The sequence below is a fragment of the Grampus griseus genome (assembly GCF_964374135.1).
Source record: "Grampus griseus genome assembly, chromosome: 15".
NCBI classification, from domain to species: domain Eukaryota; kingdom Metazoa; phylum Chordata; class Mammalia; order Artiodactyla; family Delphinidae; genus Grampus; species Grampus griseus.
The window spans coordinates 74,835,540-74,957,435 of record NC_139009.1 but is presented as its reverse complement, the minus strand read 5'-3'; the positions used below and the strand labels follow the sequence as shown (position 1 = coordinate 74,957,435).

The window sequence follows — 121,896 nt, the reverse complement described above, 5'->3', positions numbered from 1 at the left end:
GATGAGTTCTATTGTTACCTTCACTTCTCTTGGACGTTCTCAGTTTTCAAGAGTAAAGTCTTGCTGAGCTCTGTAAACTTGGGTTTGATCTCCAGTGTTCCTTCTAAAATCTTCTATAAAGTCCACAGCTATGCAGGTCGGCTAGACAACTTTTTTTTTTAAATAAATTTATTTTACTTATTGATTTTTGGCTGCGTTGGGTCTTTGTTGCTGCGTGCGGGCTTTCTCTAGTTGCAGTGAGCGGGGGCTACTCTTCCTTGTGGTGCACGGGCTTCTCATTGCGGTGTCTTCTTGTTGTGGAACATGGGCTCTAGGCGCGTGGGCTTCAGTAGTTGTGGCTTGCGGGGCTCAGTACTTGTGGCACACGGGCCGAGTTGCTCCGAAGCATGTAGGATCTTCCTGGACCAGGGCTGGAACCCATGTCCCCTGTATTGGCAGGCGGATTCTTAACCACTGTGCCACCAGGGAAGTCCAAGGACAATATCTTGATGTTGAAGGTGATCATATGGGTGATGGTTACTTTGTCCAGGAAAGGCCCTAGACAACATTCTTTTACAGGTTAGGCTCCTTCCTGGGCCAGGCTGGAGCCTCCTTCACCCCCACTTTGTGTACCTTACATTTGCTCGCTCCATGTCCTAGCACACCGCCTTAATCAACCGAATAAAGTATGCCCATTTCTCGGGTAAACTGCCACTCTACCACTGAGATCTAATCTAAGTGATTCTGTAAACCTTGCCCTGCCCATCCACACTCCTGGTGACTGCCATCTTACAGCACGTCCTTTTACCAGCAGTAAAATACTTTACATCGCCATCAGGTACACTTACACGTGTTTATCAATATGCATGTGTCTGTGGTGCTGTAAGAATGTCACACAACTTGAACGTATGCAATGTACTTAATTTTCTAATCCATTTCATTAAAATATTCTAGTCATCTTCTGCAAAAACTGATTTCAAACCCTGCAGTTTGAAGGATGTAAGACAATCCATTTTATTAAGAGTACTCAAATGTTCTATTGAACCCAAACCAAAATTGATAGGTTATTAACTTTGGCATAGAAAAACAGAACACCTTATACTATTAGAGGGTAAAGAGAGAATGGAGACCAATCCTACAGGCCTGCCTTAATTTTTTTCTGAAAAGCTGGAAGCAGTTGTTTTGCCCACAGTAGGAATCTGGAATGTCTGTAGCACAGAGTTAAGACCACATGGCCACAACATCACCCACTTGGAAAGTCCACTACAAATTCACGTGCCATCAACGCCATAGCTGCAAAGCACGATGCTGAGGACTGTTCTCTGGCAGGATTCCCCGGCAATGTCAGTGTTCTCCATCTGTAAGGATTGCACTGAATGCATACTCGGCCCAGAAGAATCAGCCATTTCCAGGTGCTGATGAACCAGAGGGAAAGGGAGGGGCCAAGTTTACAGAAGCTTCCAGGCAGCCAAGTTCTCTTTGCAGGTTTTAAGGCAAGATCACAGGCTAATCTGCCCTACCTATCCCTTTTGCTCATTTGCTATGTCAAGGGGCTACTGGGGCGATGCACATGAATACTTAAGTAGCTAGTTGCTGTCATTTCCCCTGCCCTCTGTCTCTCACTTAGATGTCTTAAATTCTGGTGATCTAGGAGAAAACATGAGTCAATACTTAGGTTTCTGAGGATGTATGACTGACTGGGTCCTGGCCAGAGGATAGCCAAATGGAGATGGGGACAGGCACATGTTACAGACACATGTACAACACAGTAGCCCATAAATGGCAACCCCGGCAGGGTAAGGATGAAGTTGCTCATCCGAGAACTCCTGGGATGCCTGGGTAGATCTGGCGATCAGATTATGAGCTAAGCAGCCTGCGCTAGAAGCCCTTGTGAAGCTCCTGCAAGCCTCACAAGCTCCTGTTTGCTTCCCAGACCACTTGCCAGTCATGAGAGAGGCTGGAGTAGAGGTTCTCGACCTACTCGATTACCAGCAATACACAATTATGTCAAGAAGACACTTCAATCCTCTTGTCATCACATACATTTAGGCCACTTTAAGTACAGCACAACTGAAGGTGCCAGCACTCACACAGAGAGAAAGGGGGAGATGAAACTCTCGTGCAAGCCCCAAGCCTAGTGGGAGGCTGTGGGCTATTCTATAAAAGTAATGGAAATGCATACATACGTACCTCAGTTACAGTATTTATTTCCAGTCTGCATCTTCCCAGCTGTGCAGCCTAAACTCCTGATGTTGTTTAATCAGTTCTAAGATTAATAATTTCCCACATATAAATATCCCTGAATTTGGCTACTACTGACCCAGTATCAACTGTGATGTAATTGTACAAAAACTTCCTTTAGACGCTTTCTGAGTCGGAGGAAGTGTCAGGTCATAGCATCAGCCAACAAAGGCTACAGTCCCCAATGGAGGGGACTGGGGGAGGGGCAAACCACACCGACATCAGCTGACAGACACTGCAGTTGTGCGGAGCTTAACATCACAACGTGTGTCCAAAGAAATGAAAACGGCAGTGCCCCTTCTGTTCACGTGGGAACCCTGGCATGGATGGTTTAGTTCAGGAATTAAACGTAAACAAGTGAGCGTTGTTATCAAGATTCACCAAATCTGTATTCTCTTGTTTTCTTCACATTACAATTAAATACTAACATCTCAGTTCTCAAGTGTAATCACAACAGCCACGCTAGGCCACAGTAGCTCCTGATTCGACCACTTTTATTTGCCTTCGCCGACGTCATTGTCACTGTCACTGCTGCTGTCACTGTCGCTGTCACTGGTCAATGCAGTTAGATCTCCCAGGGCTTCCCTGTAAGAAAAATAAATGGGAGGGTTACACTGCAACTCAGGCTTGGGGCTGGGGGACTCTGCAGCTGCACTAAAGCAACAAAGGGAAAGGTTCCAACCAGCAAATAAACCTATAGGCCTCCCTGACTTTTATGACAAACGAAAAATATCGTTAAATCCTGACTTTCTGCAAGGAAAGGAAGTTCAGGGGGTAGAAAGCTACAAACATCTGAATGGGCAGACAGACAAATGGTCTGCTCCATTTTCATAACTTTCCTTGATGGTGATGATACAGGACGCACTTACTTCTGCTGCTGGCTGAGGGTGAAGTCAGCCCTTAGTCTCTGGGTGAGGCTCTCACAAATAGGTAAGCTGAAGGCACCTGCCAGCTTCACTATCTCAATGGCCTGGGCAGGGCTGCCGGATGCTTTTGCACTGTCCATAAACTCATTCAGCAGCTCATTCCTGTGAAAGGCAAAAATGTCAACATTCCCCAACTAAACCCCTCAAAGATTCACATACAAAACCTAGTACCTTACAAAGATCAGTCGTAAAATCCTCAACAGTAGCTTTGCAGACAGTTACATGGAGTCTGACTTTAAAGGGCCAAATAAACAATGAACACTGGTTCATTATGCCTTCACTGAGGATCCAGCCAATGTATCCCCAGCGTGCTGTGATCACTGAGCACAGATTGAAAAAAACAGCGCTTGCCTCAGGGTGCCTTAGATGGTAGGAGTGACCGATCACCTACCTGCCTAACAGAAAAGTGCCCAATTGCCATGGCTGAGGTATGTGAGGAAATTCCAACCCCCTTCCCCCAATAAGAGTTAAACGCATGTGGCTAATCCAGGATGTCCCCAGGCAGCCCTGTTAACTTGAACTTACCCAGGGATCTTATTATGTTTCCTGAAAAGCCCCAGCATTTTCCTGTTCAAGATGAGATAGGAAAAAGATTATGAATACTAATAGAACAGAAGGCAACCGAATGACCATAGCTTTTCTCCTGGACTCAGAGACCAAGTGTCCTTCCTGACAAGCAGAGGGGAAGCTCCTGGAGACACGTCTGTGAGCTCCACCAGCTCCCAGCCCTATCTTCCCATCAGAATCACCCCAGGTGCCTCAGCCCCCTCTTCCCAAATTTCATATATGCACATAGCATTACAAATTTCAAAGGCAAATCTGCTTTGTTGCCAGCATTGAGAATTGCTGAGGCATATCCTCCAGAGGATCACTTCTGTCCCCCCAGGGAGGGAATGTATGATATCATGTGGGCAGTGGGAAGAGAGGGACGCAAATACAATTTGATCTCTTTCCTCTTACAATCCAGTGTGAGCTCAGTGTGTCCTAAAACGACGTTATGAAGAGCAGGCTCAGATTAAGGCATCAGTCTCATGTAAGTGCTTGCCGTCATCCTGCCACACGCAGGACAAAGGACAAACACATACACTCAGCTCCCATGATCAGCTGAGGTCCGTACCCCTGCGCCAATCATCACAGCCTGATTCATAACAAGCGTGTGTCAACCTGCCCTAGTCGACAAGTCCAAGCATCAAATGTTTGTCAGCAGCTGTGTAGCCGGCTGTGTGATTTGCCACCAGTTATGATCAGAGGAGGCAGCAAAACCTTTAGCAGCCTTTCGTGGAGAGAGCAAACATCCACACCGTGGACTGACCATCATGTTCAAATTAAGGTCCTCTCTAGTGAACAGCCAGGCACAACAAGCCCTGTCACTGGCTCTTAACACCAACACACGGTTATATCCAAAACAATACACATCGGAACCGCCCCTAGCAAGGACTCTCACTGACTTCTCCACTTTTGGAAAAACGACTATGCATAACGTCTCTATTCACAGTTAAACACCAGAAATTAGTATGTGAGTGAAGTGCTGATGAACACACAGAACTAGAATACAGTGGCACCAACCAAAGACAGGTTCTAGTCAAGGCCAGGTTTAGTAAACTGGTAAAATGCCAGGTTCCGGAAGTCCCAGTACACAGCCCGCATTTTAGGCTGGGGGGTGGGGGGGGCGGAGAAGCACCCATGAGATGAATAAACCAAATGACCAAAACATTTTCAAAATTAAGATTCTCTAATCACTTTGTTCTACTCAAGTGAACGGAGAAGTGACTCGCCCACAAATACAGAAAACAAAAACGGAAAGAGAATGAGCCCACTGAACCACACCTTCTCTTAAACTCATCATGTATACTGGTTCCTCTTCCCCAAGTTTGCTTTTTTAGTTGGTATTTGGAAATTCCTATAGAAAACACAGTACGTAGAAAACTCGTTTGTCTCCTGATAAACTACACAGTGTGCAGCCAAATTAGAGAAACTCTAATGACCGGGTAAACGTTCTCTGAGATCCAAGTACAGGTGCTTCCAGTGACATGTGTGGCATGTACTGTACTCACCAGGCTTCCTGGGTTCTCCCAGCCCTTAAGAAGAGGACGGCTATGTGGTTCAGAGAGCTGGCCAGCCAACTGGGAGCCATCTGTCTGGCATCCTGGCTTTCATAAGTCGATTTGATATCTGCAGCACAGTCAGCAAACGCCACCTGCAGCTGAGACGCTCTGAGAGTCAGCGGAAATGCCCAACTGGTTTTATGAGAATTTAAGTTCGGGAGACTCCATAGGACCATTAAAATTTGTAAGCAATGCATTTTACCGTTGGAACACATCACATGTACAGCACACAGTAATACAGTATTTAAGAAAAAAAAAAAAAGCAAAGCACTCTGCCCTGGGGTAATAATGGGATCAGCCACATATTTCAAATCCAACTACGGGTTTTCTTTTTAGAGAGAAATTTACAAGAAGGCAAGCTGCTATTAACTGTCAGGATCGAGAGGATCCATTTTCATGCTGCTTGCTTTGGACTAGAGGAATAAGAGTGACTTTAGATGGCAGAATTCTCCACAATGATAGGTAAAACCATGGAAATGACCCTCACCGGCTCTCAGTATTAGAGGATACACTGGTTAGTATACACCTAATAACGACAGCAAAACCTGAGTGTCAACACAAGCCTACCTCTGGTGGGTGCCGATCCCTTGCCATAAGCATCAGAATCTCTTCTTTTAGGTCACGGCGAAAAGTATGACCATATTCTTTACTATCTAGAAACAAAAAAGAACAGAGTGAGAAGTCACTGGCATGTAAAACCAAGACTCTTTGGCTGACCTTTGTCCACTGTCAGCAGTCACCCATATTTGGTTGGAGGGGTGAACATACATTGCTGACATGTATTCCAGGATTCCAGAAAACTAGCAGGATGATTCATGGTAGGAAAGGACAAATGAGCAGTGAAAGCCAGCACCAGTAACGTGCTCCCAGGCAAGTGTTAGCACGGCACGTGCACCACACTCCAGCAGCCACCAGCTCCACGCGGTTCTACAGCACGTGGGAATCGTCAGTAGTCCTCGTACACTATCATTAGAGCAGCCTTGTAAGGTAGGAGGGCGGGGCTATAGTCTCTGTCTCAAGGCAACCTGAGGCAGACGGAAACTGAGTTTATGATCAGTCACCTAGTGGATGACATACAGCATCTTCTGCAGCCAATTTACACACAACCACACACACAAACCCACAGTCATGGCTGTTTCTTAGAAACCTGAGTATCACTGACTGTTAACTTTTTTTTTTTAATTTATTTATTTAACTTATTTTAAAATTTTTGGCTGCGTTGGGTCTTCGTTGCTGCACGCGGGCTTTCTCTAGCTGCGGCGAGCGGGGTCTACTCTTCCTTGCGGTGCGTGGGCTTCTCATTGCGGTGGCTTCTCTTGTCGCGGAGCATGGGCTCTAGGTGCTCAGGTGTCAGCAGCTGTGGCACGCAGGCTCTAGAGCGCAGGCTCAACAGTTGTGGCGCACAGGCTTACTTGCTCTGCGACATATGAGCTCTTCCCGGACCAGGGATTGAACCCATGTCCCCTGCACTGGCAGGCGGATTCTTAACCACTGCGCCACCAGAGAAGCCCCTGGTTAGCTACTGAAGCACAGTGATGCAACATGGTATAGAGGAACGAACGGTACAGGCTTCGGGGGTTGATATTTTGGGTGTCCCAGGTAATTAACACTGATGTCACACAACTGCACAAAACCCAGCCTTTTCTTGTCACAAAGGAACCAATTTAGGTCTTTTCCACTACACTGTCACTCACGCAATCCAATATGTAACATGAGCAAATGACCCTAAAGTAGACCTCAACTACTGCATTCAATTTAGTCAAAAATGGAAGTTTTGGGGACTTCCCTGGTGGCACAGTGGTTAAGAATCCGCCTGCCAACATAGGCGACACGGGTTTGAGCCCTGGTCCGGGAAGATCCCACATGCCGTGGAGCAACTAAGCCCGTGCGCCACAGCTACTGAGCCTGCGCTCTAGAGCCCGTGAACCACAACTACTGAGCCTGCGCTCTAGAGCCTGTGAGCCACAACTACTGAGCCCACGTACCACAACTACTGAAGCCCGCATGCCTAGAGCCCATGCTCCGCAACAAGAGAAGCCACTGCAATGAGAAGACCGCACACCGCAACGAAGAGCAGCCCCCTCTCGCTGCAACTAGAGAAAGCCCGCGCACAGCAAGGAAGACCCAAACAAAGCCAAAACATAAATAAAGAGTAGTAATAAATTAAAAAAAAAAAAAAAAAAAAGGAAGTTTTCTTCCCTAACAGTGTTAACATGCTTGTTAATCAAAACATAAGACAAAATGAGATGGGTCGGGACACATAAGCTGAAACTGACCTTTCCAGATCTGAGGAATCAATTCTAGCCGATTGGCCACATCTAATGCTTGGAGAAGATCTATCAGTGTTTGGGAATGTGGAAAGAATACCTGATTCAGAAAAATACAAATACATTTTTTAAGTGTTACTCAGCAAAGACAACCACAAACATCTACAATGATAAATGGTAAGTAATGAATCATCTTACTGAAGGTATCAGGTCCTTATACCACTTCAAGGTGACATCAATTTGTTCCATTAGACAAAGCAAACCAAAGAACTTGGAACTGTAATGGAGAAAGAAAGCATGTTTAGTTTAAAATCCGTGCTTAATAGGGGAATGACAAAATTACAGCACAGTCATATGATGACGCGTTACACAAAATTTAAAGACAGTAAGTTACACACAATTTCAAGTTACACAGGCCAATGCTGGACCCAGGAGGTGCTGCTAACTGTGCTTTCTGGACTTCCCAGTTAACACCTTCTAATCCTCAACCAGTCACTGATGCCACCTCCTGGTTATACTCTCAGCTCATGGTGAGGAGAGAGCAGATCTCCTATTCATTTTAAAAGCGTTCAACGTAAAGCGAGGATTTGGACCACATAGAAGAGAACCATCACACACCTATAAACAGTCTGCCTCCTTAAGTTCTGGTTTTTCTCTGTTTAAAAGCAAACCCATTTAAGGAGTCTCTTTGGGCTCCAACATGTTCATCTTCAAAAACAAATGAGGCTGCAATGAAATCTTTAGGGACCCACCCTCCTATGAATTCAAAAACATAAAATAGGAGGGTTTACAGGGAAAAGATATATGGATTTAAAGTGTTACAGGGACATCCCTGGCAGTCCAGTGGTTAAGACTCCACGCTTCCACTGCAGGGGTTGCGGGATAGATCCCTGGTCATGGAACTAACATCCTGCACGCTGTGTGGTGAAAAAAACAAACAAAAACAACAACAAAAACCCCCAAAGTGTCACAAATAAAAACAGCTTAAAAGATACACAGCAGACATCTCAGTCTGACAAATCAGTTTTACCACTGCTTGACTCTTCAAGTGTTCAGTTAACTTACACTGTTACGTCAGGGTCAAGCTGCCTAAAATTAGGCCACCAATAGCCTCCCACTGGCAGAACTGACTACTGGTTGCATACAGGTGCTCCGTTAATGCAGAAGGATACATTTCCAATACACTTACTAGTAGAAATAACGCCGATGATCCGGTCCAATGAATTTCCGGTTGTCTCCAGTGTTTAAAAGGTCATGGACCTGGTAAGCAAGTTCTAGATCTCTGAGAGATGAGCACTGAAAATTTACAAGTAGTAAATAAGCATCATTCTGCGATCCTTATCAGCCCAACAGTGGCTCATTACATAAAGAGCTCATTATATAAAGAAGTACAGTTACCTGCGGAAACATCTATGCTGATTTAACATTATTATTGGTTGACAGCAAATGAATTACAAGAAAATGGGGGGGAGGGAGGAATCAAAACAAATCACCAAGTTCTGTGAAATTTAAAACAAAATAACCTTAATCTAGTAATTATACCTATATTTAGTAACTATATGAAAACACCTGGTTGCCATGCACAAGACAGCTGGAGTGCTCACTCCAGCATCACTATACTGGCAAAAAACCCATGAAGTAACTCCAAAACCCACCCACAGGAGAAGTCCTTCCCTCCTGTGAAATAACTGTACTGCTGTCAACAAACAAGATAACATGGAAATGAGTCTGGACGTGCATGTCTGAATAACCAAAGGAGAAAACCTGGAAGGACACTCACTAAAATGTAAAGCAATTGTCCTTAGGGAATAATATATATATAATAATATATATCCTTAGGGGATAATAGGATATGCTAATTCATTCTGAAACTGCTTGAAAATTTTCCTGTGATTAGTATGATAAGATGAAAAACCAAACTTAAAAACCATCAATTTAAAAAGTTACCAATAGGCAAATATGAAATACTCTGAAACCTTACTTTCAAACCTTACTTTCTGAAGAAAGGTATGAAAAAAGAAAATGTATACAATAAACACAGGGCAGGAATGTTGTGACTTTGTAGAGATTTAAGAGGAATAAAAATTAGAACTAAAGACATGAATATAAGTAAGAGTCAGGAAGTGAAAGAATCAGGGAGAATCCCCCCACCTCCCCAACGATGAATTTAGGAGATGGATAAAAGAAAAAAGGAAAACAAAAGTTAAGCAAGAAATTGTACTTACAACCCTCATGGCTGACTGAAAAAACATATCTGAAAATCAAAGTTCACAAGAGCCTTGGTTACTATGGATAAAACGTTTTCAAGTCAGTAACATTAATAAAAATCCTGGCAACAAAACTGGTAACGTGTAAGACAAACCTAACGGCGTAAAAACTCAGGAGGGGAAGCACAGGAAGCATACAGCTTCCAAGAATCACTAAGCTAAATTAAACCCTGTCCTCACAAGGCTCTAATACCCGGCAGTCAGGAAAACAGGGCTCTCTGTCTTATACAAGCAATTTCTGTACATACCGTCATCCGGGTCCTTTGGAGAAAATTTCTTTCCCGTTAATTCATTCATGATGTCATAGATGATGAGGGACGATCCTTTTGAAGGGTTTTCTGCAGAACAAGAAGGCAAGTGGGTTTTCTCATGAGTTCGCTTCCTGTACAACCACCGGGTGTGCAGAACTAGTCCTAAGGCCGCATTTCTCCTTCCTCCACCCAAGGCACGGAGCTGGCTGGGCACATCCCTGCTTGAGCAACGAGCGCACCCTCTGCACGGAGTGCAGCTCTCCCCAAGACCTGGGACAGTTACAGGTGCTCCCAACAAAGACTCCACCCTTCCTTCTTAGGCTCCTCACAAGGTCAACTTGCATTGAAACGGGAGACAGACAGACCCTCACTAAGCCTGCATACTTAGAAAACAAACACGTTTTTGCTAATAAACATTTGCGCTCCTTTTAAATATAACCAGGATGGGAGCCAAGAAAAAGAAAACTGTAGAATTAAAATGCAACTATGACATTTCCAGTTAAACATTTCACATTATTAATCCACATCCCTTCCCCACCTTATCCATATGCAAGTGATAATATACTTTCCGTGACAGCACAGATGTACTTTTGAAGTTCCTCAAGCATGTTTTCATTTGTTAGCAATCCTAATTATTCTGTTAGTTTTATAATAACCTATTTTATATGTATCATTTCTTCATTATTTTAGGCTTTCTCCTTTGGGTAAATTCCTAGAAATTATTATTACAGGCAGCCAATTTATACCCCTCAGACACACCAACATTCCTCCCCCCACAGCCCTGGGTATTACTTAGGAAGCACAAGTACCAATGACTTTAGTTAGCAACGGAACCAAAGTGATATGTGATGTTGAGGAGAAATGGAATAGGCTTTGGGGTCAGAAATAATAGTTTCAGCAAAATGACCCCGAAGTTGAGTAAAATTTTGGAAGACAGAATTACCATGGAAACTGTTCACCTGTCTTCAAGATAAAGTCAGTTAACTGCCCTTACTTCCCGACAGGTGAGAATGTGAATTTTGTAAAACTAGCCCTCCAAAACAGATAATCGAGGTTTTCTGTTGTTTTCACACATAAAGTCTACCACAGGACAGAAGGACTAGAATTGTCATTTCTGAACCCAGAGGTTCTTTCTCAGGTTGGGGCAAATGGATAGGAACCAACAGACTGTGAGTGCCTACTACCTGCCTTCCAAGCACAGGACAGGACACTGTGCATAATTCATTTCATCATTACACCGTGATGGCATCACTCAGGTAAGGTATCCAGTTCCTTCTGACACAGGTGGTAAATGGTAGAGGTGAAATTTCAACTCAGGTGTGCCTTGCTCCAAAGTCCATTCAATAGAGCACAGCTGACCTAAAACTAGGTGACAGACAGAGCCTCAAGGTTCTCCCATGAGGTTTCAAAAGAAAGTTAAGGTTACTGTGGGGCAGCACCGTCCAGCAGCTTCCTGCAAGGATGGGAATGCCCTGCACCTGCATCGCTGAACATGTAGCCAGCAGCTACAAGCGGCTACTGAGCACTAATGCCATGAAGGAATTTTTAATTTTATTTCATTTTAATTCAATAGCCATGTGTGGCTAAGTAGCTACTGTATTGGACAGCACAGCTCTGGAGAGCAAAAGGAACTCCAGACTAGTTTCTCCTGACCAAAACTGTACACCATCCTTTCTTTTGTTTAAAAAAATAATTATTTCTGGCTGCACTGGGTCTTCGTTGCTGCACACAGGCTTTCTCTACTTGCGGCAAGCGGGTGCTACTCTTCGTTGCGGTGCGTGGGCTTCTCATTGCGGTGGCTTTTCTTGTTGCGGAGCATGGGCTCTAGGAGCATGGGTTCAGTAGTTGTAGCTCACGGGCTCTAGAGCGCAGGCTCAGTAGTTGTGGCGCATGGGTCTAGTTGCCCCGTGGCATGTGGGACCTTCCTGGACCAGGGCTTGAACCCGTGTCCCCTGCATTGGCAGGCGGGTTGTTAACCACTGTGCCACCAGGGAAGCCCCACCATCCTTGTTAGTACATTTAATGACCTCCCTCCCCTCCAGCTCAAGTTTTACATCACAAACAAGATGTTACTCTCCTCAAGAATAACGGTTTGCTCAGGCTGTAGACAATGTTATTTTGTGAACTGTCTAGTCTTAATTCATAAGCAGTGAAGTTAGCCTAATTTCTACATAAATTAGTAGCATAATGACATACATACCATGTTGATAAAACAGCTGAATAATATAGTGATACGTTGCAAGCGAGGGTTCTTATATTACCAGGTACATAGAGGAAAAAAATAAAATAAGTCAAACACAGCTATACAAAATACAGCTCACTGAGGCACACTGATCTAAAAACATATTAATGTTGGTATTTAAGTAAAAGATACATTTCTGTTCCTCTGAACAAAGACATTTGCTAGCTCATATGATCAATGTAAATATGGAAAGGTGTCAGAGATTGAATCCCTCTTAGAAAGTCCAGACACCTATTACAGCCAATGCACAATGAGTTTCATTTAAGAAAACTAAAGCATACCAAAGTGAATTGATTCCCAAAACATCCTTCAATAAAGTAATTACTGAAAAATATACAACACACTAGCACACAACTGGGTTCAAATACTTAATTATGCTAGAAAATGTCACGAGTTTAAAACCAGCCAACTGTAGGAGAACAATTCTCCCTAGAATTAAGAAATCCATAAAAAAGTACCTAAAATACTAAAAGAATGTAACTTCCTATAGATGATAAAAGAGTTCCCATCATAATAAATACACGTAATTAAAATGTGCTAGAAAGGAAATTCCCAACATACTATGTAAACAGCAAAAGAGTTTAGTCTCTTTTTTGCTTGTCTGGACCTGAAACCTCTGGTCAGCACTGTCTTCAGTGAGGGACACTAGGACACATCCTCACCAATTCCAATGGCTTTCATTTCCCGTAAGGTCTGTAAGGCTGGCAATTTTCCAATTGCATGAAATCGTCGGAGACATTTCAGAATAGTATTAAAAGTCTGTAGGTTGGGTTTCACGTTCTGTGCAACCATTTGTTTCAACAGGTCCTAGTTGAATCAAAAGCAGGAAGTATTTTTTATGGCTGGTAGGTAATTTATCCAATAAACTAATGTAACATACTAAAAAAGACTTGGGGTCTCTGCCTATGTTTAAAGTAGATTTATAAATACATCCCCAATTTCAGAACTATCTAGTAACTAGCAGGACGAGTAACTCTGCCCCTTAGAGAAGCCCCTCCATCAGTTACCCTGACAGCATGTGATCAAGGTGTCCAACTGTCTTTAGCGGCCCAGTGAGTTTGAGACTGAAGCAAGAGAGCAGACTAGAATGGATTGCGTTTTTTCCTTTTTTACATGCGCAGTATGGTATAACACGGTTTCTATTCCTGTCACTTCAATCCAGTGATTTCAATCTTTTTAAAAAATTAATTTATTTTATTTTTCGCTGTATTGGGTCTTTGTTGCTGCTGTGGGCTTTCTTTAGTTTTGGAAAGCAGGGTCTACTCTTCGTTGCGGTGCACGGGCTTCTCATTGCAGTGGCTTCTCTTGTTGTGGAGCACAGGCTCTAGGCACACAGGCTTCAGTAGTTGTGGCACGTGGACTCAGTAGTTGTGGCTCAAGGGTTCTAGAGCACAGGCTCAGTAGTTGTGGCGCACGGGCTTAGTTGCTCTGCGGCATGTGGGATCTTCCTGGACCAGGGCTCGAACCTGTGTCCCCTGCATTGGCAGGCAGATTCTTAACCATTGTGCCACCAGGGAAGCCCCTCAATTTTTTAAATCTTAGCTAATAAATTTTTGCAATAAATGTGTCTCATTTTAATGAAAAAACCATTATGAGAAATAAGTGAATAGAGCAACCCAGGTCTTCCTGGATTCGAGCTGTATGCTTGGGTCACATGTCAGATACACCTACGTAAACTACAGGGTTGCTGGAAGGGTGTGAACAGGTCACCATGAGCTGAGCGCCCAGCACAGTGACTGCCATGAAGATGCTCAGTGAATGCTGTCTCCAACCCACGTACTCCTAGCAAAGAATATTTTAGGCCTATTAGAAGACAAAGTGAGAGTTCCTCCTTACCAGTATATTATTCCATTTTTCTTCTGATTTCTCATTCGCCATGAATGCTGTTGCTTCTATCAATGAATTGAAGGTGTGCACATCAGCTATAAAAGAAGAAAACTACTTTAACAAAATCTGGGGTTGAAGATTAAAGGCAAAGACACACGCACATGTCTACAAAACTAGAAAACTATTCTTTTCTCTGGCTCTGGACTCCTGCTTCAATCACCAATACCACAGGAAAAGATTAAGAATGAACAAATGACTGAGGTAAAATCCTGAGATTTTATAGATGCCTGAGAGAAGGAAAGAAGAGGAAGGACAGAGGGGAATTCTCCAAACACACTTACCACGAAGTCTGTTGTTTAATAATTCAGTGTACAAGTTTAATGCCTGCGTAGGAGCTCGGTGCTGGAAAAGGGAAAGTATGAAAATTAAGGATCATCAAATTTGTTCATTTAAGAAATATGTGCGTATCGACTGCTCTAGGGTTTGGGAACACAGTAGTAAACAGATATGGTCTCATTCTCAAGAAACGTATCCTCCGTGCAGTGGTTCTCTACTGGGGCAACGCTGCTTCCCAGGAGACACTGAATAATGCTTGGAGACATTTTGGCTGTCACAGCTGGGGCGGGAAGGATGCACCACCGGCATGCAGTGGACAGGAGCGGCTCCTCAACGCCCTTCAAGGCGCTGGACAGCTCCACAAGAGCAGATTATCTGGCCCAACGGTGAACAGTTCTGAGGTTGAGAAGTGCTGATTTAGGGGAAGATAAAGATATATAAAACAGAGTTTCCCTGGTGGCGCAGTGGTTGAGAGTCCACCTGCCGAGGCAGGGGACGCAGGTTCGTGCCCCGGTTCGGGAAGATCCCACATGCCGCGGAGCGGCTGGTCCCGTGAGCCATGGCCGCTGAGCCTGCGCGCCCGGAGCCTGTGCTCCGCAACGGGAGAGGCCGCAACAGTGAGAGGCCCGCATACCGAAAAAAAAAAAAAAAAAAAGATATATAAAACAAACGTTACCTTCACCATTCCTCGGATCATTGTGCAGTAGGAATGTGCATTTTTCTCTGGCATTAGAGCAAAGATTCTCTCAGCATTGTTTTTTGCTCTAGACACAAGAAAGTAAATGTGAACCAGAGGAAACAGGAAAAACCAGTAATAGCCACCAACTTACCATGTTCCAGGCACCGTGCTAAGCATTTTATGTGTATAATTCCAAGTAATTCTTGCCACCCAGAGTGGAAGACATGGTTATCATCATTTTGAAAACAGGAAAAACTGAGGCTCAAAGACCTCAAGTTGTCCAAGGCTTTACAGGCTAAGTGGCAGAACCAGGACTGAAAAGGTGTAATATATACTCAAGGTATTAAACAAAAAGCAAACTGCACAGCAGGGTACATAGTGACGTTTCCCCACCCTCTTTCAATTGGATACAATTCCCCAGAGGCAACCACAGACAAGCGGTGTCTCTAGAATCCTTTGTCCTATTCTAGCCTATCAATGTGCCATGTTATACAAATCATGCTCTACCTTGATTCTCCCTGTTACCAGTATGTCTTGGAAATCAGACAGAACCAGGATTTGGGCCAAAATGGTGCTCCACAGTCAATGCTCTTAACCACTATGAGAAATTATTAATATCTACTGAAAAAAATTAATTTTTGATTCTATTCATTTTATCACTTCAAAAAAGACTTTAGATATTAATGGTAGCTTGCCTTTCTCAGACATCCATATGAAATACCTTTCTTTTATTTAGAGCTTCTACTCAGTTAATTTAATTCTGAAATGTTAAATGATATTCACCTTTTGTTCTGAAGTGAATACTTCTGTTTGCTGGCCACTAGTCTGAACTTAGAACTATGCTCTAGCATGTGTATTCTAACATAATAAAAAACTGTGAATCTTTTAGAATTAGAGGTATATATTGCAGGGTAGGACTACTGATGAAACTACCAAAAGAACCATAACATGAAGGTTGCATGGAGTTAGATGGAAAAAAGAAGTCAGGTGTCAACCTTGTGCTGCTGGCTGGAGGCAAAGATCTAATGAAAAACGGTCCAAAATCATATGAAAACCAACTGAGACATTTATACTGCACAATGAAAACAAACTTCATTTTAGAATATTCCAGGATCGTATCTTCTTCGGGGCTGATGGGGAACATTCCACGCACTGTACGGAGCCATAACACAAAGTTCTAATCATGCTGTAACACACCTCCAAGTAACTCCAAGCTGATGACCAGCCTTCCTCTTAGGTTTCTCGTTACTTCCCTCTGTGGCCTCTTCCTGAAATGAACCATCACCAACAGATATAAAACAAAATATGACAATGGAATGCATTCTCTGAGGAAACTTCAGAAAAGCAAAGGAAATACAGATCCAATAGAAGGCAAAAAGGAAACCCAGTGTTTATTAAGAAATATTAATTTCTAAAGTGTAGAGTATGCTCACTCCTCTCTGCCCACCTACGTATGAATTTTTGAGGCGGCTGGAACCAGGGGTTTTTGCCCCGTCCCTTACACATCATACTATCACTGTAACAACAACAAAGGGGCCTGTCCAAACGTTTCTGGTCAAAGGTTTGCTGCATGTGGCAGGCAAGGTCAAAATATTTTTAAGGAGGGAACCAGGGCAAAACAATTGTTAAAATCCGTCTCCTTCTCCACATTTTTGTCCAGGCTATGTACCATGCCCCACCACACCTCAGAACAAATCTCTTCGACCCTAACACATGGCACAAGAACCTGCCTTACTTTGAGGAGGTATTGCTACCAAAAGAAACTTTAAAAATCACTGCCAAAGCCATTACCAACTCTTCTGCTTGTTCACGTTGTTGAAAATTATAATTAGTTGAGGGCTCTTGGTTACCATAGTAACATAATAAATCCAAGAGACGGTTAGTTGTTTCCAGAGATACGGTGGTTCCTGTGGGTAGTGAGAAAAAAGGGAAAGAAACCTTGAGGCATCCAAGAACTAGAGCCTACTAGATGAAAATTCTTCACTTTTCCATGAGCTGTGGCCTTCCTGGCCACCTATTCAGTCTCAGCCATCACCTTCTTGAGGGATGCGTGTACACTCCACATCAGCTTAAACACGCGGAGCGATGCAGACAGGACACAATCCCTAACAGTGCCGTGTGACAGAAAAGAGAAAACACAAGATCAAGTTTGACCCTGTGCTCATTTATTTTATGGACTCATATCCCCAGAGAAATTATCTCACGGTTCTAACTATCATCTTCAAACTGAACCCTCTGCAAATGACTGCCACGTCGTCCCCCGGGGCCAGTTCCATTTTTACAAATGCAAGCAGAACTATTCCACTTGGACCCAGGCCCTCACTGAAATACCTGCCTAGAAATACTAGCATAAATGCCTAATTATAGTAGCCTTTAAAAAATTATTGCTCAAAACATTATGTTCCCATCTTGACTCTTATGAAGGGGGAGAAAAGGGAACAGGAAGAAGTATGAAACATAATTTAGTGCTTTAAAAGAAAACTAACTGCATTTATCTAAAGAAAATATACTGATAATACAAATGCCCATCAGGAAACTTAAAAGCCCAGAAAAGACAGCATGGCAGAGTGGACGGGACACCGGTGATGGAGTGTAACTTGACTGGCTCTTACCATCTCAAAGCTGTGTAACCCTAAAGATTACCTGTAGTCAGTTTCCTTTATAAAATGGCGAGAAGCACACCAACTCATAAGGTGTATAATTCAATGCCTAGCAAAGCGCATGGCACTTATTAGGGCCTAATAATAAAATTTTGTTTCCTCTCCCAGTATGCTGCCTCATTCCATTACTGTGAATGAGTCGAGTGTTACGGGTTCGACACACTGTCTATAGTAATGCTTACTGAACATCTGCATGTGCCTACACCACACAGCGTGTAAAACAAAGGAAGACAAGTCTTAGCACTAAGATGTTTATCGTGCTCAACCAGCAGGGGGAAAAGCCTCCCTAAATGATGACCTGCATCAGCAATTCATTTATACACCCGAAGCTTTAACAGGCTACACACCAAAATTCTCAAATCAAACACAGCTTTCTGCAAATGTTTCTTGTTGTGTTTAAGGCTGTATTGAGTGACTCAGTCCAGTTTCTATCTCTTGCACGTTTGGCTGATTTTTCTCCTAAATCACTGAACAGCACTCGGGATTCTAAAGATTAATGCTGCTGCCTTCCATGCTACTATAGGTACATTCTCATGACAGCTTACAAGCCCTGGCACCTACATCTACACCCCGGGAGGTTCATCCAGATCAAATTCAGAGCCGCAGGATTTGACAGAAGTGACTTCTTCGAGGCCACAGTGCTAACTGGTGCCAGAACCTATCCAAACCTCTGATCCCGCAGCTTAGCGCTCTTTCCTTTTTAAGTATTTTTTTGCCTGCTTTATGCCTTCCAAACATACTTAAAGAATATAGGAAATGTGAATAGAGTATGTACACACCTGATGTTAAAAACAGAAGCTAAGGAAGAACGGCTGTATAATTTGTCTGCCTCTGATACAGCACAAGAGGACAAGATACTAACAAAGTTGCAACTCTACCCCACCCACGGTTTTAAAATGATGCTCAAGCAGAACAAGAAATATGACTTATTAAACTATAAAGAACACAAACACAGCCACTGAGCAGAGGAAGTAGCACAGCACTTGTAACTTCTACTCGTAACTTATCTGGATCACATACGTAACTGTGGCCCACTGCCAAGCCCATGTTCCCAAGAGGCTGCAAATGAACTTCGTCACCTGCTTGCAAGAGCTGATCGAACATGTCCACAGAAGCTTTGACTTTTCTGAGCTTGATTCGTTCCTGCAGAGCAGCCTCACTTATATCTTCAATCTGAGGTTCAAAGTACTCAGGCATAAAACACTAGGAAAACAAGATGGCTAAAGTTACTGCAAACAAGGCAATGTCAAAGGTAACCGGGTAGGACAAAATTTTGATCACCAACCCACCAAAATAAAACTTCACTGCTCCAATTCATGCTTCATGTACCAGATACTATATTTTTAACAAGAATACCTCTGTAGTGAATATAACTTATTTCAAAAAACCTCTCCAGTCTCCAAAACAAGATTACTTAGCGATCTCCTAGCTTGGGGCGGAGAATTTAAAAGCACCCAAACATAAATATTTAATCCATATCTGAAGAATCTAATTTCCAACCAAACTTCCCAATTTCAAGGTGAACTTATTTTTCCCTTGCTAAAACCATCCTTCCTACTTTCCTCCCAATCTTGGTTAAAAGTGCCACAGGACACCCAGTTTGCAAAGACAGAAACCTTTCATCCTTGATACTTCTTTTACTCTAAACGTTTAGTACTACCAAGGTATGCTGATTTTACCTCACTCACCAATTTACCCAAATATTTATTGAAGGCCTACTACTCGATGCCAGGCACTAAGCTAGACACTGGGGATAAACAGACGGAAGTCATTCTCTACCCTCAAGATGCTCACAATCTAACAGAGAAAGCAAATAAGGAATAATTATGATACAGCGTGAATGATAAATGATGTAAGAGGTCTCAGAGGTATGCGAATGCTGCCCGCCATGGGGGCAGGGGATCCACGGACAGCTTTAAGCAGAAGTGAGCTAAACATAGAAGAGTAACTGTTAAGTCAGAAACTTAACGGGGAAAGGATAGCCAACAAATGATCATTCCACTGCTGCCGCTGTCTTAGTTCAGGATTCTAATATTTTTATGGACACAATCACACTGACTACCTAATTTGTCCCCAAGAGTCGCTGCTTGAGAAGCACAAGAGGGTGTGTCTGAGTGTGTGTGTGTGTGAGTGCTTCGGAAAGTAGGGAGATGTGAGAGGGAGCAGTTTTAGACATAATGAGTCTGAGTTACTATTTCCACTAATAAACTCAGGAGGGCAGAGCCCATGTTTCGCTCACCACTGTATGACACGCTAAGCACAAGGCCTAACACACAGCAGGCCCTGCACACTCCTCATGACTACAGAACAGAGGTAGCTGGAAATGCAATCTGGACTTCAAAGTAGAGATACCTAGGCCAGATATACAAGAATGCCAAATGGAGTATAAGGGTCACTGAAGCAGGAAGATTCTGAACAGAAAAAAGAGAAAGTGCCTGAGCATGGAACCCTAAGAAAAAGACACCAAGGCTTAAGGAGTAGATAGAAAAGCTAATGAGGGAAACGAAAAAGGAACAGTCACAGAGGTAAAGATCTAAGAGTCTGGTGTCACAGAAACCAAATGGGGGAAAAAAATGGAGAGCAAATACATATAGTTTAATAAAGGTTAGTATTGTAAGCAAAGATAACCATAAACATTAAAAGACTTTTCACCCAAATACTGTAGGCATTCAAATAGCTACTTAAATATGAACCATAAAAACTTAGTTTAAGTTACAATTACATAGTATTATCTGAAAAGTCCAATTACCTCTCCTTACCGGTATATGAGGTTCAGCTATGTCTTTCTGAAAATATTTGGGATACGAATTAATAATAAACTTTGCTGCATTCTCCCCGGACTTCTTTGCCAACAAAAATGAATGCTATATAAAGAAAAAGATTTAGATATAAATTGATATAACCTCTAATTTAAACTCAAGAGATCAAAGTCACACCCTCAGCAAAAATTATTCTGCCCCCCTAAAAAAAAAAAGAGAATACAGATACACAGAATCCCAATTAGAAGTTAAACTACATAATTATTACTTATCTACCTCTGCTGAGTGTGACATAATTTCAGGTCACATCTTATATACAGCTTGAGGTATATAAAAGCAAAGTGCTTAAACCGAGTGGATTGCTCTATAGTGGGAAAGAGCCCTAAGTACTAAAAACCCAAACCAAATACCCTCTCCACAGGCAACCTCTAAAACTTTTTAATAAAAGTAGTAAAAGATTCAGAAAATCTACCAATTTATCTATCAGCATCTGTAAACTTTTCAAAAGTTTTTACAACTAAGCCAAGTTATACATGTACTCTTGTACCCAAACCAACAAGATAAAACATAATACTAGAAAAGTTTCATAAAAATACTCACAGATTCCATAGAGGATGTTGGTATGAGATAAGGATCATCTTGAAATGCGTAAGGGGCAGCTGTAGCATCCTGTGGAGAAGACACAGAAGTCTCTTTAACTAGATTTTTATTAAGAGGACCTTGCAGGTTTTGGTGATGACTAAAAACTCTGTAAAGTAAGTTTAAACTATACATGTATCACAGAAGCAGAAATATGTATGTTTGCAGACACTAATACCTACACTGTACCCGTGGCTCTGTAGAGTTGTTTGTGATTATGCACAACTTAAAGCAAACAATGGCTCAAACCCCCATGACTGCTTTTTAATTGAAGGCTGCTATCACCAGGGACAATTGCTGTTTTAAACTGAAGGTCAAGAGCTTCTGAATTAACTAGCCTGGGCACCAGCTTCCTGCACTAAGGTTTCCTGCAAATGGAGGAGAGTAGTTACTGGGCCCTCTCTGGAAGCAGGAACTGCAGCTTCTCCCCCGTCCTGTTGCCCAAGGTTCTATACTTCCAGGTAGAACCCTGAGCAAAATTAACTCTCCGGCACCACTAGAGGCTCACTTAGAACAGCCCTCAAGTTACTTCTTCTGGCCTTCTCCTATCCCTTGCAGCCCCCTTCCCTGGGCCTTCTGGCAACTCTGTTCCACAGGAAAATCTCAACTTGCATCCTGAATCTCTTCTGTCCCCGATGCCTTGTCTTACTGACCTGGATTCTCCAGGGGAAAGCCTCCCTGCGGCTCTCACCGGAAGGACGCTCATACCTAGGGCGCGGAGGCAGTACTCCTTGGGGTCCTCGCTTCCTGATGCCTGATGCTGTATTCCCTTTATACTCATTTGAGCCTCCTTTCATCTGGTTATACCACTCTCTACCAACATGTGGTGGGTATGTAATGGCAACGCCGAGGAAGCAGTTCTAGGGCAGTTGCCCTGGACTATTACTCCCCGATTACCAACTGCTGCTTGGCTCTGTCCTGTCCACCATCCTCATCAAATACCTGTTTGGGGCCCCTAGTTCTGTGACATGCTGGACTTCCCTTACTAGACTTACTCTTCTTATTTGTTTCCTACATTTTCCTCCCTCAATGATTTCCAAGCCCTTCATGGTTTCTGAGAAACAACTTCTCTACTCTGGGCCTGTAGCTCAGATGCCTCACACTAAATTTATCCTCAACTGAACTTCCCTGACAGAGCTCCTTCTCCCTCCTATCTTCTCTGTCTCAGTGAATGGTACCAAGCACTCTGCAAGCCAAGCCAAAGATCCTCTCCTACTACTTCCACTCAACTAACCTGTCACCAGCTGTGGTCAACTCGAGCTCCTTAACATCCCCTACCTACTCCACCGTCCCTTATCCCCACTGCCACTGCCTTAGTTCAGTACCTTCCTTATTCATTCATTCCATATTTACTGAGCACCTCGAATGTGCCAGGCATTATTCTAGCTACCAAGGAGACAATAAAATCTTATCCCCCACAGAGCTCACAATTTAGTAGGGAAAAAAATCTCCAAACAACAAAAATAAATAAAACATATAGTAATTTTAAAGGCAATAACTGCTATGAGAAAGAAAGGAAGGGAGGGAGGGAGGGAGGGAAAACGAACTATCAGAGAAAAGAACCATACATTTATTTATTAATTCTTTTTTTTTTTTTTTTTTGTGGTACGCGGGCCTCTCACTGTTGCGGCCTCTCCCATTGCGGAGCACAGGCTCCGGATGCGCAGGTTCAGCGGCCATGGCTCAAGGGCCCAGCCGCTCCGCGGCATGAACCCGCGTCCCCTGCATCGGCAGGCGGACTCTCAACCACTGCGCCACCAAGGAACCCTAATTCTTTTTTTAAATTAATTAATTTATTTATTTTTGGCTGTGCTGGGTCTTCGTTGCTGCGCACAGGCTTTCTCTAGTTGTGGCGAGCAGGAGTTACTCTTAGTTGTGGTGCACGGGCCTCTCATTGCTGTGGCTTCTCTTGGTGCGGAGCACAGACTCTAGGCGCATGGGCTTCAGTAGTTGTGGCACATGGGCTCAGTAGTTGTGGCTTGCAGGCTCTAGAGCGCAGGCTCAGTAGTTGTGGCACACGGGCTTAGCTGCTCTACGGCATGTGGGATCTTCCCGGACCAGGGCTCGAACCCATGTCCCGTGCATTGTTAGGTGGATTCTTAACCACTGTGCCACCAGAAGTCCCCGAAACATACAATTTTAAATGGTGTGGTTGAGGAAGGCCTCAATGAAAAGGCTTAAAGAGATGAAGGAGGAAATTATGTGGATATCTCAGGGAAAAATACTCCAGGCAGAATAAACAGCAAACATTAAAGCCCTGAGGCAGACCCAGGCCTACTAAGAAACTGAGAATTAGCCAGGAGGCCACGTAGAGCAGAGCCATCAAGGAAGACGGCAGGAGATGTGGCAGCGGGGGTGGCGGATGGACACGCAAGGCCTCAGAGGCCCTCGGATGGGCTTCAGGTTTTATTTGAATTATGACAAATGAGAAGCCATTCTATGATAAATGAGAAGACAAATGAACTCTGAGTAGAAGAGGGATGTGATTCAACACTGTAGCAGGTCACTACGGCTGCTTAATTGAGAACAGTCTGTAGGGGGCAGAGGAGGTGAAGAGGACAGAGACTGTTGTGATTAATCCAAGATGGTAAGAGATGATGGTGGCCTGGATGACCAAGGTGATCACGGTGATGACAAGCGCTCAGGATTTGGATGCTGTGCAGGAAGAAAAGTTACCAGGCTTGAAACTGCTATTCTTAGAAAGGCCTGCTTACAAGGCCTGGTGGGCATCTGGGAACTTGGATTTTGGAGGGTTCCCACCATTCCCAGTACTGATCTAAACTGTACTATGTGGTTTATGCTAAACTCCTGCTTTCCTTCTGGGAGTGTGGAATTCTGGTATGTGCCAGACATAGACTCTGGGCACTGAGTCTCTAAAGAGCTTTCCTGGTAGACTTTCCCACGTGTTGTCAACTCTGCTGGAGGAATTACGTGAGTCCTTTGTGACTGCACTGGGAAAACTCTTGGAAGCTTTCTCCTGGTCTCCTTTGGACTTTACCCCACGTGCCTTCTTCTTTTACTGATTTTGCTTTGTGTCCTTTCATTGTAATAAAACATAGCTGTAGGACCATATGCTGAGTCCTGTGAATCCTCCTAGCAAACCACTGAACCTTGGCGTGGTCTTTGGGACTCCGTACACAAATATTTTGATGGAAGAAACAGGATTTACTGAAGTGCAGCACATGAAAAAGAGGAGCAACTAGAAGCATGGAGCTGCCATTAATGAGATGGCGAAGAATGTGTGAGTTTTAGAGAGAAAGGGGCTGGGCTTTGGACATGTTAAGATCATTATTATACATTTGAGAGAAAAGGTTTCTCGTATCCACATTGCTGTCTTTCCTAAATTTTTTTTTTTCCTTTTTGCGGTACGCGGGCCTCTCACCGCTGTGGCCACTCCTGTTGCAGAGCACAGGCTCTGGACGCGCAGGCTCAGCGGCCACGGCTCACGGGCGCAGCCGCTCCGCGGCATGTGGGATCTTCCCGGACTGGGGCACGAACCTGTGTCCCCTGCATCGGCAGGCGGACTCTTAACCACTGTGCCACCAGGGAATCCCCCTAAAATTTGAATGATTATGTCACACCACTGCTTAAAGTCTTTCAGTGGACTTGAATAAAAATCAGAAGACCCTAGCATAGCATTCATGCTCTTGCCTCACCTCTCATTGCTCTACCCCACAAATTCTTGCTTCCCCCATACAACCTACTCATTCTATGCCTTTGTGCCTCTGCTCCTGGTGCTGCCTCTGCTAGGAATGCTCTTCCCACTATCCTGGCTTCTCATCTCCCAAGCATCGATCCGATACCAGCTCTTCTGAAGTCCTTTCTCAGTCTGGGTTATGCACCCTCTCCTCAGGGCTCCTTCAGCCTCCCTCTCTAGAAACCATGCAAGGACTCTGTCTTAATTCCACAACCAGCACAGCGCCTGGTAAGCACAGTTAAGGGCAGAATGTGTGGTTACTGAATGAATGAATGACTATCCCTTGGATTTTAAGTGCCCAAACAGACAAGTCAGACAACTCCACACATAATTCTGTAACTTCTTTGACCTGAAAGGGCCCTGGGCCATTCTCATTAAAAAACTGAGAACAGTCTCAGAGGCCTATTTCAAGAGTTTACATTTCAGGTGCCTATTTATGGATAAGTGAGCTGGAAATCTCAATGTCTTGCTAGTGTGGAGATGCAGTATTTAAAAACCCGTCCTCAGATACTGCTAGGGTCTATCAGTGCATATTTGGCCTGACAGCCTGTAAGTTTAGCATCTACAATAGAAGAAAAATTCTGGAAATCTGTGATAACGGTCTCAGGGAGGGTCAGAATCCACACAGACATTGCAGCAAAAAGAAAGGACTTAATTACTTTAGACATTTCCCCCACAGCTGAAACTGAAAGTACAGTTTGCAGCTAATGAAAAATACAATCAATCAGAAAGTTCCATTTCTAAGGCATTAACCAGGGTTTCAGTTTATCTATCAAGACTACAGACTCTATTCTTGAACTGTCAAGAGAGCAAATTATTCACAAATAAATCACCAAGATAGCTGGAGCAATAAGGAAATAGCTAGCACTTACCGAGCATGTCCTTTGTGTTAGGCACTGTCCAAAACCCTTTCACGTGTACTAACTTATTTAATTCTCACCCAAACCTCAAGGTTTGGTGCTATAATTAAATCCCCATTTTATAGATAAGGAAACAGAAGCATCAAGAGAAAAGGTCACTTTGTGATAAAGATGAAACAAAACATTTGGCTCCAGGACCCAGATTCTTAATCACTGAATTACTTCCAGCATGGTGGGTACACTGTTCCCAAAGTTGGTCTACAGATCACTTGCATTAGAGTATCACACCCAAACCATTCCCCAGGAACATGCATTTCAACAAGCTCTTCAGGAGGTTAAGTTTAAAAATCACTGGCATAGTATAAAAACACTGAATTTGGAGAAAAAAGACATGGTACTAAGTCAGGGTTTTAATATCCTAAGTAGCCCTGGGCCAATCACTTTAAAAGCTTTAGTTTTCTCATTTGTCACATGAAGGGACTGAACTAGATATTTCTAATAAGAAACTCTCTAGATCTACAACAGTTTAATTGTGAATCATGCAGAGATATGAACATAACAGTTATTATTAGCTGAGTTAGATACAAAAACCTAAAATTCCTACTTACCCTGTGTACCGTGGATGCAAGTGCCTGAAGAACAGCCACTTTATCCCTAAGAATGAGAATCACAAGTTAACCCTCTGAGGGCTTTTCACACTCACAAAGCGAACAAGTGATCCTACTCTCAGAATGGACTGGCCAACAACAAAGTTCAGGTCTCAAGTAAAGCCAGTTCTGATCTCTCAAGATCACTAGAATAATAAGTTAGAAAATGAGAAAACTGTTTAGTTCTCTTGCCCAAAGGTGGTTAGTACACGTTCCATGCTACGCTCTCTGGCCTGGTCCCTATAACCATCACCCAGGGCTAGCAATTTTCACCCTCATCTCATCAAACTCTCTAACCTGAATCTTTCCTCCTCCTACCCAGTTTCCTATGCATTCTTACTGTAGCTTTCTGTAATATTCTTGCCTTTATTATCCAAACTGGTGGCTCTTAATGCAGCTATATATAAGAATAAATCACAAGCCGCACTCTGGACTGTTGAATCAGGACCCCCAGGTTCTATGGAGAACTGTCACATTCATTCTTACTGAATTCCCAGATGATTCGAGTTTGGAACCTCTCAACTATATAACCTTTATAAGAAGTTCAGGCCAGCCACCCACTATGACTATGGGTAGAGACATTCACTAACTACTGAAAAGAGGTTTCACTGGAAAAATTGACAAACAAAATAATTTGGTTTCAAATGTATTTTTACTTGTGTTAGATTTTGTGTTTCATTTCAAAAAGGGAAATAAGAATAAACTTAATAAACCAAATGTATTTTTTAAATAAAGTTTAAACATACACTCATAATTTAAGTCATTTGAAAAAAAAGAAAACACGTAGGAAATTTTATACTATGTCAAGACTAATTCCCTGACATACACAACATCTACTGGATTTTCTAAAATCACACTTACGTAATTTCAGTGAGAGAAAGATATTCTTTCATCTCCCAGTATTCCCTAACTAAATGCTACGTTAGCATATTTAAGTCGTATCAAGTGAGTACATCTTTACAACATATTGAACAAATGTAAGTGAAAAAATTATGAACATTCAGATCACTCACTAAAAATAACCTCAATGAATACATTATACTTAAAAAAAAAAAAACTAGACTATTATATCTGGTGTCATTTTGCGACCCCCTCCTCCTCTACTCTAAGTTTGGTGTTTATAATTCCAGAACTTTAAAGGGTACTTTTACACACATACCACCATAAAACCAAATCGAAAACATATACCGTCATTCTGGATACGTGCTTCCATAAGTTTGACTGTATTATCCATGCTACGATGTGTAAATCTAATTAATTCCTTAAATGTTATATAGTATAATAACTGCTTTTTATTATCCCCTTACATATGGGCATTTGGGCTATTTCAATTTCTTATTATTCCCAAGTTGTAAAGAACACTGTCATCCATGTCTCTCTGGGCGTTATTTGCAGGGGTTCCTCCAGAATGGCTAACCGATAAGGTGTGCACATTTTAGGTCGTGGTTCTGCCCACTTTCCCTTCAAAGTGTTGTTCCACTGACTGCCCAAGCAACAACCATATCTGAGCAACCATTTCTCCACATCCTCTTCTGGCCAATCTGGTAAGTTTTAACATCCATTCCTTTAATGAGCCCAGTTACCTATGCACCGATCATAATTGGGTTCCCTGCCCTCTCTACAGTAACTACACCATCCAGATTAGCATGCTCAGAATACTCTATCCTGTCACATTCCTATATGAAAACTCACAGTGACTCTCTACAATTTGTTAGTCTTCTATGGCATCTGTGATTTGGGAAAGATACCTTAAAAGCATCTTAAGAGCCTTAAAAGATGCTTCATCTCTCAAATAAGGCAACAGGAATTCGTAGTCTTTTATGGCTTCTTCTAGGTCTAAAAGCACAAATTCCTGAGCCTGGAAAGCAGAGGCTATCAGAGAGCCTCTATCAATCGCTTTGTCTGTAAAGGGACAGACAGTAAGTATTTTCGGCTTTATGGGCCGTGAGGACTGTTGCAACTACCCAGCTCTGCCTTTGGAGCATAAAAGTAGGCACAGATAGTAAGTTAACAAATGAGTGAGGCTGTGTTCCAAAAAAAAATTTAACTGACACTGAAATCTGAATTTCACATAATTTTCACATGTCATGAAATAGTCTTCTTCTTTCAACTATAAAAAGTGTAAAAACCATTCTTACCTCATGGGCTGTAAATAAATAGGCCTCAGTTTGCTCTCTACCAACTACCTTATTTCTCCTATTCTAATAGAGCATTTTTCACAGGCCTGCCTGCATGGTCTCCTACTACCACCAGACAGATCATGATCATGTCCCACCCTACCTTACTGTTTCTGTATCTGTGGGGCTTATAGTTTAGGGTTTATAAGAATTACCTGCAGGAATATGTATTTTAAACAAAATTCCCTGGTGATTCTGATGCCAACAAAATCATCTGACCCATTTTAAGGTACAGCTAAACTATGTTTTCAATAAAACTCACCTTGATTACTGCAATACAACCACTCTTCGTTCCATCATATCCTGTGTAGCCCCTAGTCATGTGTAAACAGTTATGTACACATGTAAAGTGGGTATAAGACATAAAGTATAAAATATGCACACAACTCAACTAGACTTTAGTCCACCTGAACATATCCTCAATACACTCCCTCTCTTGTATTCCCTGTGGTACCTTTGTCAGGGATAGAGGCACAATGAGTTGGTAAAGTGCACTGGGCTGGAATGTCATTCAAGAAATGCCTCATTCACGATATGTATATTCCTACTCTTATCTTGGTTCTGATTCTCAGTCCAGGGAAGACAAAAATGACCCTGAATATAACCATATAATAAAATACTACGTAATCATTCAAAATTTAAAACAGAGTATAGAACGGTACATCTAACAAATCAACTCTGCTAAACTAAATGTATACGTACAACTTCAAATGTTACATTCCAGAACTTTAAAATAATAGGTATCACCTATTGAGATCTGATTCTGTGGCAGGAACTGTTCAAATGCTCATTTAATCCTAAGGCAGGTACTGTATTACCCACATTCTACTATGGCACAGACAGATTAGGTAACTTGCCTCTGAGTACAGTGATTGTTGGTAATTTTATTTCCTTTCTGCATGTTCAATTTATCCCACTGAACAATAACCATTAGTTACCTTGCTAATTAATGGCAATAACCATTAATTACTTTAGTAATTTAAGTTTTTTTTAAGTGAGCCTGAATATTCAGGTCATACTCAAAAAACACCTGGCTTTTTGAAGGATCTTTTTTTTTTTTTTTGCTGTACGCGGGCCTCTCACTGTTGTGGCCTCTCCCGTTGCGGAGCACAGGCTCCGGACGCACAGGCTCAGCGGCCGTGGCTCACGGGCCCAGCCGCTCTGCGGCATGTGGGATCTTCCCGGACCGGGGCACGAACCCGTGTCCCCTGCATCGGCAGGTGGACTCTCAACCACTGCGCCACCAGGGAAGCCCTGAAGGATCTTTAAATGCATTCAATAATATCATTACTACACAAACTTTTGTAAGTTTTAGTTCTTATATATTCAACAAATGTTTACTATATAAGGCAATTTGTTCAAGGATCTTTCAAGTGAGTTAAAAAAGCTAAATTTTGCAGTGTGCACCATTTGTTTCATCTTACCTCAGTAAAGACCATAAAAATAATTTTTTTTTTTTTTTGCGGTACGCGGGCCTCTCACCGCCGTGGCCCCTCCCGTTGCGGAGCACAGGCTCCGGACACGCAGGCTCAGCGGCCATGGATCACGGGCCCAGCCGCTCTGCGGCATGTGGGATCCTCCCGGACCGGGGCACGAACCCGTGTCCCCTGCATCAGCAGGCGGACTCTCAACCACTGCGCCACCAGGGAAGCCCCCCATAAAGATAATATTTTTTTTAATCTCCCAATAACGTGAAAACTTCCTTAAAAAAAAAAAAAAATTACTCTAATAATGATGCTCATAATTGACCATCACTACGTAAACACTAACATAAATTTAGTTCAGGTCTTTTAACTCTTAAGTAAATCTCATTCCCCATTCACACACTACTCTCTACCTTCCTCTTCTATGTTCTTTCAGACCCCTAAGCTTTTCTCTCCTCAATGGTTCCCTCCCCAAGAATGCTCTCCCATTGCTATTCCCACCACTAGCTTCTTACCTAACAATATTTTGCTCATAATAAGCACTTAACCACTTGCTGAATGAACACTGATGGAATACTCACCAAGTTTTCTTTTTTGGAATGACCACTTCTTCAGTCCCTTAATGTGAAAAATAAAACAAAGTGAATCAGTTTCCTAATACTACTACTATAAATAAGTATAATGCATTAATATAAAAATTGAGTTACTTCAATATATTTTTATATACCTGTTGCACCAGCTCCTTCAACCTCTGGGACGGCTGCACTTCCAGAATAAAATCTACAAAAAAATAAAAGCCCTAAAGCTAATACACATTAATGAACTTCCCAGCTCACCTCCACTTATGTGAAACTCAGCCAAAATTTTCCAATTATCACGGATCAAACCAACTGGATAATTCATGTCAACGTATGCTGAGAAGACGTGGTCTCAATGGCAAGTTCAAAATGATTACAAAATATGTACCAGATATCGACATCATATTGCCAAAAAAATTTTAAATCAGGCCATCTCATTAAATAAAATCAGGGGAAAAAAGGAAAAATTTAGTAGCACTTGAACATTTGAGCAGCTTCTGAAATATAAGGAACTTTCACCTTTGAGAACCCAAAACACTGAGGCTAAAAGGGATGATGTAATGAGCTCCTGATTTTACATGGATGATGCCCTGATGACAATAAAAGATTATCCCACTTAAAGCAATTTTGACAAATTATGAAACTAAGATCACCACAGCCTTTCATTGCACTTCCTTCAACAATCAGGAATGTACCAAATGTACGTGTCCTAATTTAAACTTGGAACAATTTATATTATTTTTTTAACCCAAAATATAGAATCACTGACCCATGAATGAGTTTTAAAACGTTCTGATCATGCTAAAAAATAGAGTCAATATACCACACAGATAATGTACACTACCTTGTAAGTATTTCCTTCCTAAATAGCATTGGTACCATTCAGAAAATTGTCAAGATGTGATTAAATGAAGAATTACTTCCTCTACTAGTATCTGGTCTCGGGCATCATCTTAAAACAATACCTCTCTGCTACGGATCAACTTCAGAAAGGGATCAATTCTTTCAAATCATGCTGTTTCTCGTGACATGTATGTCACATACACCACTCTTGTCTTGTGAAGACTGAGGGAGAGATGCTGCTGCCAAATCAAAGGAAATGGGTAGAAAAACAACAACACTGGGCACCACCGGGAAAAGGACTGGGATTGAACAGCAGCATTAAGGCTCCTGCACTACCAGGTGGAGCGTCTTCTCTTTTGTGAGGACTGAGGAGGGAAGATGTTACATATAAAATGTATATTGTAAATTACACACCTCACTTATTACTCACAATTTTCTGATGGCTACTACTAGCTCCAGTTTACACATAAGGGAATTTGTCTACTATCACTTCACAAAGGAAATGGCAAACATCGAATCCAAAATTAGGCTATTCCCAAATTTTCACAACAAATTCCCACCTCATACTTCCACAACGCCAGTTTGTACCTAGTGAAAAAAACTACACAAATGACACATGCGCCAAGTTTTAACAATCACAGCAATCCTATCCAGATTGTGTTCAGATCTTTTAGACTTTCTTGTTTTTATAAACACCTGTATAATTTCTTTGGCCAAACATCCCCACAACACCCAGCATACGGTGGAACTCGTAAACTGCCTTTAACTTGGGAAAACCTGATTTTCTCCCCTTTCTCCCGGTGGGTGAAAACGGGTAAGAGCGGATACAATTTTTCTTTCTTTTAAAACTTGGGGAGGCGTTGCCAATACCCACACTTACTAGAATGCAAGATCCACAACAGCAGGATCCTGAATCTTGCCAAGAGTTCTAACCCCGGGGTAGGCGAGCCCCAGCAATAAATATCCCTCTAACCAGCGCGTTCGGAGCCCTTCTTCAAGTACGCGGACTCCGCGTGCCAGCTTCTCGGGGCACGCAGCCGCGAGCGCACGCACGCGCCTTCCACTCCACCGTACCTAGTTCCCCAGCTCTCCGGGGGTAAAGGGGATACATACGGCCCAGGTGATCCTGGGGTCTTTCTCATGGATTCTCCAAGCTTCTCTTACCTGCTACTGGGGGCCCGTCCGCAGAGACCTGCCCGTCGACCCCTCAGCGGTAGGCAAAGCCCGCGGCGGACCCTCAACCAGCGAGCCGAATGTACGGCCGCCATCTTTGGCGTCTTCGCACAGCATACGGGGAAAGCATGCCCTCCACCTAAGGCTGTGGGGGAGGGGGGAGGGGGCGTGGAATAGCTCGGCTATTGGCTGAGACGGAACAAGACGAAAGCAATCATAACATAGGAGGTTACAGTCCCATGGTTTGAAAGATTTTGCTTCGGAAGTTAAAGGCTCAGTACACCTCATTTGCCTCAAAGATATTTCCTAAAATATTATTTTAATGTCTTATATGTATTCGATTATTTTCAAAATAAAAGGGCGAGTGAGAGTCGTGAAATTATTTCCTTCCCCCCCTAGATCGGAAATGTTATCGTCCACGTAAATCTTCCCGCGAGCCTTTCTCGCGCGCGCAAGCGCAGTTTAAATCACATGGTGGCTGCGGGCCGGAGGCAGCGTTGAAAAATATACCCGTGGTGACTGGAATTTCTCTCCGGGTGTCAGAGCTCGGAACTGACCTGGAGGATGTTGGGCTCAAAGAACATGCCCTGGCGGCGGCTGCAGGGCATTTCTTTCGGGATGTATTCGGCCGAAGAGCTCAAGTAAGGAGTTGGTGGGAAGCGTGCAGAGCTTCTTGGGGTCGGGGCCACAAACTACCGTTCCCAGAAGGTCTGGCGCCCAATTTCTCCTCAGAGTCCATGGCTGTCTGGCGCATGGCCTGCTGGGACCCGTAGTTCCGGGAACGTCCCTGGCTAGTGAGCACTGCCTAGAACCCAGTGGGGCTAGGGCAGAGTTTGCCCTTGGGAAGGTGGGGGTACCCAGATTGCGGCGTTATCATCCGCCAGTCTCCTCGTTAATTAGCCTGCGTTTGTGTAGTTACTATAATGTCTCTGACGTGGTTTATTAAGCTCATGGTTAGTCTCCTCTTGTCTATAAAATGATGATCGTTCGAGACTCAATTCATGCGACAACTTCTCCTTGCTAGGACCGCTTATATTCTCTGCCTAATTACTAAATCAAAGCGGCCCTCTTCAGTCCTCATTTTGATCACCGTAGCATTTGACAGTCTTTCTCTTTTCCAGCACCTTATTTATTGTTTTCAGGTTCTTTTATTTCTGTGACAAGTACTACTTCTTTCTTCCCTTTATCAACCCACAAACATTTATCCATCATCCAGTTTTTGTCAGGCACTAAGCTAAGCATTCAGGACACATTGGTGAACAAGGTCCTTGCATTCGTGGTTAATATTCGAATTCGTCTCAGGCTCCTTAGCTGATTCCTCTTTTACTTAAATATTGCTGTTCCTTGAGATTCTATTCTGGTCATACATGCTGCTTTTCTTGTCCTAAATGTCCTCCCTAGACAATTTCACCACTTTCCTGAGTGATACTCTCAAAATTTAAATCTCCAGACCAATTTTCGTTTCCTGATTCTTCAGACTCATTGTTTTCAGCTGCTTTTTGGACATCTCTATTTGAATTTCACACCGAGTTCTTAAACTCCTATACCAAAAACTCAACAACTACTTCCCCTAAAGGGAGAGGGAACTTGCCCCTCCAAAGTGGTGTACCTAGACTAGTGCAAGATGGTCAATATTTTGTGACAGGACAAATATTCTATATCTGTTTCACCTGACATCTCATTTACTTATTGGGCTCTTACTGTGTGTCACTTACATGTCTATTCGTTCTATAATCTCCTTTCAACACTACTGTTACTGTCTTAGATCATACCCTTATCTCTTGTTTGAATTGTCTTTTTCTTCCGCCTCCCCCGCACTTACACCAGTCCAGTGCATGCTCTACATTGCTGTTAAAATTATTCTTCCAAAGTGCAGATGTGATCATGCTACTCTCACCCTTAAAACCCTCCAGAGGCTTTCCATTTCCCAAAGGTAAATGATAGTTTCTTAACTTAGCCTACAAGTTTACCCATGAGCAGGCCAATGCTGATTTTTGCTAAAGCATCATCCCTTCGCCAGCCCTACTAAACCACTTGCACATTCCATAAAGTGCCATGAGGTTTCAACGTCTGGGCCTTACCTCAAGCTATTTCCTCTGCGTGCATTGTCCTCTCTGCCAGAGGGATCTGCTTCTCTGCTCTTGCCCCCAACCCCCAGCAGACACCTGGAGAGCATCTCTCCCCCTCTTAAGGCTCAGCTCAACCTCCCTCATTTTCTGAGGTCTTTCCACACCTAGTACAGCTGTCTATTATGGTGCCTCAGTTCCTTTTTTGTTTATATTTCCGCCTCTCTCCACTAGCCTTGAGCTTCCTCATTCCTTTCTTTTATCCTCAACTCTGGTCGAATGACTGGATGAATAAACTGAGCTACAACGGTATGCTGGCCCAGAAATGTCAATTATACCATCACTAGCCATACATCCTATTTCATCCAAAAGCAAAAGAATTGAATTTTTACAGGTTAATTGTGGAGTTTTTAGACAGGGAAGTGCGTAAGCAAGTTTATACCCATTACTAGCATTGTAGACCTATTTGAGTCTGGGGTTGGCAAATATCAATCATTATGCTGCCTTTTATTGTGTTAAGTTCTAGTAGCTTCCTAGGTCACTTGGAGTAAAAGCCAAGTCCTTAAAATGCCTTGGAAAGGTCATTCTGGCCCTTGCTACTTCTCTGAACTTAGCTCTGTACTCACCCTGGCCTCTTTGCTGTTCCCAGAGCACCATAGTCACACATCCACCTCAGGGCCTTTGCACTCCCTGCTTCTTTCTCCTGTAAAGGTGACCGCATGGCTCACTCCCCCATCTCCTTCAGGCTTTTGTTCAGTATAACCTTCTCAATAGGGGTTCCCCCAGCCACTGGCCCACTCTATTGTCCTTCCCCTTTTCTGCTTTACTTTCTTCATAGAATGTTCTGCCATCCAATAGACTGTGTGCTTATTTATCTTGGCTTTTGTCTGCCTGCCTTCAATAGGATGTAAGGCCCATGAGCACAGGGATTCTGATCTGTTTTTCCAGCATCTAAAGGTGTGTCTGGCACATAATAAGCACTCAGTAGATATTTGTTAAGTGCACTCACGGGTGGATGGGGGAGCTATCTGTTCAGCGCTTGGTACTACCAGTCCTTATGCAACCATTCGTGTTGGTGTCTGCAGTTACAGGAGAGGAAATTCCTGTCCAGCAAATAAAATGACTCTCTAGGAGGCAGCAAAGGTCATCCTCAAACCCAAGTTTGCTAGTCTTAAACTCTTTTCTCTCCAGTGGACTCCTTGCTCTTCCCATTGCATCCCATTCCTGCAATGATCAGAGGAGTTTTCTCCTCCTCCCCAGCTAGAGAGAGGAACTTTGCTCCTTACCACACAGAAAGACTTAGGATGAAGATAAAAAAAAAAAAAAAATACATTCAGTTTTGGATGTGAGCTATTTGTGTTGCCTTGACAAGCACAGGACACAGTTCTTCTGCCAGTTGACACAGGTGTGTGCCGGCCCCACCTGCGTACTCTTTTTCCATCACTGTAGGCTCCAGGCAAGGGAAGTGAAGTACCAACTTACAGAACATGATAGAAAGAGGATCTAGTGGTACAAGTCTTTGCACCCAGACCTAATTAATTGGTGTTTGCCTTATGCAATAAATGTTTTCCTTGTTTTTAATTCCAGTTAAGTTTTTTTTTTTTTTTTTTTTTTTGGCGGTACGCGGGCCTCTCACTGCTGTGGCCTCTCCCGTTGCGGAGCACAGGCTCCGGACGCGCAGGCTCAGCGGCCGTGGCTCACGGGCTGTGGGATCTTCCCGGACCGGGGCACGAACCCGCGTCCCCTGCGTCGGCAGGCGGACTCTCAACCACTGCGCCACCAGGGAAGCCCCCAATTAAGTTTCAGAGCTTAGTGTAAACTGAATGAGAAGGAAGTGTAGAAGAATAGTTATCCAACTTCGAAGGAGAAAGACTTAGCCCAAAGGCAGTGGAAGAAGGCAGCAGTGAGTTTAACCCATTAAAAACTTTTAAATCATGCAAATAATATCATGAAGAAAGTGAAAAGATGAGTCGGAAGAAATATCTGCAAATCATGTATCTGACAAAGGACTTGCATACTGAATATACAAAGCACTCTTACAACTCAATAATAAAACAGCAAACAACCCAATTACAAAACAGGTGAAGGATTTGAATAGACATCTCTCCAAAGAGGATATATAGATGGCCAATAGGTACACAAAGATGTGCTCAACCTCATTAGTTATCAAAACCACAGTGAGATACTATGTCACACCCACTAGGATGGCTAGAGTCAAAAAGTCAGGTCATCAAATGTGTTGGCAAGAATGTGGAGAAGTTAGAGCCTTGGTGTATTGCTGGTGGGACTGTAAAATGGTGCAGCCGCTTTGGAAAACAGTCAGGCAGTTCCTCAGAAAGTTAAACGTAGAGTTACCATATGACTCAGCACTTTCATTCCTAGGTGTATATCCATGAGAAATGAAAAAAATATATTCACACAAAAACTTGTGTACAGGACTTCCCTGGTGGCGCAGTGGTTAAGAATCCGCCTGCCAGCGCAGGGAACACGGGTTCAAGCCCTGGTCTGGGAAGATCCCACACGCCACGGAGCAACTAAGCCCATGTGCCACAACTACTGAGCCTGCGTTCTAGAGCCCGTGCGCCACAACTACTGAGCCTGTGTTCTAGAGCCAGCGTGCCGCAACTGCTGAGCCTACACGCCACATCTACTGAAGCCTGCGTGCCTAGTGCCCGTGCTCTGCAACAAGAGAAGCCACCGCAGTAAGCCCGCACACTGCAGCAAAGAGTAGCCCCTGCTCACCACAACTAGAGGAAACATGCACGCAGAAACGAAGACCCAATGCAGACAAAAATAAAAATTAATTAATTTTTTTAAAAAAAGAAGAGTACCCAGGAAATTTCCAATGCATTTGTAATAAAAAAAAAAAAAAAAACTTGCATGCAAATGTTCCTGTCAGCATTATTTATAGTAGCCAAAGTATAAAACTAACCCAATAAAATATGGTGTATCCATGCAATGGAATATTTTTTGGCTATAAAAAAATGAAATACAGATACAGGCTGCAACATGGATGAACCTTGAAAACATGCGAGGTAAAAGAAGCCTGCTATAAGAGACCACATAGCATATGATTTCATTTATGTGAAATGTCCGGACGGACAAGTCTCTGGAGGCAAAAAGTAGATTAGTCATTGCATAGGACTGTGAGGGAGGTAGAGACGGATGGAGAGCGACTGCTAGGGTTTCCTTTACTGGGGACGAAAATGATATTGTGGTGATGGTTGCACAGCTCTGTGGATATACTAAAAAACACCGAGTGTATACTTCAAATGGACGAATTGTATAGTACGTGAGTTACAGCTCAACAAAGCTGTTCGAAGAATTTGTAAACTTTCACCTGTGAAAAATGACAAAAGACATCACAAGCTAGGAAAGTATTTGCCACCAAAAAAGGTTAATGTCCTCATATGTAAGGAGCTCACGTAGACAATAATAAAAAAAGTTAAGATTTTAACTTAAAAATGAGTTCAATTTTATTTTTTTAATTAAGTAAAGGACCAAAATGGCCTTTAAAACAAAACATAATGAAACGATTAATTAACGTGACGGGGAAGGGGGTGGGTGGGTTGCTGATTCACTTCGCCGTACAGCAGAAAGTAATGCAACATTGTAAAGCAACTGTACTCCAATAAAAAATTTTAGGGCTTCCCTTGTGGCGCAGTGGTTGAGAGTCTGCCTGCCGATGCAGGGGACATGGGTTCATGCCCTGGTCCGGGAAGATCCCACATGCCGCGGAGCGGCTGGGCCCGTGAGCCATGGCCGCTGGGCCTGCACATCCGGAGCCTGTGCTCCGCAGCGGGAGGGGCCACAACAGTAAGAGGCCCGCGTACCACAAAAAGAAAAAAAAAAAATTTAAAAATTAAAAAAAAAGATATATTCTAATTTCTGTTAAAAAAAATTTAACATCACAGTGGGTAGCATTTTTTCACCTTAAATTTGGAAAGTTTTTCAGTGCTAAGACTCAGTGCTGGTTAGGACAAACAGACAATCTATTGTTAGCCCATGTTTTCTGGAATACACTATGGCAGAATATATCAAGAGCTTCAAAACAGTTCACCCTGGGACTTCCCTGGCAGTCCAGTGGTTAGGACTCCAAGCTTCCACTGCAGGGGCCCTGTGTTCAATTCCTGGTTGGGGAACTAAGATCCTGCAAGCCACGCAGGAGGCCAGAAAACAGAACAGTTCGCCCCCTTTGATTCAAGGATTTCCCTTCACCAAGGAACTAATTATATTTTTAGGAAATAGTTAAAAGTTTGAATTATGCTATACAAAAATCTGTATACAGATAGGTGGCATGAGCTTACTTATAGTGGAGTTTGGCTAAATGAATTATATTAATTGACATATAATGAAAGATTTGGTGATTCTTTATTTTTGGCTGTGTTGGGTCTTCGTTGTGGCGCGCAGGCTTCTCATCGCGTTGGCTTCTCTTGCTACGGAGCTCGGGCTGTAGGCACGCGGGCTTCAGTAGTTGTGGCTCACGGGCTCTAGAGTGCAGACGCAGTAGTTGTGGCACATGGGCTTAGTTGCCCCGCGGCATGTGGGATCTTCCCGGACCAGGGCTCGAACCCGTGTCCCCTGCATTAGCAGGTGGATTCTTAACCACTCCTCCACCAGGGAAGTCCCTGGTAGTTCTTAATTACAGAATCTTTCCAAAGAATTTTTAGTGACCTGAAAACACTTAATGCTCAATGAAAATGACAAAGGCAATGCTAGAAATGGCAAATGATCCCAGTTACAGTTTTTAAAAATGTATCCATAGAAAGAAGTCTGTTAGCGGTTTTCTCTACATTGTGAGATTTGGATTTCATTATCTTTATTTTCTAATTTACAAAAAAAAGGAAGTTTAAAAGCAAACTTGGCATGAACGTAATTTGGGTAAAAGTAGTTAGGTGTCCTATGGGAGCCTGCTTTCAACCAAACATAAAATACTGCAATGAAACCTTTAGTAAAGCAGGTTATACTTCTCAAAGGTTTGCAAAGGTTTGTTTAACTTTTCTCAATTCACTATTCCTACATACTGGGATTATTCCCTTTCTTGAACTCTGTGGGTTTGGGGTTAGGTCTGGTCCGTATCTCACCACACCCCCACCATTCTGGGCTTTGTCACCTGAATTAAATCACTAACCACTCTGAGCCTGTTTCCTCTTCTGAAAAACGCATATAGTGATGCCCATCTCAGAGGGTTCAAGTCAGACTAAACGCTGCTTATGACGCGTTTGGCATGTAAGTCGGTACTTCTTTGTATAAAGTCGGCCAGTGTGTTCGGTTAGCGCAAGATTTGCACTAAATCTGGGTTTTGAAGATGTTACCACTCACTGCTCTTCGTTCAGCACATATTCATTGAGCACCTGTTGAGCGCAGGCTCTGGGCTAAGTGCTGAGCTGCAGTGGGGAGCAAGGCAGACACCGAGTCTGCCCCCTGGAGCCGTCTGCACGTCTGAAGACACAGACATTAAACCATCCCTTTGTAAGTGCCGAAGAGGAAATGTCCTAGAAGTTGGGTAACCTTGTCTCACCTGGTCTTTTTTTATCTCCCTAGGAAATTAAGCGTTAAGTCCATTACAAACCCTCGGTACCTAGATAGCCTGGGGAACCCGTCGGTGAATGGCCTGTACGATCTAGCTCTGGGCCCCGCAGACTCCAAAGAGGTGTGCTCCACCTGCGTGCAGGACTTCAGCAACTGCTCCGGGCACCTGGGCCACATCGAGCTCCCGCTCACTGTGTACAACCCTCTCCTCTTCGAGGTACGTTCTGGCCTGGGCCACCCTGGCCGCGTGGGTCTCAGGGTGCGGGTGGGATTTGTGAGTGCCACCCCTCTGCCCGGGGCAGGTGTCTCAGGAGGTCAGCTCCCGACACTTGGAGTGAAAGTGCTCTTTACTTGGCAATTTAAAACCTTGAGGAGCGAAATTCAGTACATTCAGCTTGGCCTCGAGCCCTACCTAAAGGAACTTCAGTTTGATTCCCATTGAGAAGAGCCACAGCTGGATTCTGTTTACACAGGGGGGAAAGTGTTCAGATCCGTCCCTAGACCTTTTGTTCTAAGGGCTTTATGTCTTTCAGAAATGTGGGTGGGGCTTCCCTGGCAATAGAGGACTTTGGAATTCTCCAGGCCTCCCTGAGCCCTTCAGGTGGATTTGTTGGCTCTTGCTTAGTGGCAGGAAGAGCAGAGCTCCAGAAGGCCCAGCACTGAGCTGAGAATGAAGTTACTGTTCAGTCCTACTTTGAACACTTTTGGCTTCTTACATCAGTTAACCCAGCCTCCGGGATTTGTACATGGACATGATTTTTGTCTGTTAATCGTATTAGGGGAAGAGAATTGTCTTAGATAAATACTAAACATTTGAAACATTATTTTAAATGAAACTTTTTTTTTTTTTTTTTTTTTGGTGGTACGCGGGCCTCTCACTGTTGTGGCCTCTCCCGTTGCGGAGCACAGGCTCCGGACGCGCAGACTCAGCGGCCATGGCTCACGGGCCCAGCCGCTCCGCGGCATGTGGGACCTTCCTGGACCGGGGCACGAACCCATGTCCCCTGCATCGGCAGGCGGACTCTCAACCACTGCGCCACCAGGGAAGCCCTAAATGAAACACTTTAATTAAACGTTTTCAATATTTAGGACTTCCCCGGTGGTCCAGTGGGTAAGACTCCACATTCCCAATGCAGGGGGCCCCGGTTTGAACCCTGGTCGAGGAACTAGATCACACATGCTGCAACTAAACATGAAGCAGTGAAGAGCCCACCTGCCACTAAGACCTGGTGTAGCCTAAATAAATAAATATTTTTTAAAAAGTTTTCAGTATTTAAATGAGTACTAAATTTGGTATTTAAATAAAATAAAGGTAGTTCCCAACCTCAGACCCAAAGTAAATCTCTAGTGTTAATGGATTAAAATGAAACCGTAAGAGAACATATAGAGGAATATTTATCGAGTTCTTAAGGTGAAGAAGGACTTGCCAGGTACATAGGGTGAAGTAGAATTCTTAAAGGAGTAAACTGACAACATAGAAACAAAAATCGTAAGTATTTATTACGTTGAAAATCACTTTGACTGCTATGTCACGTTCTAATATCCTGTCTCTCTTATTCCCTCTCTTCAGAAACTCTACCTGCTGCTCCGGGGTTCCTGTTTAAACTGTCACATGCTGACTTGCCCCCGGGCTGTGATTCACCTGCTGCTCTGCCAGCTGAGAGTTCTGGAAGTCGGGGCCCTACAATCAGTGTACGAGCTGGAGAGAATTCAGTACAGGGTAAGTGGGTAGTGGCTGTCGTGGCAATCAGACAAGCCAGAGTGGTGGGTGCAAGAGCTATTTGTGTGTGGCCCCTAAGAATAGTCAGCAGAATGCTTGAGCTTTAAGTCTTATGACTGGGTACAAATAGTTAGGTGTGAAAACATGAAGCCATAAGAATAATTAAAGGACTTCCCTGGTGGCAGAGTGGTTAAGAGTCTGCCTGCCAATGCAGGAGACACGGGTTCGAGCCCTGGTCTGGGAAGATCCCACATGCCGCGGAGCAACTAAGCCCGGGTGCCACAACTACTGCGTCTGCGCTCTAGAGCCCGTGTGCCACCAGTACTGAAGCCCTCATGCCTAGAGCCTCTGCTCTGCAACAAGAGAAGCCACCGCAACGAGAAGCCCACACACCGCAGTGAAGAGTAGCCCCCACTGGCCGCAACTAGAGAAAGCCCACGTGCAGCAGTGAAGACCCAACACAACCATAAATAAATAAATTTTTTAAAGAAGATATTGTCCTAGTCTCCAGGAACTCCCTCTCTTTATCCTCCTTGTGTGCTTATTTTTGGCAGTTTGTCATTGTACTTAGCAAATTCTTTGTAGGAATAATTTGAGGTCTGGGATGTTGGCTGCCTTCCTCCAGAGAGGGTTCTTATTGCTTTTGCCATATGCTTGGTGGCCTGGGACCATCGTTGTCCATGTTCAAGGCTGGACTGCACTGCAGGCTATGGGAAGCCAGGTGGTTCTGTTCCAGGGCTGGTCTAGTTCCCAAGGACATAGCCCTTAGGGTCCCCAGCCTCCTGTGTTTGTGGGGTGCGATATGGCAGGAAGATATCCTGTTAGATTCCTGTCCTTGCACTAACTCTAAGCTTTCATTTCTCTCCGCTTTATCATTTAAGACTTTCAAAATGAAAAGTTCAAAATTTTTGGATTGTAGAATGTTTCCAAGGCCAGGCTAACGTGTTGTGCAGCTCCAGGGAGCATCACAAGTCTGTCAGCATCTTCCCCGGAGGGACACAACTACCCTGAGGGTTGCCCCAGAGCTGTGCAGTGCGGCATCCCCGCCTCAGAGCAGCCCCGGCCCCTCTGCTCTTTGACCTGGATTCCCATTTTCCCTTCAGTTTGGCCTTGGTTATCCCTCACTGTCCTGTCAGTTCTTCGGAGATTTACATTTTTTAAAATATTTTATCCTGTCTTGGTTCTTTTCGGTTTGGTCTGAATAATCTAGCCGACCACTACTGGAAGCAGAATAGTCTAAATTTTTATTTTATTTTTTTAACAGCAGCGTGGCCAAACTTTGGCAAATGCACCACAGCAGCCATGAGGTTTCTTTCTCTCCCCTCAAACGACACTCTCCCGTCCTTGGAGAGGCTGCCCCCTGCTGCTGCTCGTCATACACTTGCTTTACTTTGATCGTACAGTTTTTTTCTTTGTTTTCCAGTTTCTGGAAGAAAATGCTGATCCTACTGCCTTCGAAATTCAGGAAGAGTTAGAACGATATACAACCAAAATCCTACAGAACAACCTCCTGGGAGCCCACGGCGCACGTGTGAGTTATCCTGTCTCTCTGTTTCCGAAACACTCGGTTTTTAGCATAATTATCCCAGTTGCCTCCGCACTGCACTGTCTTTTGCGTATCCTTTAGCATCCCAAAGTTTGAATCCGAGCTCTGCCTCTCGTGAGGCCTCTGACCTTGTAAGTTACATAACCGTCCCTGAGCCACTGGGTCCTCATCTTTGATGCCTGCCTGCAGGAGAAGGTTAGGTGAAATTAGTGGCTTGGGTACAGCATCCAGTGAGGCTTATGCTCTGGCTTACGGTCTCACCTGGAGAATAAGGCCCACGCCCTGTGCTGCTTTCTCCTTCCAACACTGCTAAACGACTGCTGCCTCCCTGTCCCCCCATCACACCTGTGTAAGTGTTAATTTGTTCAGGGAATGAGTTGTCTAGGTAATCAACCTGCAGGGCTCATCTTGAGATCTGATTCACCTCACGCCCAAGTTTCACACCAGAGATTCTGATTTAATTGGTCTAGGGTACGGCCCCAGGGGAGGGTACAAAAGCCCCCCGGGTGGGTCTCATTTGCAGCCAGTTCAGAACCACTAGTGTAGCTTAACTGTGGATGTGCCTTCCCTCGGAACTTTGAGATCCATTCAAGGGAGGCAGCAGCTGCATCCAGAGGGGTTTCTTTTTTTCTTTTTAACATTTATGTATTTATTTGGCTGTTCCGGGTCTTAGTTGAGGCATGCGGGATCATCGTAGTGGCATGTGGGATCTTTAGTTGTGGCATGCAGTATCTTTAGTTGCGGCATGCAGAGTCTTAGTTGTGGCATGCAAACTCTTAGTCGCGGCACGTGGGATCTAGATCCCTGGCCAGGAATCGAACCCAGGCCCCCTGCATTGGGAGCGCGGAACCTTAGCCACTGGACCACCAGGGAAGTCCCCAGAGAGGTTTGTTTTATTTATTTATTTATTTTTAATTTATTTATTTTTTACTTTTGGCTGTGTTGGGTCTTCGTTGCTGCACGTGGGCCCCCTCCAGTTGCGGCGAGTGAGGGCCACTCTTCGTTGCGGTGCGTGGGCTTCTCATTGCGGTGGCTTCTCCTGCTGTGGAGCACGGGCTCCAGGCACGCGGGCTCTAGAGCGCAGGCTCAGCAGTTGTGGCGCACGGGCTTAGTTGCTCTGCAGCATGTGGGATCCTCCCGGACCAGGGCTCAAACCTGTGTCCCCTGCACTGGCAGGCAGATTCCCAACCACTGTGTCACCAGGGAAGTCCAGGTTTGTTTTAAATTAAAGTAGCATTTATTGATCCTTGCTGTATTCCAAGCCCCCCGCCTCCACTGCATTCATGATGTCTTTATCTTAGTAACAGCTTGGTAAGGTGGTTATTATTCTCATTCCCATTTTATGAATGAGGAAACTTAAGGAAAGAAGTCGCTCAGTGATTGGTAGAGTTTGGCTATATTAGGGTTCTGTGGGAAATTTTAAGAAAGGGGTGGCTTCCTCTGGCTTTTCAAAAAAAGGTGAAAACCACAAAATGAATACCTACTGGATTGTCTTCAGAATGGCACTCTGAGTTTCCTTGCTTTTTTTTAATAGGTAAAAAATGTCTGTGAGAGCAGAAGCAAACTTATTGCTTTCTTCTGGAAGGCACATATGACTGCTAAGCGATGTCCCCACTGCAAGTGAGTACCTTCCTCTCTGCTGTTTTTTTAAATTTTATTAAAGTATAATTGATTTACAATGCTGTATAAACTTCTATATAGCAAAGTGATTCAGTTATACATATATATATATATATTCTTTTTCATATTTTTTCCATTTTGGTTTATCACAGGTTATTGAATATAGTTCCCTGTGCTGTTTACCCGTCCTATACATAATAGTTTGCATCTGCTAATCCCAAACTCCCAATCCTTCCTTCCCCCGCCTGCCATTCCCCTTGGCAACCACAAGCCTGTTCTCTATATCTGTGAGTCTGCTTCTGTTTCACAGATACGTTCATTTGTGTCGTATTTTAGATTTCACATTGTTTGGTTTTTTTTCTCTCCTCAAAACTGTCCTCATGTCCAGAACCGGGCGGTCAGTTGTCCGAAAGGAGCACAACAGCAAACTGACAATCACGTATCCGGCCATGGTGCACAGGAAAGCTGACCAGAAGGACACTGAGCCCCCGGGTAAGCAGGCCGGGCCCCAGGAGGCCCTCGGCATGTCTTTCACGTGTGACCATCAGACGTGTCCCGAGCCTTGGGGATCCCTGGTCCTCCGCACCACGTGTTTCTCAGCTGCGCGTTTGTGGTGGGCCAGCAGATGGTAGGTGTCCAGGCCCTAGGGCCAGTGGGCATCCTGGCGAGCTCCCAGCCCCGGCCTCTCGCGCAGAACTGACGGCTGGGCTGCAGGGCGAGGCAGCTCCTCACAGGCTGAATGACGCACCTCTTGCCACAGGTGGTTGGTTTTTTGAAAGATTTTTGAGGAAGAAGTTAAGATATTTACCTGGCAAATATTTCACGCTACTTTGTTGTCAAACAAGTGTGGATTTATTTTGAAGTAAAGTGTAGGTGAATTTTAAAGAAAAGCTGTGAGCAGCCAGAGAATGTTAGCGCCTCCTGCAGGCTGCTTCTGACTGTCCTGTCAGATCCCTGGAGTAGCTCTGCTCTGCCCTTGGGGGTACCTGGGAAGAAACTTGAGAGACTTGGTACTACTGCTTTTTCATTTTTGTAGTTGTAAGTTTGTTTAAAGATGCTTTTTGTGTTTTCTTTTGAAGTGAAGGTTAAATAAGGTGTTCCATTTGAAGTACTGAGACCAGTGCCTGCTACGTCTTACGTGCTCTGTAGATATTGACCGTTTGTTTTTTGTTATACAGTCAATGTGCCAGGGCGGGAAAAGCATCACCTGTGATGGACACCTCACTCTGCTGCTTATTCTGAGGGGCTTAGAGAAGGTCTCTTCTTGGACCTTGGGTTTCCAACTCTATGTAGTGGCAGCGACAGAACTTCTTGCCCAGAGTTGAGGAAATTTCATGTGCGAAAGTCAGTAGCATATTGTTTCTAAACCTTATTCCAGAGTTCAAGAACACAGAGTAGGCAAGGAAGTAAGTTCTCTTCCTGGAGTTGCATGATCTGTCTTTTGCATCGAGGACTGTGGCAAGGCCTGGAGTAAGTAACTGCCTTACCCATTTGGGCCGCTGTAACAAAAGTACCATAAACCAGTGGTGTTTATAAACAACAGACGTATATTTCTCACAGTTCTGGAGGCTGGGAAGTCCAGGGTTGTGGTGCTGGCACATTCGGTGTCTGGTGAGGGCCCACTTCCTCAATGACAGCCAACTACTCCCTGTAACTTCACATGGTGGAGAGAGGCAGGGGAGCTCTGCTGGGGTCTTTTCATAAGGGCACCAGTCCCAGTCACGAGAGTTCCACCTTCATGACCTAATCACCTCCCAAAGGTCCGACCTCCTAACACACCACCATTTGGGGGGTTAGGATTTCAACACATGAAACTTGAGGGAATACAAACATTGAGACCATAGCAATAGCAAATGTGTTTATTATTACTTTTTTTTTTGCGGTACGCGGGCCTCTCACTGTTGTGGCCTCTCCCGTTGCGGAGCACAGGCTCCGGACGCGCAGGCTCAGCGGCCATGGCTCACGGGCCCAGCCGCTCTGCGGCATGTGGGATCTTCCCAGACCGGGGCACGAACCCGTGTCCCTTGCATCAGCAGGCGGACTCTCAACCACTGCGCCACCAGGGAAGCCCTATTATTACTTTTTAAATAAACCTTCTACTTTAGACTAATTTTAGACATATAGAAGGGTTGCAGACATGGTACAGAGAGTTACTGTGTACTCTTTACTCAGTTTGCCCTAACGTAACATCTTAGATGACCATGGTGCATTTGTCAAAACTAAGAAATTAACATTGGTCACTATTAACTGAACTACAGACTTTATCTGAATTTCACCAGTTTATCCAGTAATGCCCTTTTTATGTTCCAGGATCCAATCCAGTGTACCACAATGCATTTAGAAAGCCTGTTCAATGGTTAACCGTAAACCACGAGGGTGGATTTTTCTACACTATATATAGCCCTTAAACTAATTTTTAAGGTTGGAAACTGCTGCTCTAGCCCTTAGGGCACCTTAGAAAATGTTCACAGATTGAGAACAAAGATGGTCAGAAATCTAGAGGATACCTGTTTCTTTGGGGCAAATATCTAAAAGTTAGGTAGCCTTTGTCAAATCCATTCTTTGAAGTAATCTTCACTGCAGCTATGAGAATATGATCGTGCCACCCAAAATTCTGTGCATTAGAAACAAGTCAGCCCTAGTCTTCGATAGTTTTTGGATTGGGTTTTTAGTATTTAGCAGACATTTACCTGTTGGGCGCTCAGCCTCGTGCCCAGGACCCAGCCTCTGGCCGAGTCCAGTGCCAAAGTGGAGACCTGACCTTGTGGCCTGTGCTCTTGGGGGAGGCTGTGGGTGACACAGGTCAGTAACCCCAGGGGGAGGTGATGTGGAGGCAGGTGAGCATTAGGACAGGGGTCTGGCCACGTTCCTGGTATCGAAGGGGGCCAAGCAGCGAGGCCTGTGCCTCAGTGATCTCCACGCACTGGTGATCCCATGAGGGGCGCCATAAGCTTGTGAAATTCACGTTCACTCCAGAGTGTTCCTCAAGCCCCAAGATGATAGCATTTTCAAATGAGAATTCTTAAAGCCGGGTACTCCACCCACTGTGATCTTGTCTTCCCCAAGTTATTTGACTTCCCGACATTTGTTTTTGACATGGCAGCTCTTAGAGCTAAACGAAACACACATTAGGGCCGTTCTGAGGTCCCATCGAGGCAGATTTCATTTTTTGCAGGCTGCAAAAGTGTCCCGTTAGGAAGGGTGCGGTCCGTGTGAGGAGGTGGCATCCCACAGGTCTCTTCTGACTCCAACCCAATGAGGGAACAACGCCAGTCTGCTTTAGTCTGTGACTGAACTGGTGGGGTCACTTCCTGCACTGGCAGCTCTGGGTCAGGAGCTGGAGAGCACTGCCAGATGCAGCTCATCTTCCTCAGCTCATCAAGCCAGTTTAGTAAGAGCGGGGTTCTTTCCAGAAGTGCCCGCAAGGGCTTCCCTGGTGGCGCAGTGGTTGAGAGTCCGCCTACCGATGCGGGGCACACGGGTTCGCGCCCCGGTCCGGGAAGATCCCACATGCTGCGCAAAGGCTGGGCCCGTGAGCCATGGCCGCTGAGCCTGCGCGTCCGGAGCCTGTGCTCCGCCAACGGGAGAGGCCACAACAGTGAGAGGCCCGCGTACAGCAAAAAAATAAAATAAAAAAATAAACATTCATAATCTTAAAAAAAAAAAAAAAAGTGCCTGCAAAATGGTTCTTTAGGTTAATGGGGTCTTTTCTCTCCACTGAACGCACATAGCTTTCTAACTCTGTGGTTTATCCCTGAAGGTCAGAGCCTCTCTTCATTGCATTCCCCACATTTCCTTCAGTTGCATTAATGAGTTGAAATGTTTTGCTTTTATAGGAATCAAAATTTTAGACGTGTAAACTCTTGACCTAGCAATTCCACTTTAATGATTTTATCCTAAGAATTAGGCATGCCCACAGTATTAAGTCGTTTAAAATTGGAAATGACTTCAGTGCCTCTTAATGGAGAGTAATTAAATTATGGTACATCTATTAATTGTTCTCCAAGTTACAGATTTCTCTAAAAACTTTCAGTGACGTGTCTTCTGCAGTTGGTAAAGAAACCAAGTAGAGAATTGGAGGTGGAATGAAGCTGGATTTTACAAACGTGGAAAAAAGCAGGAGAGTAGGGTTTTTTAAATATAGTTTATCTTACGATATTTGGAACATGTGTATTCAAGCCAGTGAAAATTTAGTATCTGCTGGGTCCTAGATACTGTTAGGTGTTAGGAACACAGACAAGTCACAGTTCCTGCCCTGATAAGTACATAAAAAAAGAATACTGAGCAATTAAAAAAAATTTTTTTGGCCACCCTGTGCAGGTTGTGGGATCTTAGTTCCCTGACCAGGGATCGAACCTGGGCCCTCAGCAGTGAGAGTGCGGAGTCCTAACCACTGGACCTCCAGGGAATTCCCAAGCAATATTTAATTTCAGTGAATGTATTCCAAAAGAAGTTAATAGTTTTGAACCTAGACTGTCACATTACTTACTTATCTTTGTTAATCATCTCAGTGCTTGGGGCCACACCTCCTGAATGGCAGCCCCAAGTGTGATTTTTCTGTCTTACTCTGGGTATAGCTGATAAACATTATCCCAGAGTGATCTTGCTTAATCTGAGAGACCAAAATGAAACTACTTCTTACGCACCAGCAAGATATTTGTAAGAAGAAATTGAATATACGTTTACCCATAAAAATATTCATCCTCATTTATCCATAATTCTGCTGTGAAGCTTTCTGGTAAAAGCCACGTGCATAAAGCTATTTATCACAGTGTAACTTATAGTAGTAAAAAGATTGGGATCAACTCAGATATCCAACTATCGCAGTGTGGTTCAGTCACTCGGGAAACATCCTTTCCGAGGGATATCATGCAGCCATTAAAGATGATGGTGATTGGCCTGACTAGTGCCCTGGGCCAGAGCTTCATCTTCATGACAGTTGTGTATTTTGGTCCCCTGACCTGCTCCATGATCACCACAACTCGAAAGTTCTTCACCATTTTGGCCTCTGTTATCCTCTTCGCCAACCCCATCAGCCCCATGCCGTGGGTGGGCACTGTGCTCGTGTTCTTGGGTCTCGGTCTCAATGCCAAGTTTGGGAAAGGAGCCAAGAAGACATCCCAGTAGGAAGAGAGAGACTACCTCCACTCCAAGGATATTTAAGTTATTTTCTGGAACAGTGACATCTCTTGGGAAAATAGACAAAATAGAGACAAAGGACTAGGTTTCAGTCTGGGTTAAAAAAAAAAAAAATGATGGTGAGACTATAGGGCAAAAGCTATAGGGCAACATGCAGAAATGCTCACAAGATGACAGTAAATGAACAAAGTAGTACAAAATAAATCCACACCTGAGATTATAATGATCTAAAACTGTATAAACCAAAGGACCAGAAAAGAATATATAAAAGTGGTAATCGTGTTAACGTGATGAAATCGTGGGTGATTTTTTTTCCCCTTTGGCTCTACTTTTTTAGATTTCATACACTAGTTATATGGTTTTCATTACTTTAGAAATTAGATTAAAGGGGGGAAAATTCAGAGCAGAGAGTATGCTGTCCTAGAGATTGATTTTTGTGGTTAGATTGCAGGCTTGGCAGGGTGGGGAAAAGACTTGATAAATCCCATTAAGGAGGGAGTGCCTGTAATTAACTTACTGTGCTCTGATTCCCCTCTTCGGCTCCAGGAATTGAGGAAGCTCAGATGGGAAAACGAGGATACTTGACACCCACCAGCGCTCAAGAACATCTCACGGCTCTTTGGAATAATGAAGGTGCTGTACCAGCCTAAAGAAATAGCCCTTTGCTTTCCTGGACTCATTTACCCTGCCTTTTTATTTTTATGCTTTCACAATTGTGATTCTTGTGGCTCTCTCCTGAAATCGAACAGTAGATTTGGGGCAGGCTTCAGGGTACATTGTTGTTGATGCCTTATAGTGTGGGGAAGGCATGAACTTGACAGTGACTGTAACTGAGCCTGGTCATTAAATGACAGCTGCAGGTGGGCATCGCCTAATACAGTTTGACATGTGTCTCGAAGGTTCAGTGTGACTCACTTTATTTTAAATGCCCATAAATAAAAGTTGGTTTTTTTTTTTTAAGGTTTCTATGGGAATTCCTTCTGTGAATCAAAAAAATGAACTCTGTTTTTATTAAATTAGGATTCTCATACATTTTAATTCCCTACAAGTAGGAAAGTCTTCCATTAGTCTTTGAATTTATAAGCAAAGCCCACATATCACCCACCCTCTGAGAGTGTGTTCTGTAACACTGAATGTAGCTGCTGTGTAATAACAAGCACTTAAAAATGAAAATCTTGCTAAGGGGATAAGTGATGTCAGAAAAAAGATAGCACTCAAGTTAGTATGAGTGTTGTTGGCCCTGACATGTCCTATTCATTCTCTCTGTAGCTTTTTTTTGGGTTACCAGACACCTGAAACACAGCTTTGATCCATAGACGATCTTGGTAGCATCTACGTGGAGGGTTTTTTATTGTTTCTTTTTGTTGTTATTATTTTTTTAATTGGGGTATAGTTGCTTTACAATGTTGTGTTAGTTTCTGCTGTACAATGAATTGAAACAGCTATATGTGTACATATATCCCCTCCCTCTTGGACCTACCCCCCCATCCCACCCATCTTAAGAAGACTAACTATTTTTTGATTTGATTTTTGTTTGTTTATTTCAAATACATTTTCTTATAAATACCAAAGTAATAAGTCTTGTGTCGTGTGCACGCGTGCGCGTGAGTCTAATGATCCAGGAACGTAACCCGAAGCACGTGAAAGTTTTTGTTTCCCATCCTTGTCCATCGCAGCCCCTGGGCTAAGCACTGTCATCCCTGTAGCACCCGTCTTTAAACCCATCATCTCCCCTGTGTGTAGGCTCACAGCACCCAGAGACTGTTTTTTTGCTCATTAGTTTTTATAAAGACAAGTGTGATCTTACTCTACATATTGTCCTACATTCTGGGATTTTTTTTTTTCCACTCAGTAAAATTTCCGTGGTCATCCTTCCATGCTCTTACATATAGATTTAAATGATCCTTTTGGTTTATTTCAAACACAGGATTCTTTCTGAATTACCTTTTTCTGGGACTGGAAGATGTTGGCGTGGAGTCCGGATTCAATCCCAGTATGTTCTTTCTGGATTTCTTGGTGGTGCCGCCCTCAAGGTAATGCCCTTTCGTTGGCTTTATTTCACCTGACAAAGGCTTCTGGGACAATTGAATAATGACCTCTGGGAGAGGATGATGGAAGGGTCACGGACACTGAGAACTAGCGCATCTGTTCCACTCCCAGGTGGCAGGTGGTAGGAGCATTTTCCTTTCCATTCTTCCTGAGTGCAGGAAGAATGTGGGTTTCTTTCTGAGTGTGGTGGTGAAGTAGGGGTGGGTGAGAGGCTGAGGAACACGCCCTTCATGCTGCGCACCCACCGATGCCATGCGTCCTCCTACAGGTATCGCCCCGTCAGCCGCCTCGGGGACCAGATGTTCACCAACGGCCAGACGGTGAACCTGCAGGCTGTCATGAAGGATGTGGTTCTGATCCGAAAGCTTCTGGCCTTGATGGCCCAAGAACAGGAGCTGCCAAGAGAGGTGGCAGCACCCGCCGCAGATGAGGTCAGGGGAGCTGATGTCGTAGTTCTGACTCCCTACGCTCTGGGTCCTGGGAGATGCCTGTTAGCAGTTCTCTACAGCTGTGTGTGAGCCGTGGGTTTGGGAGGACCAGGCGAGGTCTGGGGGAAAGCATGGGTCTGAGCGTGGCCCCAGCGATCACGCCCGGGGTGACCTTGGTTGAGTTGCTTTAACTTCTTGGTCTTGTCTCCACTATAAAACGCGTGTGGTCTGGGGTGGGATTTTATATGTGGTGTGTTTTGGGCCGCCTGCTCTCCCTGGCAGCTCTAGAAAGACCAGTCTGCTGCCCTCAGCTCTAAGAATGTCCCTCCTGCGTTATGGTACCAGAGCCCATGCCACCCAGCTCCGGTTTTGGCTCAGGAAGGTCTCCAGCACTGGGGTCAGGAAGGCAGTGTTGTCATTTGTAGGAATTTCCCAGAATAGGACTGTCAGATTTGGGGCCTCAGCTTCCTCTCCAGTAAAGGGTGGAGCTGAATTCCTGTTTCAGCAGACATTTCCCGAGCCCCTTCAGTGGGCCAGGTCCTCGGTGGGTATGAAGATGAGTCAGGGGCTTCCCTGGTGGCGCAGTGGTTGAGAGTCCGCCTGCCGATGCAGGGGACATGGGTTCGTGCCCCGGTCCGGGAAGATCCCACATGCCGCGGAGCGGCTGGGCCCGTGAGCCATGGCCGCTGAGCCTGCGCGTCCGGAGCCTGTGCTCCACAACGGGAGAGGCCACAACAGTGAGAGGCCCGCATACCGCAAAAAAAAAAAAAAAAGATGAGTCAGGCGCTCAGGAAGTTTGCTGAGATCACTGACATCCTTCCCATCTCTAAGATGCTCTCTGGATGCAAATGGGAAGGACCCTCTCAGCCTTGAGTAGATAGTCAGGGCTTCCAGGCTCCCTTCCTCTGCTGGGACAGGCCTGTCGCCAGGTGGCGCCACTGTCTGTCCCGGACGCCCATGCTCTGGGTTACTCGGCCCTTCTGCTTGGGGTTTCTTTGGTTTTGCTTAAGTTTTCTGATCTGCTGGGGCAAATGTGCTTTTAAAACTCCTCAGTATTAGAGAAATCTGCCATCTGCAGGTCCTAGTTCAGTTTCAGAGGGAAGGCCTTAGGATGGCCGGCTCCAGTGACCAGGGCTAAGGATTTTGCGTTGACATCCCTTGAAACTAGGGCAGCCTTTTGTCCAAGAGAAAAAGCTAAATCTCTGCAGAAATGAACAGTGTCCTCTGTGATTCCTGAAGTCCCAGTGCCCTCCTGCCATCTGATTAACAGGGTGTGTGGTTTCTTCCCACGCTTGCGCCCAACATCCCATTCCCATGGCAGCCCTCTCACGAATCGTGAATGCCTTGTGTGGGTGGGCTAGCGCCGCTCCAGGCACCGAGAATATACAAGGTGAGACAGGGTCTCACTCATTTCACAAGTAGTCACATGGCCCTGAGTCAGGTGACGTCATAAGAAGTGAGTTAGTCTGACAGGGCCTCTGTCATCACGTAGGTGGCCATCTCTCCCTGTGAGGCTCCTTCTGCCAGAACAGAAAATAGGCCTGTCCTCCCTGTAACTGAGAAGACCCTGCTGTTCCTCAGGATTGAGGACAAGCCCACTTTATCACTAATGGGTTCCAAGACATCCTCATTTACTGGGTCTTCCCCACCCTCCGCTTTCCCTCCTCAGTGCTGGCAGCTTTCTTCTCTCATCTGACCCACCCTGGGACAAAGGACCATGTGTCTCTCTCCTGTGCCGTACCCAGCCCCATGAGACCAGACAGTGTCAGTAGGTGGTGCTCTAGGGCCGTTTACTGCCTTGAGGCCTGTCACCTGGGCGGGTGTGGGAAAAGAGGAAGAGGCAGAGCCAGGGACAGAAATATTGAAAGGATTGGTTAAATATTTCACTGAGGCCTGGAGATCAGCCAGTAACTTGACATAGCCTTTATCTCAGTTGATGGCGCAGGAAATCATAAGGCAAGCACTTTTCCTTTTAAGAAATTACTTCACCTGCATCTTTATGAGTGCTTTGGATTAAGTTTTTCCAAAACCATAAATAAAGCTGAAACTCCATACGAGAATCAGTTATCTCGCAGGATAACAGAGCTACATAAGAAGAGTATTGACATGGGAAGAATTTCTAGCGTTGCCTTAAGAATTAGATACCAAGGGACTTCAGCTGCTGCTAGCAGATACATCCATTACCTTCTTGGCCTGCATACTTTGAGGGAATAAGCTACCATGTTGGAGAAGCCCATGCAGCAAATAATTGAAGGTGGCTTCTGGCCAACAGCCAACTAGAAACTGAGGCCCTTGGTCCAGCAGTCCTCAAGGAACTGAATGCTGCCAACAGCCGTGTCAGCTTAGAAGTGGGTCCTCCCCCAGTTGAACCTTCAGATGAGACCCTAGCCCTGGCTGACTCCTTTATTGTGGCCTGGGGGAGACTCTGAAGCAGAGAACCCAGTTAAACTGTGCCCAGATTTCTGACTCTCAGAAACTGTGAGATAATAATTGTGTGTCAATTTAAAAGGAAAGGCAGGAGACTTCTTAGAAATTTGAGTTCATTTTACTCCCAGAAAGAGACGGGCTGGTAAATAGGTAGTGGGGCTGATGTTTTGTTGATGCATGTGGACAAGAGAGATTTAGGACTACTTTTGCCACTGATCTGTCAAGTTCAAAAGACATAAAGGCAAACTCCAGAGCTCATCATTTGTCAGAGCTCTAGTAAGAAAGAAAAATGGAACCAGGCCTGGCCTTTTTGAGGTTCTTCCGTCACGCCTGTTTTCTTGGTTGTGTCTTGGCCAGGAAAAAGACCCTTCGATCACTATGGACCGGTCCTTTCTGAGTCTACTTCCAGGCCAGTCCCTCACAGACAAACTTTACAACATTTGGATTCGCCTTCAGAGCCACGTCAATATTGTGTTTGATAGTGAGATGGACAAATTAATGATGGAGAAGTACCCTGGCATTAGACAGGTGAGCAGTGAGTTGGATCCCCATTGCTAGCCAAAGGGGTAAATAGTAAACATGTTTGTCTTGAAGGAAGAAAATGATAAACATATTTGATTTTTTTTTTTTTTTAATGCTTTCTGTGGACTTTTTCCCCCATAAAGATCCTGGAGAAGAAGGATGGTTTATTCCGGAAGCACATGATGGGAAAGCGAGTAGACTATGCAGCCCGCTCAGTCATCTGCCCGGACATGTACATCAACACCAATGAAATTGGAATTCCCATGGTATGTGCTGTTAGGTGGCGATGGGAGTGGCGAGGAGGGCTGGGGAGAAGGCACGTGGCCGACTGCAGTGGCTTGGGTGGGGACAGCCTCTGCCTCTTCCCGGACGAGCTGTTCGGAGGGGACCCTGAGGCCATGGGGTAGCGTTGCTCTCAATCCCTGCCTGGTCTCCAGATACCCTCTACCCACCAGGAAGACTCACCTCCCGGGCCACCAGGAAGCAGACGGCAGGGTGCACATCCCTCCCGCCTAGCTTCTTCCTGCCTGTCTTGGCCTAATCTTTAAGCCTTCCTAGTGAGATTGAATACATGACAGAGATGAGGGGGAGGGAAGGGGGGGGTGTCTCCGTCCCGTGTACTTGCCGGCATCAGGAGTCAGGCCGCGAAGGAGCCCCAGAGAGCAGGCATCGCCCATCCTCCCAGATCCGCAGGGGTAGGCGGTTTGCCCCATCCACCCATTAGTGTTTCCTCAAGGAGCCAGCCTCCTTTTCTCATTCCCCACCACGACAAGCTGTGGTGCTCATTAGCAGCGGCCCCTTAATCGACTTCCTCCTTAATGGGCCTTGATGTCAGTAATAGAAGATGGTTTAATTCCCTCCACGGAGAGGCTCACTTCCTTGTGCACGGTCCCCCTGCCGCTCTCCTGGGAGGACTGGTGAGCAGCAGAGAGCAGAGCTCAAGTGTTCCGATGGACTCCCACCTGCTGCCGCCTCCTCCCTCGGGCACACATGGGCTTCCTGGGCAAGGGCTCTTGTGGGAGGGGACAAGAGTCAGAGAACGCCCAGTCCGGTGCCCATGGCCTCCTGGGAACCCAGGGATCTTTGCATCTGGAAGCTGGGTCAGGTGGCAGGGAAAGGCATTGGGAAGTTCCTGAGGCCGAGGCCCTGGAAGGAGACCTGTTCGTTGCTCTCTTTGGACAGAGGGCAGGGGCTGCCCCTTTTGGCTTTGGCCTCATGGTGCCTCCAGGGTCCCCGGCTGTGGGAGGGACCTTTAGTGTTGCTCCTTTTTCCACCTTCAAAGGTCCTCTCTTTCTTGGATCCGGGTTCATTTGGTAATGGAGGGACTCTGAATTTCCCCCTCTGCCTATCTCCAGCCTGCCCCAAGCCTCAGGGCCATGGTGGCCTGGGGTATTACTCGCAGGCTAGCCGCGAGGAGCAGAGTGTGTGAACTGCCTCTTGGTTCCTTGTGGCACGCCCTTCTCATCTAGCGTTGTGGACAGGTGTTAACAGAAGCAGAGGAGGCAAAGTCTGGGAAGTAAGCTAGAGACCCAGCAGGGAACCAGACTTAGCATGTCCCCCGTGAGGCTTACATTACAGCAGTGGAGACGTATCAACAGATACACAAGTATAGATCTTCCTCAACTTATGATGGGGTTATATCCCTGTAAACCCCATCGTAAGTTGAAAATGCCATGGGTCGAAAATGCATTTAACGGACCTAACCTACTGAACAGCATAGCTTAGGTCTAACCTACCTTAAATGTGCTCAGAACACTTACGTTAGCCTACAGTTGGGCAAAATCATCTAATGCAAAGCCTATTTTATAGTGTTCAATAGAGTGTGGAATGTCCCTTGTTAAGTTACTGAATACTGTCCTGAAAGTGAACAGCAGGACGGCTCTGAGTGTGTGGGTCATTCACCCGCGTGATCGCGGGGCTGGCTGCCAGCCGCGGCCTGCTGCCCCGCCCCGCTTCAGGAGAGTGTCATACAACGTGCCAGCAGCCCAGGAAGAGACCTAAGTTCAAAATGGGGACTACAGTTTCTACTGAACGCGTGTTGCTTTTGCACCATCGTAAAGCCCCCAAAATCCTAAGTCGGGCCCAGTCTGTACACGTGCACTCTGTCAGGCAGTGGTCAGTGCATTGGCAGAAGTGGAGTGGGCCACGGGGCGGGGAGGGCCTCTCACACAGAGCCACTCACGTCGAGACCTGGCCAGCATTTAGCACGTTCCTTTACCTGGGACTTCTCAGAGTTGCCCATGTACTTATATGTGCCTTCTGAAGCATCAAAGGCTTTTAATATTCAGTAGCTCAGAACTCGCTTGACCAGGGAATTCATTTTTCTTGGAGTGTGGTGCAGGTCCGGTGTGTCAAATGGAGCACTGAGTTTTCTCATGTATCAGGAGACCAAATCAGTTTCATCTCAGGGCAAGTAAAGAGATTTGAATGGCATGTCTGGGCTCAGGGCATGGGCCACCTTCAATTAGAGATGGCTGCTGGAGGCGTGGGGGAAGTGTTGGCGGGAGAAAATGGTACTTGAGGGTGAGTATCTGCTGTCTCTCTCAAGCTAGCGTTCCATGCTATTTTCTCTCTTTTGGGACTAAATGAGTGTTATTGGCAGACCAGGAAATGGTGAAATTTTTAAATGGGTTAAAAAAAATTCTGTGTAAACTGCAACATTCAGATTACTCTCTTCGAGCAGACTCTGCTAGAAAAGGAGACCCAATCTCTTTCCTTAAGGGAGCGGGTCTGGAAAGATGTGGAAAAGACAGGGAGGATGCTGCTTTACTTGCTGAAGGACGACCTTCTTGGCTCAGAGAGTACCTTTGCATCTTAGGGAAAAAGTAACACAGCCTGTTGAGTTGGATCTGGGGGTCCATGTAACCTTTCTGCCCACCCTGAATTTTCACATCCACTCCTTGTTTCCAGGTGTTTGCCACAAAGCTGACCTACCCTCAGCCAGTCACCCCCTGGAACGTTCAGGAACTGAGGCAGGCGGTCATCAACGGCCCCAGTGTGCACCCAGGAGCCTCCATGGTCATCAACGAGGATGGCAGCCGCACGGCCCTGAGTGCCTCGAACCTAACCCAGCGGGAGGCCGTGGCCAAACAGCTCCTGACGCCAGCCATGGGGGCACCTAAGCCCCAGGGGACAAAAATTGTGAGTAATGGGCAGATTTGGTCAGGGGCTCGGCCACCTGCTGTTGGCTCCCCATGACTGCCGGCTGTCAGCTGTGGCCTCAGTGAGTGCAGATGCAGGAATGCTGTGAGAGCAGTTCCTGCCTCCCCTTCCCTCTCCCCGCCCCCCCCACCCCCAGGGGAAGCTGCCCCCAGACGTGGGTGTTCCCTAGGGCCTGAACACCATGAATAAAACTCCATTTGGCCATCCCATGCATGCAGCGCAATTCTGGGTACATGTCGGGGCTTGAAAAACGCTCTTGAATTATAACGCTGTTGTGATTTGCTGCCCTTGAGCAGGGCTGCTCAAAGGGTGGTCCTCAGAGCAACAGCATCCCTGGGGCTGGTAGGAAATGCACATTCGTTCCTTCCCCTCTCCCTCCCCCCCACCCCTGAATTAGTCTCTCTGGGAATGGAACCTAGGAATCTGTATATTAAGAAGCTCTGCAGAGGGTTCCTCTGCGTGCTAAAGTTTGAGAACTGCCCTAAAGGAAGGGAACATTCTGTGTCTGATAACTGAAAACTGACAGGTTTCTTCTGATACTTCACTTCCGGGGGACTGCTAGTTCTTGCCTGTAGTACTGGGTTAAGGGATCCTGAGGCTTTATCTGGGCTTCACCGGAAAGAGTATATGATGGATTAGCAATGTCTGCTGAGGACAGATGGGTGGGTGACATCACTTGTGTCTGTGTCAAATAATAACCATTCCTGCTGGGAGGGGTATAGCAAATAACGGCTAACCAGGCAACAGTGGCGGAAGTTGCTAGAGTGAAATGGACTGGATTTGGGATTAATTTATGGTGACTGCCCAGAGTCAGGGGATAACTGAGTGTGTCTCCCGCACCCACTTGCACGCTTGTTAGACCTCCTCTTGCCCTCTGACACATCCAGACCCAGTGGCCGACTAGGTCTTCTCTTTAGTGGGTTTGAGCTCTACAGAGGACCACTGGTCCTTGAAGGAACTTTGGTTGGAGGACAGAGGGGGAGAGGAAGCCTCGTCACAGTGACCATTGGTCCCCGCTGCTCTTCACCGCGTCCTGTCCTCTTGCTTCCTCTCCATCTCACCGCTGTCCTGCGGTCAAGCAGGAACAGACCATGCGTTTTCTGGTTTGGTGGCAGGGGGCACATGCAGACGCAAATCTAATCACCTGTTTTGTTTTTTTTCTCGTGCATTAAGTGAGGTTTGTGTTCAGGCTCACGGGACTATTCTGCCATTTTTAAGTGCCTAGTGTTTTGCTAGGAGCTGTGAGAAAGATGCAGGAGAAATCAAGGTGTGTTTTTCGTAATTTATGGTGAAGCAAGGCAAACACTGGTAATCTTCCTACTAACTCAAGTCGAGCATGTGAAACAGTCTCTCAGTAGGACATTTTGAGAAAAAAATTGAGAGAAGAGAGCAGAGTGGGGTCAGGTACTCTGCCAGGCACCGTGGATGAGATCCTGCTGTCTCGGGGTGGACGGCCTGGTAGGGGCACCCCCAGGGAATGAGACCATAAATGTGTCACCGCTACTGAGTGGCGTGGTGGACACAAGGGAACAGCGACGGGGGACGGTGACTTTACCCGCATGAAGCTGGAGAAGCAAAGAGGGCTGTGGGCAGGGTGGGCATGCAGGGCGAGTTTGGAGTCACCAGGGGGCAGTTGAGGGCCAGCCCGGGGGCTGCAGGGGAACCGAGGGTGAAAGCAGGGTGTGTTTCAAGGGGACCTTGAAGTAGGGGGGCTTGGCTGTAGGCTGGGTGTCAAGGCTGTAAAAGAGAGAAGGTGAGAAGGAAGCGTGGTTTCCAGTGTCCTGGAAGGAGGTGTGTCTGGGTCCTTCTGAACTGAGGTCATGGTGGAGAATCTAAGGGCAAGCTAGTCTCCCGTAAAAGGTAGAAATGTGGCACTTAGGTTAGGGGGGCATAGAGTTAAGAAATGAAATCATCAGGAATTCCCTGCCAGTCCAGGGGTTAGGACTCCGAGCTTCTACTGCAGGGGGGGCACGGGTTCCATCCCTAGTCGGGAAACTAAGATGCCGCAAGTCACGTGGTGCAGTCAAAAAAAAAAAAAGAAAGAAAGAAAGAAATGAAATTATCCGAGTTAAACTCTTTGAGCACAAAGTACACCAGAGAGAAAATGCAGTGGGGGCACCTGTGGAAGCAGGAGGCAGGTAGGGGAGGACGCCGAGGGAGAGAGGGCTCGCTCTCGGTATCTGCATCTGTCTCCCACCTGCGCTGGGGGGGTTCTTCCCGGTCAAGACCAGCCCCAGAGTATGTTTGCATCTCCCAGAGGCACTTAGTAGGTGTTTGTGGAGTTAAATATGAAGTTTAAGGAGAGGGAGGAAACGGAAGGAAGATGCAGATTTGTCACATGAAGGTCACGTGTGACCCAGGAGAGCCGTTGGAACAGAGTGTGGGGAGCTGGGCTTCAGGGCCTTTGTGATGAGGCAGCGAAGCAGTAGCTTCATCTATGACTGGAGCAAAAGCAAAAGGATACGGGGGTTTCTGACATTAGTGGGGAGTGAGGATGGGCAGACGCGCAGGGGAGCTTCCTTCCCGTGGCCTTGTTACGTCTGTGGGGCTGGGGGTGGGCTTAGGAGAGGGCAGGTTGGCCTCACTGCACACTCAGGTCAGCTCGTGGGAAGCGACGGAAATGAGTTCTCAGCAGCCGGGAGATTGAGTGAGGTTGGCCCAGTGGCCTGTCCCCCAGCCTAAGTTCACATCCCAAGCACACTGTCCCTGCCTTGTCTCCCAGCCCCACCTCTCGACGTCCCATCGATGTGGGCCTCTTTCTCCCCTTCAGGCCTTGAACTTGCCGTCCCTGCCGGGAATACTCTGTCCTCCCCGACACTCCCCAGCCATGGCCCACTCGTCCTTCTGCAAAGCCTTCGTTCCTCTAGGGCAGGGGTCCACAGCCTTTTTCAACCAAGGGCCAGATAGTAAATATCTTAGGCTTTGCGGGCCACACGGTCTCTGTTGCAGCTGCTCAGCCCCGCCTATGTAGCGTGAAAGCCGCCACGGCAGTACAAAGTCAATGGGGACGGCTGTGTTCCAAAAAACTCTAGTTGCAAAAGCAGGTGGCCTGCAGTTTGCCACTTTTACAACATGAATGGGGTCCCCCCCCACGGTGTGTCCCACCTCACCCCCCCAACCCTCATTGCGTTATGTTGTCACTCCAGGTACCCCCATCTGACTGACCTCGAGTTCCTAAACCCCGTGAGGACAGGGCAGGGTGTTCGGCCCTCCACTGTCCCCAGCACCCAGCATGTAGGAGGCACTTGGGAAACCCCTGTGGACTGGACGTGTCCAGGATGAGATGCAGGAGGCTCTGAGGTGTGAGGGCCACATTTGACCTGAGGATGTGGCCCTGGGGCAAAGACAGGAAGGGAACTTATGAAACAAAAGTGGTGCTTATGTTGGGACCTGGGGTCTAAAGGTGATTATCTTTAGTTTCCAAGAATCTCAATGATGTCACGTGTAAGGTTTATATATGTAGTCGATATGTGTGCATTTACAATTCATTTGTCATTTGTAAAGTAATTTTTTGGTTACTGTGTTCCTGTGGAACACATTAGATCAGGACCTGGGCCAAAGGGCCAGGTGACGTGACTGGGAGGGACAGACCCAGGTCCAGGAAAGGACAAACTGCAGGTTAGATGAGAAGGGGGAGGGGGGAGTGGAAGAAGCCATTTCCCCTGGGAGGGGTAGTCTCTGCCCCTTCTCCTGGGCCTGGTAAATGGAGTAGAAAGTGGGCAGGGCGGCCAAGCCTCATTTCCCGGCCCAGCAGTCAGCCAGGAGCAGCTCTTTGGCTCCGGCTCTGCCCCTGGGAACTCTGACCCGGGCACTGGGGCACACTAATTTTCGCTGCGGTATTTATTTAGAGACAAGAGAAAGGAAGGGCCTCAGGTTTGGGTTGGCGAGGGGAGCACCCTGTGCTCCAGGGCTTCTGTTTGGATTGGCTGGTGCCTGCTGGCCGGGCCTGCGAGCCTTCCCAGCTGTGGGGTTTGCTTACGCTGGAGGATGTCTCGAATTTTCGAGACTCAGATCCGAGGCGAGCCCGGGGTTTGGGACCCAAGCCACAGGTCCCGGCAGTTTCTTCCTTGAGAAGCTAAAGAAATAGACCTTGAAAGTCAGTTCAGGCTCCGTGACGTGCCCTAGGCAGCCACTCCTGGGAATCCTCAGAATCCAGGTCTCCTTGGAAACACGGACATGGGGGTGGGAGGAGGAAGGGTTTGAATTCCTTGGGAGCAGAGAGACTGCCTCCCCGCTAGCTGCTTTTAGGACTGCGTTTTAGAATTTGAGGGGTGTGCTCCCTGCTTCCCTGAGTTGAAGGACACTGTCAGCCCAGCCAAACGGATGCGGGGAGGTGGGTGGGGAGCATCTCTTGTTGACCTCTAGCCTCTTTCTGCAGCCAGCTTTCTGATACAACTTCATAATGTGGACGACATAAGAAGAAACCAGACTTGGAGTAATTTGTATCCCCCCAACCGGTTATCTGCTGGATAATTTAGGGGAGACTTGGGATGGGGGGAGGCCTCACTGAGTCTCCACAGTTCCTCTGGGCTGCTAAGGGCAGCCTGCAGAATGATTGGGGTAGCAGTTGCCTCATGCATTTGTTTTTTTATTTTTATTTTATTATTTAAAAAATTTTTTTGGCCGTGCCGCAAGGCTTGTGGGGTCTTAGTTCCCCGACCAGGGCTTGAACCCAGACCCCCGCAGTGAGAGCATGGAGTCCTAACCACTGGACCGCCAGGGAATTCCAATGCATTTGTTTTTTTTTTTGTTTTTTGGGGGTTTTTTTGCGGTATGCGGGCCTCTCACTGTTGTGGCCTCTCCCGTTGCGGAGCACAGGCTCCGGACGCGCAGGCTCAGCGGCCATGGCTCACGGGCCCAGCTGCTCTGCGGCATGTGGGATCTTCCCAGACCGGGGCACGAACCCATGTCTCCTGCATCGGCAGGCAGACTCTCAGCCACTGTGCCACCAGGGAACCCTGCATTTGTTTTTTAAAGTGGCGTCTCTGTTCATCATTTGGGAAGCCCAGTAATTAATATAGCATAAGATTAAGGGCCTTATACTAAAGTCAGCTTTGTGGGAGGAGGTGTTCTGTCAGGAGGACGTGACCAGTGGCATATTGATATTGGTAAGGAACAAAAAAGCGTGAGCGTTGGTTGTCTTTAAGGAGTAAAGTTACTTGTGGTTTTCATTCCCTTCTTTAAGTTTGTCTGTATTTTCTGTGCTTTCCCCCACAGTAAGCATCACTTGTGCAGTTTTTCTTGCTTTCTTTAGAAATAGTTGAAGATCTTTTAAAGAAATTTCATAGAAGTAGTACACGCTCGTTGTAACATGAACATCACTAAGACATATAAAGGTAAAGGTGATGATCTGTGCCTTACTCTTCCTCCCGTGTGTCCCTGCCTCAAGGAGAGCATAGAAACAGCTCAGTGAGGATCTAAGTGCCCTTTTCCCTCGTGTATATAAGCCCGTAGAGTTGGGTTGGGTTTTATTTATTTATTTTTTGGCCGTGCTGCGTGGCATGTGGGATCTTAGTTCTCTAAGAACCCACGCACCCTGCACCGAAAGCCTGGAGTCTTTTAACCACTGGACCGCCAGGGGAGGCCCCTGGGTTGGGTTTTAAATTGCCTCATCCTATCACCTTAGATGGCACCTGGATTGTTTTTCTTTTACCGGAATACATTATTGCCATCGCTTTAGGACTATTATAGGGTTAAGTCATCCTTTTTCATCATTACATAATATTCCATAGTACATACCATGATTTAACCACCAATGCCCATTCTGTGGGGCAGCCAGGTTTTTCCCAGTTCTTGCCACTGTTAACACTGCTGCATAAACATGCACATTCTTAGAACCTTGCGTTGACAAAAGGAAATAAGTTTTAAAGGTTTTAAAATCTATTGTGAAATTGCTTTCCCAGAAGACCATGCAGTTTAAACTTATTATTAATTTTTAAGTGCAATAAAACATTTGCAGAGAGCATTGAACTGGGAATCAGGAACCCTGTGTTTCAGTCCTGGCTCTGCTGGATGAGGCTGGGCAAGTATTTCTAAAACGTGGAATTCACGTTTCGAATAACGTACTCAGATGTGGCCCTGGCGGGGATTCTAGAGGTCTGTCAGATCCTTCTAGATCTGGCAGACCAGGAGTTTTATGGTTATATGTAGATATGCTGTATTCAGATGTGTCTCTTTCTTTCTTCAGATTAATTCGCAGAGGAATTCAAACTCCGGAAAGGTTATGCATCTCTGAAGAAGACAGAGATTACTGGGCAGGAGCCTGTAGCCTCATTGGCATATGCCTCTGTGCCCAGAGCCAGGACAGGACTCTGCTGGGCTAGCGGCTATTTCTCAGAGTACCAAAGGGGCTTAGTAGCTATTTCTCAAAGATTTCTAGGGTTTCAGTCCAGACTAAAAGTTCTCCTTTTATTTAGTTGAATAAAACCTGAGACAGACAGAAGGCACACTCAGCCCAGGCCAAGGTGAGCCCTTGGAATAGTAGCGATGTTGCTGAAGTCGCTGCCGCTCGCCCTGTTCTCTCCTGTGCCCCCAGGTATGCCGGCACGTGCAGAACGGGGACGTTCTCCTCCTGAACCGACAGCCCACCCTGCACAGGCCCTCCATCCAGGCGCATCGCGCCCGCATCCTGCCCGAGGAGAAAGTCCTGCGGCTCCACTATGCCAACTGCAAGGCCTACAACGCCGACTTTGATGGAGACGAGATGAACGCCCACTTCCCTCAGAGTGAACTGGGCCGGGCCGAGGCCTACGTCCTGGCCTGCACGGATCAGCAGTACCTTGTTCCCAAGGTAGGTCTGACCTTGAGGCGGTTCCATGGTCATCGCCAGCACAACTTGGCAGTCCAGGTCCGGGCCCTTGCCAGCTCCTGGAGTCAGTGGGTGGCTCTAGGGCAGGGGCATGTGGAACAGAAGGTCTTGGCTTCTTCCGGGTGGGGTCTTCAGCTCTCTAGTGGCTAGAGGCAGGGAAAGGGTTCTCTCTTGCTGCCCCTTAAGGTGGCAGGAAAGAAGTTGTAACAGTCACCCCAGAACGCTGAGGTTAGTAGCTGCATAATAGGTCTTGTCTTCCAGTCTGTTTGGATTCGACAACTTATTAGCCTCTGGCAAGCATTAGCATCCCAGCTGTGAGGGTCCCCGAGGTCCACAGATGACTCTGATCCTTTGAGTCTGGACAAGCAGGAGTTTTAAGAGACAACGTAACCCCAAGGGTCTAGATGAAATTCCCCTCCAGCCCCTGAGGAGTCTCCTCTGTGAATCCCTTCCTTTATGAGCCGTTTGCGTCACAGTGTTTCACAATGATACATCGTTCATTTGGGCTGCAGTGTGGAGTAGTAATAATAATAAAGAACTATGGCTACCGTTTGCCAAACACTTTTTCAGTGTCAGACACTACAAAGCACGTTGGAGGCCTCTCCCTTCTTCCTCCCCGCACTCCTTGGGGTAGGTACTACTAACGTCCACATTTACACGTGAAGAAACGGTGTAGGGACTTCCCTGTCGGTCCAGTGGTTAAGACTCCTTGCTTGCATTGCAAGAGGCGCAGCTTGCATCTCTGGTCGGGGAACTAAGATCCCACATGCAGCGCGGTGCAGCAAAAAAAAAAAAAAAAAAAAAAATGGTGTAACTTACCGAAGGGCACAGAGCTGAGGAGGAGGAAGGGCCAGGAACTCCCAGATCCTTGTGGCTTGTTCTTCTTGGCTGTGCGGGCCCTGCTGCCCTTCCACAGAAGAGAGGGAGACCTCTGCACCCAGGAAGCACCAGAGGCTGCTCGGAGATGTCCCTCATCGATTAGTAACCTCTCCTCCTGGGAATTTCTCTTCCCCTGTCAAGTCCCACCTGGGGAATCAGGCAGGTGGCCAGGGTCCGAGCGTCCCAGCCTCGCTGCCTACCAGACACACCACTGTGGCTTCATCCTGGACTCAGTTATTTGAATATAACTTTCTTTCCCTTCTCCACCCACCTTAGCTGGCTGTTGGTGAGTGAAGGGGCTGACAATAGGCAGGAGGGGTTTAGGGGCCCACTCAGGTCCCCCAGAAATTAGAAGAAATAATTTGGTTAATTTTTACTAATAATTTTACTAGCAATTCGTAATGATTTTACTAATAATTAGAAGAAAAAGAAGAAATAATTAGAAGGAAATAATTTGAGTAATTTGAAAATTGGCTTTTTGTCTTTTTATGTAAATCATATCCATGGTAGCTATGACGGTGGTGGCTTTGCCACCGTCTGCTGAGCGCTCCCTGTGCCTCAGGCACTGCTCTGAGCAGTTGGCAAACATTCTCACTTAGTCCTCACGACAGCCTCAGGAGGTGGGTGCAGTTTTCAGATGAGGAAACCCCGGTGAGTGACTTGCCAGCCAGTGACGAAGCTGGGACTTGAACCCAGCACAGTTGGCCCCCCAAGCCTGTGTGCTCAGCCTCGTGTGTGATTAGCCCCGCTGACAGGCGAGGCTGGGCCTGGCTGAGGGCACGTGGCAGTGAGGGGTTCCCAGGACTGAACCGGCTGTCTGGCTCTCTAAAGGGAGTGTCACATTTCACCACAGGGGATGCTACCAGCGAGCAGCAGGTGGTTCATCTTTTTGCCGGCAGAGTGACCTCTGGACTTTAGCCGCATGGGGAGTTGGGGTGCTCCAAAGTTCTCAGGCCAATGAATTTGTAAGTGCTATACTTGATTTTGATTGAATAAGGTAGAATAGGCGACCTCATTGCTTACGGCATGTCCTGCGCAGGGCTGGACTATGTAAAATCCAGATGTGCCTCATCACATGCTCACCTGCCTATGAGTTTTAGGTCAGGAGACAGGGAGAACACAGATCAATAAGCTTACATCAGTAAACGAAATTCTTAAAGAGTAAAAACAAAAAACAACACTTCTAGGGGATGACCTGAGGGTTCACTTTACTTTCAGATAAATTTTTTTTTTTTGGCCATTCTGTGCGGTGTGCTGGGATCTTAGTTCCCCAACCAGGGATTGAACCCGCGTCCTCAGCAGTGAAAATGCAGAGTCCTAACCACCGGACCGCCAGGGAATTCCCTCAGACAATTTCTTTTGTCAGAGGTAAAGAGCTTTTGATTCTTGATAAATTTTGTTTAGTCCTCAGTGTGAATGCCGCGGTGGAATCGTTATTTTTTTGCTAATGGTTATAAAAATGAAACATGTACTTTGTTGGCAAAGTCCTAAAAGGACAAGAGCTGGTTTTCCTAAGCCATTTTTGGGTAATTTTTCTTGGCGTGTCTTTATTTCCCTTTGTTTCTGTTTCCCTTTGTTCATTATTCTGTTTCTTCTCTATTTCTAGGTTCTCTTCCTTGACTAACCATAGTCCCCGATTTAAGTTCATTTTATTGTTGGTTATATGTGTTTAACAGGGTTGGAGGTTGTCTTCTTACTTAAAATAGGAGAGGAATGGAACTTTAGCTGTTTCTGTTCCAGGAAAACAGTTACACTTTTCATTTACATGTTTCTGTGTGGATTCTATTTTTTTCTTCTGTTTGTTGTCTCTATTGAGGGCCAATGCTTCATGGAAGTTTTTTTAACAAGGCTTGAGACATAGTTTCCAGACTTTGACTTAGCTACGAAATTCAAGTCACAGAATACCCTAATTCTCAAAGCATCCTGACCAAAGACATCAATTTTAATGTCATTTTGCTGTGATATTAGGTGGAATAGGATAGCTGACAATTACCTGGGTTTTTGATTCAGAGATGGTCTTTCTGATCCTAAGCAGATTTAGGAAATTCAGAATTATAAGTAGACCCTTAGTAAATTGCTTTAATCAGTATTCCTCCCTAGAATTCATGATTATTGCATTGAAAGCAATTTAGCCATTAAGGTAATTTTTTTAGTCATGGAAAAGTCTGGATGGAGAGAGAAGGCACTGACTAGATCCCATAACTTATAATTATGTTCTTTAAAGGAAAAAAGCAAAAGGGAAAATCTATATCTGCCCCCAAAGACTGTGGGATGAGTCAAATGCCTAATACTGTTTCGGGTTTTTCCTCTAAGCAAAATAAGACCTTGTCTTTGGAACAAGACACAGAGTGTAATTTTTTATTCATGTTCATAACTCAGAGCCTTCGTAAGAAGGGCCGCGTGCCCCGTCTGATCTTGCCTTGCGTCTGCACCACCTATTCAGCTCATCTGTAGTAATTATCTTTGAGTTTACGTAAAGCCCGTTGCCACAGTATTGAGACTGTTTAACAAGCATCCTTTTTAGCCTTTGAACTAGTGCATGTGGTTAAGTTCCTGGCGCTTCTCCACGGCTGCATTTGTGAGTTCCTTAGTTATGAAACATGGACATAATATTGGACAGTATTTAACCAATAAGCAAATGATAACAATCTGTAGATCCAAGGCACAGATATTTCTCACGTTCCCATAAACATTGAAAAGGTTGCAAAAACTGCTTCTTAGAGCATGTCAGTGGGCACAGCTATGTTTACTTTAGTGTGCCTTATGTTGCCATGAATGCACACCTGCAGATAGGGTGCAGGAGGCTGGGGATCAGAAAGGCTGTGGAAAGATGAAGGTACCCACCCAACCGGGGCTTTTATAAAGGCCCTTGTTTTGACATCTGGTAAATAACAGCCTGCCATGAATACGTGCTACAGTATGAAGAGACGCTGACAGCAGGCATTCTTTCCTTCCGCAGTCACACACGTCAAAGCCCTCCACAACCCTCTTGAGGAACCTCTGCCCGAACCCCACCCTCCCTGCGCTGGCCCACTCCAAGTCACTCCTCAGGCCAAGCTGCAATACTGCCCCTCAGAGAGACCATTCCTGACCAGCCTCCTCACCCCAAATCTATGCGATGACCCATCCTGTTATTTTCCTCCCATATTTAAAACTCTTTGTGATAATGTATCTGTCCAGTCATTTGTTTACTGTCTAGCTCTTTCTCATCATGAAGGATCGTGTCTGCTTGGGCCACTGGAGTCGATTAAAGGTCTAACCCAGTGCCTAGGCATACAGTAGGCTCTCAATAAATATTTGTTGAATGGATGACTGATTTAGAGGAGAACCAGGCCAGAAATGTGTGAAAAATACCAAAGCGTAAAACCAAAATATAAAAACAAGGACACAGCTAACAGCAGCCAGACCAAATGTATGCATAAATGCCAGAAATATGCTGGAGTAACTAGAAACAGATAGGATTATGGAGAGAAGGCTGGGGGCCTGGATGAATTTGCAGCAGTTTTGATACAGAACAGTGGGCAAAAGGCAAAGGTGGGAGCTGGTCAGGAAGCCCTGGTCATGTGCTTATGGTAGGCAGTTTGCTCTCAAGATGGGAAGCCCAAGCACCAGCCTGGTGCGGCTCAGAGACGGGACAGTATGGGGATGTGAAGGAGGGCTGTTGCTAGCGGGCAACTCCCAAGCACAGGATTAGGCATTAGAATGCGACTTCAGTTTTTTCTTTGTTCTCCTCTTATCTGTTTTGGTTTGTAGGATGGCCAACCATTGGCAGGGCTGATCCAAGATCACATGGTTTCGGGTGCAAACATGACCATTCGAGGCTGCTTTTTCAGCCGGGAGCAGTATATGGAGCTGGTGTACCGAGGACTCACAGACAGAGTGGGGCGTGTGAAGCTCTTTCCTCCTGCCATCCTGAAGCCCTGTCCGCTGTGGACAGGAAAGCAGGTAATTGGGAGAAAACAAACGGTGGCTATAAAACAAGGAGACAGGCCACTCGGTAAAGAGGTTTTGGTTCCCAGGAGAGCCCAGGCCAGAAACAGAAATGGCAAATCAAACAATAGTCTGACTCTCTCTTTGATGGGGTTTTTGGGTGTAGATGGTTTCAAGGGAGTGTCTGCTAAGCGTAAGCTGCATAGTTTCTGTCCTTTGCTTCTAACTTAAACTCCGTGTCCTCAGAATCCAGATATGGTGGTAATAGGCAGTGGTGCTGATGGTAGCAGTAGTTAAGGTTTGTTGGGAGTGCTTCAAATATGTTATCTTACTTAACCCTCACAACCAACCTGCGATGCAGAAGCCATCATTATCACCATTTAGCAGATGAGGATAATGAAGTTTGGAGAAGCTGTTACATGCCCAAGTCCATAGGAGCCAGAGTTGGGATTCAAACCCAGGACTTTCTAACACCCAGGCCATCATACTATACTTAATCAGTTATGTGACCTTGGCTCTGTCAGCCTCAGCTCTTCATTTATAAAACAAAAGGGTTGGGCTTCCCTGGTGGCGCAGTGGTTGAGAGTCCGCCTGCCGATGCAGGGGACACGGGTTCGTGCCCCGGTCCGGGAGGATCCCGCGTGCCGCCGAGCGGCTGGGCCCGTGAGCCATGGCCGCTGAGCCTGCGCGTCGCCCTAAGGTCTCTCCCAGCTCTGCAGTTCTTTAAATCTGTGGACCTGGGACTTGACTGCTTTTTAGTTACTGAGCCAACTTGTATTCCTGAGATAAACCTTACTTGGTTATGAGGTAGTGTTTGCTAAACTTTTGTGTAGAATTTTTTGTCTCTGTGTACATGAGGGATTTTGATAGGTGGTTTTCTTGTCATATGTTTGCCTGGTTTTGGTATCAGGGTAACATTGGCTTCATAGGATGAGTTGGGAAGTATTTACTCTTCTTCCGTTTTCTGTAAGAGTTTGTATAGTACTTTTTTTTTAAATAAATTTATTTATTTATTTTTGACTGTGTTGGGTCTTCACTGCTGCGCACGGGCTTTCTCTAGTTGCGGCTATCGAGGGCTACTCTTTGTTGTGGTGAGTGGGCTTCTCATTGCAGTGGCTTCTCTTGCTGCGGAGCACAGGCTCTAGGCACGTGGGCTTCGGTAGCTGTGGCACGTAGGCTCAGTAGTTGTGGCTTGCGGGCTCTAGAGTGCAGGCTCAGTAGTTGTGGCTTGCGGGCTTAGTTGCTTCACAGCATGTGGGACCTTCCTGGACCAGGGCTCGAACCCGTGTACCCTACATTGGCAGGCGGATTCTTAACTACTGTGCCACCAGGGAAGTCCCCAGAGTTTGTGTAGCACTGATATTATTTTTTCGTTAAATGTTTGGTGGAATTCACCAGTGGAGCCATCTGGACCTGGAGTTTTCTCTTTAGGAAGATTTGTTTAACTAAAATTTCTATTTCTCTAATACATATAGGGCTATTTAGGTTATCTCTTTCTTCTTGGAGGAACTTTACTGCTTTGTTTTTTCAAGGAATTTCATCTAAGTTATTGAATTTATAGGCGTAAAGTTATTCATCATATTCCTTTACTTTCCTTTTCTATTTGTAGAGTCTGAAGGTGGGTCCCCTGTCTCATTTCTGTTAGTGGTAATTTGTGTCTCCTCTCTTTTTCCTGCTCAGTTTGCTTAGAGGTCTGTCAGTTTTATTGTTCACAGAGAACCAGCTATTATTGACTTTCTCTATTTTTCTGTTTTCTGTTTCATTGATTTCACTTTGATCTTTATTTCCTTTCTTCTGTTTACTTTGGGTTTGATTTGCTTTTCTTTTTTAGTTACTTAAGGTTGAAACAGAAGTCACTGATTTGAAACTTTTTTCCTTTTTTTAATATTGGCATTTTATATATAAAATTTCCCCTAAGCATGTTGTATTTTCATTTACGTTCACTTCAGAATACTTGCTAATTTCTCTTTTTTTGACCCCTGAGTTATTTAGAAGTATATGATTTAGTTTCCAAATATTGAGGGGTTTTCCAGATGTCTGTATTACTGATTGCAAATTTAATTCCACTGTGGCCAGAGAACATACCTTGGATAACTTGAGTCCTTTTCAATTTATTGAGATTTGTTTTATGACTTCAAATACAGTCTGTCTTGGTAAATGATCCGTGTGTCCTTAAAAATAATATGTATTCCGCTGTTGTTGGATGGCGTGCTCTGTAAATGTCAGTCAGGTTCAGGTGATAGATAGTTCAAGTGTACTATATCCTTGCTGATCCCTGTCCTTCACTTCCTAAGGTCACTGTATCGAAAACCTTTGTTTTATATTCATGTTTCATGTTCATGTCTGCTTTTGTTGTTATTGTTTTTGTTTCTAGTGGTTGTGAAATCAGGTCACCATTTTTCTATCCTGGCCAGAAACAGAAGTTGATTTAACAGAATAGATGGGGAATTTTGCAGTTAAGTTTAGTTCAGGGATTGGTGAGCTTTTTCTGTAAAATCCAGAGAGAAAATATTTTAGGCTTTGTTGGTCATCCAGTCTCTGAGTTACAACTACTCAGCTCTGCCATTGTCACGTGAAAGCAGACATAGACAAGGCTTAAATGCATGAGCATGACTGCGATTCAATTTAACTTTATTTACAAAAACAGATGGTGGGCCAGATTTGGCCTATAGGCTGTAGTTTGCTAGCCCCCAGTTCAGCTGGTTATACGTATTTGTCCACTTATATTCTTTTTATTATTTCTTTTTTATGTGTCTTTATTTTGTAAGTCATCTCAAGTTATCTTGGACCTAAAGGGATTTTAATTCTTAAGTAAGTGTCCAGAATTTATTAGGATTTTGTTTAAACATAAGCAGTGAGTTCAAAATAGAACCAAATAGTTGACAAAGACTGTATATCTAGAGCTACGAATATGTTCATTCCCTTCAATCTGAGAATCCAGCCTAAGGAAATCATCTGAAGTGTAGTAAAATAACTTGAAAAATGCAGCCCATGACATTGTGGTTTATAGTGGTGGAAATTAGAAAGACCTAGATGCCCAGCACTGGGGCTAAGGAAATTGTGGGACATCCATTTGTTAAGATATTATGTAGTTGTTTAAAATAGTGGTTTTAAAAAGTTATGTAACCGTCTGGAAAATTCTCTGACATAATGTTGAAAGAAGAAATAGACTACACAGTTCTATGTGTAATCACAGTTGGAACGTGTTAAAAATGTATATGAGCAAAAACTTTGACATAAAAAAGATCAAAGTGGTAGAGTAATTTGGTTTGTGTTAGGAATAATTTCTTTTTCACTGTTTAACATGTCTGGCCTGTGCTTATTTTATAATGAAATCGAATTGGAAAATAGGCCCAGGTTTTATTTCTGTTGCGGTTGAGATTTTTCAGTGTTTTTTGAGAGGTTGGTACAGGCTGTTATTTCTTTGCAAATAGATGAAAAGGGGAAGAGTGACTGTACTGCACAAGAATTTGTTAGTGACTCAGTCTGATTCTACAGAGAAAAGCCATGTTTTGAATCAGGAAATAAGCAACTTAGCTTGGGATATTTATTTGTACTGCCCTAGAAAATTAAGTGTTAGGCTATTTCTCCAGGGCATTTTATACAGCCTCTCGAGTGGTTTTCTTTCCACCTAAGAATCGGAGGTCTCTCACCATTTGTTGAAAATGAGAGAGCATGTAAAGGAAGAAGCTTTGCCCGTCACTGCAGATCTCGAGCATATAGAGCTCAATGAGTGTTCCCAAAGTGAATACGTAAGTCGTCACCTAGATCAGAAAGTAGAATATCACCAACACCCCCAGAAGACCCTTCCAGGCCCCTCTCAATTTCTGCCCCTCCCCAAAGGTAGCCACTCACCTGACTTCTAGCACTACAGGTAAGTTTTGTCTTTTCTTGAACTTTACAAAAATGGGATCATAGAGTAAATCATATCTTTGTGTGAGTCACTCATGTCATCACATATGGTGATAGTTTATTCACTTTTGTTGATGTGTGGTATTATATTATATGAATATACCGTTATATATTTGTCCATTTTACCGTTGATGGACATTTGGGTTGTCTTCGATCGTCTTCATTTGGCTATTACAAATAGGGCTACGATGACATTCTTGTACATGTCTTTTGCTGAGCATATATATGCATTCTGATGACTAAATGCCAAGGAATCAAATTGCTGAGTCATAAGATCTACCTTCAACTTTAATAAATAGTTTAATAAACAGGTTTCCAAAGTGCTTGTAGCAATTTACACCTCTACCAGCAGGGCATGAGAGTTCCAGTTACTCCTTATTCTCAGCAGAACTTCATATTATTGTTCCATTTCGTTTGGGTGTCTTTTATTTTTTGTTTTTACCCTCATCTGTAAATTTAGCCATTGAAATGGGTGTGGAGTGGTGTCTTATTGTGGTTTTAATTTACATTTCCTAATGACAAGTGAGGTTGAGCACCTCTTCATATGCTTATGGCCACTGGGATCTCATCTTTTGTGAAGTGCCTGTTCAAGTCTTTTGCCTTTTTTTTAGTCTATGCCATTCTCTTATTACTAGGTAAGAGTTTTAGAAATATATTCTAGTGTAAGTCCATTGCCAGATATGTGTATTACAGATACCTTCTGCTTGATGGCTGGCCTTTTTGCCCTTTCACTTAATGCTGTTTTCTAATGATCAGAAGTTCTTTATGTAATATAATTCACCAGGCTTTGCCTTTTATGGCTAATCCTGTATAAAAACTACTTGGCTGCCCCAGGGTCATTAAGGTATTTCCTTGTATCATTGGTAAGCAGCTTTATTGTTTGCCCATTCATGCTTAGGTCTACTGTCTGCCTGGAGTTGAATTTTGTGGATGTTGTTGATGTGAGGAAGGGGTCAGGATTCATTTCCTTCCCATAGGAGTATCCAGTTGATACAACATCGTTGATGAAAAGACCATTGTTTTTCCTCAGCTCTTTAGTATCTCCTGTGTTGTAAATCAACTAATTGTATATGTGTAGTTGTACTCCTGGACTCATTTCAGTTCCATTGATTAGTTTGATCCCATTGCACCAATACCACACTGTCTTAATTATTGTAGCTTTATAGTAAGTTTTGATTTTCGATAGTAAAAGTTTCCAGCTTTGTTCTTCTTCATGACTATCTTGAATATTCTTGGCCCTGTGAATTTCCATATAAATTTCAAAGTCATCTTGTATATTTCTGCAAAAAAGTACCTGCCAGGAGTTCTTTTGAGATTACATTCCAGGGTTGAATCTTCCAAATTGTGAACACAGTATGTGTTTCAGTGACATAAAAGTCTTGTTCATCTTTCATTAGATTCATTCCTAGGTTTTGCTATTACAGATGATATTATGGGGGGTTTTTTGTGGGGTTTTTTGTTTTTGTTTTTTTTTTTGCGGTACGCGGGCCTCTCACTGTTGTGGCCTCTCCCGTTGCGGAGCACAGGCTCTGGACGCACAGGCTCAGTGGCCATGGCTCACGGACCTAGGCCGCTCCGCGGCATGTGGGATCTTCCTGGACCGAGGCACGATCCCGTGTTCCCTGCATCGGCAGGCGGACTCTCAACCACCGCGCCACCAGGGAAGCCCAATATTATGTTTTAAATTTCCTAATTGTTTATGGTTGGTATATAGAAATACAGTTAATTTTTGTATATTGTCCTTGATTCAGCAACCTTGCTGAGTTCATTTATTAGATCTCTGCCCTTTAAATTCTTTCTAACTATAGAAGTAACGTAAGTTTTTCGTTAAATAAAGAGACAGTAGGGCTTCCTTGGTGGAGCAGTGGTTAAGAATCCACCTGCCAACGCAGGGGACACAGCTTCGAGCCCTGGTCCGGGAAGATCCCACATGCCGCGGAGCAGCTAAGCCCGTTTGCCACAACTACTGAGCCTGTGCTCTAGAGCCGACGAGCCACAGCTACTGAAGCCCACGCGCCTAGAGCCCGTGCTCCGCAACAAGAGAAGCCACTGCAATGAGAAGCCCGCACGCCACAACAAAGGGTAGCCCCCGCTCTCCACAACCAGAGAAAGCCCGCAGCAGCAACGAAGACCCAATGCAACCAAAAATAATAAATAAAATAAATAAATTTATAAAAATAAATAAAGAGACAGTAATATGAAAGGAAAAAGGAAAAATTTCCTCTCTGTCCAATCCCATTCTTCATGTATGTGCATACTCTCATAGAGAAGAAATAAAAATGGAATCATATTATACCTACTCAGGAGAACCATGAACCATGATTAAATTTGACATTCAATTTTGAGCTTGTATTTAAGACCACTTCTTTATCCATGATATTCTGGTGCCTGAGGCATGCACTTACCTCATCCTCAGGCACGTCAACCTCAATTTTAACTGGTCTGTAAGAGAGCTTACTTTAATTGAGCCACCAGGTCCTCCAAAGGGAATCTCATTATTTCAGGCAGTTTGTATTTTTAATTTGAACCACCCTAACACACTCCAAATATAGCATGAAGTTTATTTAACTGTTTTCATGTGCTAGGTTGACAGAACCTTTCTTGTAATTGCTTTGTGACATATTTAGTTCACTTAATGATGTATCATGGGGTTCATTCTGTGTCTGTACATGTAGACTGACTTCATTCTTCTTAACCCATTCTGTGTTGTACCCAACAATATGGATATATATAATTGATTTAACTGTCTCTCTATTGGCAGACATTTAATGAGTGTCCAGTTTTTTTGTTGTGGTGATTTTTTCGTTTTGTTTTGTTTTTGGCCACGCTGAGTGGCTTGTGGGATCTTAGTTCCCTGACCAGGGATCGAATCCAGGGCCCTGGCAGTGAGAGCGCTGAGTCCTAACCTCTGGACCGCCAGGGAATTTCCTATTGGCAGACATGTAGATCGTCGCCTGGTTTTTTACTATTCTGAACAGTGCTGTGGTGGACACCCACTTATATCTATACTAGTGTACTTTTCGTTGGTATATATTTTAAATGAGTTCCTAGAATTGTGATTGCTGGCTTAAAGGGTATACACATTTCAAAACATTTTTTAAAAAGAAGTCCATTTAATTTTTAGAACATTTTTTAAAGTTCAATACAGGCTTCATATAAATAATTTAAATAATAAATAATTATAATTCTTGTAGATTTTGCCTCCCTTCACAGTTTAAAAGAATGTTGCAGGTATGATCTTTCCTCCCTAGCATAGTTTATGACCAGAAAGTAAATTATGCGCTTCTAGAATATTAGTGTAGGTAAGGACCTCGAATCATCTTGTCCGGAATCCTTGTTTTTTTAATTGAAATGTAATTCATACTTACCAGAAAAGTTACCATTTTTGGTATATAATTCAGTATATATAATATAATTCAGTGATTTTTTTTCGGTGTATTCTTTATGTTGTACAATCATCACCACTAATTCCAGAACAATTCCATAACCCCCAAAAGAAACTCAGTACCTATTGGCAGTCAGCCCTGATTCCTCCTTCCCCCATTCCCTGGTAATCACTTTCTGTCTCTGTTGATTTGCCTGTTTTGGACATTTCATATACATGGTATCATACAAGTTAGGTATGCTTTTGTGGCTTGTTACTTTTACTTAACATAATGTCTTCAAGATTCATCCATGTCATAGCATGAACAGTACCTCATTCCTTTTCATGGCTGAATAGTATTCCATTGTATGGTTATACCACATTTTGTTTATTCATTTGTCAGTTGATAAATGGAATATTTGGCTCGTTTCCACTTTTCGGCTGTTATAAATAAGGCTGCATTGAGTATTCGTGCACCAGTTTTTTATGAATGTGTACTTTCAATTCTCTTGAATATATAGCTATGAGTGAAATTTCTGGGTCATATGGTAATTCTATGTTTAACATTTTTGAGGAACTACCAAACGTTTTTCCAAAGCAGCTATACAATTTTACATTTCCACCAGCAATGTATGAAGGTTCCAATTTCTCCACATCCACACTAGCACTTATTTGTCTTTTGTTTTTTCAATGGCCATCTTAGTGGGTGCAAAGTGGTGTTTCGTTGTGGTTTTCATTTACCTTTCCCTAATGATTAAAAATATTGAGCATCTTTTCATATGCTTACTGGCCATTTATAATATCTTCTTTGAGACATGTCTATTCAAGCTCTCTGCCCATTTATTAATTGGGTTGTTCGTCTTTTTAATTGTTGAGTTCTAACAGTTCTTTATATATTGTTGCTCTTAGATCTGTATCACATATATGACACAAATATTTTGTACCATTATATGGGTTGTTTTTTCACTTTCTTGATAGTGCCCTTCAACACACAAATATTAATTTTGATGAAGTCCTATTTATTGACTTTTTCTTTTGTTGCCTGTGCTTTTGGTGTCACATCTGAGAATCTGTTGCCTAATCCAAGGGTACACAGATTTACAGCTGTGTTTCCATCTAAGAGTTTTATGGTTTTAGCCCTTACATGTAGGTCTTTGATCCATTTTGAGTTAATTTTTCTATGTGGTGTGAGGTAGGGGTCCAGCTTCATTCTTTTGCCAGTAGATAACACAGTTGTCTCGGCACCATTTGTTGACAAGACTATTCTTTCTCCATTGAATGTTCTTAGCACCCTTGTTAAAAATCAGTTAACCACAGGTGTATGGGTTTATTTTTAGACTCTCAATTCTAGTCTATTAATCAGTATGTCTATTTTTATGCCAATATCATGTCCTGATTACTGTAGCTTTGAAATAAGTTTTAAAATCTGGAAATGTGAGTCCTCCAGCTTTGTTCTTTTTCGAGATTGTTTTAGCTATTTGGGGTGCCTTGCATTTCCATATGAATTGTAGGGTCAGCTTGTCACTTGTGTAAAACTGGCAGTTGGAATTTTAATAGGGATTGCATTGATCTGTAGATCAATTTGGGGAGTGTTGCCATCTTAACAATATGAAGTCTTCCAATCCATGATGTTTCCATTTACTTAGATCTTCTTTAATTTCTTTAAATAGCATGTTATTGTTTTCCACTTACAAGTTTTGGATTTCTTTGGTTAAATTTATTCCTGAGTATTTTATTCTTCGTGAGGTTATTGTACATGGAATTGTTTTCCTAATTTCATTTTCAGACTGTTCATTGTTAATGTGTAGAAATATGGTTGATTTTTTAAAAAACATTTATTTGTTTATTTATTTATGGCTGCGTTGGGTCTTTGTTGCTGCACACAGGCTTCCTCTAGTTGCAGCGAGCGGGGGCTACTCTTCCTTGCGGTGCGCGGGCTTCTCATTGCGGTGGTTTCTCTTGTGGATTCTCATTGTGGTGGCTTCTCTTGTTGCGGAGCACGGGCTCATGGGCTTCAGTAGCTGTGGCTCGTGGGCTCTAGGCTTGTGAGCTTCAGTAGTTGTGGCGCACGGGCTTAGTTGCTCCGCGGCATGTGGGATCTTCCGGGACCAGGGCTCGAACCCATGTCCCCTGCATTGGCAGGCGGATTCTTAACCACTGCACCACCAGAGAAGCCCTACGGTTGATTTTTGAATGTTGATCTTAAATCCTTTAGCTTTGCTAAGTCATTTAGTAGCTCTAATAATTTTTTGTGGATTCCTTTGGGTTCTCTCTACATAAGGTTATGTCATCTGCAAGTAGAGGTAGTTTTCATTCTTACTCTCCAATCTGAAAGCAGCTTTATTCTTTCCATGCCTGATTGCCCTGGCTAGAACCTCTGTTGAATAGAGTGGCGGGAGCACACATTCTTTTCTTGTTCCTGATCTTAGGCAGAAAGCGTCGTCTTTGCTCGCTGAGAATGGTAGCTGTAGGGTTTTCATTGACGCCTCCCCTTTATTAGGTCGATGATGTTCCTTCCTGTTCCTAGTCTGTTGAGTGTTTTTATCATGAAAGGGTATTGAGATTGTGAAATGCTTTTACTGCCCCCTTGATTTTACAGATAAGGTGGCAGGTCACATCTCCCTGTCCTTAGATGGTTGGATACATATGTTACCTTTCTCTCAGACTTTCCATCCTGACTGTGCCCAGCTGGCGGTCCCAACTGGGCATGTGACACTGCGGTTGAAGTGCAGCTTGTGGTCAGCATCCCAGGGAAGTCACCCTCCTGCCTTTACTCCTCACCCCCTCTCCTGGCGGTGCCAGCCTTGTGAAGCACGGGGGCCATGACCTTCCTGGTCATTTTCTGAGGGATAACAAGGGCTGTTGTCTGCTTTCTTTCACGATGCTGTTGCCAGCTGTCGCTGGTTCCCGGAGCCCATGCGTGAAAAGACAGCTGCTCCCGTAGCTGCCCCGACGCCACTGTGCACATATAGATACTTCCTTGTAGGGCACAGGCACACAGAGAGCCGTTGATGCCAGCCGGCGGCTCCCAGCCCCTCCGCAGCCCTGGGCCTGTCTGACGGGTCTGCCTGCCCCCAGCCTGCCGTGTCTTTGGGAATGCGTGCCCTTGGCCTCTGTGGAGCTGACCCGTGGTCATCCCCAGGAACGGCTGCCCCCATGTGGCTTCTCTGTGGAGCAGCTGTTTGTGAAATCGCCTCTCTCGGCCTCCTGCTGGCAGTCGTGTATTGAGTGGACGGCCATACCGATGGGCCCAATTGGGCAGAGGAAGGACTCCCCGGCCTTTCAGTAGCCATGATTAGTCCCAGTCAAATAAATGTATTTCTGGTATTAGCTACGTAGAAGTGAATTGTGTGGGAGCCATGGGGTGGCCCAGCAGTCACATCACCAGCGCGCCCTGTGACAGACCTCACGCAGAGACAGCGTCCCACGTGCTCCCCACTCAGGACGCCTTAATAACTGCTTCCAAAGTGCCAATCCTTCTTGTCAGTGTCACTTGGGAGGCTTATTCTTTGCAGCATTTATTTAGCTTCAAAGTCGAGACCAGGAATGTATTTGGAACAGGTGATCCTGCTAAAAGTTATATCCGAGCACGTCGCTCCTTTGATCGAAACTTTCCGATTACCTTTCCTTCTCACTCAAACGAAAAGCCTTCTGCCCAAAACGCATGCTCTGACCTCTGCAGGGCCTGAAAATGAGAGAAGGATGCCTCTGACGGGGTTCTTGGACCTTTGCCTCAGTCCTGGGGCTCACGTGTCAGAGCTGCCTTTCCCTGGCAGAGGGCGGTGTTACGAGCCCCACCATCTCTCTCAACCCTGCTGTCTGTTTTCCTTTTTTTTGTTTTTGTTTTTAACCACATACAAATTTAAATCTTTCTCTACTGTGATCCCACAGCAGTTTATTTTCCTTTTCTTCCTTTGGTCTATTCAGGAAGTTGATTTCAAGTCTAGGGGATTCTTCACTCTAAGAAGAAGTGAAGTTCTTAGTGGTATGTGTTTGTTTCCAGTCCTAAACTCCCTCCCTCCTAAGTCATGTAAGCAGAAAAGTAAAAACTGAGATCTTGTCCCACAGACAAGAAACTGTCCCTTTTTTGTTGGTGGTGTTTTTTTGTTTGTTGTTTTCTGCTTCACCTGCAGCTCATCAGAATGGAGCTGTCTGCCTTTCAGGATGAAGAGGGACAGGGGGCCCTAAAAGGGAACGTCTCAGCTTTTCTTCCCTCCATCAGCTTTGTCTTCTTTTTCTTTCCAGGTTGTGTCCACGCTGCTCATCAACATAATCCCAGAGGATCACGTCCCACTGAACTTGTCAGGAAAGGCGAAGATTGGCGGGAAGGCCTGGGTGAAGGAGTCTCCTCGGCCCGTTCCCGGCTTTAACCCCGACTCCATGTGCGAGTCCCAGGTATGGCTGCCCAGCTGTGTGGGTTGGAGACTTCCAGTCCTGGGTTTAGGCAGCTTGATTTAAAATCAAGACAGAGAAATGGAGGCACGTGCACAGAAAGAGGAGTCGTGCCTGAAGGGAAGAAGTTGTACCCAAACTGTGTCGACTTCGGTTTTGGAAAGAGTAAGAGTTGACCATTAGCGTTTGACTCTCAGTATAAAACTCATAACCAGCATGGAAAGGCTTCTCTGGCAGAAGGCCTCTGAACTTGACTCAGCAAAGCTTGGAAATGCAGACCCTGTGTTTTCCCCTGAGACCCCTGAGAGGCTGAAGATCATTATGCTGCTGTGAGGTTTCACACCTCCCAGCTCTGTGCTCAGGAACCAGGCCTTGGGGGCAGCCCCAGGGCAGCCAGACCCGGGGGGCACGGTGCTGCTGCAGGAGAGCGACACACTAAAGACTGCCAAGGCCTCTGTGTGCTCTTGGTGGGGGAGTATCCCCACGGCCCCAGCTCACAAGTGCTTTGTCACAGGGTCTAACACACATCGCATTTGGAACCCAAGCTGCCCCTCTTCTTTCCCTTCCTAGATTATATACTTAATGTGTGTGGCACCGTGCAACTAGAAGTCCTTCCTTGAATTAGCTGCTAATGCTTGAAACCAACTTTATGGAAGTACAAATTCAGGTCTTAAATGATATCAAAAAGGTTGTGTTTTTCTTATTACCAGGGTACAAGGAAGGAAGTACCTAGGCCAAGGTCACGGTTATGAAGTTTAGACGCTAGGTTTTCTCATTTCCAGTCACAAGGTTTTTGTCAAGGATCCTTGACTTCAAGTCAGTACGGATGGGTGGAGGGAGCACGGGGCATAAGAACACACTGAAATATCTGTGTGTGTGTGTGTGTGTGTGTGTGTGTGTGTGTGTGTGTGTGTGTAGTCTTCTTTGCATCAAGGGCTTGAGGCAGGTTACAATAAGGTTAACAAGACACGAGATGGGGTGGGGTTGGGGGCCTCACACAGGAGGCGCTGCCTCCAAGCCAGCGTTGGTGGCCGTCCCTCTGCAGGTGATCATCAGGGAAGGGGAGCTGCTCTGCGGGGTGCTGGACAAGGCACATTACGGGAGCTCCGCCTACGGCCTGGTCCACTGCTGCTACGAGATCTATGGCGGGGAGACCAGCGGCAAGGTTCTCACCTGCCTGGCCCGCCTCTTCACCGCCTACCTGCAGCTCTACAGAGGCTTCACTTTGGGTGAGTGTGGGCAGGTGGCCCTGGGGCCCCCTCCCCTGGCCAGCACGCACACCAGCATGTCTCCCCGGCTCTCCTGGCAGCCTCCAGGGGAACAGCCGGGCTCCTTCGACAAAGGCATCCTCACTTGGCCACCAGCCACACTTCACAGCCTTGCTCCTTCTCAGTGCTTCCCCTGCCCCCCAAACCCATGTTTCTTCACATAGCACAGAATGACACCCCCCTGTACCCTCATCTCTATTTCCATTCTGTCCCTTTCTCAACCCCACCCTTTCTGGTTTTCGGTCCCTGAGACCGATGTTTTCACACTCACACTCACCTCCATTCTCTCTTGCAAGTGCCCTTCCAGAATCCTCCAGTGCAGAATCCTCCGCACTCCATCTAGGGCCCTCCCTGTTGTCAGAGCTGCCTACACCTCCCGACGCAGCAGGTGAGGTTGGAAACACCACGTTGGGGCAGACCTGTCAGGTGATCCTAAGATAGGAAGAGGAACTCTCTGGTTTCCTCCCTGGAAATGAGAGCCCGCTGTTCAGGAAGTTGGCTTTGTAAAGAAAACACGTGTGCAGATACCTTCTGTGCCCCGAGCTCATTCAGGGCAGCGTGTCTCCAGGTGCGCAGAGCGGAGTCCGAGCCCTCCGGCAGTTTCCTGTGAGGAGTGGGTGACGGGCTGCGTGCTGAACAGGAGCCCCAGTGAGCGTGGGAATCGTCCAGCCGACAAGACCAGCAGCGGTGGGACTGAGACCCCGTGTCCGTGTAGACGTGGGGCCGGTGGGCCTGCCGCAGCTGGAGTTGGCTCATTGGCCTGCAGCGGGGCCTGTGTAATTGTATAATTTATATTAATCGTGGACAAGTCAAAATAATGTAGTACAGGTGTGAAAATAATTTAAAATCACCCAGCATTCAACTGCCAGGGATAACCACCAATGTCGATTTGATGTGTGTCTTTCTAGACTTGCCAAGTGCAAACACATTCAGAAAAAAGGGGATCCTACACGACCTAGTGTTTTGTAATCTGCTCCCCTCCCTCCAGGTGCAGATGTGTTTTTTTTGTTTTTTTTTTTGCGGTATGCGGGCTTCTCACTGTTGTGGCCTCTCCCGTTGCGGAGCACAGGCTCCGGACGCGCAGGCTCAGCGGCCATGGCTCTCGGGCCCAGCCGCTCCACAGCACGTGGGATCTTCCTGGACCGGGTCACAAACCTGTGTCCCCTGCATCGGCAGGCAGACTCTCAACCACTGTGCCACCAGGGAAGCCCGCAGATGTGTTTTATAAATGTCCTCTTGGGTGAGCAAATATAAACCGACATCCTCAGGTCTGCGGCTACAGACTCTTCTACTTGTGTAGATGTACCGTAGCTTATTTAACCAGTTCCTGTTATTAGACGTTTAAGCTCTTTCCTGGTTGTCACGATATTGCTGGGATGAACACCCTTGAGCAAATATCTTTCAAAGCGAAAAGTAGAGGAAGATCCCACGCCCAGACAGTGACGAGGATCAAACCTAACAGGCAGCTCTGCTCAGCACATGGTACGAGGAGAAGTTGGCCAAGGTGCAAAGACCATCTGGTGCCGAGAGACTGGGAGGGCGCAGGGCCAAGCTGGGCGTCGAGCTCGGAGGGGAGGCCGGGCTAGCCGTGGTGCCTTCTAGCCCTCGCAGCCGGAGGCCGCTGGAGGGACGGCAAGGCGGTCTGGAGCTGACCCCATGGAAGGGCCCACTTTCATGGTTGTGGCTTCCTCGCAGAGGGACAGTTTCTTTCCCCTCCTGCTCACACAAGTTCTTTAAAGGCTCTCAAGCTTCCAGGACTTTGCATGTGGGAGTCCCAGCCACCTTAGCCCCGCTTTGGAACAGTGCAGCCTTTGTCTCCCTTCCCACTCAGACCTTGGCCGAGGGACTTTGGAGTCCAGTAGCTCTCAGATGTAGACGGAAAGTAGTTCATTGAAAGAGAAAGTGGGAAGACTTCTTGCCCAAGGTGAGGAATTCCTCAGCCCTTTGAAGCCAGAAGGACAGGCTTAACTGAAGTGACCCAGGCTTTCCTCCTTCCAGTGCAATGACGGGGACCCTGCGGTGGTGGTCCCTGTCCCCCAGGCTCGAGCATGTGTGTGTGTGTGCCTGCACACGCGTTCTCACAACCACATAGGCTGGGCCCTACGCAGTGTGACTCCTGGGAGTCAAAACTAGGATGTCCTCTCCCTCCCTCTCTTCTTTCCTCAAACTCAGTTTTTCACCCAAAACGTCATCTTCACTTCTAGCCCATCCATCCAACATGTTTTTATTGAATGGAGGGAGTATAGCTGGTGGCTAAGGCACAAGTTTGGGACGTGGGCTTGGGTTTACTCTCTGCCACTGTAACTCTGGGCTCAAGTTCGAGCCTTAAGTTTTGTCCTTTGTAAAATGGTAAGCCCGTAAGAGATGGTAGCAGTCTCTTAATGGTGATATGAATGTCACCATCATTGTCCAAGTGTTTCCTGCATGCGTGGCACCATGCTCCATGCCCTGACCTCACCAAGTTCACAGCCTGGTGAGAAGTCAGGCCCGGTCGCATCCAGGCTTGTCTGTTTCACTTCACAGGCGTGGAAGACATTCTGGTCAAGCCGAAGGCAGATGTCAGGAGACACAGGATCATTGAGGAGTCCACCCACTGTGGGCCCCGGGTGAGGAGGGCCTGGGTGGCTACTGCCTGCCGCAGAGGGTTGGCTGGGCTCCACACCCTCCTCACTTGGCTGCAGCCCTCGATGTTGTCCTTTTCTCATTCTAGGCTGTCAGGGCTGCGTTAAACCTTCCAGAAGTGGCATCGTGTGATGAGGTCCGAGGGAAGTGGCAGGATGCCCATCTGGGCAAAGACCAGAGGGATTTTAACATGATTGATCTGAAGTTCAAGGAGGAAGTGAATCATTACAGCAATGAAATTAACAAGGTTAGTCCAGCAGTGTGTGCACTTACCACCACCATTTTGAATGCTGGTGTTTTAAAAAATTACATTTTGATTCTCGCTCTGGGCTCTTTGGAGCAATTTGGCTGTTTAATAGCTGACTAGGTGAGACGTGAGGTGGGGCGAGTAGAATTGATCGTTTTGAAAAGCCAAGGGCTTCATTCCCTCACCCCGTTGGGGTCTGGAAAGGTCTTTGACGAATGCTGAGAAAGAAGACATTGCACTATTTTTCTTTTTTCCTTTTTTTTTTTTTGACCACGCACAGCTTGTAGGATCTCAGTTACCCGACCAGGGATTGAACCCAGGTCCTTGGCAGTGAAAACACCGAGTCCTAACTACTGGACCACCAGGGAATTCCCCACTATTTTTCATTTTAAATGTTTGTATTTTGGGGTAACTGCATTAAAGGGGACGGAAGGAAATCTTTCCCAGGGGCCACTGCAGGGTGGAGGGGCAGAATGAAGGATCAAAACCACCAGTGCTGCTTATATGGGGGACCCAGGGGTGAAGGCCTGGGTTCGCATCCTGGCTCTGCCGTGGACTTGCTGTGAGATCTCGGGCCTTGTGTGACGTGAGCGGTCTGAGCCAGGTGTCCTCCCCCAGGGGGTTGGGGATGGGAAGAGCACCTGCCTCGTGGGCTTGCAGGGAGGATTTAGGAGCTAATCTGCACAGTGCCCTGGGTGAGGTGAGCGCCCTGCCAGTCCTCCAGAGCCCCTTCCTGCGCAGCTGAGAAAGGAGAGGGACGTCCCCGCACAAGCCAGGCTGGCAGACCCCGTTCTCTCGCCTTCTCAGCCCAGAGCTGGGGCTCCCAGTCCTGCGGCTTGAAGGAGCCCACCTGGCCCTCATCCTGCCTCCTGGGCCTTGAGGCCCCACCTGAGGAGGAGGGAGGGAGGCGTGGCCAGTGCCCAGCAGAAGTCAGTGTTTGCTCGTGGAGTCCTCTGACTGGCTGTCAGCATCCCCTCAGCGGCCAAGAATGCAGACCTTTTGGTTCAGTTCCGTCCTTGAGAGTCGTGGTTCAGAGGAGCCCTCCAGTACCGCGTGAAAACAAGGAGGCTCAGCTTCCAGGGCTGACTGGGGACGCTGCAGGTGGGGCGTTGTCTCAGAAGCATCTTAGGATTATCTCTTGTTCCTCCATCTCTTTCCACCCACTCTGCCTCTCCTGTGTGGGGCTGGGTCTCTGCAACCCTAGGCAGAAGCTTAGATAGACTCAGAGCTCCCCCCACCTCAGCATCTCCCTGGTCCCCCTGGGGGCTTTGCTAGCTTCCGCTGGCCCAGGAGCCAAGGTGAGCCTCCTGCTTGGTATTTGGGCAGCATGTTGGGAAACGTGAATGTGACACAGACATTGGTCATCATTGCTACTGTCCAGGGCCAGGCCATGCTCTGCTGGACAGGTTCCCAAGGGCACCACCTTAGGTTTTATTTTTAACCAGCTGCTTTTCAGAATCACGAACTGGAGATGCTGGCCCCTCTGCATCTCCTTTCCGGCTTCCTGGCAGAGGTGTCAAGAGAACGCAGCACCCTGGGCCATCCTCTTTTTTTTAGTTGTTATTGGAGTGTAGTTGATTTAAAATGCTGTGTAAGTTTCTGCTGTACTGGGCCATCCTGTAGACTTCTCTCCAGGGCTTCTAGCCAAAGGGTTGATGCCGGGTGAGACTTCTTACCTCGCGTGGGACCTGGCGCTTCTCTCTAGATAAATAGTCTGTGTTGGCTTCTGCATCCTGGATTTACCTTCTGAACCTGGGATTCCCAAGAGGGTGAGTCACTGACCAGTGCGTGTGTTCCATCTGCAGGCATGCATGCCTTTCGGCCTGCACAGACAGTTCCCAGAGAACAACTTGCAGATGATGGTGCAGTCTGGAGCCAAAGGTTCAACTGTGAATACCATGCAGGTGTGAGCCGAGGCGGGTGCTGGCTGGTTTGCAGAGGGGTGGGGTAGTTGCAGGAGGCACTTTTCAGATTTGTTTCTATTTTTGAAAGGATCCACATTCCATTCGAAATGTGGCAAGTACTGAAAAATACAAAAGTATGTCGAAATCAGTGCAGGCGCTAACCACTGTTAAGTGTTATAGACAGATACCGACACAAGTATCCAGATACTGACGTGTACCAAACAGATCCATGTTGTAAACTTACACACTGTATTATTATACATAGTCACATTATATATAAACACGGTGTGTGTGTATTTATAATCTTAGCTGAGATCCTGAAATGTTGCACGATCTGCGCTTTTCATTCAGTGTTACATTATAGGCATTGTCCTAGAGGCTTCTTAACCTTTAATTTTTGGCTCGTTATGGGGGACCAATTACTGCAGTGCTATCACAGCATTTTCACAAATTTTAGCAACTTTTAAAAAATATCTTGATGACCTTGAGAGGGTCTCAAGGACCATCTCATTATCTGGTGAGTAGAGAGCAACAGGAATGGGCTTAAAAGGCTGGAGGCCATCGGGAAGCCCTTGCGACTAAATAAAATCCAGACCTGCTGCTCTTCTCCCCCCAAGAACATTAATAGGCAGTTTTATTCTCTTTTGACCTGAGAATGTTAAAGATCACAGTTAAACTACTTTTTCTGCTAGTCTCAGTTTCCCCGTTAGGACCTGGGGGTCCTGTCCAAGTATAACACGCGATGCTTCTGAAACATGGCTGCCTTTACAAACACCGTCCGTTTCAACTGAGTCCAAATGCGAAAATTGCCGTCATGGAAAGGAAGACATAGTTATCTTCCTGGAAGGTCAGCTTTCTGGGCTCGTTTAGCAATCTAGGCTGGCCTTCAGGAGCTTGGATCCCATGCAGTGTTTCTGGAAGAGCAGGCCCCCCCCCATCCCCTGCTGGGACGGAGCATCATTTAACGAGCATGTGGGTCTTCAGCTGCCTTTGGGTTTCCTTTCTCCCAGATCTCGTGCCTGCTGGGCCAGATCGAACTGGAAGGCCGGAGACCCCCGCTGATGGCATCTGGCAAGTCACTGCCCTGCTTCGAGCCGTATGAGTTCACCCCCAGGGCTGGCGGCTTCGTCACTGGCAGATTCCTCACCGGCATCAAGCCTCCTGTATGTAGTTTGGGTTTTCCTTTGGGCTGTTCTCCTCATCTCTTAAGCTCAACAGTAAGAGGCCTGTGACTTTCACCAGCAGCTTTAAGCAAAGACAGCCAAGTAATAAGTGCTAGGCTATCCCTGCTTACCCACTAGACCCTGGGGCCTGCAAGGACCAAGAGGACGCAGCCATGTCGTGTTCACCATCATAATGCCAGAGCCCAGCACGGTGCCTAGCGCATTGTGGGTGCTCGGGAGGGATTGCTGATGAATAGGAAGATGAATAAGACCAATCCCAGCTCTGCCTCTTCCTGCTCTGCGCCCTTTCTCCACCGGTTCTTCCCTGCATCTGAGGGCAGCTGGGGACGGCGAGGCCCCTCACCAGGGTGCTCTCTGTGGCCAAAAGGAGCATCACAGAGACTTATTTCACAAAGCTTCCCTAAGAGAACCTCCCTGGCTCCTCCTTGACCTTGGGAAAATTGACCAGCGGTAGCAAATGTCTAGTTTTTCCTCAGTCAGCAACAAAACTCTCCCTTAAGAGAAAGGTTTTCTCCTCACACTTGGCAGAAATGGCTTTTCGACTGTGAGTACCTTCTGTTCCCTGGTCTAGCGCGTCTCTGCAAGGACGCCTCTTGTCAGACAGCTAAGTCCAGGTTGTGAACGGGACCGACCCTTTGTGTCAGGGCCACCAGCTGCTCCCAGGGCTCCTCCCTCAGTCCCACACGGACTCTCCAGTGGCCATCCGTGGCCCCTGGCGAAGGGTGGTGGAGAGCTGACGCAGACCAGAGAGTTCTGAACTCTGGTTGCGACCCCTTCGTGCATCATGAAACGATTGACTTCATGGAATGAAACAGAGGAGTGGTAAAGGCAGCATCAGAGTGGGGGATGGGGTCATTTCATAGAGTTTTAGCTCGAGTCATGTTATCTTTTATCGGCACGTGTGTGTGTGTATGTATGTACGTGTTTGCTGATTACTGTTATAAACCCATGTCTCGTTGTGGAATTTTGGAAAACCCTACATGATGAGGCACCAGTGCCGTTTCTGTTTGGAAAATGGGATGCATGTGGGGTGTGGGACATGGCACTGAGGACGGACTCCTGGGAACGGGAGCTGGAACATTTGTCCCTCTGTGCTCGGGCAGAATGAGACAGAGGCAACCCCAGGGGAGGGCAGGAGTCCCTGGGGCCGTGGGAGACGTCAGAGCTGCCAGGGGCACTGGCTTGAGCCACCCTTAGGAAGCACACCGTCCTCACTGCCACCCCTGGGACCTGGGTCCCCGCTTCTCCCACAGGAGTTCTTCTTCCACTGCATGGCCGGGCGAGAGGGTCTGGTGGACACGGCTGTGAAGACCAGCCGCTCCGGCTACCTCCAAAGGTAAAGAGCACCTGCTCTGCCACCTTTAGGTGGCATCAGCGTCGCAGGTCCATTCACCTCTGTCATTTTTTTCACATTTTCATTGACAATTCACTTAAGATCCCTTTGGATGAAAAAACTTCTAGAAAAAAATGTCCACGGGTGGCCCAAGACAGAAAATAGCCGATATCCTTCCCCTCCTAGAGGATTGGTAAAGTGTGAGCTCAGAGGTTTATAGGAAGGGCCCGTGCGTCAGCGTGTGCGCCTTTCCCTGGGAGGAAGGTCCTGGGTGGTGATGCACTGGTCCTGCCCCCCGGGAGGGCTCTGCGGTTGGGGCAGAGAGGATTCCAGGCCCCTTGGGTCCGGCACTCGGAGCCAGGCCGGTCTCAGTTTTAAGCTTCAACCTCCCACCTGCCCAAACAGGCCAGCCAGAGAAGCTCCGTGTTCCCTTTCCTCCCAGAGAGGAGGTTAAACAAGGAGGTCTGGGCTGGTGCGCCCTGAGTTCCTGCATCCGGCGTGGATTACAGGGCCAGATCCACCTGTGAGCAGGGGTTACGCCCCCACCTCCATCCTCTTAAATCATTCAGGGATACCTGTGGAGTGTAGAAAAAGCTAGGAATCGAGTGATCGCGTGAGTCTGGGGGTGGGGGATCTGTGTCGGGGGCCATCTGAATGCAGAGCAGGGAAGAGGAGGGTGTTGGGGATCCGGGCTGGCATGAAGAGCGGCAGCCACTGGGGCAAAGGGCACAGCGGTCCGCAGGACCCCTCTGCCGGTGGAGGGTCACGGCAGGAAGGGCGAGTGCCTTCCTTCAGACAGGAGGGGCCGTAGGTTGGAAGGCTGCCTCTTGTGGGTGGCGATGGAAAGGGAGAATCCGACGCGGCGAAGACGTGGGGCAACCGGCTGAAATGAACAAGAGGCAGGAGGCGTCAGGCCTGAGTGGCAGCACAGTGGCACGGTGGACAGAAAGCAAGACGCTGCAGAGGGGAGAGAGAAAGTTGTGGCTGGCGTGAGGGGGCAGCAGCAGGATAAGCAAGGGGATTGTTCCAGGGAGGGGGCCTGAAGCTCGGGAGAGGCCTGGAGATGCAGCCTCCAGGGCTGTGGCTGCTGCCGAGAGCTGCAGCCCTGCGAGGTGCCTGGTACCTCAGCATCTGCAGCAAAGGGGACAAGGATGCTCAGCTCCAACCTCGCCAGGCCCCGGGCTGGGTGCCGAGAAGATAGTGCCGAGCTCTGTCCTTGGAGCTCAGGGGAACAGTGGCTCCTAGGAGACCCCCTCTGAAGGTGGCAGGAGGAGAAACCAAGGCAGGGTGGCCAGAGAAGTAAGCTAAGGCCAGCACCAGGGCAGCAGAGGGGGGCAGGTTGAGGGCGGCAGCTGACCGCTGGGAGCACTGAGGAAAAAAGGCACCGGGTTAGGGCTGTCACGTCAGCATTTAGTTCCTAAGGTCCCCTTTGTCCCTGACAGTCTCTGGACTAATGGCGTGAGAGAAGCATTGGATGGGGCGACAGCCCCGCTGCTTTGCCTGCCTCCTGGGTCTAAGGACACTGGTCCCTGGGGAGCCCTGCCATGTCAGGGAGCGACGGAGCAGGCAGTGGTCCCAGCAGCTGGGGCTGGAGCTGGGAGTCGGGGTCGAGCGGGGCAGCCAACCTCCTCAGGACACGTGGCTGCAGCCCCTGGCCACGAGGTGCTGTAGCTCAGAGCCTGGGGCACGGGAGCCAGCCTGTCCTGGGGGCTTGCCTGGCTGCAGGACAGCAGTCCCCTTTTCTGCCCTCCATCCGCTCCATCAGAGGCTGCCCTGGGAGGTGGCCCGGTGGGCGCTGAGCCAGTGGTCCCTGTACAGGTGCATCATCAAGCACCTGGAGGGGCTGGTCGTCCAGTACGACCTGACAGTCCGCGACAGCGACGGCAGCGTGGTGCAGTTCCTGTATGGGGAGGACGGCCTGGACATCCCCAAGACACAGTTCCTGCAGCCCAAGCAGTTCCCCTTCCTCGCCAGCAACTGTGAGGTAGTGTGCCGGTCCCCCGCGCCTGTGGGTCGTGGGGCGGGGGCCGTGCGGTGGGCCTCCCGCCCTGAGCTTTGCCACTCAGAGTGGCCGCTGAAAACTAGGGTGGGAAGAGTTCAAAAGCACCAGGTGATGCCTTGGAACGCCTGACCTTGTCAGAGCCCCTCCCTCTGTGTGCTTCATCCCGTGAGATGGCAGAGAGGCACGCACACGTCTAGAAAAACTGCACCGTGTGGGGCATTTGCCTTGTGCCGGGCCCTAAACTAGAGCGCACCATGGCTGCTGTCTCCCTTCCTCCTCCCTGCAGCCTGGGGACGCAGGTGGCCCTCTGCCCATTTTACAGCCAAGGTAGCTGAGTGGCAGGGTTTCAGGGACAAGCTGGTGAGTGGCAGGGCTTGTGTCTGCACCCAGGCCCTCTGACACACAAGCCCGCGGTTTTCCTACCACACCTTACCGCCCCGAGAGCGATCGTCACCGTTGGCCCAGCAGTCACCCTGTTTTACAGTTTGGGAAACTGAAACTGACATGGCCTGTCCAAGGTCATGAAGCAGGTGGTCGAATTGAAGGTTGTACTCCGGGGTTGGCTCCTTCCCATCCTGGCGCCATGTTCTGGAGGGACTCTGAGTGTCACGGTCTCTCCCCCGTGACCTCAGCTCCTGAGACCGCCAGCTCCCAAGTCTGACTGGCACAGAGTGAGGGCCCTGGTTAGCAGTGGGTGCTCAGACCCCCCCAGGGGCATCGTGAGGGCTCCACACGGGCCACCTCCGTCCTGTGAAGTTGTGTGACGTGGCCCTTGTGTTACGCCCTCATCTCTTTGGTTTTGTCTGTGTGGTCTGTTTGTTTAGGTGATAATGAAATCGAAGCACCTCCATGAAGTTTTATCCAGAGCAGATCCCCAGAAAGCTCTCCGCCACTTCAAAGCCATCAAAAAATGGCAAAGCAAGCATTCCAACACCCTGCTGAGAAAAGGCGCCTTCTTGAATTATTCCCAGAAAATTCAAGCAGCTGTGAAAGCCTTGAACCTCGAGGGCGCAAACCAGAACGGCCGCAGCCCCGAGACTCACCAGGTAATGCTGGGGTTCGGTGGGGGGCGGGGGTGGGCGATCAGTCAGGGGTTGAGGGGATGAGGAAGGAGTTGTTTTCCCGGTGGAAGGTACAGTCATGAAATCTGGCTTCATTCAGTGCTGGTCAGGAAACATGGCACTCAAATAGGGATTTAAGGAAGGGAATCTTTACAGAGGTGTGGACAGGGTTCCAGGAAACTAGGGCTGGTAAGTTGGGTTCCCACCCGCCCCCCACAGGCAGGAACAGTCACCAGGAGTGGAGAGGGTGGCCGTGGGCAGAGGCCACCTGACAGGAGCCCTCAGTAGAGTTCTGGGCTCCGAGATCCATTAGAGAGGGCGGGGGATGAATGCCCAGCCTCGCTCTCCTCCCACATGCCCTTCTGCTTCTGGGACCTCCCGTCAGCCAAGCACAGCTGGGAGCCAGGAGGCAGGGGAGCGCTTTGGGGCACCGAGCGTGGGAAAGCCTGGGTGGGGGACAGACAGGGATCCAGCACAGTCACCTGGCTTGTGGTGACTGTGTCCTTGTTGACCTGAGACAGCCCTGGCTTTGCCTCTCATCCCAGTATTATTATTAATAGTGCCCCGTTTTACGCTACAAGACACTCAGTTTGGACAGTAACTTAACGTGGTCACCCTGCCTGTGCTTGAAGGGCCAGGACGAATCGCTTGTAGAGTCGTGGTAAAGCAGTGCGCCCTGGGATGGATTCGGTTTCTCCGCGTTTCAGATGTCAAGATGGCCTTCTCATTGCCGTCAGGTTTCTGTCTCTTTCCCCTGTTCTCATTTGAAGCCAGTGCCTCTGATACGCCTTATCTTACTGGGCGTCCCAGGGAGAGAAGCCTATTCCTGGTGTCCTCCAGCATAGCTGAGGCCCATCCTTCCTTTCAGATGTTGAGGATGTGGGCTGAGTTAGATGAGCAAAGCCGGAGGAAATACCAGAAGAAGGCGTCTCCTTGTCCTGACCCCAGTCTGTCTGTCTGGCGCCCAGACATCTACTTTGCGTCAGTGTCGGAAACATTTGAAAAGAAGGTGGATGACTACAGTCGCGAGTGGGCAGCTCAAGCAGAGAGGAGTTACGAGAAATCGGAGCTCTCTCTGGACCGGTAATGACATTGATTTATTGCACAGCACACACACAGGGAGAATCTGCTTCTCAGGCCCTTCCCCACCCACTCTGGCAGCCTCCTGGGTTCAAGGCCCCAGCAAGAAGGAGGGAAGTGAAACAGAGGGCGCCTTGCAGGCCCTGAGGCCTGTGGGACAGATGAGAGCAGGTAGGCAGGAGTGCACCCCCCATCTGGGCCACGACGGAGAAGAGCGCTCTTTGGGGACAGAGACCTGCACAGGTGGCCCCTCTCTTGAGTGTGGTGTGGTGGGCACGGTTATGTGAGAATCAGGGAATCTGGTCAGAAGCTGCCAACCCTTCACTGGTTTGAAGTAGCAGGGAGAGAAGACACATCAGGTCAGCAGAAAGTCTGACTTTTGAAAAGAACTTGCGTAGAAACGTAGTTCTGTTACCTTCCTCTGTGTTCAGACGTAATGTCCCATTTAGTCGCTGTTTGTTGAGCCGCTTCCTTGTCCTACGTTCCGGGGTAATACAGTGTTCCTTGGCTGTTCTAAAAGGGCCGGCATCCGTAGGAAGAAGGGTTAGTGAATTATAAAGTTGTGGAGCGCGCACACTTCCGATGTGGCCTGTAGCCATTTGCACTAATTAAGAAAGTAAGCACCCCCTTCCCGCCTCCCCCCCATATCCCCATAATTGCTCAGTGAACCTCTTCCTAGTTTGTACAGAGGGAGGTTTAAGCCCTCTCCAAGCCGTCACAACTACTGGGCAAAAAAAGAATTAACAAAGGGACACGTGAATAGTGAGCTCACTAGTTCCGGGACGTTCTCAGGGTGAACGTGAACAGTCCGAGCCTGGACATCTAGAGCTTCAGCTACCCAGCTGGGCTCTGTGCTGTGTCATTTAGGACATTTCAGGGTCACTGGCCGGAATTTAAGGCTTAGAAGGACAATTTGCTTAGGAAAAAACAAGCCCAGAAAGAGAGAGAGGTAACAGGTCCATGTGCCCTGCTTGTGGGTGGCATTGACAGCTCCTGACAGGCAGGTAGTGTCTGTGCCCCTGACTCCTGCTGTCCCCTGCCCCGCCTCCAGGTTGAGGACTCTTCTGCAGCTGAAGTGGCAGCGCTCGCTGTGTGACCCGGGAGAGGCCGTGGGCCTGTTGGCCGCACAGAGCATCGGGGAGCCCTCCACACAGATGACCCTGAACACCTTCCACTTTGCCGGCAGAGGCGAGATGAATGTCACCCTGGGCATTCCCAGGTGGGGGACTGCGAGGGTGCAGGGGCTGGGTCTGTCCTAGCCCACTCCTGGGGAGGAAGTCATTTCATTAGAGAGAGAGAGAGAGAGAGGGTGTCATCAAAGCAGGGATCAGGGTTGGAATTTCCAGAGCCCAATGGGCTTCTGTGGTTGGATCCATGCCCAGGCCTCTTAGCATCTCCATTTATCTCTCCACCAACTCCTGTATCCAAGTTACCTGAGATGCTTGTGAAACTACATACTCCCGGGGTCAGGCCGTCTGGTTGCCCAACTTCGGGGGCGCCACTCACCTAGAACATGACCCAAAGGGGCCCTGGCCCTTCAGGTAAAAGTACACACCTGGCAGGCTGGTGGTCGCTGGGTGAGAGGAAAGAAAAGAGATCAGGCTCGCCTGCCTGGCCCGGCTACTTTTTAGCAGAGTGACACAGGCTCCCCAGCTTCCTGTGGGAGGGAGGAGGGCGGGGTGCACCATGCAGTCGAGCCGTGCAGGCTGACTGAGCCATGGCCGAGGTCTAGCCGTGGTCCCTGTGCCCAGTGGGAGCGCTGCAGACGCTGCTTCCCTTCCCTGCATCTCTTATTCGTTCAGTAAGCACCCACGCTGTATTGCGAGGCACAGGTGATAGGAAACAGGAAGAAGACACAGCCCTGTCCTTGAGGAGCTCGTGCTCCAGCGGAGGAAGCTGACAGAAGAGTCCCTTGCTGTCACACGCGGGGCCAGAGCTGGGACTCCCTGATCAGCATATCTCCCCCACGAGATCCTGTGGTCTCTCGCAGATCCTCAAAGAACTGTGACATCTTTATGAGAAAGACCTCGCAAAAGTAAAGAATCGGGGTACCTCTTACGGCCAGATGTGCCCTTGTTCTGTGACAGGTTGAGGGAGATTCTCATGGTGGCCAGCGCCAACATCAAGACGCCCATGATGCGCGTGCCTGTGTTCAACACCAAGAAAGCGCTGAAGAAAGTGAAAAGCCTGAAGAAGCAGCTCACCAGGGTGTGCCTCGGGGAGGTAATTGTCTCCCTGGGACCCAGGGCTGCAGGCTGGCTGCAGGCGTTTTCCTGCATCCTCCCATCCGTCCTCCCAACTCTTCTCCCATCCGGGCAGAACAGCCTTTGCCAGCTGTTCAGACGCTGGCTTAGACTCCACCCAGTGAGAGGGAGGCTTTCTCTGCCAGGTGCTAAGCAGGGATGGATCAGGAAGCTTTAAAGGTAATCACTGGTCTGCAGCATTCTTCGTGCCTTAAGAATCAGGACATCTTCTGGGTCAGCTCACCAGCCCCGCTGGAGCCTGCCCCCTCCAGCCTCAGGCCGTTCTCTGGAGGTGTGCCTACAGGATGTGGGGGGGTCTCTCTCCCCACCCACCGAGGGATCTACACCAGCAGAGCTTGTTGGAGTTTCTCTGGGATTTTGGCCTGTGGTCCCAGCCCCTGTCCCTGCAAACTCTCAGTTTTCCCATAACCCACTTGTAATACTCAGTCCCAGGCTTTGGGCAAATTGGTTTCTGTCTGTCAATCTGGTTCTAGGTGTTGGAGAAAATTGATGTCCAGGAGTCCTTCTCTATGGGGGAGAAACAGAACAAGTTCCGGGTGTACGAGCTGCGGTTTCAGTTCCTGCCACACGCGTACTACCAGCAGGAAAAGTGCCTGAGACCCGGGGACATCCTGCATTTCATGGAAACAAGGTCAGGACTCAGGCCGTGCTTATTGCTTGACTTTGTCATGGACCTTGAGGGCTTCTGGCCACAGGACTCCCAGAGACCGGGTGCTTTTGCGCAAATGATTCCTTCAAAGGAGGTGTTTAGAAAAGGAACAGGTCCTGCAGCCTAATGTGGCTTGTGGGTATGACTGCATTAACCGCATTCCCATCTCTGCCCCCTGTTTTTCTCTCTGGCCCATGAGTCTCGGGTACTCGGGTTTTGTAGGCTTTAAGATGGAGGAGGTCATGTACCATAAAGAGAGCAGAGCCCCGTCGCAGTGGTGCTGCTGTGACGTCAGACCAGCACGTGGTGTTAATTTCTGTCATGATGCGGTTCCTGATACACTTATATTCTGCTAGGAAGGAGCAGTGTGCTGACGGCACGCTGCTCTTGAACACAGGTCTATAACTGGGGTTACCTTCAGCTTCTTAGAGCAATTCTGGTTCCCTTCTGGTGGGGAGAAGGAACATCCATTTTCTCTCCGGTTCAAGTCACTGTTGGCCATTGGAAAGCACGGGCCACAGTGCTGAGTGCGCAGGAGTAGGATGGGGGTCATACTGGGGCTGGGGGAGCCAGGAAGAGCCAGCGAAGCACTTCCGACTGGCCACCTGACCCTGGATTGCAGTGCGCAGACTCAGATGGCTGCAGGGCCAGCAGGTGAGAAGGCCGGTGAGGCAGGTTGGGGGCCTCCGTCCGGCTGGAGAGCGCGTCACCAGCCTCAAGCGGGCAGGGATGTGGGCCAGGGTGGCCAGACCTTCTGATGCAGAAAAATAAGAAGAAAACCGCCTCTCCTTTTTCTTTCTTTGGCTGTTTGCTTGCTTTTACTTTTTCTAGATAAGTCTTCTCTAATTTGTAAGCATTGGCAACTAATTCATATCTTTTTAAAAGCCTGGTGAGGGGACTTCCTGGTGGTCCAGTGGTTAAGACTCTCCGCTTCCAATGCAGGGGACACAGGTTCGATCCCTGGTCAGGGAACTAAGATCCCACATGCCACGCAGCACAGCCAAAAAACTAACTAACTAACTAAATTAATTAATTAAAAAAAAAAAAAAGCCTGGTGAGGCTGAAATAGATCCCATATGTCAGCAGGATTTGGCCACGGACCACTAACCACTGTCTTGAGTCTAGAACAGCCCTCAGGTTTTCCGGAGCTGCTTGGAAGTAGAGAACTGATGGCAGAGTTGAGGCAGGACGTCTGTGCACTCAGTCATCCCACAAATATTTACTGAGTGATGCCCACTCACAGACTAGGCCCCAGGGCAGTGTGGCTGGGAGGGAGTGACTGTCCTGCCATGGGCCCTGTTCTGCCCTCACCTGAAGATGTGGACTGGCTGCAGCCTGGCCCCCGAAGCAGGTGGCACGTAGGATGGCGGGTGTTGTGGTAGATGAGCTTGGATGTGAACTCCGCCCTTTTTACGGGGGAGCTTGCTGGGCCTCGGAAGCACCTATGTCGCTCTTCGCCTGGGTGGAGGAGGCTCATCTTATCAGGCAGGCCCAGTGCTCTCGGGGTGCTGGGTCACGGCGCAGGAGACCTGTCTGTGCCCCAGCTGCCGGCTCATTAATTAACCGGGAGGAACACCACTCCCAGGCGTGCCGCTGTCTGTGCCGGCCAGGCGGCCCTTCCCTGAGAAATCGGAATTCGGATCATGTGGCCTCCTGAGAATTACCAGGAGCAGGCGGAGTCTGCGATCTGCCCCATTTCTCTGCATCTCAGGTGTGGGCCTGCCAAGCAGGTAGGTCACAGGAGGCGTGCCCCAGGCTGTGCTCAGAGTTCTTTCTCTTTACGTTGCCTTGGGGAATTGAAAATTCATCACTTTTTTAAAAGTTCTTCTTGGTAAGGAGGAGCCCTGGCTTCTTCCCAGTGGTGACAGACTTAGTCAGCTCCTTCTTTGTATTTGGCTCGTGCGCTTGCAAGGCTGTGATGAACAAAGCCATGTGCAGTCGCGCCTGGTGGAGCTGCCCTGTGACTTGGGCAGGGGGGCCAGAGGGAGCAGCACGTGGAAGGGGCTGTGGTTGGGCTGCCTTTGCCAGGCCTGGGCAGTGAAGCAGCCTCATGCAGGCCCCCTGGAGACCACACGGGGCTGGGGGTGTGCCTTCAGAAAAGCCCCCCCCCCCCGCCGGGAGCATTTTCTTTTTCCTTTCTCCCTTCCTCTTCTCTCTCTTCCCTCCTTCTGTCCCAGCTGTGGGATCTTGAGACTCTTTTGACACAGATTGGAGAAAAAAAAATAGAGACACAGAGGCGCTTCCCTAGATGGAGGTGTAGAAGCCGTGAAGCTCCCCTCAGTATCTGTCCTGGCGCCCACCCCTTTGGACGTGTGTAAATGATCTGGAAGGTGGGCCGGGGTGGTGAGGTGGCAGGAGTACCGAGCTAGGTGGCAGGGGTGTGTGAGTTCCACGGCCTGCGGTCCCCAGCCGTGTAACACAGAGCCGGCAGTCTGCGGCGAGAGCTTCTGTGGGTCTGACTCTGCAAACAGCAGGTGGTGGAGCTGTTGGCAGGCACTTTCGGAAACAGCCGAGGGTCATGTTCCCTGCTGGTAATTATTTATGTGGGACGGAGGTTTCTGTGCAGCTGCCCCCCTCCGGTTCCCCCTCGGTTGCCACATTCTGACAAACAGCACGACCTTCACAGAGCAGTCACTGTGGGCCTCCGGTTTCCCGGCTCTGGGCAGAATCACAGAAGGGCAGACTCTCTGTACCCCCGGGAGAACTTCTGGCACACAGGTGACATGCCTGCCACTTACCGTTCAGGGGGTTATTCTCCTTTCTCACCTTCTGTCACGTTCTGCACTGGTCCTGTTCACCAGAAGAGGCAGGCAGGGTAGAGAGGATTTGCACCGGGGGGGAGGTTAGGGAAGGTCTCTTGGGGGGTTCCATCTGTGCTTAGACCCCCACCGTGGGCCTGGGCGCGGCTCCAGCAGGTCGATGGGAGGCTGGGGAAATTGATGGCGGCGCACATGGCCCGCACAGAAGCCCGACGATGCACGTGCAGGGGGTGGGAGCAGGTGGGGGATTGGGGTTGAGGCCAGTTGCGAGGATTGAAGTGCTGGCAAGGGAGCCTCAGAGGGGTGATGTCACCTGAAGGGACAGGCCAGGGCGGCAGCCTCACAGCAGAGGGAGGCGACAAGCAGCTTCTGTGTGCGGAGGCAGCCCAGCTTCACACCCCGTCCGTGTCATTTCGCGCCCTGCAGTCTGCGCTGCAGGCTCAGGCGTGGGGCAGGGGCGGTCCCAACACTTACAGACGGGGTCAAGGCCCTCGTCTGTCTCTGTCTCCAGGCTCTGGCAGAACAGAGACTTGAACCAGAGCCTGTCCTTTCGGAAACGTCTCTTCCGCCCCTTCCTCCCGGGTGGCCCGTATCTTTCTAAAGTCAAGCCGGGCTTCTCCCCTGTCTGGCCCTCTGGTCTCCGTCCACAACACCTGGTGACCAGGCTCTTCCTTGGGTCGGTGGTGAGGAGGCTTTTTTCTGCCAAGGGTAGAAGCTCAGCCAAAACCCTGTACAGCTTTAAAACGTTGGGGAAAAAAAATAGTGGGGAGGGAGAGGAGCAGTCTTTTGTTTTGTTTTGTTTTGTTTTTTTAGCGGTACGCGGGCCTCTCACTGTTGTGGCCTCTCCCGTTGCGGAGCACAAGCTCTGGACGCGCAGGCCCAGTGGCCATGGCTCACGGGCCCAGCCGCTCCGCGGCATGTGGGATCTTCCCGGACTGGGGCACGAACCCGTGTCCCCTGCATCGGCAGGCGGACTCTCAACCACTGCGCCACCAGGGAAGCCCCAGTCTTTTGTTTTTAATGAACAAAATAGTAAACATCTGACCTGCCTGCTTCTCCAGTTAAAGCTCTAAGTGCCTGTCTTTTCATCCTTCCTTTGCCCTCAGGGCTGGTACATGGTGGGCCCATCATAGGCGCTCGGAGAACACAGGAAGGCTGGCTGGGCAGATGAGGAACTGATACTTTATATAATTAAAAGAAGGCTGTTTGATGTGCTGCTATGGCCTGATGCAGAAGGTGGGCAAGAGGTTATATGAAGAAAGGAGCAGGGGGCGGGAGACAGGGTGAGGCCCAGAGGAAGCAAGAAATAGATAACTCAGGAGGGAAGGACCCAGGGGCCAGGAAAGGTCCTCTGGGCTCTGCCTCAAGTTGGTCCTTTTAAATTGGTTTCATTCTAACCTGTCGACATGATTTACTGCCACAAAGTAAGTTATCACCGCCTTGGAGATCCCGATAAGCTCTTCCACGTCTTAGTTCTCTCATCAAATTGTCGGGGGTCCCACACCAAGGAGACAGGAATTGCCAGCCCCGAGCAGTGCCACTTCCTGGAGATGCGGTAGGCGGCGGGCTGGGGGCGGCCCTCGTCCCGGCCTGGACTCCCCTCTCCCGCTGCAGGCCCTGCCACCCTAGTTAGACGGCCACCACACAGCACCAAGAACTGTCACTTGCTGAGCAGCCAGCCTGCCAGGCCCCATGACAGGTATCGGATGTGGGGTTGTTTCTAATCCCTAAAGCAAGACTGCATGGTATCTATTAATACCTGCGTTTTCCAGACGAGAGAGGTAAAGCTCAGGAGGCCATCTGTGGTGATCGAGGCCACGCACCCTGGGAGTGGCAGGGCACGTATTCAGTCCAGGCCTGTTGGGTGTGGAGCAGTGTTCCTTCCGATGCGCCATATACCACCCAGAAACAGCAGGAGGGGGAAAAGTGAGCTGACGGGAGAGGCAGGGTCTCCGTCTCCTGTAGAAGTCCCCAACGTCACCTTAGGCGGGTGTGAGATCCTTAGAGCGTCCTGTCCCCACAGTGAGGGGAGAATGGAGGTGCTGGTCCTGAACGGGGCTGCGTGGCTTTCATCTCGTTTCAGATTCTTTAAAATTCTGATGGAATCCATCAGAAAGAAGAATAGTAAAGCATCGGCTTTCAGAAGCGTAAACACGCGGAGAGCTACCCAGCGGGATCTAGACAACGAAGGCGAGTCGGAGAGGAGTCGGGTGAGCGAGTCCCCTGAGGGCCCCTTGGGGAGGGGGAGGGTCCAGGGCTGGGAAGCACATCGGATGGCGGCTCACTGAGTCGGTTCTCCTAGGACGGCTCTGCGACCATGCTCGGCGCCCCTTGAGCCCCTTCCTGCTGTCGGCCCATCTCTCCACCTACCTTAGCGTTTATCCACTGTTCTGAGAGAGCCGGAAAGCAACACTTTCTTCTTGAGTGTGGCGGGCCACGTCGGGCAGCATAGTCTGCCTGGCCCTGGGTGAGGGCCCTGGGTGAGGGCCCCAGGTCTTCCATCTCTCTGCTCTCAGGGACCCCTCTGTCGGTGGTTTTTTTTCTCCTGAGGTTAGACTCAAAGTAATGGTACCCACTGAGGTCTTGGAAGTTCTTTTTCTGGTTCCATTCACTCTGCCTTTGACTTACCTAGGCCAGATGAATTGAGGCCCACGGAGTACTAGGCAAGGACCAGAGAGGCATTTTGAAGCCGGGAAGTTGGGCTACAGTGACGAAAAAGGATAGAGCCAGGGAAAAACCCGTGGAGGCAAAACAGTCCAGGACTGATGGTACCTCATCCGCCAAGAGGCCCAGGAGCGGCGTGGGGCAGGTCCCTGGGTGTCGTCTCAGCCGGCGGTTGGTAGGGCTGTGCTGTGCTTGGACAGGGCCACAACGAAGACCGGTCCCATCCCTTCCCGGCTCGGTGACCTCAGCTATGTCACCTCCTCTCTCTGGGCCTGTCTCCTCATCCCTAAAATGAGGGCGTGGCCTACCTAGAGAGAGAGAGTGCCAGGTCTCCTGCCCCGGGGTCTACCAGTTGGCTAGCTCAAGCACAGATGGGCATGGGATGTCTTTGAAAGGCTGCCTGGTCTTAATTCTCAGATCACCCAGAAGGAGACTACAGGGAACTAGGAACCAAGGCCAGGAGAAAAGTATAAATATTTGGCTTTTAAAATACCAAGACAACTCTTTCCCTTCATCTCCACCCATAACAAAAATACTTGGAATAACACCTTCTTTTCATGACGTGAAAAGCCTCGGCACTTCCTTTCTTTGGTTTCTTTTTTTTAAATGCAGGATTTTGCGAGTGGTGCGTGTAGAGATGTAGGGTGCAGAGAAGGAAGCGTGGAGTCCAGGGGTGGGTAGGGGGGTGGAAGGTAGGTAGATGGATAGTTGGCAAGGTGATAGGTGGCTGAACGATGATGAGCGGATGGATGGGTGGGCAGGTGGGTGGCTGGGTGAGTGTGGTGGGTGGAGAGATGGATTCACCAGGGTATTAGAGCTCATCTTTCTCTTTCTTGTCCCCACACCCCAGGGAGAGCAGGAAGGCGACGAGGAAGAGGAGGGGCACATCGTGGACGCCGAAGCTGAGGAGGGAGACACTGATGCCTCGGACGCCAAACGCAAGGAGAAACAAGAGGAGGAGGTGAGGGGACCCCTTTGTCACAGATGAGGGCTCGCCCCCTGGTGCATGAGGCCACGCCTGTGCGTCATGCTGGAACCATCAGGAGCCTTGCAGCAAGGCGGGCTGCCCAGCGCACCAGTGGACTGAGAAGGTGGTGCTCATGGGGTGGCGGGTGGGCAGGGGCTGGCCGTCCCTGCGTCTGAATCAGATTCGAGGACCCAGAGGCCTTTGGCAGGGGGAGGAAGTCGGGCTGCCTCCTGTCTTTGCCGTGAAAATTCTTCCTTCTCCTGCCCGTTACTGGTCCTCCACTGCCCTGGTTGCTGCCAGGACAGAGGGCGGTGTGGCAGGGCTGAGCGGCTCCACGGGTGCGAGAGCTAGAGGCGCGGGGCGGGGTTCAGCTCAGAGGAGGGGGCCCAGGGGCTGAGGGGCTGGCATCCCCAGGGGAAGCAAGGAGGACGGCGGCCGGGCCGACGGAGCAGGCGGGGCCGGGGTCAGCCAGCAGCTGAGGCCTCTGCAGGGGCACCTGTTGGGCAGGCCAAGTCCAAACGGCTGGTGGGGCCCGAGTGACGTGGCCTGTGCTCCGCCCCCCGCCAGGTCGACTACGAGAGTGAGGACGAGGAGGATGGCGAGGACGGCGAGGACCTGCAGGAGGAAGGGACCGTCCTCGGGGAAGGCACTCCCCGGGCCCAGGCGCAGGAGGAGGAGGGGGGCTCAGGCCCCGAGGAGGACTCGCTCCCCGCTGCCCCACTGGCGCAGCCGTGGAAGCCCACCCGCAGCCGGGAGCCCCAGGACGCCGAGGCGGTGGAGCGCCGGGTGCAGGCCGTGCGCGAGTGCCACCCGTTCATCGAGGACTACCAGTACGACACCCAGGACGGCCTGTGGTGCCAGGTCAGTGCCGGGGCGGCCACCGGCTGCTCTCGTCTCCACCCCGGGTCCCTTAAAGAGGCTGGTGACAGCCGTGCACCTGCTACCCCCGGTCATGGCCTCGCACATTTGATTTTCACACCCTCGTGGGCCAGTCCTCTCTCTGCACGGGGATCTGAGCCACCAGACCCTACGGGTGCTTTCACGTTGTGCTTCAGGCCTCAGCACAACACGTGTGTTGACGTGTATCGGTTGTCATAGAGACGGGCAGAGACACTTCACTCCTCGCACCGCCTTTGTTCCTGGTCCCCAGCTTCAGCACTGCAGTGTTGCCTGAGAGACTCGGTGGCTTGGATGCCTGGACGTCTGTACACGCAGACTGGCGTTCTAGTCCTTTCCTTCGATCCGATTCATTGGTTCCTAAGTGGTAGCGTGGGTACGGAGCCTTGACCGGGATTGCACCCGTGAAAGGACACGTGTTGTGCTTTGTGGTGATTGAAAGGATATCAAGGGTGGTGTGAGTGGATGTGATTTTCACCGTTCTCACCGACATCTGTGAAAACGTTGCTCTGCTCTTTCCTCCTCAGCGGACTGGAGGTGGCTGCCGTGTGGCCGCAAAGGCACCCAGCATTCACAGGCCCGGCCCGCCACCCGCTCACCCCAGCAGGGCCGCGGTGTTCCCTAGTGGGGCTCCGGAGGCGTCTCCCGGGGAGCCCGGGCAGTGGGTCTGGGGCGGCCCTCTCCCCGGCTCCAGCTCTCCCTCCTCTTGCAGGTGACGGTGAAACTCCCTCTCATCAAGGTCAACTTTGACATGAGCTCCCTGGTAGTGTCCCTGGCCCAAGGCGCCATCGTCTATGCAACCAAGGGCATCACGAGGTGCCTCCTGAACGAAACCACCAACAGTAAGAACGAGAAGGAGCTCGTCTTAAACACAGAAGGCATCAACCTCCCGGAGCTGTTCAAGTACGCCGAGGTGCGTGGCCCCACTCCCTCCTGGGCTGTTCGCGCTCCCAGCCCAGGGTCCCCGAACCGAGTCTGCACCTCCCGGCCCACCTCCCGGGGACCCCTGATGCACATGAGCCTGGTAAGGCTTGCAGTACGGAACCGGCTTAACTTTACAGAACCCAGAGTTTCCCAAATCACTTTGAGTACAGTTTCTTCTCCTTGAAATTAAAACCTTCCCGAAGTAGACTCGTAAGAAGTAGTTTTCTGAGTCGCTGGCCTGGGGGCTGCTCACTTTACCGGGTGAAGGAGGCCCTGGGTGCAGAGGGGCCCCGCTCCGCCCCCCACGCCCAGCAGAGGCCTGTGCGCCCTGTTCCGCCTGCTCCCTCACCCTTTCCTCTGGGCTCTCTCCTGCTTCCCCCCAGCTTCACGGAGCCTCCCAGAACCTTCCGAGGTGCTCTCGACCCGTGGGCGCGAGTTTTCCCCACAGAATTCTGAGTTGCCGGGACCAGCTCACTCTTCCCTGGTCCGCGCGCACCAAGCTGGCGAGGCTCTCCGGCCTCACACGCACCCCCCCCCGCCCTGCACCCCCCTGCCCCACTAAGGCCCCTTCTGCCCCGGAGCCTCTCACAGGCTGCTTTCCCGGAGGACGCAGCAGGCAGAGCTCATGCCTCCCGAGAGCCGGCCACTGACAGGCCGAGCTCCGCGTCGTGCTCGTGGGATTTGTCCAGACGAGGCCAGGCAGGCCACCAGGGTCTCTGCTGTTGCCTCTGGGGTGACCTGCCACAGTGCAGAGCCACCGTGGGCCCCCTGGGGCAGCCGACCTGGAGCCCCAGGCCCCTGATAGGGCCCGGCTGACCCCCATGCAGCAGGCCCAGCCCTGCTCCCCATGCCTGGGGGAGGCGTTTGGGTCTCGGCTGAGGAACTTGCCTCGCCTACCAGGGGAAGCCTCTATCCTAGGAAACAGGTCTCTCCATTAAACAGACAAACACCTTTCTTCCTGTTGACTGTAAAGCAGGTACCAAGTCATCCTCTAGCCCTGCTGATGATGAGACAGACCTTGGGGCCTGGCCAGCGTGCTGTTGGCAGCTCTGCCTACACTGTTTCCTTTCGCTAGTCCTGGGCCACCTCGCAACCACTTTGTCATCAGCTGTGCTTGAGTGCCAGCCAAGCAGGGGGGTCGGCCTGGGGGGGGTGTGTCCGCAGGAAGGGGCAGAAGGCCAGGCCCTCCAAACCAACCTCTCCCTCCTCCCCCAGGTCCTGGATTTGCGTCGCCTCTATTCCAATGACATCCATGCCATGGCCAGCACCTACGGCATCGAGGCCGCGCTGCGGGTGATCGAGAAGGAGATCAAGGATGTGTTCGCCGTGTACGGTAAGAGGGGCTGCGGGCGGCGCTCGGGAGGTCCTGGGGTGTCAGTCCAGCTCCGCAGGGAACTGAAATAGGGGCACGGTGAGCATGGAGCCCGTCGGGGATCCTCAGAACCACCGTGGAGAGGGAGTCCCTTGTGGGTCAGTCTTGTCAGTCCTGTCCCCGAGGCCTCCTAGCGTGTTTCTCGTCTGCTGGCCTCTGAGGGAGAGTCTGCTTCCTCATCCTGCCTTCAGGGTTTCAGTTCCCAAGTGCAAACAGTGATTTAGGGTCTTGTGTCCTGCAAGGCTGCTTTCCGTGCTGCTGGATGGAAGTGGAGAGAGATGTAGTAATGGTGACCGGGGAGGGAGGGCTGCCCGCCGAGGTCAGGGGTTAGGAAGCTGAGTGAGTAGGTGACGGAGCTGGAGGGGGGCGCCCTCGTGTCAGGTGATACGGCTGCCATCGTCCCCTCATCACTGCTTAACCCTCCCTTCGGTTGCCGCCCATGTGACAGGCATCGCCGTTGACCCCCGCCACCTCTCCCTGGTCGCTGACTACATGTGCTTCGAGGGTGTTTACAAGCCGCTGAACCGCTTTGGGATCCGGTCGAACTCCTCCCCGCTGCAGCAGATGACGTTTGAGACCAGCTTCCAGTTTCTGAAGCAGGCCACCATGATGGGTCAGTCGTGGGCAGGTGCCCTTGGCCTCCCCTCTCCTGAGCCTGCTCTGGGCAGATGGGCTCGTCCCTCGGGCACCTCTCCACACGCCTCACACGCAGGGGAGATCTTGGCATCTCACTGCGGGAAGCAGCTGGCAGGGGCGGGCAGCAGATGGGAGAGCTGCCTCTGCCTTTTGGAGAAGAAGGAGAGGGTCTTCCTCTCTTTGAAATGCAGGAGCAGCGCGGCCTCGTTCCCGTCAGACCCTGAGCCTCAGCACCACCCCTCGTGGCCTCGGAGGTGCCCCACCCGCCCAGCCTCAGTGCTGAGTGCCGCCCCCCCTCGCCTTCCACCGCCCCCGGCTTCTCCCTCAGCCAACTAACGAGCACTCTGGTGTCTCTCCCAGGATCCCACGATGAGCTGAGGTCACCGTCAGCCTGCCTCGTGGTTGGGAAGGTCGTCAAGGGCGGGACAGGCCTCTTCGAGCTCAAGCAGCCCCTGAGATAGCAGCCCCTGCGCACTGGCCGCCTGGCCTGCCCGTCACAGGAGAGGACCGGGAGACCGGAGTCCCGGGCAGTTCATGGTGACGGTGCAGAGCCCGGCAGTGACTTCAGGGGGTCCAAAAAGCAGCCGGCCTCTGGGCTGGACTGGCTTCACCTGGAAAGTGGCTACATTGCTCATCCCTGCCCCTCCCCATCTCACGATGCACACGAGGTCCACCAAGTCCCCCGAGCCCCTCCGAGGCGGCCGGACCTCCCCCTGTGCTGCAGGAGGCCTTGGAGGTGGAACCCCTGGCCGCCCCCAGGGTAGGGGCGCGAGGTCTCAGTGCTGTGAGCAGCCAGTGACTGCAGGCAGGCTTGCTGCGGGCTCACGACGAGCGGGGCCCCTGCTGCTGCGTGGCCTGCCCCTTCTGGCCGCACCAGCCCCTGGGGACAGAGTTCCCAAAGAGGCCCCCGCTAAGGTTCTTTCTCTGGAACAAGCACAGGATGGTGGAGACCTCTACCCACCCAGCTTCCGTGCCTGGGGCAGAGCCCTGGCCCTGCTGGCATGTGGCTACGTGTCCTTCTGAACCAGATCAGCCCTGAGTCCGGGGCTGGTCTCTTCGGGGCCCCAGCGGCTCACCCCCAGACATAAAACCCTGGATCCCCAGCCGGGCTGTACCGCTTGAGCAAGTTGCCCGGCTGTCTCCCTAGCTCTGCTCTCAAGCCAGCACTGAGGCCTGCGTCCCTGTGCAGGCTCTGCTCCATCCGGGGTCATCCAGGCTCCCTTGACCTTTGGTACCAGCAGCAGGCGGCCCTGACATGGACAGAAAAATCAGAGGACTTGTGCCGAGGCTTTGTAAAACCAGACGCTGTTTCTATTTTTGTCTAATGTTATTCCAACTCAGGCTGAGTAATAAACATCACTGGAACTAGCTGTTGGGAGGAAAAAAGTCTAAAAGACTGCGGGCTTTTTGGTTTTGTTCTTTGCTCTTTGGTTTGTGGTTTCTACATCTGTGACTTGAGAGCCTGGGACTGGAATTACTCACCGCAGTCACATCTCAGATTCCTCTTCCTGTTTTTTTGGCAGAGGACGTGGAGGGAGAGCTCAGCCCTGGCAGCCTCCCACTCTGACCCCTGCCTGGCCCTGTGGTGTCCCCCTTCCACAGCCAGCTTCTGGCCCTGAGGCCAGGAGAGCAGAAGCCAGTGGGAAGGAGGTAGCTATGTGTGTCTGGGCTGGGAAGGGAGGCCTCGCCTGGGGAGAGTCGCCATGCTGCTCCCTCCAAGGTACGTGATGACAGAACCCAGCCTGTGTGTCCTGTGCCCACACTGGAGAAAACCTGGCAGAAACAGGGTTCACCTGGGACTTCCCTAGCGGGCCAGTGGTTAGGACTCTGCGCTTCCACTGCAGGGGGCGCAGGTTCGCTCCCTGGTTGGGGAACTAAGATTCTGCATGCTGCACAGCGCGGCCAAGAAAAACAAAAACAAAAAGAAGAAATAGCGTTCAACCAGGGCTTGGGTACAGAGGATTATGGACAGCTTCTGAGGGGCGTAGGAAGAAGGGTCAGGATGGAATCCACACCGCAGGTGAAGATGTGCTCTCTGGGTGTTAAAGGACCAATTTATAACCTGATAATTTCCACTCCTACTGGACTGTCGGAGAGGGTCTTCAGGAGGTCACAAGGTGCCCATTGGACAAATAAGCATGTGGTTACCTGGCCCTAGGGCTCGGCATAAGCACTTGAGTGTCATGGCTCAGCCCCACCTGGGAACTGAGGGTGCGGAGGTGAAGAAGCGAGCCCCAGACGTGGGCAGGGCCGACGTGCTTGCTGAAATCAGACCCCTGACCTGCGTTGGGAGGGGGGTGGTGGCCCCCTGCCCTTCCTGCCCGGCCATCCATGCGTGTCCTGGGCAGCTCCATTCTACGCGTGTTTCTCTCCTGGAGACCTACTCCTGGTTTGTAAGCAGACGTTCCAGGCTTGCACATCTTGGCCGACCAGGACTCCCTTTCTCCCCTATGGGATTTACACGCTCCCTTCAGTGCCACTCTTTGTTCAGCAATCTCTGGGGGTGGGGGGTGGCCTCTTTTGCCATTTAAGATGGCATGTCCTTTGGAATATTCTCAGTATTGTAAAGGCTCCTCTCTGAGGGCAAAGTTGATTTTTGGAGAGAGCCACAAGTAAGTCCAAGTCAAATCTGATGAAGAGAATAGGTCAAGCTGCATGATTTTTTTTTTTTAATATTTACCAACTTCGTTTCTTTATTTTTATTATTTTTTTAATTTTTTTTATTATTTTGACTGTGCCACGCGTCTTATGGGATCTTAGTTTCACACCCAGGGATTGCACCCACACCTTCAGCGGTGAAAGCACAGAGTCCTAACCACTGGCCCGCCAAGGAATTCCCCCGAATGATCTTTTTTTTTTTTTTTTAATCAAAGTGGAATGGATTGTGATTGGTGGGGTTCCCAAACTTCACAGAAGCTACGAGTTCTCGCAGAACCCCAAGGTGCTGGACCAGACACTGCTCCTGGATGTACACTCCCCCCACCCTGTCCCTTCGCGTATCAGTTCCTACCTACTTGCTTGCTTCTAACAACACTTAAATTTTTAAAAAATCTCCCCTCTCTAGGTTCTCATCAAAAACACTACCAGCATTCCCACAGGTACCCCAGTGAGTCTTTGAGACATTTTCTACCTGAATCGAGAAGAAAACCAAGGAATGGATAAAGCCCCCTGTCCCATTCCCAGTCTGTCCCCTTCCCCCAAAATACAGGAGCCACAACATATGTAGGTTCCCCTGGGCCTCCCTGGTCCTTTCAGGGCTGTTACAGGCCATTACTCTGATAAACCACTTCTGGTGAAAATGTGGGTTCCTTCATGTGTGCCCACCCCAGAACTAGGCTGTGGGGTTTTGTTTTTGTGTTTTAACTTTGGTAAAAAATAACATAAAATTTACCATCTTAACCATTTTTAAGTGTGCAGTGCAGTGACATTAAGTAGTTTCATTGTTGCGTAATCATCACAGTTACCTCCATCGCAAAACTAAAACTGTACCCATTCAATAGCTCCCCATTCCTTCCTCCCACCAGCCCTTGATAACCGCCATCCTACTTTCTGTCTCTGAATTTGACCACTGCCTGCTATAGGTGGCGTGATAAGAGTATCTGTCCTTCTGTGACTGGCTTACTTAGCGTAATAGCCACAACATTCATGTACATTGTAGCATGTGTCAGAATTTCCCTCTTTTTAAGGCTAATACTCCATTGTATGTATGTACCGTATTTCGTTTACCCATTTACCTGTCAGTGGACTTCGGGGTTGCCTCCACCTTTTGGCTCTTATGAATGATGCTGCTATGAACATAGGTGTACAAGTATCTGTTAAAGTACCTGCTTTCAATTATTTTGGGTTTAGACCCAGAAGTAGAATTGCTGAATCACACAGCAATTCTATTCTAATGTTTTGAGAGTTGCCATACTATTTTCCACAGTGACTGAACCATTTCACATTCCTACCAACAGTGCACAAGGGTTCTCCACACCCTTGCCAAAACTTGTTATTTCCTGTTTTGTTTTATATGTCTTATATACATAATAAAATCCATGATGAAATACCATATATATATATATATATATATACACATATATATAGGCCATCCCGATGGGTGTGAGGTGGCGTTTCATCGTGGATTTGATTTGGGTTGCGGGACCCAATCAGATGCTGGGGCCCTTAGGGGGTCTGCACCTACAGAGAGTTAGGAACCACTTAAGAAGTGTCTCTTTGTTGCTTGCCAACCCTAAAATTTTGAGTTTACGATTGATTTGGGGGCTGTAGGAGTCCAGAGAATGCTCTTGAAATAAGAAAGACCGGTCCTCAAAAGCTGGCTAGGTGACAAGTCGTCCATCAGCGACTTCTCTGTGACTTCACCCACTCGTGAGTGGGTGGCACTGGACCGCAGCATGAGCGAACCAGCTGCCGCTCGTGTTTGGGGCCATGCAGTTCAGGTGATGGTTTTGCTGGACTCTGCAGGTATCCCAAACCTGGTGTGATTTTCCTTCTCCTGCCTCGCTTACATAGGGCTCTTAGTTCGGTCACAAGCGCCGAAATAGCTACAGTCTAAAATTTCAATATTTCTACACCGTCAAGCCCCCTTTTGCCAAAGTCCACTTAGAACAGAGGTCCTCAACTCTGTGCATTGGAAACACCTGGAGAGCTTATAAAACCTGTGATTACAGGACCACTGTCCCAGAGATTCTGATTTAATGAGCCTGCGGCGTGAGTCTAATGTGAGCAGGGTTGAGAATCGCCGACTTAGAATAAGCCCTAAGCTGTGCCGAGTCACAGCCACCCACCGTCCCCTCCTATTAGTGTGTTGACTTCTCGACAAGTGAGTCATGGACACCAGGTTTCTCCACAAAGCTCTTAAGGTCTGATCCCTGTCTTCAGAAAGCAGGAGTGCATGTGTGTGATAAAGTTCTCATGGTGCCAAGAATACAGTGGGGTTCAAAGGATGCCTTGATCAGCTCTACCTGGGGGCTCAGCAAAGAAAGAGGTTGTGATGCTGCTTCCCAGCCCAGCACATCAGGGCAACTGCTTTTTCAACTTACACGTTCCTACCAGCAGGGGACCTGCAGGGACAGGAGGAGGGGACACAACCAGCAAGTGTTTCTAGAAGCAGCTCCAAGAGAAGTTTCCGTTTAAAAAGCTAAGCTTGAATTATTGAATGAGGATCATGCCTCAAGTTCTTTAAGCAGCTCTTCTCTCCTCCCAGGAGAGGTAATCAGGGGCTCTGTTCAGCTGAAAACTCACAGCCATGCTTTGTTCACAGATCCAGCGAAAGGCCAGAACCTAGTCCCAGGGGACAGAGCTGAGCACCTCAGCTCACCAGGGCTGGGCTTGGGTGTCACTGGAGCTGCTCAGCCCTTGAGCAACTGCCCCTCTCCCACCTCCTTCCCTCATCCTGCACCCACCCAATCTTGATGCCCACCAGGCTCTGCCTTCACAGAGCTCATGGTCTAGGGCCTCAAACAGATGAGCCAACAGGAAATTCAGCCCATTGTGACCTGGCCAAAGGTTGAGGAAGCCACCAGGCATCACGTGAACATACGCCCGCCCACCTCCCCTGCCGTTCCGGGTAGGGCTGTTGCCCACCCAGCTGGCTGTAGCGGGGCTTTGGGGAGAGGGCAGTGTGGGGACAGTGAGTGCGACAGTGAGTGGGGAGGGAGGCACTTGGGTGCCCAGAGGCCAGGAGGGAGGGAAATGAGAAAGAATCAGGAGTCCAGTCATCACCACCCTCCTCATGCACCTGCCCCCATCCAAGCGCCTCCACCTTCCCCCCCCCCGCCCCCACCCCGTGGTTCAGCCTCTAGGCCTTTCTTTGCAAATGGTGGTCAGCCCTGCTCAGAGGTCAGGCGGCCCTGCTGGCTGATGCTTTTTGGACTGGCCGCCCAGCACTGTCATCTCAGGGAGCCAAGCCAGCCCTGGGGCTGTGGCCTCATACGTGACAGTTTCAGACACCACAGGCCTGGGCTCCCCTTCCCTGGCCCGTGGTTCTTGCCTGGAAGCGTGAATCTGAAGTCCCGGTACATTCAACCAGTCAAACCTCAAAAATGTAATTGAGCAGTGCGGCTGCATTTCAGGTAAGAAACTGAGCTATGAAATCAGACTCCTCTTGGAACCTCGGGTCCTCAGCTGACAGTTACTTGGCCTCTGTGTGCCTCAGTTTCCTTATCTGTAAAATAGTGATTAAAATTAAGTAAGCGTTCATTACAGCATACGCAGCTGTCAACGTTTAGCTATATACCGAGTGGTTTTCAAGCAGAGGTGGGGGACAGTTTTGCCCCCTGAACATTTGGCAGTGTCATCCTTGGTCATCACAACTGGGGAGCGGGGGGTGTGCTACTGTCATCCAGTGGGTAGAGGCCAGAGGTGCTGCTACAGACCCTACAATACAAGGACAGCCCCTGCCATCAAGAATTGCCCCCTCCTTTCCCCTGGCTGGCAGTGCAGAGGCCCCACGATGCCTGGAGTTACTGTAAAAGACGTGAACCAGCGGGAGTTCGTCAGAGCCCTGGCAGCCTTCCTCAGCAAGTCCGGGAAGCTTGAAAGGCCCTGAATAGGTGGACACTGTCAAGCTGGCCAAACACAAAGAGATCACGCCCTGTGATCCTACACGCGAGCTGCTCCCACAGCACTGCACCTGTACCTCCGGCGTGGCGCTGGGACAGCTCCAGGACCGAGATCTCTGGGGGGGACGGCAGAGAAAGTGTCCTGCCCAGCCATTTCAGCACAGGCTCCAAAAGCGGGGCCCGCCGGGTCCTCTGAGCCCCAGAGGGGCTGAAGGTGGTGGGAAAGGACCAAGATGGGGGCTGCAAACTCACATGTTCGGGACAGAGAGATCTGGACAGAATCGCTGGACAGGTGGCGGCTGCCAACAAGAAGCATTACAACAAATGATGCTGGGTTAATAAGCTGCCTTATTCATTAAGAAAAAAAAAAAAAAGAATCATCTGGCCCGAAATGTCAGTTGTGCCGGAGTTGAGAAAACCCTGCCACATACACATCTATGCGGGCCGGGGGGGGGAGGGGGCGGGGGGAGGAACATTGTCTCTTTTACAAAATGGAATCATTGAAATTTTAGCCACTCTGAGAGATAACAACGCCTCTCATTGTTACTTTAATTTGCAATTCCCTATTCATAATTCTGAGCCTCTTTTCAGACATGTATTGGCTAGTCTGATTTGCACTTAAACGAGAATTGTCTACTTGTATCCTTTACCCATTTTCTATTGGTTGGTTTCTATTGACCTTTACTGTCAATTTTGAAGAACTCTTATTTCTTACAGACATAGATAACCTTTTGTCATCTGCATTAAATACTTCCACCCCTTCCCAAATCAAATGAGATAATACAGGCCAAAAATTCAGTGCAGAGCTCACACTGGGCATCTTCTGATGTACGGAGATTGATTGACAAAGCAAGCTCCCCCTTGTGAGGGACCAACAGGAGGTCTGCACACAGCATCTCCATAGTGATGGAGGGACCGTGCCAACAGCAGAAAGTTCCCGAAGTCAGGAGCAGAGCACGGAGAGGAGCTCTCCGCTCCTGCATGGCTGTTCTTAGCTGGGTCCCAGGTGCGGACACCCACCCTCCCCTGCCGCTCACCCAGGGCAGTGAGGGATACGGTTACGCTCCTCCTTCCCTGGGAACACGTGGACACAGTCAACATGTGGGGCCACTGAGGATCTGCAGCCCGACTGTGGGCTCCAGAGCCTGGGCTCCCAGTCTCCACACTGTGCCCACCCCCTCCGCTCAGACCCCAAGGAAGGGGTTTTCGCATCAGAAGCTGTCTACATGGAGTGTGGCTGGCAGACGGGAGGGTATCAGATGCCTCCCCCCGCCAGAGAGCACCCCTTCTGAGTGCGCCTTGCAGAGGTACAGACGGGACAGCCAGGTGCGGGGAGGGGGTCCTGTGCTTTGCCTGGCTGGGGAGCTGGCAGCTCACGAGATGAAACTGGAACAAATGAACAGCAAGCAGACACCTTAAGGAACTAAGAAGCCCAACCTATGGCCCCAATCAAAGCGGAGGTAAATTTTGAAGAGTTTGAGAAATATGTCATGTGTGTTACCAGAAGGAATCTCAGAACCTGGGATCCAGCCCTTAGCTGCAGAGGAGAGAGGTACCGGTTACCCAGGATTCCCGTGATACTAGCTGGTACCATCCCCACAGCCCTTCGGCACTCGTCCTATTGGCCCCATTTCTTGATTGAAGGAATAGGTCTGGAGAAGGTGAAAGCAATGCCCTGGGGTCAGATCAAATTCCAGGGAAGACGCCCAGGTTTGGTGTCCCTTTTGGAGCTGAGCCTCTGCAGTTCATCTCCTGGCGCTTTTCTTGGGTTCTGATGATGGACACAGGGGACCATATTAGGTTCCATTGATCGGATTGGTTTGTGATCTCCTTTGAAAATAGAAAAGGAGGCCCTGAGGAATGAGACCCTGGTCCGTGAGGGAGGAGAGGGAAGGTCCAGGGAAGCCTGTTGGATGAGTCTCTGGGAAGGTGGACTGCAGGGTCCACCATGGGTCACAGGGTGGGACACAAGGACGCTGGAGTCTTCAAAGAAAAATGTCACAACCTGGCCATCTAAGGGCCAAGGGCTGGCTGCCCCAGTGCCCGTGGAGCTCTGCCCCTACTCACTGAACCTCTCAGCCTGCCTGCCAGCCCTCAATCTGCGGGATCTTAGTTCCCCAGCCAGGGATTGAACCTGTGCCCCTGCAGTGGAAGCATGGACTCCTAACCACTGGACCGCCAGGGAATTCCTCCGGCCCTGCCTCGGAAGGCCTAGCCTGGCAAGCGCCTTAGGGCTGGGCTGCGGGGCCTGGCACGGCACCGTATCAGATGCCTCTCCCAAGACCAGCTCCCCACCCAGTGTCCTGCTGTGTGGGTACCACCTGACCCCGGAGGAAGGCTGCCCCGGCCTTGCACAGTGCCCTGGGCTCTTGCAGGGCCTGGAAGGCTGCCTGGCCCCTCGCCCAGAACATGGTATTTTCCCTCCCCCCAGCAGCCTGACTTACGCAGACTCCTCTGCATCCGGTCACAAGCACAGGCCTCGGGCCCTGGGCAGCCAAGGACCATCTGGTCAACCCAGGCCAGACTCTGTGCTCTAATAATAAATGTTGGACAAAAGAGGAAGGAAAGAAACAAGAAAGGGAGGGGAGAGGAAAGGAGGGATGGAGGGAACTCATGTGTCCGTGGTCTTCAAAATAAGCATCTTTTTTCCTCCATTTTCTAGAGCCGTGATTCTCGGAATGCGGTCCCCAGATCAGCTGCCTCAGAACTTGGAGGAGAGCAGATTCCTGGGGCCCACCCTAGCCTCCCCGAGTCAGAAGCTCTGGGGTGGGTCCGTTCTCTGTGTTAACAAGCCCTCTGGGGGATTCTCAGTCCTGTTCTAATTTGCAAACCACTGCCCCAGAACTGTCTTGAGGAAGTGATCTTACTGAGCTGTCCTCTTTTTAGCTATTTCAGCCCCGGGGGCTCTTCCGGCCTTGTGGAAGCAGCCTCAGCCTTTGCAGACCGTCACCCCAGCAGTGCGCCTGTGTGACCCACCAAGAGGGGTGCGTGGAAGGCAGCCCGGGAGCGGGGGGTGGGTCTCCAGCAGGAAGCAGCATCTCCGTGTCCCTCACGTCCATTAGTTTATTTGAACCTCCCGACAATCTGTGAGGTAGGCGGGCCAATACCAGCACCTCAGTTTTATAGCCAGGAAAAGAGAGGCTTAGAGAGGAGAAGGGCTGTTCTCCCTGGAGAAATTCCCAACTCCAGGGGGGCAAGATCTATGCCTGATAAACAGTTAAATAACCGGGCAGAGAGACTTGCTGCACCTGGGTGGTGGGTCCGGGCTCCCGCAGCCCCACCTCCCCCCGCAGCAGGTGAGGGGTGCCTAACCAGGACATCCTGGGGGGGGAGCGGGGAGCAGTGAGGAACCTGGGGGGTCTTGGGCCTCCTCCTACAGTGCTGGTGGGCAGCATTTTCCCCTGGACCCCAGCGAAGCCCACCAGCACCTCTGACCCACATAAAGTCCTTTATGTTAAAAATTCCTCCGGACACAGCAGTCCCACATCTGGGTATATACACAAAAGAATTCAGAGCAGGGACTCCAAGAGATATTTGCATATCCATGTTCATAGCAGCATTAGTCACAATAGCCAAAAGGTGGAGCCAACCCAAAGTTCCATCAATGGATGAATGAATAAACAAAATGGGGTCCGTGCATGCAATGGAATATTATTGAGCTATAAAAAGGAATGATGTTTCAATACATGGTACAACATGGATGAACAGTGAAGACATTAGGCTAAGTGAAATAAGCCAGACACACAAGGACAAATACCGTATGATTCCACTTATATGGAATAGAGTCGTCAGCGTCATAGAGACAGAAAGTAGCACGGTGGTTGCCAGAGGCTGGTGGGAGGGGTATTGGGGAGTTTCTGTTTAATGGGTACAGAGTTTCGGTTTTGCAAGATGAGAAATCTCTGGAGATGGATGGTGGTGATGGTGCCCAACAATGTGAACGTACTTAAGGCCACTGAACTGTACACTTAAAAGTGATAAATTTCATGTCATGTATATTTAACCACAATAAAAATTGCTATCCGTTAATGAGTCCCACTGCCCCCACCCCCCAAATCCTCTGGAGGTTGGAGCCAATTTCCAGGAAACAGCAGCACACAGATCATTCTGCAAATCTCCTACACAGCCATACAACCTCCCTGACACCACAGTGACAAGGGTAAGAAAGCCCTGGACATTGGGTTCAAGTTCCTGGGCTCCCATGTTCCGGCGCTGTGACCTGATCTCAAACTCGCAGTCTCCTCTTTCATGAAAGGGACCAATACTATCTCGGTGGTCTTGTGACGGCTCAGAAGGAAGCGATCTGAAAGCTTCTAGCACATAATCAGTGCTCCATCAATGGTAGTTAATTGATGGTGTTTCCTCAGCCTGGAATGTTCTCCCCCTTCTCTGCAGGGTAAGCTCCTGTTCATCCTTCAAAGCCCAGCCAGCTCAAATCCCACTGCTTCTGTGAAGCCTGGGGTAGCCCAAAGGATCATTCACCAAAACAGCTCTTCCTCCCTGTCTGACATCTGATATCGGGCACAGCCATGCAACTCGGAGGAGCCAGAAGGTGCTTTGCGGTGACTTCTCTCCCTCTGCTCTGGCCACCTGGTTCCTGGGAGCAAAGCCCCAGCAACTCACAGTGGACAGGTCACGTGAGTAAGAAACAAGACTTTGTCACTTAAGCTTCTGAGATTTGGGAGTTGCCTGTTTCCTCAGTGTAACCCAGCTCAGGGCCACTCAAAGCGTGGTTTCGCATCCGCAGCCTTGGCATCCCCTGGGCGCTGGTTAGAGATGCAAATTCTTGGGCCCCACCCTCGACCTACTGAACCAAATTCTGTGTAAAGCACTAAGCATGGCTTCTCTCCCATAAAGGTGTTCAGTGGTTGTTATTCCCCCCACCCCCACCCCCCTGAGACTTCCACAGAAGACTCTGCTAGTGGCCTACTCAAAGCCGTGCTCCCCTTCTCCCTACCTGAGAATTCAGGTTTTTGAGGGGATGACAATGTGCGCAGGTGAGAACATTCAGTTTCCCAGACTCCCTTGCAGCTAAGGGTGTTTACGTGACCTGGTTCTTTTCTGGCCCAGAGGAAGTCAGAGCAGGGCTTCAGGGAGAGCTCGTCAAAGGCCACAGGCCCAGGTGGCAGGTGCCTCTGGCTTTGGGCCTTGTCCTTCCCCTTCCTTCCTGCCTGTTACTTGGATGTGGTGGAAGATTGTTACCCAGTGGCTCCGAGGGATCACACCTCCCTGTATTCACACTCTTGGGCAATCCCCACCCACATTGAATGTGGGCTGGCCTGAGCCTGACTCTGACCAATAGCATGTGGCTGCAGTGACTTCTGCTCTCAACCTGCGGCCTGCCTACAGGAGATCTCCCCACAGGAGATCACATTCCTGTCAAAGGGAGGGACATGCATCCAACCCATTGTCCAAACCTGAAACCCGGGACTCACCTCACCTCTTCCTCTTAATCTGCAGCCAGTTGGTCACCAAGCCTGTCCTCTCACGTGGCTCAGGTCCATCCCAGGCTTGATCCGCGGGGCAGCTACCTACTGACCTCCTGCCTCTATCCCCGCCTGCCTGCTGTCAAGCCTGCACATAGACGGGTTGTTGTCACATTGATTTCTTTTTTTTTTAAATTAATTAATTAATTTTTGGCTGTGTTGGGTCTTCGTTGCTACGTGCGGGCTTTCTCTAGTTGCGGCGAGCAGGGGCTACTCTTCGTTGCGGTGCGCAGGCTTCTCATTGCGGTCGCTTCTCTTGTTGCAGAGCACGGGCTCTAGGCACACGGGTTTCAGTAGTTGCAGCATGCAGGCTCAGTAGTTGTGGCTCGCAGGCTTAGCTACTCCGTGGCACGTGGAACCCCCCCCAGACTAGGGAACGAACTCGTGTCCCCTGCATTGGCAGGCGGATTCCCAACCACTGCGCCACCAGGGAAGTCCCAGATTGATCTTTCTAAATGTGGACCTGAAGATCATTCCCCAATGCTTTTAGAGTAAGTCCCAAGGCCCTGGCATGGCCTACACATCCACATGTACTACGGTGGCTGCCTCGCTCTCCAGTCCCATCTCTGTCCACTCCCCTCTCTAAACATCATGGGCCCTGGACATACCATGCTGCTCCCTGTTTCTGATACCAACTTTGCCTATCAGTACCTCTATGTCTTTGCCCCAGGAATGACAAACATCATCCTTCATGTTGACTCAGTGTCTTGGTCTGCTCAGGCTGCTATAACAGAATACCACAGACTGGGTAGTTTGAACAACAGAAATTTATTTTCACAGTTCTGGAGGCTGGAAGTCCAAGATCAAGGTGCCTACAAGGTAGGTTTCATCCTGAGGCTTCTTTTCTTGGCTTGCAGGCAGCTGCTATCTTGCTATGTGCTCACATGATGTGTGAGGACAGCGAGAGAGGGAATGAGCTCTCTGGCATCTCTTCCTATAAGGACACTAATCCTATAAGATCAGGACCCCACCCTTAAGACTGCATTTAATCATAATTGTTCCGTAGGGGCCTAATCTCTAAATACAGCCACCCTGGAGGTTAGGGCTTCAACATATGAATTTGGGAGGGAAAAAAATATTCAATCCATAACATTCAATTAGGAGTAGCTGCCTAGAGAACTGTATTGAGAAGAATTCTGAGGTCCTTTCCAGGTGCTGTGATAAAGAGAGCTATGCTTGATTAGTCATGTCTGCCTGCGGCTTAGAAAGGAGGGATTGTGGTGGCTCATGTACTGTTTATTTTCTTTCTCTGTTTTATGTGTTTATCTTTTCTACGCTCTCTCTTGGCTCAAGCACAATGCCTGACACATTCTAGGCTCTCAACACATTTTCGATGAATGAATCAACGAGTGAGTAGTTGTCTCAAAGCACGTTTCACATCCATGATCTCATTGAAGTTTCACAGCCAACTGCGAGGTAGGTCGGAACGATCAAAGATGCTTGGGAATCTCCTTGAAAGTGTTCAGCCTTCTCTCTCTTACCCCATACTGGAGACGCTACATCTCTACTGGAGATGCTGCATTTTTCCTAGAGGCTACATGGCTGCCTGGACCAGGGTCTGTCCAGATCACAAGGTGGCTCTTGCTGCCAAGGTGACTCCTAGAGCTGCTGAGGTCTTTGCCCTTCCTGCTGCCCCACCACCCCTGCACCTCTACTTATCCCAGCACTGCCAACCCCATCCTCTGGCTGACGTCACTATGAATGAGAGGCAAATACATTCTGTGGCCTCCAAGCCCGGTAGAGCAAGGGAGGGATTGATTTGTCTTCTGATGGGAGACAAGGGGCATGTGTTAGCATATTAGCAATGTTAGTCACATTGCTGTGACACAGGAAATCGAGAGCAGGTAAGGGTGTATGTGATGGGGAGAGGGTGCCACGGTTAAAGGGGAAATGGATTCAAGTCTCCAGTATACCTGTTAGAACGTAGCTCATGTAATTGTG

At 48.2% G+C, this 121,896-nt stretch overlaps 2 protein-coding genes and 1 pseudogene across 3 annotated transcripts; 2 read left to right on the top strand and 1 right to left on the bottom strand.

The window, feature by feature from the left end:
* Positions 1-975: 975 nt before the first annotated feature.
* Positions 976-32,700, bottom strand: PTCD3 (pentatricopeptide repeat domain 3). Its single transcript, XM_082672240.1, has 24 exons — positions 32,569-32,700; positions 30,711-30,763; positions 30,565-30,601; positions 26,344-26,389; positions 21,140-21,208; positions 20,540-20,644; positions 18,860-18,983; positions 16,912-17,027; positions 16,318-16,388; positions 15,118-15,205; positions 14,447-14,507; positions 14,115-14,200; positions 12,941-13,085; positions 12,237-12,287; positions 10,034-10,123; positions 9,744-9,772; positions 8,708-8,814; positions 7,717-7,795; positions 7,528-7,618; positions 5,819-5,904; positions 5,201-5,349; positions 3,672-3,713; positions 3,090-3,248; positions 976-2,805 (listed from the first exon to the last, which is right to left on the bottom strand). Exons 1-24 carry the CDS (start codon positions 32,670-32,672, stop codon positions 2,715-2,717), a joined length of 2,079 nt encoding a protein of 692 aa, XP_082528366.1. The 5' UTR covers positions 32,673-32,700; the 3' UTR covers positions 976-2,714.
* Positions 32,701-33,072: 372 nt separating this feature from the next.
* Positions 33,073-109,279, top strand: POLR1A (RNA polymerase I subunit A). Its single transcript, XM_082672666.1, has 34 exons — positions 33,073-33,218; positions 40,188-40,392; positions 41,746-41,895; positions 43,319-43,426; positions 44,976-45,061; positions 45,450-45,553; positions 50,747-50,833; positions 52,128-52,233; positions 52,518-52,680; positions 55,462-55,632; positions 55,770-55,892; positions 58,537-58,767; positions 65,324-65,578; positions 70,229-70,420; positions 81,927-82,076; positions 83,119-83,302; positions 85,865-85,947; positions 86,052-86,210; positions 88,016-88,114; positions 89,125-89,277; positions 90,552-90,634; positions 92,450-92,615; positions 93,458-93,679; positions 94,563-94,777; positions 95,826-95,993; positions 96,862-96,997; positions 97,512-97,669; positions 102,530-102,656; positions 103,961-104,071; positions 104,645-104,938; positions 105,687-105,887; positions 107,114-107,231; positions 107,719-107,883; positions 108,267-109,279. The coding sequence occupies exons 1-34, from the start codon at positions 33,142-33,144 to the stop codon at positions 108,365-108,367; spliced, it is 5,151 nt and encodes a 1,716-aa protein (XP_082528792.1). The 5' UTR covers positions 33,073-33,141; the 3' UTR covers positions 108,368-109,279.
* A 5,081-nt stretch (positions 109,280-114,360) lies between these two features.
* LOC309834208 (small ribosomal subunit protein eS19-like) lies at positions 114,361-114,808 on the top strand (annotated as a pseudogene). Its single transcript has 2 exons — positions 114,361-114,553; positions 114,684-114,808. The product of its transcript is annotated as a small ribosomal subunit protein eS19-like (transcript).
* The last annotated feature ends 7,088 nt before the right edge of the window (positions 114,809-121,896 follow it).

Excerpts from the sequence above, each read along its gene's own strand:
- POLR1A (XM_082672666.1), top strand. The coding sequence starts at position 33,142 with ATGTTGGGCTCAAAGAACATGCCCTGGCGGCGGCTGCAGGGCATTTCT. Across the intron at positions 50,834-52,127 it reads GGCTCTTTGGAATAATGAAG|GATTCTTTCTGAATTACCTT; the intron begins GTGCTGTACCAG and ends TTTCAAACACAG. Across the intron at positions 104,072-104,644 it reads AGGAGAAACAAGAGGAGGAG|GTCGACTACGAGAGTGAGGA; the intron begins GTGAGGGGACCC and ends GCCCCCCGCCAG.
- PTCD3 (XM_082672240.1), bottom strand. The coding sequence starts at position 32,672 with ATGGCGGCCGTACATTCGGCTCGCTGGTTGAGGGTCCGCCGCGGGCTT. Across the intron at positions 17,028-18,859 it reads CGATCAGCTCTTGCAAGCAG|GAACCACCGTATCTCTGGAA; the intron begins GTGACGAAGTTC and ends CACTACCCACAG. Across the intron at positions 3,249-3,671 it reads AAACATAATAAGATCCCTGG|GAATGAGCTGCTGAATGAGT; the intron begins GTAAGTTCAAGT and ends TGCCTTTCACAG.